Genomic DNA, 137,240 nt, shown 5'->3' with positions numbered 1-137,240 from the left:
GCCTCAACTGTACCACAATGAAATCAAACATATCTTTGTCTTTTCTGAAAAATTAACTTTATATGAACAGCTTGTTATTGACGATGACGAATTATTTATTGCATACTTGCAGAGTTCCCAGTGGCTGGTCCCGCATATCAACAAATCCGCCTTCTATAGCACTGCTGCTTGGATAATACCCGGTACCCGTGGCAGAATAACGAGTACCACCGGGACAGTCTACATTACCTGGAACAAACGGCTTCTTTTACCAGTTTTGTAGAGATCTTCACAAGAGCGTTAGCTTATCTTCATGCAAAATGTCATGAAAATAAAGGGCAATGCATAAAACAGGATATATTTTAGTTTCGACGATATCATTTTAGTGGACATGCATATTAGTATCTAGGTCTCATTGAATAAATGATTTGAGTCTGTTTTGATATTATGATCTGTGTTACGACATCGGTACTTACTCTATTCTTGGCATATTTATTGGTTAATAAACTCCGATCCTCCAAGGTTTTTCATAAAAATGAACTCATAAGAAAATTGCCCGAACTGTACCAGTATTCCTTAATTAAATATTTAATATTAAGGCAAAGACTTTGTTTAGATTAATTGCAATTATATTTATGATCTATTTCTGTAAAAAATTGATAAACGCACTTCTTGGTAAGCAACATCTTCTAGATGCATGCCCAGAACACATGTTACTAACGTAACTTCCGGCACAATGGTTGCTGTCTTCCTGACACTTTCCATGGCGAGCTATGCATTTCGAGTCATCCGCAGCTGAAATCCAAGGATACAGTCTTAGATAAGTTAGATAAGCATGGGTGTCTAAGAAAAACGTTAACATGTTTTCGATCCTCTTTGGTTGAAAGTCTTCCTTTTGCAGTTTTAATTAAAGAAATATTTTCTTTCATATTTACAGCCTTGCAGATCCTGATTTCTGTGCGTCTGTGACATCAAAACAAGTCCTAGTTTACACTGGTTTATTTCAGCTAGACAGCAAAGACAGCTTGAAGGTTTCTTATCACACTCAGGTCCGCATCAAAGTGCGGGTGTCATATGGGGAGGTGCGACCGTGATCAGAGTCAGATTCGACCTCCAGATTGAGCGGTTAGCATCTTGTTAACTAACACATTGCTACCCTTTAATTCTTTTTCTTAATCATTCTAATGAAATAGAACGATGGATTTTATAATGCCAGTAGAAAGTAATACACTACTAAGAACATCTGTGCTTTACGAAGTGCAATGCACGTTATGCCAAATAAAAGGCAAATTTCTTCTTAATTTCTGTTAAATTAGAACTTACCTGCGGCCTGTATCAAAATATGAATAAAGACAACGGCGAAATAATTCATATTTAAGCTTTGACAATGGAACTTATACTTCCAATTTCAAACAAGACTTTATCAATTTCTTATCTATATAATTGCATAATATATGAGGGGTATACAATAAGTGGTATTTTCCTGATGGCACGAGACGTGTTAGACTCGGAAAGTTTGGAAAGTACATGCTACATATTGTAGATAAAGAGCTTACATTTTTTTCTGTTTAACTTTGTATGTTATGCTTATTGTTGCAGGACTTAGACGATCACTTAAAGTTTAATGATAATATTACCAACGCAGATTCATCAAAGTTAAATTTTTCTGTAAGAAAATGCCTTGCGTATTACCTTAATGATTGCACATCCATTCGTTATGAACAATAATTTACATACATGTATGTACATAGAACTACTTCAGACTCCAACAAATAAGCTATGTGACGTTATTATCTTGAAAGGGATATTCTTTAACACCATTTATGTTAACATTATGGTTTCCAACAGAATACTTTGAACAATTTTGAAAAAAAAATGACGTTCAGTGCACTGTATCTAAATAAACGTTAAATTTTGCAAATATTGACACATTTAGTCTTTTGAAATCAAAGTACACAGTCTGAAGATCTCGTATTCAAATTTGTAATTTTATTTAAACACTAACCACAGGTAAAATTTTGATACAACCCAAGTATTAAACTATTCTAAACTTCCATAAGCGGACAGTTACAAACGATAAACCATTATCTTAAATTGTTCATAACACAAACAACTGCGATCTGAAATAATTTATTACATGTGAAAGTTCTTTTTGTTTCACTTATACCAACTCGAAAGAAGTTTGACTCACGCCATTCTTTTCTTTAATAAATGGAGGTTATGGTTTCAAATGTTTTGACTACTCTATATCATATTTTACCATCATAGTACATGTCTTAAGTAACAAGGAACGGAAGGTGGGTTTATTTAGTTTCCTAAATGATATCGCAAATCGCTTTAATCACGCAAAGGACGGTATATTAGGAAACTAAATTATCTGTCTATATGACATACCTTGACACATTATGCATACTAACGCCGTTGCTAGGTCACACCAAACATAACACAGCGTACTTACTAGATACTACTCCTTCAGGAACATGTGGCAGTTGAGCAGATAGATAAAAACACGTTTATTATTTATAGCTGATACGGACTGAACACAATTGTCATTCCTACCATCCATGATCTGTCTTACATTTTCTTGATAAGTGAATTGATTCACTCATATTAAATTATACACGTCGTGTTTATATCGGACGGTTCAATTGACACATTCGCCTATATGGTTAGTAAGAGTGTGAGTGTGTATGCTGAACGTCACGTAATACCTTTTCATCAAATGTTTAATATTCAATCATCCTAATACATGCAAACCCTGAAGCATGAGTGCAATTACAGTTGCCTGCAAAAAACGTGTATATCATTAAGATAAAGTAGTTATGAGACTAGACTAAAATGTGTTCTAAATGTATCATCTTTCATTTAGGTTATCAGATATTATCAAAATTGGGTAAATAAACATCATATGTCTCGGTATCACATGTAAATGATTTAGTACACATTTGTTTAAATATGATTCAAATTATGTGGAATTATTTTGATACATAAAATGGGTAAGTACATATATTTTCATTTCCTTATATAATTATATTATAATAATTATAATGACAATGACGTCATCCGTTTACTTTGTTTGTTTTGGGTTTAACGCCGTTTTCAATAATATTTCGGTTATGTAAAGGCGGGCTATTAAGCTAACCAGTGTTCCTGGATTCTGAGGTGGAGGACGAGTTATTTCAGACACAGTGTCTTTAATCAAATCGTCACGGAGAACCTACGGCCCGCCCGAGGATCGAACTCACGACATCGGCGCTCTCCCTATTGAGCTAAGCGGGCGGGTTACTTATTTTAAATATATACTTGTTTGCAGAGTGAGCATACACCACTTCCTCAATTATCATTCGGTGGTATATGGCAAGGAGAAGACAAAACAGATAACAGACATTACAAACATTGTACCAGCCATTAACATGTAAATTGTTATACCGTGAATGCTACTAAGCGTATCAAAACATTAATTTTTGCCACACATACAATTGTATGTTGCAATTTTTGTCGAATAAAGTCTTCTGTTGTTTTTTTTTTGCTTGTAAATATGAGACCTGTCATTGACTCGCTTAGAAATAAGTTGTTCCATCCATTCCAGATGGGGACTTTCGTCGACTGCTCACGTTAAACAAGAAACATTTTTAATATTATTTTAAATGGAGCAAAGCGTGTTCAGAGTTACTTCTGAAATATAATTCATTTTGAAAAGTTCAAAAAAAAGAATATATCAGACATGTTATATCTGTTTGACCAGGACTAGACAGTTCATGTGACAATGCTCATTTTTTTTTTTACTTTGTCGCCATGTTATAACTTGATGTTGTTTTCCAGATAAAAGAATACATTATTGCTTGGTGGTTTTATTGGTCATAGATGGGCTATTTCTGTGTAATGGAGCAGACGACCTTTCCAAAGACACAGCATTAACGGTAAGAACCTATTTTCAGTACAGTTCAATAAGATATAAAATCACGTTATATTAACTTGATTTAGGAATCGAAATCATGAAGCATATCGAGATGTCGACAGAAGAACAATGCTGGTGTGCGTTATTTGGAAATGAGCCACGCCATGAGAAAACCAACATAGTGCGTTTGCGACCAGCATGGATCCAGACCAGCCTGCGCATCCGCGCAGTCTGGTCAGGATCCATGCTTTTCGCTAACAGTTTCTCTAATTGCAATAGGCTTTGAACGGCTCAAATGATAATTATATTTATGCATATCATTCCCTTTTCGTTTAAAAGTGTCACGTGTCTTTTTTTTTTAGGAACCGGCCGGCCTGAATCTGCCTCACAGTAACCAACATGCAAATGTAAATGGACAAGGCGCGGACATTAATTTGAATGATGATGAAGTGAACATAACTTCCCAATCAGTAAAATCAGAACCACCAGCAACACCCCCAGAACCACCAGCAACACCCCCAAAACCAGCATCAGCATCAGTGGGAAGTACAACAGTTACTTTTCCACCGCAACCATCAGCGGCAACAGCTACAATGAAACCAGGAGGAAAAGACGCGACGAAAATAATTAATTTACTTTTTGCCATCCTGTAAGTTAAATTTGTAATGAAGTCTAGGAATCGTTTAGAATCATATAAACCAAACAGAAAAGTAAAAAAGAGAAACAGCAGTTGCTGTACCAATAAGATATTTAGGAATAATATTGTGAAGACAGCAACATTTTACCAGCAGTGATATGGAAGATTTAAAAGCACACTATCGCTGACGGCTCTCGCACAGAAGACGATAATGTCCAGTCATGCCTTTAAAAGTAAAGAACCATTTGATAAGTAATGGTCAAAACATGACTCTTCGGTTTCCCGAATAGTGTTTATTAGTGGGTGAAATGTGTTGGAAATTAATTAAACGACAAGAAATAGTGAATCACTGCTATACTCGAACAGAACTTGTAGATTTTATTTGAAATTTCATTGGGTGAGGTTAAAGGTAGGATGTTCATTCCCTGAAATTTGTAATTAAGTGGTTCACACTCTTTGTTTATTGTAATCCATCATATTCTGAAATAGGTTTAGATGTAAAGATTTTAGAACATTCATCTTTAAGCGTGATATAAGAAGTATTATAAAATAACTTGTACCTTAGATTTAATTTACATATGGAGTTCAAAGATACGGTGTCTTGCTGATAAAGAAACGTAATTGTTAATCGCTGAGAGCAAACAGTTCGATTTCGTATCAATATCAAATTTATGTTTATGAGTCTCTGTGTTGTGGCATATTCTGGTAACTGGTCAGGATTTGTTTTGGCTAATTGTTTTATAAAGACCGACCACAAAATAGCTGAAAGCTGTTGTGCATCGATGATGGTAATTATATGATACAAGTATCGACATTTTTACAGTTACCAATTAGGACGATACATAGTTTCTGCAGTGTAAGATAATAATTTCGCTTTGATTTTAAAAACTTTAAGATATACTTATACTTTGAAAAAGCTTACTGAATTAAGAATGCTAAAAAGATTCATTAGCAGATAAAGTTGTGAAATATCACATTAACTTAGATTGGGCTTTGTATTGTCTGTCTTTCTAGTATCATATGCATTATCAAATACCACAGTGTTCTTTATTTGTTTCTGACCGGTTTATTCCCTTTGTTTAACAGATTGGTTGTAACAGCAATTCTGATGGCTATTACAGGATTTTGTATGATGGGTCTCCGGCGTCGGTATGTAATTGTCTCGCAACAGCCAAGATACGAACAACTGAAGACAGTTCCTGCATGAGTTACTTCATACAAAAAATGATTTGATTTTAATATACATGTCTGGAAATGCAAAAGCGAATTATGGTTCAAGCAAATATTTTTCTGTGGTCTTTTTTGTCAAAATGTGTCGAAAGAAATTTCGTTTAAAGAAATGAGAAAGATCTGTAATGTTAGCTTACATTAGGGTCATTTGACATTCATGCTGCTGTAAATGTGATTCAAATTGATAATAAAATATAACAGGTAAACGAAACAAGAGTGACTTGTGTTTTATAGGTCAATACGCAATTTAGCTTTATGTACACCTCTACATTTTTGTCTATCTTAAAGATTAGATTTACATTAAAAGATGAAGCTAAACATATTTCATCGAATCGAGTGACTTATTAATAAGAGATTGATTGGCTACGACTGTTAACATACGTCAGTTCTCCTTAAAAAGTTCATTTTGGGCCCTTGGAAAGCTTGTGTTGGGACACAACATTAGAACGTTTGCTATTCTAACTCGCGATTATTAATGTTTTTTATCGTTTCAGAGATCTATATCATTAAACGTGTGCAGCATATGCCCAAATATAGCAATGTCAAAGAAAGAGAAATATAAGGAATAAAATACAGGTGTGTAGTTACCATCTGCATTCAGTTAAAGTATTTAGACTCAGGCATACTTTAAACAGCCCAACATATCAAGATGGTAACAACTGATATCCCCTCATACCCTCGTGGCGATGGATTCCATCAGAAATAAGGTGTCGAGTGTGATTGATATAAGTTGTAGACCTTGCTTCACAATCGACCTAAAATAAATTCTGTAAAAACTAATAACTTACCCGCATTTTTTTCATAAAATAGTTGAGCAGATTTACTTTTCTGAGAATTGGCTATAATTGGCGTAAATAATCGCGCAAAAGCATTCGAAACATACCGCTCTACAGACTAATGAAGATAACTGGGAATACAAAATGAAATATCGTGGGCTCAGCGCGAAACTATTGTATCTAACCTTTTTCTTTATTTATATACAGTTACAATAGTTTCGCGCCCCTATATATATATATATCGTAGTATATCAGTTATAGAACATATATCAGTATACAGTTACAAAATATAGATACCACCTTATAGATACGGGATTGCTTACCTTAGCTGCACTTGACTAAATGACTCGGTGATTTGGCACCAAAGCTTGTAAAAATAAACCAGATTGATGAGAGCCAAGCAATTATGTAATGGTCCATTAGGTGACGACAAAAGGAAAAATGTAGTCAATTGTCTGTTAATTTGAATTTATCATCAAGTTTCCTTAACAAGACACTATCAAATATTCATTCTTGCCTTCCGAAGTCACGTTCTCGATTACATTTCCATATCAATCATTGACTATTGCTCAGATATATGGGACTGCTTCTCGAAGGTTATTAAACTTACACAGTAGATATTTCCACGATTGGGTTTTAAAGAAGTGTTACTGTTATGTTTAGTACGAAACATCAACAGATATAAATTCCTCAGTGGTGTTCTTGCAACTTACCTTTAAGGCTGTGCGCGCTGTGTTTCTTCATTTCTTTATTTTGTCTTTGTTGAGGCTTTTACAATGTCCATCGTCTGATATTGATTGATACTGTACACGTGCATATATACATTTCTGCTTCGATTTCGGATTGAGAGGTTTGCGTTCTTAGAACGTGGCTTTTTCTACTCGAACTTTAGAATCTAATTTGCAAAAATAGTTTAAAGCCATAATAGAACATATTCAGAAAATGATGTATGATATAATTTGCCGAATCAAAGGTGTTCCAAATGCATTTTATAACTCGAGCAGCAAGAATCTGAATTACAAGGAATGAATTATCATGAGATACGTGTAGCAAAGAATATACCACCAAGGTGTTAATCGGGTAAAAAATGGACACCTTTCGTCGCTGCTTAACAGTTTTTAACGTTTACTGGGATCATAATCGAGTATTTTTAAACTTCAACATTGGGGTAAAAATATATATATTTTAATAGACCTGTAGTTTTATCCATTGTCAGTTTCAGAATCAGTCAGAAAATGCTCACTTCATTAGCCCATTTGCTTGCTTAAAGTGCGTCTTCAATTTTTATGGGAAAAAAACAACAAACAAACAAACAAACAAACAAAAAACACAAAAAACTGACGTCTAAGTTAGTGTGTATAATGGTTATTAAAAGATGTAACAGTTTTATGTGTTTATATGGGACGTACATATTAAGAATCGAGAGGATTCACACTCATGTAATCGTAATTGAAATCGAATGTAACTGCTTACTTCCAATTTATCTGATTCCATTTAATGGTAATCTACCAATATGTAGTCATATTATGATGTCATCGATTACATGTTAAAAATATTGGCCTCATATTTGACCCTAACACAGCATTTTGCTTTGTTTATTTTAAATAATGTGAGAATATTCGTCAGTCTCATGAGATTTCGGGTTTCGACCACCAGCTTTTGCGTGGTCGTAAACCGAGTTTTCATTTACTTCATAACAGTCTTTTCTTGTTGCTGTTTTGTTCTGTAAATTATTCAGTTTGTTATAAGTATCATCTTCTTCAATTTTAGCCGTACCTTCTCCAGCCTTGTCATTTCTAATAATTTATGTTAATTGCTTTAGTTTCATTACTAGCAGCTTCAGGTAAGTGTTCATCATTTAAACAAATATCCATGTAATGACTGTCAGGCACTATGGAGACATATCCCGTTCCGTTTGAGTGATCTGAGTTTTCTACAAATTTTAAAGAATGGGAGCTGTATGTCTCGTTCGTGACTCCAGGAAGAGAATCTCTGTTGGGTGTCAAATCATTGCCGCTGTATACAGCAACTGATTCGTTCTGTCTTGCCCTTTTTCTGCGCCTCCTTTTATAACAATGATATAACTTTTAAGGTGTGCGTACATAGAACGTGTATTCAAAGGGCATGAAGTACGACGGGCTTAGAAATTAAAATATTTGTTATACTATGGCCTATATTGATACATTTATTTTTATTTTACCAGAGTATAGTATGTTAGAAGAGGCGAAACTGACATTTTTGTTCTTCATTTACAAATACAGATACATAAACTTTTAAAACTCAAAAACAGTCGTAGAAACACAAACAAAAACTATATTAACTTACAAGTATACAATAATATTTGTCAACATTTTTTTTATCTTAAGAACATTGGTGAACATGTCTTACCTTAAGAAAATAAGTATTATCACTGCAGTAACCATACAAATGAAAATAACACATGGAATCGATATGTAAACTGCAACGAGAGAACTGTCTGAAAAACAAATACATAGATATATTATTATAAGTATTGAACTATATTGCATAAATATACACATCGGATAGTAGTAAATCAGACTATAAACCACATGAACACATGAAGGTCTTGTTTATTTTTTTATTATCATAGGGAAATTCTGAATATTTAAAAAAAAAAACATTTAAATTGGAGTTGTAGGCTACTTGGTGACTGTATATGTGAAGAATTCAAAATAGGAGAAACAATGGTCAACACACGGGAGGGTGGGAGGGGGGAGGACGGCTATATGTCCAACCGCAGTTTACCTATGATTTTAGCAAAGTATAGTGCACTTAATTTTCGTAGTCAAATAATATTAGCAAGGGTCACTTTAATTCCAGGTGGGCGGATTCAGCCAGATATTGTATCGCTTTCAGCCAAAGTGATTAAACAATCAAAGAAATCTGATTCTGTCCCAGAAAATCCTGCATTGACCGAAATGAAGCAAATTATTGCCGACTTTCCCCTCGTATGAGTTCGGCAAAAAGCTTAGTATTGCGGCAAATATAAGTTAATTGATAATACATTGTATCACATAAAGAAATTTGATAACCTATACCAGTATACTTGTCGCCATATGACCTATAATTATGTTGGTGTGACGTTAATTCCAACAAAAACAAAACAAAAATATATTATTTAGTAACTATATGTATATTTAGTCAACAGAATATTCAATGGACGTCATTTTTCTAATTGGCGGAATCAGCATCGAGCAAATTGTGCCACGAGTTTATATTTAAAGGAGTTCATCACAATATTTTGTGCGCAGCTCAATCGCGCAGCAAGCGATAACCACTGTAAAGTTCAGGATTCGCCGCCGAAAGAGCATAATTGTCGGATATGCAGCACACTCGCGCAAAAAATATCGTATGTATTGACAATATAGGTCGTGCATATTTTACCTTTAAAAATGATGGTGTTTTATTGGAGGAGTAGTCGTAGGTAGTGCTCGAATCGAATACATTCTCGACAGCCAAAGTAAACTATTCCGTCCAGTAATGTTTCAGCCGACTCCAAGTCACATAAAATTCCAGAAAATCTTAACGTAGATCTATCTCCTTCAAGTTCAAATGTGACTTGCTAAAAATGTTGTTATACTTCTTGTGCCACCTCCCGCATTTCACATAGTAAGACCAGAGTTATGGCCCTTGACAGTCAAAATGTACATAAAGGGTCTAAACATTTGTGTCGCATGTACCTCAAAAGTATATGCGCCAAGAGTCATGAAACCATACAAGAATTAAATTGAGCCTGCGAAGTTGTGCACCAGTGCTTTTGTTTGAGGTTTCACTCAGTAAAAACAGATTTATGTCCCTTGACGTGGTCAAATATATACGTAAATGGCATGTGAAAGCTTGTGTAGCACGTATCTCAAAAAGTATTTGACCTAGAGGCATGCAACCTTAAAGGAGCATTATTCCGCATGTGAGTAAGAAAAACAGTTATGAAACTGATTATAACATTGTGCAATTTGTTGTGTAAGAAAAAAAAATGTTCATAATTTTTAGGTGGGTGGGGTAATAAAAAAATACTTTTGTGGGCGGAGTGAATATTTTTTAATTTTTCTTGAAAACAAGCATGGTTTGATAATATTTTTTGGTTTAGAATTTTTTGTCTTAGTTTTGGCTTTCAAAATTTAAAATTTTGTAAAATTCTGTCCGCTAGATTTTTCATATCATTAAGAATTACTTCGTTTTTTCTCAGTTTCAGATACTTTCGACATCTGTCAAGAGTAATTTTTCTGAGTTAATATATCTTTATGTTGACATTTTATGCATAGTTATAGTGGTTTCATTAATTGTAATGCATAAACAGTAACATCAGAGTGAAATTTTAAGTAAATAATTGTTTGCAGTAGTTTTATTATGCCATGTATATATTGTTTCTTCAGACAAAAATACCGATTTGGTGTTCTTAATAAACTTTGAATATTGAAAAAAGAAACACGGGTACCTATCATTTTTATTTTTAACTTGTCATACATCAATCTATAAATATGCAAAGTTATAGAAAATTCTGTCCACTAGAAATAATTGTAAAAAACATCTTTAAATAGTTTGTTTTCAGTTTTGATAGCTGATCCAAACAATTGTTTAAATGAAAGCAACTTTCAATGAGTTCACTTCAAAGTTATATGTTTCAGACAACTTATATATTTTTAAGTTTTAATACAAACCATTGGCTTTATTGTAAGTTGGTGCTGTCGATGCTGTATCTGTTTCTGTAATAAAAATATACATGTTAAACGTAAACTACGTGTGTTAAACCAGTACAGAAAATATCACATAGCAGATAACTTAAAAAAACAACATATACGCATTGGGTTAACCTGTCGTTTCTTAGCTTTCTTCAAACTGTTACTTTATCAAATTATATATTTTGAACTATTAAAATATATTATATTACCATTTGATAAACATAATTAATCAGTGACCTCTAATTTGATGGAGTGTCAGGAGATTTTTTTCATGTTTTTCAATTGACCTTTTGCAGATGCAACTAAATTATAAGATGTATAAGAACTCCTTTGGAAATATAGATAACAACCAAGCAAAACCAATTTGATTGAAACTGTCTTGCTCTCCCTATCGACATATTAGTCTGTAGCAAATTGTAATCCAGTGATTTTTTTCATATTTTTTGAAAAATTATGTTTTTATGAAAGATTATGTGATACCTTTTAAGAATTCCATTGGTAACATTTTTTTCGACCATCACTGTGGCAGCCATCTTGAAAATCAAAATGGAGGCTATATTTTAGTTAGTATGCCCTTACATATTCAATCTAGCCTTCAAATAAACCTGTTTTTCTAATTAATAGATAGAAATATATATTTCTAAATAGTAAAGGATTGTATTTATAAGATTTCTTTAAAGTTTTAATCAAATATGAATTTTATATACATGAAAAACATAATTTTCAAATGAAATTATAGGTAGAAAATCGTCTTTTTTATACATCTAATTTTTAAATGGTAAAATGTGATCACTCTTTAAAAGAAATAGTATATTTATTCTAATACATACTTAAGACATTCATCTTAAACATAATATCAATTATTTAAAGAGACTGCATTTATAAATCTTGATTGACGGGATGTAGGAAAAAAGTCCCTGCTGCAATGAATACCTATTATAGTGTAAGAAAACACAAATATGGATAATGATGATAAAATTGGAGTTGTTATCTGGTTTTCTTTTCATATAAACATCATCATTGTAACTAGAACACTTTTTACATGTAAGAGTACAGCCTTTCCAAAATCTAATACAGGAAGCCTGCTACAAAAAAAATATGACAGTGTCATAAACTGGGATACCATTGTAGAAGCCAACATGAATTAGCATCAGCAGTTTTGAATTTCTTCAAGTATAATAGTAGGATATGACTTTAATATACCGCCTCGGTAGCCTAGTGGTAGAGCGTCCGCTTCGAGTGCGGGAGGTCGTGGGTTCGATCCCCGGCCGCGTCATACCAAAGACGTAAAAAATGGTACTAGTAGCTTCCTCGCTTGGCGCTCAGCATTAAGAGGGTAGTGCTAGGACTGGTCAGCCCGGTGTCAGTATACCCACAATGTGACTAGGTTGGGTATCATGTCACGTGTCTACGGCGTGATATTCCAGTGAGGCAGCACTATAAAGTTGGGCATTGTGCTCACTGCTACAAGTCTACAAAGTACAAGCAGACACCGTCGTTTATATGACTAAAAAACTGTTGAAAAAGACGTTAAACCCTAACACACACACACATGACTTTAATAAACTGTTTGCAGCTTTATACAAACAAGCATTGTTAATAGCCAAATTTCAGCATAATGAACTTGTTGGTGTAACATGTGTGCATCTAAATTTGGATATAGATAAGTATCCCTGTATGAAATATGACGAATTCCATCCCACCCCTTTCCTTTTTGTTTAATTTTAGGGTTTATGTCCCACCAAAATAATTTAGGAATATGGCAATTTTTCAGCTCTGAATGATAAAGGAAGGCCCAGGCACCCGCCATTATAGGCATGAGCAGATGCCCGGATAAAACAAATAATTTTCGGTAAATAGCGGCATTGCCAACTTAACTGAAAGAATTTTACGTCACTTGAAGGATTTCAACCCCACATAAGTGATGGAAAAGTGATTTGAAAGCCAAAGTCCAGAAAGACCTTTTAACCACTCAGTTATGCATTGCTCTGAGACAGCCGTCATTTAGTAAAAGAATAACACCACAAAATGAATATTTGATAATTTTAACAACAATTTATCTTTAAATTACTTTCCTGTATTTCCTATTTATTTTATTCAAGTTAAAAGTTTTGTAATAAAGCACTGTACATCATAACTGCAGCTCCAAACTGGAGAAAAATTGGTACAGTGTGAATGTTCATTCTAAAATATCTGCATAATGTTCTCACATTTTGTAATTATCTCCCTTTTTACTTAACCAAATAGATAAATACTGATAATAACACACAAAGTTTACATTGACTTATTTAATGTATTAATGCAATCGCTTTGCTGATAACTGAATAATTTCAATAATATAGGATGCCAAGAAGCAAATACACATGTTTGCTTTTTACCTCCCTTCACTTTGTCTTTATCATGTTATCGCTATGCTTTAAATTGTAAAGATTAACTTAAAAGACATACAATATGGTTGATTTTGACATATTTTGTATAAAGAAATGTATTTTGTTCATGTCAAATCTGTATTTTAAAGATGTTGCAAATTATACTAACTTTATAACATTACAAGCAAATTATCTCACTTTAAGCACAAATTACTCCACTTTAAAAACACAAGACAGAATTAAATGTTGCATTTAAACTTGTTCAATACAACCTAGCATTTATGTAACATACAAAGTGCATACAGTACATTTTAGAGAAATTCAATTGGTAAGAAAATGGAAAATAGCGTAATTTGAGGCGGCCATTTTGAAATCAAGATGGCCGCCAAAATAATGACGATAAAAAATGTTACCAATTGATTTTGAGAGATTGGGTGTTTAAACTTTCAAAAAGAACACAAGTTTGTAAAATATAGCAAAAAAAAAAAAAAAAAAATCACAAACTTTTATTTTCGGACAGTTCGGCACAGACTATATAGCCCTCTTTTACCAAATTATTCAATGAAATTTCCTCCCAATTCTTAAAACATAGATTTTGGCAGTGGACTAAGAAAGTAGTACAAGGGCACAGATATTTTGACAGACTGATTGTTCCGGTTTACAATATCACCTTTTCGGTTTCATGATGTTTAACTTTGGTAGATTTACCAATGGCCATTTCAATATTACACAGAAATAATAATAATAATAAGAGTTAATTAGCTTGTATATTGGGAGTGGAAGTGGAGGGGTACTTATATAGCAGTGTATATATGCATTTAAGTTTAGATTACAAGTTTCGTGTTTTCAGAACTATCTCGTTAAAAGAACACTTCCAGAGCTGATATATACAGTTTTGTTTAATGCACATTACCAGATTTGAATTTCCAGCATGCTTCTGTCCAATAAGCAGTCCCAATGCTTATATACATTATTTTGTGAGTAAGATTATGCCACTTCATAAATTCTTGTGTGTACGGAATGTCACCTTTACCAACCCGTACGATTTTATCTGACCAGCTGATCCAAAAGTAACGATACTCTAACTGAGACGTGATACCAGATTCCTGTATATAAATTGAAAATATATTAATCAAATTTCATACCATATGAAGCAATTTAGTAAATATTCAAAAGTGAGGTTTCCGACACACAACAGACGCGCATTTGTTTTTATAATGCGTGTATATATGTGGTTGTAAAACAGTTATGATTGCTAATCCCATTAAACTATTCTTAACAATCATATTTTAAATGACCGACCAGTTTTCAAATTTTAATATCGAAAGCAAGGATAAGATTCTTTTGAAAACAAACATCGTTATCGAATAATTTTACGCGCCATGAAGGATAAAACGTTTAAATAGACGATTAATTTTGCTTTTCGTTTCGTCATCGCAATTATTTTTCTTCCCTTTAATGCAAATTTTTCCAAAGACTGACTGCAATCAACAGCAAGATCTCACTGCATTTTTACTTATTTTACCAGTATCCCATTGGAGCATGAAAGCCTTACCTACCATGTATGTAACCAATACAGAATGGTGTTTGTCTGAAATAGTTGATGCAGTGTTATTCCAAATACCAATACCAATTTCCAACACCTTCTTTTCAAAATGTCTTTGATTCTTTTGAAGCGATATATAAGCATCCCCTTTACACTGAAATAGACACAAAAGGTGGATTAAACTTCTGCAAAGCATTCGCTAGGTCGTTCTAAATGTAGACCTACGCCCTCTGCCTGTCAGATGCTTGCAGCCCATGTTGAATTAGTAGAGAAATGGTATTCAAAGAAATGGTAGAATAACGATGACTTATGAAAAACTTTTAACTGATTTGAATTACATACATTAAATAAGAACGTTTACAAAATCATATTTTAATCTTTTGAAATACCTTTAATTGAAAGGAAACAGAAGACGAATCTTGAATTCGAATACCGTCAGCATACAAGTTATGCAGAGTATAATTCGCAACTCCTGTAACCGGCCGACTGTAATACTCAATGACTACCTCTGCTGAAATATCAATTTGAACAACTGATTATAAATGTCACCAATAAAAGCTTAAAAATTCAAATTCCGTGCTCTGCATTGTTTATTTCCTCATCGGAACTTTGTAGATTTTGTGAAGTACGTTAAGTTTCTTTTTTGTGTGTTTCGTTAACTTTTCATGGTACAAAGTCTGATTTAACTTCTAATACCAAAACATTTTATCATACTCTTAAGCTTCGAAAACTATCGCTAAATAGAGGTCTGTATGATATTGAAATTGTGTTTCATCTGATGTTGTTTATCTGTTGCCCTTGACACCAAATGCATATATTAACTTCTCTATAATATACAGAATTTTGGTGTAAATGATTTTTAACAATGAATAATCAGCACAATTTATAATTTGAAACTTACTTAGTATCGCATTAGCTGCCACTCTAAAACGCCCAACGACTATGTGGTTGGGAAAGTTCAATTTGCAAAAAATCGTTACTATGTTGTACGTTATTATAAAATGTTGTTTTCGTCTTTTCCTTCTTTGAAATATCTTTAGCATAAAGTGGAATGTAATCATTCCCACATTTACGAAGAAGAATAAAGAGAACTTCAATTTGTAATTTACAATATTAATATACAGTGCACTATGAGAAAACCGAACTCTTTAATACCCGGGAATTTTTCAAAACCGAACAACATAAACGGCCCCAAAGCTTGCCACTAAATTATCTTAGTAAGTCTGCTTTGATAAAACCGAACTCTGTAAAAATGGTACACCGAACATTTTATGATTTTTAAAGAATGGTTAATTTTTAACTGTTATGGTGCTAGAACAGGTATTTTTTCCAACTGTTGCCCACTGAACGATGATCAGTGCGTTATTTCGCCTGATGTTTGTAATTTTGTCTAATTTTTATGTACATGTATTTATTCATTACCGTTTTGTGTTTGTGTATTGTCTAGAGTGGTGCCGTGGATAAAAGTGGAATCGTAAAGATATACAATGATAAAACGCATGTCAGCATTCATTTGATTAGTCAATGTGTTCATTTACAGCGTAAAATATTCAAATAGCGCTTTTGCGAATGAGATATTAAAATACTAAGGAACATTGACAATAAAATACATTGACAATGAGTGATGAAACAGAGAAACTATTACATGCACCCGAAACAGAAATAGCTCGTTTGTACCTGGGTAGGGTTTGTACCTGGGTAGGGTTATAATATAACATTCAAGTTAAAGCAGTGGAGAGTTTTCATAGAGCATTTACTTGAGGTACGATAATAATGTAATATACCTACCCTTGAATGCTTTTAAGAGTATTTTTAATTGAATAAGCCACTGTTGTATTAAAACATCTGATTAATAATTATTCAGCATACGAGACAATTTAACTGCATTAATTGGTTAGTTAAAATGCTATACTTGATTTCCTCTTGAATACAAATGATTGTGTACTATAGTATTTACCCTCACTTGAAATATGAATAATTGGTTTTGTGCATTTGAAAACATAAACCCTATGTATAAGTATTTAAAGTATAGCTAACAAAGTCAAATTTATTTTTGGTGCTCCTCCGGGGACTGACACCTGAGTAGAACCAACGACCTTTCATAAGGCAGCTGGATGGCATCCTCGCATGAATAATAACTATATCGAAAGGGCTAGTGGTTCGAAGTCAGCGGTCTTAACCGCTCGGCGACGGATTTGTATGAAAACGAAATAACTTCCTTACGATTGATTCAGGAATTTAACGATGAACTTATAATATAGTGTCAATTAAATACTTTCTGAAAGAATTAAGTTCTTTCAGGCACGTACAAAATTGTTACAAAATATTCAAAATAGTTTTAACATAAATCAAAAAAGAACAAAATACCTTGTAAACTAGGCAACAACAAAACCATCGCATGTTGCAATATTTTCAAAATCTTATCCGTCATATCCATTTTCCAACCCAGGAAGAGAATAAACACGTTTATACACGGAAGTTTGTAATATAATTTACGGGTTTAGATAGAAATTTATAAAGGTGTATATGTATAAAATTATACTAAGTGTAATTAAAACCTTTGTTGGTCACGGTATGCGGACAACGAGACAACTATAAAATACGTTTCATGGAATTTGTAAGATTTGGCTAGTACCATATTTCCCCCTCATTTCGGATACAAGGACTTTATGTATATGTTGAAAATGAGAGTAATTAAAACTGTGCTAGAGGTTTACAAGGAATTTTGTACTGACATTATTATGAGGATTTTTTTCCTACAGTGATGGGTTTGTACAAGTTGAGTCTGCTAATTCCCCAGTCCACTGCAGAAACTGTTGTAGAGAGAAGTTCCAGCATGATACATACAATGTGTGACTCTAACTTCTTTTTTATGTTGTTAATGTCTAAAACATATTCCTCAATTTTATAAAATGTGCGCTATTTCTTTCCTCTCAAAAGGCCTGGGTCCCTTCCGCAAGTTCTAAAAAACCCTGACAGTAAATACAGACTTGATGGAATTGTTAATTCTGAATAAAAGTTTGTATGTAGAATTGTCGGATTATGGTGATGCTTAAATTGGTGCGTGAGTGTGGTTGTGCTTGACTTAAATAAAATCATCCATGCTTCATTAGAACGTTCGGACACGGTGATTTTGTAGTTACATTTAAATAGGAATATTTGAATATCACTTTTTCAGCGTGTTAGTTCATTCATTTCAGTATATACGGCTTGATGTTGTGTGATTCATGAATAGAGAGAGGCTGCCAACATACACAGATACAAACAGAAACCAGGAAGAAAAGACGTGACGAAAATAATTAATCTGCTTTTTGCCATCCTATAAGTTATATTTGTAATAAAATCCAAGAATCATTTCGCATCATAGAATAAAACCAAACAGAAAAAAAGCAGACTCGAATGAATCGAGTCTGTTCAAGAGAGGTAATCAAATACCCTTCAGCGATTTTGTATTATATAATTTAAGTGAATTAACTCTACGTTCCCAAACGACTACGCAATTAAACATCACCGAGTCCGAGAATGGTAGGCTTTTAAGGTCGTCACATGTCACTCTAAGGCCGCATATATAAGCATTTATTTTTAAACGGTTGTCATTCGCTGCTAGATCCATGTTTTGTTGTCTGAGGTATAACCATGCAATTAGTACAAAGTACTAGTAGTTAGGCCTGTTATCAACAACCTTCTTAGGTCAATGATGATGCTATCATTTTCTTTGCATAAGAATCGATGAATTCAGCATGAAATACCGATAAATTCTTCTTCGGGAAAATGACAAGTAAATACTAATTTAAGCGTCATGGCAACTTCATTAACAGCATTATCCGACCCAGATTTGTAACTTTTACTCTTTTGTTAAATCATTACTTACCACTTACTTATTTTCCAAACTACACGATTTCCTTGGTGGATTTATAATTATATAACGCTGAATGGGGATAGTAATTGTCTGAAAACAAGCTCCGAATAGAAATCAGAGATAATGAATTGTGTTTTTGAGACTTAAAAAAAAGAAGAAGGGAAAAGCAGTTGCTAAACTATTAAGGTATTTAAGAAATATGTCGCGAAGACAGCAACATTTTAACAGAGTTAAAAGCACAGTACGTATCGCTGACGGCTCTCGCATAGAAGACGATAATGTTCAGTCATGTCTTGAAAAGTAAAGAACCCCATGATAATGATCAAAACATGACTCTTCAGCTTCCCATCTCACTAAAAGGCAAGGAATGTGATAAGAATAGTGTTTATTAGTGGGCGAGTGTGTTGGAAATCCATTAAATGAGAAGAAATAATGAATCCCTGCTAAATTCGAACTTCAGTGGTAGATTTTACTAGAAATTTCCTAGCCATCAGAACGTTGCTTCAGGTTAGAGGTAGGGACGTTGCAATAGAAACGATAAATAAATCATGTTTATTGTCTGAAGTTTGTAACTCTCAATTTGTCGTATCTCTCATATTCTGAAATTTCATTAAAATAGGTTTAGATGTAAAGATTTTAGAACACCATAAGCTTACACATAAATTCATAACTAAGTGTTATGTTATAAAATAGCTTGTACCTTAGAGGCTGAAGGTCAGTAATTCAAATCCTTCTTTGTTTCATATAAAGAACGACAACTTCAGGTCGTCTTTGCATATCTTTTTCGAGCATCACTTTTTCCTGTACCTATTTTTCATGAAATTTCTATCATGAATTAACGTAAAAATGAAAAGAAAATAGGGGGTTGATTAGTTCCAAGTGAAATGCCAGTCAGTTGTGGTCTGTTGCCCAAAAAATGGCTCATATTTGCTCTTGTCCGCACAATAAACACCTACTTCCGGTTTTGATCTGCAAAACTCGCCATGTGGGGTGTATAAACATAAAAACTGTCTTATTTCATGCAGAATGAATTCTAGCAGTGAAAAATATGATTAAAGTACTCGTTCTACACGAATTTGTGCAAAAATGGGAAAAATAGGATCTATATATTTATTATGGATTCTTTCGAACTTTTTTCTACACCACGGAAGCACATTTTCGACCGAATTATTGACCTTATTCCTATAAGAAATATCTTTTATTTCTTTCTCCAAGAAAGATGTAATACCAAACGTATTACCAAGTTTCATTTTGAAATTTTGAGAGTTTAGAGAAATAGAGACATTTAATCGAAGCCACTCCTTACCCATTTACTGGGTGAAATTTAGGGCCTATGGTCGCTTCTCTGTAAATTTTGGTACAAATTCCGCTTTTTGCTTGTTTGCATTATTTTTTATTTGGATTCTGAAATATAACATGAATAAGGCCCAAATGGATGCATTTTGTGCATTTTCGGATATTCTTGAGACAAACAATTGGCGGCCTTTTGTTTTATCAGCTTTTAACAAAACGCATCCGTATACGACTCAACGCAGCTAATATAGAAATCGCATAACAAGCATATTTCAATCCCGGGCTGCTGTGACTTTTATGTTTGCCCCTCTCTACCGTTGAAGATATACCTTTCAAATTTATAGTGTGATCTACAATTTGAGGGGTTACGCTGCCGATTCTGTTCAATAGTTAGGGCAGGATGACGGTATCAGTTAGGAGTAAAATTTGAGGTTTACGGAGCTAATGCTACAATACGCCGCATATGAAAATTATTTGATACTTGTTTTTTTTTTATTGCTTTCAGCTTTCACAGATGATGGCATGACTTTGGAGTAACAAATTAATATTTACAGAGCAAATGTTACTGTAGGTTGCGTATGAAAGCTATATTACTCTTGTTAACCTTTTATCAGCTTTTCACAAAACGCATCCGTATACGACTCAACGCAGCTAATATAGAATTCACATTACAAGCATGTTTTAATCCTGGGCTGCTATGACTTTTGTGTTTGCCGCTCTCTACCATTGAAGATATATCTTTGAAATTTATGGCGTGATCTACAATTTGAGGGGTTACACTGCCGATTCGGTTCACTGGGTAGGACAGGGTGACGCTATCAATTTGGAATAAAATTTAAGATTTACAGAGCTAATGTTACTATACGCTGCATATGAAAAATATATATGATACTGGCTGTTCTATTTCTTTCAGCTTTCACAGATGAGGGCATGACTTTGGAGTAACAAATTGATATTTACAGAGAAATGGTTACTGTAGGTTGCGTATCAAAACCATATTAAACATGTTGATCTCTTATCAGCTTTTTACAAAACGCATCGGGATACGACTCAACGCAGCTAATATAGAAATAGCATTACAAGCATGTTTTAATCCCGCTGCTGTGACTTCTATGTTTGCCCCTCTCTACCATTGAATACATATCTTTGAAATGTATAGTGTTATCTTCAGTTTGATTGGATACACTACCGATCCGGTTCACTGGTTAGGGCAGGGTGACGCTATCTATTTGTTGCCTGAAGGCCGCAGGTATATTGGAATGCAACAAGTAGTAAAGCACATGGAGACTGGGTGATTTCACGTGATATTTTACCGATATGCGATTGGCTTATCGGATTTATGGAACGCCGTTATTGCAATAAAGCTGGCACTCTGTATGATATATATAGAGAAAGTCTTGTGACCTGAATTCCTCATTCATTATTTCATATAATTTATTCAAACTTTCAGCAGTGATCAATATTGATACCTAGTTGTGCATAAGGGATTTTTTAGATTCCTCTTTGTTTAATTTCTTGGATTACTCAACTAATATAGAAATCGCATTACAAGCAGGTTTTAATCCCGGGCTGCTGTGACTTTTATGTTTGCCCCTTTCTACCATTATTACTAATAATGCAGAAGTAAATGGTCTGATCAGTTTCCTCCAATGAAAGAATATGTAAGGAATGTTTATAAAATCCAAAAAGATATTACACAACATCATAACTCAATACTTAATCCAAATATTTAACTGTACAACAGTTTTCCTCTTAGAGATTATGCATAAGAAATTTGTGATCCAGTACAGAATACGATAATCTGTCACAGGTTGTAGATGCAGATGGAAATATCCGGCTCGAGGGTACCGCCAAAAGTTACACGGAAGCCAGATATTTCCACCTTCATCTTCAACCAGCGGTAGAATATTCTTACACACCATATTTTACAAACTATAAAATATATAAACAAAAAGAAATATATTCTGTGGTATACTTTTCTTACAGTAGCGTATTCAAACAAAACGCGCGAAATAAATATCCGTTCACAGAAATGAGGTAATGACGTTTTCTAGAGACACAACAATAAAATGTAGTAAAGTTTTATCATTTGAAGCGTATCGTTAGCTTTTTCTTTGAAATAGGTTATTTTGAATCAAGAAATATACCTTAAGGTAAAGAACAACTTATCAAGGTATTTAATTAATACCGAATTTCACAACAGTAAACAATGTATTATTGTGTACTCAAAAATATAAACTCCATTAAGTTCCAGTGGACTGCTTCTTGTATTTTGTGATTTTTTTTTTCTTGACTTAGAACAGAACAGAATAGAAACCTACGGTTACAACAATTGAATGACAGTTGTGTTATCTGTGTTTATGTAACAGAAAAACAAACATAGCTTACGTACGGTTTGTGTTGTTATATTTTCTGGTCCTTTGGGATCATGGAGTCCATTCAACGTATGTGTAATAAAGTTCCGCTGAAGCCGGTGCTAGGAGGCGTAAGAGATGTTTCATTACCTCTCATGAACAGACTCCATCAAACCGAGTCTGCTATTATTCATCTTGTTTGCATTCTTTGCTTCCAAAGGATCTTTTTACAGATTTTATTATATAAGATTTAAGTGAGATAACACCAAGAAATCTATTTTCATGTAGTGAAATGTATTAGAAGATTCTTCGGACGTGTAGATTGCAAGAAAGCAAAAAATAAAAGCAGAATCCGTTTCACTCAAGACATTTCACGAGAAGTGATGACATGTGTAACAGCTATCACGACTGCTAGCCTCGGCTTCCGACGGAACTCTATTATACATAAGCATTGAATGGACAACATGATCCAAAAGGACTGGAAAATGTAACAGCACAGAGTTTTACAGATAATATAAAACATTTAAAAACAAAGGTTAAGACAAACAAAATTGCAGAACGTTATTGCCGTTTTTTAATTATTGTATGTCTGCTTTGCAAAGTAAAATTGTCACAAGGAAATTATGTTGTTGACATAGAATGCATTATGATTTAACAAATATTTCGGAATATACGTTTATAGATATAAAAGGTTAACATTCTGTCTGTTTTTTGATAAAAATATAATATTACATAATAAAAAACAGTAAAAAGCCTACTACCGTCAATTCATCTTTTCCGGTGGGTCCGACGGCAAAAGTCGGTTTGAAAAAATGTTATGTCGAAACGAAGCGATAATAAGGTGGCAGGGGAGTGCAGATTTGCGAATTCCACATTGACGTGTGGGTACCAGTGTTGAAATATCCATAGAAATCTCGTTTTTGCTTATTTCTCTTTGAAACTACTATGGACTATTGCAGATACTATAGACTACATAAAGACAACTCTCCGGTCCTATGCACCTGTCGCTTTCCATGCCAGATGTAGTGAAAATTGGCCAAATCACCCAAATTTTATAGACCAAAATTAGCCTAACCGGGCCTCACTTTGAACTCTGCCATTCATCCATTTTGTATTTTTAAATCCAATTTCGTAGCATTTATGTATAGTGCGAACATAGATGCATACCCAGGTGGTGTGGAATGTGTCTCCCAACCACCACTTTATTTCCCTAATTTTCACTTGAAAAAAAGTGGATGGATAACAGCCGAGCGTCTGGCCGACTTTTTGTTCTGATGTTTATGTTTTAGCCTCAACCGGAAGTACGGAGCTAGGAATTTTAAAACACCCGCCATGTAGAATCATTAACCGTTCCTCATTCCCCAGATATATTAAAGAATTAATAACGATAAATAACCAGTAAGATAGATATGCCTTTATATCTATCCTGTCCTGTTTATACAGAAAATCGAAGGGGCCAAACTACGAAACCGCTCCCCTGCCACCTAAGCACTCGGAGATCAATTTCTGTACAAAGCCGAAATCAGACGATATGACCAGCTGCTCTAACGTTTCGTCTGCATTCATTTACCATGTGCTGTAACTTCGCTTACTCTTGCGATATGACTAACTGGATGAAGCGATGCGATAAGTATATTTATCGTAGAACAGGTCGAAACGAGGCGATATGACTAACTGGAAAAAGTGATGCGATATGTATAGTAATCGTAGAACAGGTCGAAACGAGGCGATATGATATAACTGCTATAACAGACTAAAGTGAAGCGAAATGATTAGATTCAGAAATAATTTCGATAACACGACAAGTTAACGTGACTAGCATTCAAAGATCAGCTAGTTTAACATGTCGAAGTATGGCAATAGTATTTGGAGACGACCATTACAGAATGAAGGGAAATGATATAACCAGAATTTTAATACCAACTACTATAGCTGGACAAAATGCGGCGATACGATAGGTATTTTGCGACCAACAGTGCGTTACATTGAACATTATGCTACTTGACAGAAAGATATATTTTGATTTGGCATAGTTCGCTTTGATATCTATATTAAGCTGTTATAATTTTAAATATTAAAAGAAATGTGTAGTTAATTCTCTTTGTTTATAGAGACCATGTTTGAAGAAATCCTTGGCGGATTTTTAGAAGCCTGTTTCAATCGAATCAAATGTCATCTTCTGCTTGCGTTACGTTTTGAACGTTTAATCAAATATTTGATACTTACCCTGAACTAGAAATAAATTTTAAAAATCGTTTTTTAAGCTCATACGTACCACAAGAGAAATAAATAATAAGATAATATGCAAAAAGATCCTTTGGAAGGATAGAATGCAAACAAGCAGAATAATAGCAAATTCGGTTTGACTGAGTCTGTTCATGAGAGGTAATGGAATATGCATCACCGCTCACGTCCACTAGCACCGGCTTAAGCGGAATCCGTTACATATCTATTGAATAGACTCAATGAGAGGTACATGCATAAGAAAGATGTGATTATCCGACCTTACGTTTAAAGAGACGCAAAAGTCATGTATAAAGACACACATTTGTTCTTCAAGAAGATCAATCTTTTTTATTTAAAATAACACGTAATGTCCAAGGTAAACATTCTTAATATACTTTTAGTAAATAGAGATATACCTAAAAACTTTGAATTATGAAAATCTATATAAACGTATACCGAAATCGTTTATACACGAATCTACTATAAAACATTCGGGGTTGGGGGTGGGAGGGAGGGGGGGGGGGGGGGGGGGGGCGTAGGTTCAAACCCCACTGGGACCAAATTTTTTATCCATATTTTCCTTTTCTAGAAAGTTTTTACTTCTTTCAAGACTTATTAAGGATGTAAAGGGGTAAAGTTAGACATCTTTAAAAATTCTGAGTTACATGCGGTAAAAGTTCTCTATTTTGCCTTCATTCTTTAGATTACATATTGTGGAAGAAACGCAGATTGGTTTTACTTCTGCCCCAAGTTTATTTTGAATGAAGTGAGCAAAATTCAAAACAGACCCATAGGATTCGACCTTAATTTTTCAATGTTGGAGTTAGAATTCTGTCTCATTAAGTCTGTTTACTTAAGGCACCCTAAAATGATATTTACAGTTTTATTTTGTGTTTTATAATTGTGTAACAATAGTTTGCTGTTTGTTTTATCAAAATTAATGCTGTAATGAATTCTCTGCAAACGTTTTAGATAGTGGCCATCACATTGGAATTTGTCTCTACTTGAGCTTGAGGACATGAATACCATAAATTATACAAAATTTATAAAAACGGTACGGTAAAAGTTTAAAATTTGCAACACAGTGAGAAACATGGTCAACTTTAAGATTCTACCAAGCTAAAACCATTTTTTGAACATTACTATTAGGCCATACCAAATTGATTTGTCGTTCGTCGGAACTACCTCATCAATTATTTCATTCCCGAGAAAAAGAAAAGAAAGTCGCCTGCCCGTACGTACATAAAAATCTCCGAATTTTCTTTTTCTGATTACGCGGTCCGGAATAATAACGGCAAAACAGGTTTTATCGCTGTTTAAATGCGTCAAAGTAATATTGATCGGAATTCATGCGTCCGTAATACATGAAGCCGTTGAGCCAAACGCAAGAAGTCAGGAATTATGGTGTTGTTCATCATTTGTTTTAAATCTGTCTCAGAGTGTCTGTGCTAGTGCCACACATGGCCTTCGATGTGCCGGTAGGTGATGAAGTAGGCACGTTTTATGATTGTTCAGTACAGTGAAAAGAAGAAAGCCCTACGACACGGGGATTCAATTGAAAATATTGTTCATATAAAGTTTTCAAACCATTTGTTATCAGTTGTTAAGTTCATTATGTTAGATCTAGAGCCAAAGCCAAGTGCTATCTTAAAAAAATTTGTTAACAGATCCTGACCGATCCATCACATTATCTCGAGCCCAAATCTTTCTGAACATAACTTCTTTAGTACGACAGTTAGATATTCTGTCAAAATTCATATATTCAAAAAAATGTTTAGCTTTTCAAATAAATAGTGTAGATATAAAAATAATTTCTGTCCTATTGTAACCCAAATATTCCCTATTTGTATATTAATTGGCTGTGAATTGATTGAAAGAAAGAAACTGAAAAAAAACAGAGCTTCCCAACTCAAAATTTCTGGGTCAATCAAAGCACAACAAATAACACGTACTGTTAAGAGTGGCCATATTTGGATCATTCTTTGTCCGTCTGATATCATTTTTGACTGAAATGAACCTCTACCACAAAAACTTAAGCTAGCCTGATCTGTTAAAGTCGAAGCATTTGTGTGCCCAACTCCGTTTGGTCTCAATGGTCAAGTGATTTATTACTTTCCCCTCACCTCTACCGTTTGGAGTTTCACTAGGGGCACAAAGTTGCTCATGTGTCTGAGACATCTAACTGGGTTTCAGAAGATATGTTATTCCACTCGGGTGCCCGTTTTGTCTTAAATATTCCTCATCCTCTGCCGTTAAATGGGCACGCTTTCAGATTAATGTACGCGTAGAACAATCAAAACAGAAAATAAGACACTCATCCCTTAGTCATTATAAATACAAAATCAAAACAAATTCATTCAATGAGTTTTGGCAAGATTTTTTTTTTTTGCAAAATCATTCATGTAGTCTTTAAAACATATAGAAAAGCTATCTACTGTGTTAGTCACACTGTAAATGTTTGATTTCTGTGCTATTCCTAAAGAAATGTTAACTTCATGTATAATCATAACCGCCTCCTCTAGGGTTCAAGCTGAGAAAAAAATACCAGCTCGCTCCATGTAAAATCTACCCGCCTCTGAAAAAATAAAAAAACTGAGAAAAAAATCGCTCGTTCGCTCCCATTTTTTTGTTGAAAATTTTCCGAAGAACTACTAATCAATTTGGTATGGCCTTAGGAGTCCAATACCTTAATAAAATATGGGCAGTCGTTCGGATGCGAGTATTAAATCACGAGTGCTACGCACTCATGATTTAATTATTACGCATCCGAACTCCAGCCCATATTTTATTAGCAGATCGGGTGCGTGACGTAATTCAGTGTGTGTTGTTGCACTATTTTTTTCTGTTTAGTGCAGTATTGTCAGTCCTATTCAGGCTATTGAACATACTTATGATATTTACATAATATCTTTACCTTAAGATGCTTATGTAATAAAAAGGTTTTTATCTTTGCATCGAAAAATATACACTCGTTCTTCAGCGGAAGAATATTGCGCTCCTAAATAAAATCTGGAAATTAGATCCCTCGGAAGCATCGAGAACAAGGCAAACAGTGAAAATTGCAGACTCGGTTTGATTGAGTCTGTTCATGGGCAGTAATGGAAAATGCAACACTGCCCACGCCCCTTAGCACCGGCTTAAGCAGTATTCAATCTTCAAATCTAAATGAGTTGAAATCAATGATCCCGAAGGACCAGAAAATATAACAACACTGAGATGAAGTCGGGGCGGCTTTTTACGGCCGCCACACAGCACTTAACACCCGCTGTTGTGAAGTAAATAAAATCTGGAAGTCGCGCAATATTTCCGCTGAAGAACGAGTGCATATTTCCCAATACAAAGCTAATAACCAATAAATATTTATTATTTCTTAAATAATCCATGATTACTGGATAGGGTATTTTTAAGGCCATTTGGTGTATATTAACCATGATGACTGGATAGGATATTTTTAAGGCCATTTGATGTATATTAACCATGATGACTAGATAGGGTATTATTAAGGCCATTTGATGTATATTAACCATAATGACTGGATAGGGTATTTTTAAGGCCATTTGATGTATATTAACCATGATGACTGGATAGGGTATTATTAAGGCCATTTGATGTATATTAACCATGATGACTGGATAGGGTATTATTAAGGCCATTTGATGTATATTAACCATGATGACTGGATAGGGTATTATTAAGGCCATTTGATGTATATTGACAAGGCCATTTGATGTATATTAACCATGATGACTGGATAGGGTATTATTAAGGCCATTTGATGTATATTAACCATGAAGACTGGATTGGGTATTTTTAAGACCATTTGATGTATATTAACCATGATTACTGGATAGGGTATTATTAAGGCCATTTGATGTATATTAACCATGATGACTGGATAGGGTATTTTTAAGGCCATTTGATGTATATTAACCATGATGACTGGATAGGGTTGATATATATTTAAGAAATGATAAGTTCTCATGTGTGGTTTATCGTAGAATAACCCGTGTTTTGAGTTCTTATGCGTAAGAATATATCACGACGGCCGTAGGCCTGAGTGATATATTGTTTCGCATAGGAACAAAAAGCTAGGGTTATTCTACGATAAATCACACTTGGGAACTTGTTATTTCAATTCTAACACGACATACAAGTATCATCAGTGTTAGAAATAATGGTAACTACTTTTTACGACCGTGCTACGCACCTGGATCGGATGACATCATTGCACGCGAGTGGTTTATTGCAGAATAACCCGAGATAGATATTGTTCTACATGTATGTAGGTTATTCGTATGTCGTGTTGGAATAATCCATAACGACTAGACAGGTCACGGATGTGCAGGCTGATCATACTCTACACTGGTCGCAAAGGCATATTCAGTCGTGTCCAGTATGTTAAGATGCCCTTCGGCGGCTGTAAAAATGTCTAAACGTACTTCGAGGCAATGTTGTTATATTTCCTGGTGCTTCTGGAACATTGAGTCAATTCAGTTTTACTGTCACAGTAAAAGAATAGCCGATGCTAGGGTGTGAAGGATGTTGCATTACCTCTCATTAATAGAGTCAACCAAACTGGGTCTGCTAATATTCGGCTAGACTGCTTTTTATATTTGCAAAGGATCTTCTTATAGTCTGACATAATTACCTAATTTTGCCAAATTTTATAGCTTTTTTTTCATCAATGAAAAAAGAACATTTTAGATTCAATGTTTTATATCATGTATTTTTTCAATACAATATTCCAATAATTCAAGAAGTATGTAAAACATGCTTATATTTCGTGCTTGTAACCTTAAATGACTAAATATTTCATATGAGCCGCGCCATGAGAAAACCAACATAGTGCGTTTGCGACCAGCATGGATCCAGACCAGCCTGCGCATTCGCGCAGTCTGGTCAGGATCCATGCTGATCGCTTTCAAAGCTTATTGCATTGAGAGAAACCACTAGCGAACAGCATGGATCCTGACCAGACTGCGCGGATTCTGGTCGCAAAGCAACTATGCTGGTTTTCTCATGGTACGGCTTATATAGAGGTTTTCTAGACTACTGGGAAATTCAAGACCATATAACAATTTAATGATAATTTATAATCTTAAGTTACTTATGCAACACCGGAAAAATCATTAAAAGAGGTCCATGCCAAAATGAGGAGGTATTTTACTGCATCTTCCTTTAGATTTTAATTGAACAATGTATTGCAGTCTTATCTACAATAATATCAATTAAACAATATATCAAACATATCATTTCTTTATTCACATGCATGCATTACATAATAAAGCACATCAAATAAAATTATTTACGTTTTTCGCTGTTACTAGTATGTGGTTGCTAGTCTATTTTGGGTTTTAAGCTAGTCCATGTTTTTCAAGGTTTGATAGTTTCGCGCTTCTTTGTTTCGATTGAGCGATTTTCTATAGCGTTATTTATTGGGGATTTCGCCATACTAAATGTCGGCCGAGGAAAATTCACCACGCCGAAATTCTCGTCGCTCACCAGATAGAAATCGTCATTCAGAATCTGAGATTTTCAATGAGCTGAAAGGTTATTTTGACGACAAGCTCGACACCCTGAAAAGAGATGCGGAGTGGATGACGGACACATTTGCAAAAAAGGTAAAGAAAGATCATTCTTTATCTTTTAAAAACTTTGCTAACAAAAGACAATACGAATTCAATATCACGTTGTTAGATAATGTAGAAAGCATTGAGAGAGCAGTTAATTTGAGACAAGCAGACAAGGCGCTAAAATTCACTGAAGAACTTAAAACTGCTATTGCCCACAGGAATAAGGTCATCCGTATTGCAGATAGTTCGGATGCAGGCTGGGCTACCATAGCAGAATATGAAAAGCTTGATGGCGCAGACAATTCCGATGATGATCGCAAAATCCGGCGCGCAGAGGAGCGTGCTAAAAAGAAGCTTGAAAGTAAAAAATCTGTTAACATGTCTGCTGATACTTTTCGTTCCTCAATCTTTAAAAGCAGGTTCAGCAGATCGTCTATGGACAAGCAGCCCTTGGGAAAGCGCACCTTCGATCGCAACTTCTAGCGTGAAGTCGTCTGCTACAGATGCGGGCAATTGGGGCATTTTGCAAACGGATGTGCCAGTGGATATCCAGAACCCGTCGGCAATGCCAGACAAGGACCAGTGGCTACCTCAGATTCAGCACAGTCAAGTAATTCCGAACTTACCACCAAACAGTAAACCAGACGACTTTTCAACAGATAATAAGTATTTATTTTTTAATCAACATAATGATTACTTACATGAATCATCTGTTTTTTGTGAATTTAAAGATAGTGACAGACTTTCTGACATTTCTGTAAAAGATAGATTGAAAGAATCTTTGTCATTTTGGAAAAATACAATTCAACCTTCTAGTACTGAAATTTTAACTTTTATAGACAATGGTTACACTATTCCTTTTATAGAAAACCCACCTCCTTTTGAGATGAAAAACAATCAATCTGCTTTAAAAAACAAAATTTTTGTTGAATTTGCTATTCAAGATCTTATTCTTAAAATTGCATATACCAGGTTTCCTCCAAACCAAGAATGTCAGTCCCTGTCGGTAGCTGAAAATTCTTCAGGCAAAAAACGTCTAATTTTAGACCTCAGTGTATTAAATCAGTATGTGAAAAAAGATCACGTAAAGTTTGAAGATTACAAGGTTGCTTTGGAGTATTTGATCCCTGGTGGTTATATGTTTAAATTTGATCTGAAGTCAGGATATCACCATCTTTCTGTTAATCAAATACACAATACTTACTTAGGTTTTTCTTGGAACGTAATGGGAAAAAAGAAATATTACGTTTTTTTCTGTGCTAGTTTTTGGTTTACGCAGCGCTCCGTTCATTTTTACAAAATTACTTCGTCCTCTGGTCAAATACTGGAGATCTGCTGGTTTACGAATTGTTGTTTTTCTTGATGACGGCTGGGGGGTAAAACAAAACTTCGATCTGGCACAAAAAGACGCTTTGTTTGTTAAACAAACTTTGTATAAAGCTGGTTTTGTTATAAACATTGAAAAGTCTGTCTTCATACCCGTCCAAGTATTAGAATGGGTAGTCTGGGATTTAAAAAAGGTTTTCTGAAGATACCAGACAGAAGAATTAAAAATACGTTAGAGTGTATTCATAATACAATTTCTAACCTACCTTGCTCTACAGCTAGAAAGTTAGCGAGGCTGTCTGGGAAAATCATTTCCATGGCTCCTGTGTTAGGTAGTAGCGCTCTTTTTGAGACTAAAGTGTTTTACAGGTTCATTGAAAATAGGGTTTCTTGGGACAGGAAAATGGTCATAGAAAACAATGTTGTTCAGGCGATTCTTTTTTGGCAACGTCAGCTAAAATCACCGTTTGCTGGAAATTATTTGTTGAACCTCTACCTTCAGTACTAGTGTACTCGGACGCATCTAGCTCAGCTGGTGCAGCTTACATTGTCGAATGTAATCAGACAGTTGCCCAAAAATTTTGGTCAGAAGATGAAAAAAATGCAGAGTTCTACAGCGAGAGAGTTTGCTGGCTATTAAGTATTCCTTGCGAAGTTTAATTGATAAGTTAAAAGGAAAATCTGTGGTCTGGTTTACAGATAATCAGAATTGTCTACATATTTTTGAGAAGGGTAGTATGAAGCTCGACTTACACGACATAGCTGTCGGCATTCATTCTTTATGCACTTCACATAGCATATCACTTGAGTTACAGTGGACTAGAAGAAATGAAAACACAGTTGCTGATAGTCTTAGCAAATGGTTGATTATGTGATTATGGTGTTTCAGATACATTTTTTTCAGTTTGTTGATCAAATGTTTGGCCCACACACTATAGATCGTTTCGCAAATGATTACAATACCAAACTACCAAAGGGTTCAATTCCTTGTACTGGACCCCTTCTTCAGAAAATGTTGATGCCTTTTCTTTTAACTGGCAAAATGAAAATAATTGGTTGGTACCTCCAGTAGTTTACATACCCAAAGTTATCAATCATTAGTATTCTGCAGAGCAAAAGGAACGTTGATAGCTCCGTACTGGCCATCTAGTCCGTTTTTCCCTCTATTGTTTGGCCCGAATTCAATAAATAAAGATTTTATTAAAGATACTTTAGCTTTAGAAATAGTTCTGATATTTACATTCAAGGTAAATTCAAAAACACTATTTTTGGTTCTGAAAAATTTCCAGCAAAGTATTAGTTTCAGGATAGAGTGTGACATATAAGGGAGATAACTGCGTTATGGCTGAGAATGTTAGCCATTGTATTATATACATGTATTATGTTTACTTAGTGAAAATATTAGCTGCATTGTGTTATCTGTATTTATTTCTTTAACAGGACTTTTTAAATCCAACAGATGGGATGATGTTATGGATAAATGTAGTAATCCGGCTCTGCCCTCTTGGATGTTTTCAGAAGTGATAGAAGCTGTTTTATCGAGCAAGGAAAGTCTACCGTATGTCAGTATAAGAACTGCTTAGTAAATTCGTATCATGGTGCAAAAAATGTAAATTTTCATCCCTTCCGGCTTCACGGTCACGGTAGCTTTATATTTAGTATCTGTTATGCAAAATACAAAAACTTCTTGCAGCAAATCTAAATTGAACTCAATTTTCTACGCATTAAAATGGGCACATTTACTTAATGGCGAAATTTCTAATCCTTCTGATGAATGGCTTAAACTTTGTTTAGAAGGCTGCTTGAGGAAATTTTCTAAACCTCTCATCAAAAAAAAACCTATAACTGTCGAAATTTTATCGACTTTAGTAAATAAATTCGCTTCTGAAAATTGCACGCTGGCAGATTTGAGGCTTATTACACTTTTTGTCATTTCATTTGCTGGTTTTCTTAGAATCAGTGAAGCTTTAAATTTAAAAGCATGTAACATTCAATTTTTGATAATTATTGTTCTATCAAAATTGAAAAAATCAAAGACAGATATATGCAGAGATGGTCAGCATGTAGTTTTGGCACGGACAGGAAATATCACGTGTCCTGTAACTTTATTGGATAGATACTTTTGTGCAGCTTGTTTAATTAAGGGCTCTGGTCAGTATCTTTTCAGAGAAGTTCAGTTTTGTAGTAGTACTAAACAGTTTGTATTACGTAAAGCTAATAAGCCATTATCTTATTCTAGAGTCAGAGAATTATTTATTGAAAAACTAAATCAGCTTGGGTTAGATCATAAGTTATTCGGACTTCAATCATTTCGTTCTGTTGGCGCAACTTTTAGTGCAAATTCCGGAACAAAAGACCGTCTTTGGAAATGACATGGTAGATGGCGATCTGAAACCGCAAAAGACGGTTATATTAAAGACTCATTGCAGGATAGACTTTCAGTAACCTTAAATTTAAATCTTTGAACTTGTTTCAGTGATATTCTACGTTTTAATTTCGTAGACAGTGAACAGTTATGATCGGTGGTTATAAGTGAACAGAACTCTGTTGTGCACAGAAGATTTGTGTGTAATTCTTTATGAACTTAGTACAGTCAGTATTTGTGAAATATTCGTTCTTACACATATGTGTACTTTGAATTGTGATTCATTTTAGAAATGCTTTATAAGCATTTATTTTTGTCGCACAATTAACTTTTTAATTGTATGCCCATAAAGTAGCATGTCATATTCAAGTACATATATTTGTGATTAATAAATGATCAATTGACTAATTTTGTATTTTTTTAGTCTAGGTTTGCAGTGTTCTTTAATATAGCACAGAAAAATGATTGTTTCAGTGAGATTTAAAAGTATTCAGCCTCTTTTCAATTTCAATACACAAATCAGTACCTTTGGATTTATTTCAACGGGGAATTAATACAGTTTAAAGATGATTCACATGGCAGGACAAGTGTTGGACAATGATGGATCGATTTGTGATTTACCGTGTATTGTGAGGAATTTCCAAGATCGATCATTACTTATTAAAGATGTATCTCTACCTTATAAGGAGTATGCGAAGATGGACTCAACAAACAAAGATAGTGTTTAGATTTATATGTTGATCATGGGCTGTACTGTGATCGTGTCATTTATAGCGCTGACTATCAATAAAATTGTGGCTGTGCCGTTTTGTAGCGTTGGCCGTTGATCGAACTGTGGTCGTGCCGTTTATGGCGTTGACCGTTGATTGCTCTGTGGTCGTGCCTTTTGTGGCGTCGACCGTTGATTGAACTGTGGCCGTGTCTTTTGCGGCGTCGACCGTTGATTGAATGTGGCCGTGCAGTTTGCGGCGTCGACCGTTGATTGAACTGTGGCTGTACCGTTTTTGTGGCGTTGGCCGTTGATAAAACTGTGGTCGTGCTGTTTATGGCATTGACCTTTTATTGAACTGAGGTCCTGTCCTCTATGGCATACTGTGGTCACGCTGTTAATGACGTTGACCCGATTGGACTGTGGTCCTACAGTTCGTGGTGTAGAACGTTGACTGAACTGTGGTCGTGCTTTTTGTGGCGTTGACCGTCGATTAACTGTGATCGTGCAGTCTGTGGAGTTGACCGTTGATTGAACTGTGATTGTGAGGTTGACTGTTTATTAAACTGTGGTCTTGCCGTTTGTAGTGTAACTGTCGATTGCAATATGATCGTGCCGCTTATGGCGTTGACTACCGACTAAACTGCGATCGTGCAGTTTATGGTGTTGATCATTGAATTATGGGAGCGTCGCTTTTGTCGATGAAACTTGAGTTAATTATAGTTGCGTTGCCTTTTGCGTTCGCCGTCTATTGAATTGAAATCGTGTCTGTGATATCGGTTTTGAGCGGTGTTCGTGTCGTTTATGGCGTTGACCTTTGACAGATCTGTGTTATTTGCCTTCCTTTGACATTAACCGTTGATTGATTTCTGGGCGTCTCTTAGTATCGAGTTGACTGTTAAATGAACAGGGAATGCTTCATTTGTGATTAAATGTGTTCATTTGTTACAGGTTTAGATGACACATCTTCAGTCTCATTTCGTTTTATGAGGGGTTGTCTGAAATTCCATCTTTTGCATAGATCGTTTTCCATATCTACCATGCGGAGAATGTAGAACATACGTACTCAATAAGTATCATTTTTTTCCATAATTTAAAAGAAAAAATATTTATCAGTAAAGTAGCTTTCCTCTTGTAACGATTAAATTGGTCGGTCGATTAGCATGTTTTTATTTTTTCATCATCTTATAAATTACTTATAAAAAAACTTAGTAACTTCTTATAAAGTAAGTCGTTTATATTTAGATTAAAATCATTTACCTCTTTGTTTGCTCGATTGAAATGCTGCCAAATACTAATGCCTGTTACCTAAAACCTGTTGTTGTTGTTGTTTTTGTAGTATAGGAACACGAAATTAGTAAATAATTGATTTACTCACAGTGAAATGTGAGTAAATAAAATTATTTAGTTTTTCGCTGTTACTAGTATGTGGTTGCTAGTCTATTTTGGGTTTTAAGCTAGTCTATGTTTTTCAAGGTTTGATAGTTTCGCGCTTCTTTGTTTCGATTGAGCGATTTTCTATAGCGTTATTTATTGGGGATTTCGCCTTTGTCAATCACTCGAGGCTAGGTATTTGGCAGTTACACACCGAAGTTGTTTTTGTTGCATACTAACCCTGCCACCCTCCCTCTTTCAGCATCAAGCAAGTCTACAGTCTCTTCAGTAATGATGAAGTTTGTTTCTTTTTCAGTTGCAAAGAACTGCTGCATACGTTTTGATATTGTGTCTTTGCTTAATTTTGACATTATATTTAACATATGTAGTTAGTCTTTTTCAGATACTGATGTCAGACACATCGCATTGGTCATGTTCCTACTATTTATATCTCCTACAGAACAAATAACAATAAACTTGAATGGAATTTTACGTAATAAGTAGTTTGAGAAGCAGTTACTATTAGAACATTTGCCGCCCGCAGGATCTATATAATGACGCAGAACATTCATAACCTTTATGGAAAATGTGAACAATTCTTATTCGGTTACATGGAGTTATGTACGTAAAAATAAATTCAAGTGCTGATGTGTTAAAGACACTTCGCTACTTAATATCTAAGAAGTAGCTTTATGTACCGCTTTATATAATATATTATATATTTTTGCTGCCCAAAACATGTCGATTGAAATGCTGCCAAATACTAATGCCTGTTACCTAAAACCTGTTGTTGTTGTGTTTTTGTAGCATAGGAACACGAAATTAGTAAATAATTGATTTACTCACAGTGAAATGTGAGTAAGAAGCATTTTATAAGTAATTGCTGTGACTGTTTATGAATTTCGAGCAAATGTTGATGTAATCGAGTACCCCACCCATCTGTAGTAACATTCTGAATACACTTTTGTTTTATCAATTCCTTATGAATGCGTTCTCCTGTCCCCGACTTTAAGAAACACATACTTGGTGTAAAACCACTTTTTACTCAAATGCCGTCACCGACGATTTTTTATAGACATATGTATGTATAAATTTGGTTAGAAGTTCTGAGTTCTGACTTTTAACACCTATGATTTGAAATTTGACACCCAATGCTTACCATTAATTGCCTTTAAGTTAATAAGAAGTTATATATAGATCTACTAAGAGATAAGAAGTTTGAAAAGAAGGAAGAATTAAGAAGAGGTTTAATTTTCACAAAATTTATTATTTTAATTTACAGAGCATATGTAACCGTAGGTTGCGTTTGAAAGCTATATTACGCTTGTTCATCTTTTGTCCACCTTTCCACAAGACCATTCCGTAGAACACTCGAACGCAGCTAATATAGAAATCGCAATTACAAGCATGTTTTTAATGCCTGCTGCCTGTGACTTCTGTGTTTTGCCCGTCTCTAACCATGGAAGAATATATCTGAAATGTACGGTGTATCTACAGTTTTGAGTGGTCACAAGACACTGCGATTCGTCACTGGTTAGGGCAGGGTGACGGTATCCAATTTTGGCGAAAAATTCCAGATTACAGAGCTAATGTTACTAAACGATGCAATTGAAAATATATATATGATACTGCTGTTCCATCTCTTTCAGCTTTCACAGATGAGGTCATGACTTTGGAGTAACAAATTAATATTTACAGAGCAGATGTAACCGTAAGTTGCGTTTGAAAAGCTCTATAACGCTGTCATCTTTGTCACCTTTCCACAATACGCATTCCCGTATACACACGACGCAGCTAATATAGAAATCGCAATTACAAGCATGTTTTAATGTCGGCTGCTGTTACTTCTGTGTTGGCCCGTCTCTAGGCCATGGAAAAAATAGATCTTTGAATGTATGGGTGTGGATCTACATTTTAGAGGGGTCCACACTGCCGATTCGGTTCACTGGTTAGGGCAGGGTGACGTATCAATTTTGGAGAAAATTCCAGATTTATCAGAGCTAATGTTACTAAACGACGCTGCATTTGAAAATATATATATGATACTGGCTGTTCCATATCTTTCAGCTTTCACAGATGAGGGTCATGACTTTGAGTAACAAATTATTATTTACAGAGCATAAGTAACCGTAGGTTGCGTTTTGAAAGCAATATTACGCTTGTTCATCTTTTGTCACTTTCACAAGACGCAATCCGTATAACGACCGAACGCAGCTAATATAGAAAATCGCATTACAAGCAAGTTATTAATGTCCGGCTGCTGTGATGCCTTCTGTGTTTGCCCGTCTCTACCAGTGAGATATATCTTTGAAATGAAAGGTGTGATCTACATTTTGAGGGTCACACTGCCGAATGGGATTCACTGGTTAGGGCAGTGACGGATCATTTGGAGAAAATTCCAAGATTTACAGAGCTGAAAGTTCCTATACGTCAATTGAAAAATATTAAGAAACTGGCTGTTCCATCCTTTCACAGCTTTCACAGATGAGGGCATACATTGAGTAACAAATTAATATTTAACAGCGCATATTAACCGAAGGTTGCGTTTGAAAGCTATATTACGCTTGTTCAGCTTTTGTTCACTTTCCACAAGAACGCATCCGTATACCGACCTCGACGCAGCTTAAGATAGAAATCGCTTTACAAGCATGTTTTAATGTCCGGCTGCTGTGACTTCTGTGTTTGCCCGTTTCTCTACCATTGAAGATATATCTTTGAAATGTCTGGTGTGATCCTACATTTGAGGGTCAAACTGCCCGATTTTACGGTTCACTGGTTAGGGCAGGTGACGGTATCAAATTTGGAGAAAAATCCCAGAATTTTCAGAGCTAATGTTAACTATACGGCTGCATTTGAAAATAGATATATGAAACTGGCTGTTCCATCTCTTTCAGCTTTCCCAGATGAGGGCATGACCTTTGGAGTAACAAATTAATATTTACAGAGCAAATGTCTTCCGTAGGTTGCTTTGAAAGACCCTATATTAGCTTGTTCATCTTTGTCCACCATTCCCACCTGGTTCCACAAACGCATCCGTATACACCCGACCAGCTAATAAGAAAATCGCATTACAAGCATGTTTAAATTCCGGCTGCTGTGACTTCTTGTTTTTCCGCCGTCTCGACCATTGAAGATATATCTTTGAAATAGTATGGTGGTGATCAACATTTTGAGGGGTCCCACTGGCCGATCGGTTCACATGGTTAGGGCAAAAGGTGACGGTATCAATTTGGAGAAAATTCTGATTTACCAGAGCTCATGTTACTATAACGCGGCATTTGAAAATATATATATAACTGGCTGTTCCATCTCTTTCAGCTTTCACAGATGAGGGCTAGACTTTGAGTAACAAATTAATAATTACAGGCATATGTAACCGTAGGGTTCGTTAGAAAGCTATATTACGCTTTGTTGTCATCTTTATGTCCACCTTTTTCACAAACTCTTCCTATACGACCGACCAAGCTAATAAAGAAATCGCATTACAAAGCAATGTATGAATGTCCGGCTGCTGTGACTTCTGTGTTTTGCCCGTCTCTACCTTGAAGATAATCTTGAAATGGTATTGTGATCTACATTTTTGGGGGCATCTTGGGCACTTTCAGGGGGCGGGATCTTTTTAGAAAAATTAATTTACAAACTTTTTTTCGTGATTTGAAAAATTTTTTTGGCTTCCAAACCTTTAGTTACTGAAATGTTGGGAAAAAATTTAAAATTTTGAACTTTGAACCGTTTTTTGGGGGTTGAAAATTTTTAAATTGTTTTTTTTTTACCTTTTAAAATGATAATGCCGTAAAATTTCCTTTACAAAGCATGTTTTTGGGCCCTTTTTTTCGGTTTTTCCCCTTTTCCTTGAAGTTTTTTGAAAGTTTTGTCACTTTTTCCAAGCCGATTTGGGTTTACTGGAGGGCAGGGGCGGTACAATTTTTTAAAATTCCTTTAAAGGGCTTTTTTCGTCTTTAAATATATTTGATATGGGTTCTCTTTTTTCCCCTGGGGCTGTTTGGGGGAAAAAAAATAAATTAAAAATTACCAGGTTCGTTTTAAAAATATATTTCGCTGTTATTTTTGTCCCTTTCCAAACCTTTTTTTCGATGAGGCTAATTGAAACATTAAAAATTTTTTAAGGGGGTTTTTTTTTTTTGGGTTTTCCTTAAGTATTTCTTTTTATTTTCACTTTTAGGGGCACCTCCCTTTTGGACTTTGGGGGGTAGGTTAATTTGGGGGAAAAACCGGTTTTAATTAAAAAAACCTGATTTAAAAAAATTTTTTTGGGGGTTTATTCCTTTTGTTTTACGTAGGGGGGTTTTAGTAAACAAATTAAAAATTTAGAAATTTTAAGTAGGGTTTTTAAACCCATTTAATTTTTTTTTCTTTTGTCCTTTCCCAAAAATGATACCTGAAAAATTTTTAAAATTTTAACGTTTTTTTTCGGGTTTTTTTTTGGGCCCTTTTCCCAAAAAAATCTTTTAAAAAAGGGGGATTAAATTTTTTTACAGCCGTTTTCCGGTTGGCCGGGTTTCCCCCTTTAGGGGAAAATTTTTTAAAGTTTTTACTAATTTGGTTTAAAATTTTTTGTACGGGTGCCCTTTTTCTTTGAACCGATTTGGGGTAAAATTTTTTAAAAAAATATTAACCTGGTTCGTTTTTAAAATTTAGTTGCATCTTTTTTATTTAAAAAAAAATTTTAATCGACCGGGGTTTTAAAAATTTAAAATGTTTTTTTGTCCCTTTCAGGGGGGGGGCCCCTTTACCTTTGGTAATTTTGGGTTTAAACCATTTAAAAGGGGGAATGCGTTTTTTACTGGGTTTTGGGGGTACGGATCAAATTTGGAGAAAAACCTTTAAAAGGTTGTTTCTTGGCATTTTTATTTAGAGGCGTTCCCCTTTTTAGTTTAAAAAAAAAAAATAAAAATTTTTTTAAAAATTTTTAAATTGGGTTTTAAATATTCGTTTTTATCTTTTTCACCCTTTCCCAAAAACTTTACTGAGACAAATATAAAAATTTCAAAATGTTTTAAGTCCTGCTTGGTTTTTTTTTCCCGCCACCATTGGTATACTTTTAAAGTATTGGATCTTTCATTTTAGGGGGCCCTGCATTGGTTTTGTTGGGGGGTCTTCAATTTTAAAAATCCGATTTTGGTTTTTAAAATTTTTTAAAAATTTTGATTCGTTCACTTTTCAGGGTTTACGATGGGGGGTTTTGGGGGTAAAAAATTTAAATTTTTGGGGCATTGAATTTTTTTGCGTTTTTTAAAACTTATTAGTTGCTTTTGGGGAAAAAATTTAAAAACATCCTTTTTGACCACCAGTTTTTGAAAAGATTAAAATTTTTTTTTTCCCCGGGGGCCTGTTTTGCCCCCAAAGAAAATTTTTTTAAAGTTGGGTTTTTACTTTTGGGGGCCCCCCCTTATTGGGTTACTGGGAGGGGGTGGGGGCAATTTGGAAAAATTCCGTTTCGGTAATGTTAAAAGGTTTTAAAATTTTATTGAAATTTTTTTTCAGCTTTAATAGGGGTGCTTTTGGGGGTAAAAATTATTTTACGGCTTTAACCTTTTGTTTCGTTGGGAAAGCTTATACCTTTTTTTTTTTCACCTTTAAAAAGTCCCTTTTAAAAAAAAAATTTAAAATGCATTTCAAATTTTAAAATTTCCCCCGGGTTTTTTGGGCCTTCCCATTAAATTTCTTTTTGTATTTTGTTCTCTTTTGAAGGGGTACCTGCCGATTGGTTTTTTGGGAGGGGACATAAAATTTGGGGAAAAAAATTTGGTAAGTTTCATGTGATTTAAAAAATTTAAAATTTGGGGTTTTCTTTTGCTTTGAAATAAAAATTTTTTGGGGCTTTTAAATTTTTCGGGATAGCCGATTGGTTTAAAAATATATTTTCCTTTTTACTTTTTCCCCCTTAAAGGAGATTTCCTTTAAGGCATTTAAGTCGATTTCAAAAAATGTTTTAATGTCGGGGGTTATTCGTGTTTGGCCCCCTTTTTGGTTTTCTTTGAAATTATTTTGAAATTTTGGGGTCACATGGGGGTTCACTGGTTGGGGGGGTGAGGTTTTTAATTTGGAAAAAATTCCTTTCAGAGCTAATGGGACATACGCTGCATTTTAAATATATATTTGAACGGCTGTTTTCCCCCTTTTTTCCAAAACCTGGGGGAAAAAAAAAATTTTTTAGAGCATATGTAATAGGTTGCGTTTGAAAGCTATATTACGTTGTCATCTTTTGTCACCTTTCCCCAAGACGTCCGTATCGACCGACGCAGCTTTTATAGAAATCGTTACAAATGTTTTAATGTCCGGGTGCTGTGATTTTTGTTTTCCCCTCTCACCCTTGAATTTTTTTAAAATTTGGTTATTACTTTTGGGGGGCACACGCCCATTCGGTTATGGTTGGGCAGGGGGACGGTATAATTTTGGGGAAAAATTTCCCGATTTCAGAGCTAATGTTATATCCCTTTTAAAATTTAAAATATATTTTTTTATTTCTTCCCTTTTCCCGTAAAGAGGGGTAAAAAAAAATTTTTTAAAATTTTCCTGGTTTTTTAAAGTATAAGGGGTTTTACTTTTTCCTTTTTCCCCGGGTCCTTCACCGACGGCTTATAGAAAAAGAACAAATGTTTTAAACGGGGGTTTTTTTCGGTTTGCCCCTTTTTTTGGTTTCTTTAAAAAATTTGGGGAAAAATTTTTGGGGGGCACACTGGGTTCGGTTACGGGTTTGGGGGGGACGGGAAAAAGGGAAAAATTTTAGATTTAAGGCTAAAGTTACTATACGTGCATTTTAAAATATTAATAGGGTTTTTTTCTTTTTTTTTTTTTTTTTTTTTTTTTTTTTTTTTTTTTTTTTTTTTTTTTTTTTTTTTTTTTTTTTTTTTTTTTTTTTTTTTTTTTTTTTTTTTTTTTTTTTTTTTTTTTTTTTTTTTTTTTTTTTTTTTTTTTTTTTTTTTTTTTTTTTTTTTTTTTTTTTTTTTTTTTTTTTTTTTTTTTTTTTTTTTTTTTTTTTTTTTTTTTTTTTTTTTTTTTTTTTTTTTTTTTTTTTTTTTTTTTTTTTTTTTTTTTTTTTTTTTTTTTTTTTTTTTTTTTTTTTTTTTTTTTTTTTTTTTTTTTTTTTTTTTTTTTTTTTTTTTTTTTTTTTTTTTTTTTTTTTTTTTTTTTTTTTTTTTTTTTTTTTTTTTTTTTTTTTTTTTTTTTTTTTTTTTTTTTTTTTTTTTTTTTTTTTTTTTTTTTTTTTTTTTTTTTTTTTTTTTTTTTTTTTTTTTTTTTTTTTTTTTTTTTTTTTTTTTTTTTTTTTTTTTTTTTTTTTTTTTTTTTTTTTTTTTTTTTTTTTTTTTTTTTTTTTTTTTTTTTTTTTTTTTTTTTTTTTTTTTTTTTTTTTTTTTTTTTTTTTTTTTTTTTTTTTTTTTTTTTTTTTTTTTTTTTTTTTTTTTTTTTTTTTTTTTTTTTTTTTTTTTTTTTTTTTTTTTTTTTTTTTTTTTTTTTTTTTTTTTTTTTTTTTTTTTTTTTTTTTTTTTTTTTTTTTTTTTTTTTTTTTTTTTTTTTTTTTTTTTTTTTTTTTTTTTTTTTTTTTTTTTTTTTTTTTTTTTTTTTTTTTTTTTTTTTTTTTTTTTTTTTTTTTTTTTTTTTTTTTTTTTTTTTTTTTTTTTTTTTTTTTTTTTTTTTTTTTTTTTTTTTTTTTTTTTTTTTTTTTTTTTTTTTTTTTTTTTTTTTTTTTTTTTTTTTTTTTTTTTTTTTTTTTTTTTTTTTTTTTTTTTTTTTTTTTTTTTTTTTTTTTTTTTTTTTTTTTTTTTTTTTTTTTTTTTTTTTTTTTTTTTTTTTTTTTTTTTTTTTTTTTTTTTTTTTTTTTTGGCTGTTCCATCTCTTTCAGCTTTCACAGATGAGGGCATGACTTTGGAGTAACAAATTAATATTTACAGAGCATATGTAACCGTAGGTTGCGTTTGAAAGCTATATTACGCTTGTTCATCTTTTGTCACCTTTCCACAAGACGCATCCGTATACGACTCGACGCAGCTAATATAGAAATCGCATTACGGGCATGTTTTAATGTCCGGCTGCTGTGACTTCTGTGTTTGCCCGTCTCTACCATTGAAGATATATCTTTGAAATGTATGGTGTGATCTACATTTTGAGGGGTCACACTGCCGATTCGGTTCACTGGTTAGGGCAGGGTGACGGTATCAATTTGGAGAAAATTCCAGATTTACAGAGCTAATGTTACTATACGCTGCATTTGAAAATATATATATGATACTGGCTGTTCCATCTCTTTCAGCTTTCACAGATGAGGGCATGACTTTGGAGTAACAAATTAATATTTACAGAGCATATGTAACCGTAGGTTGCGTTTGAAAGCTATATTACGCTTGTTCATCTTTTGTCACCTTTCCACAAGACGCATCCGTATACGACTCGACGCAGCTAATATAGAAATCGCATTACAAGCATGTTTTAATGTCCGGCTGCTGTGACTTCTGTGTTTGCCCGTCTCTACCATTGAAGATATATCTTTGAAATGTATGGTTTTGATCTACATTTTGAGGGGTCACACTGCCGATTCGGTTCATGGTTAGGCAGGGTGACGTATCAATTTGGAGAAATTCCAGATTCAGAGCTAATGTTACTATACGCTGCATTTGAAAATTATATATGATACTGGGGGTTTCCCTTCTTTCGCTTTCACGATGAGGGCATGACTTTGGAGTAAAAAATTTTTATTTACAGAGCATATGTAACCGTGGTTGCGTTTGAAAGCTTATTACGCTTTTTCCTTTTTTTTCCCTTTCCACAAGACGATCGTTTACGCCCGGGCGCAGCTAATAAGGAAATCGATTACAGTGTTTTAATGCCGGTGTGTGGATTCTGTGTTTTTCCCGTCTTCCATTTAAGATATATCTTTGAAATGTATGGTTTTGGGTTAATTTTTTGGGGGGGCACCTGCCCCATTCGGTTCACTGGTTAGGGCAGGGGACGGTATAATTGGAGAAAATTCCAGATTACAGATAATGTTACTATCGCTGCTTTGAAAATATATATTGTTCTGGCTGTTCCTCTCTTTCGCTTTCCAAAAGAGGGCTGATTTGGAGTAAAAAATTAATATTTCAGAGCATATTAACCGTAGGTTGCGTTTGAAGCTATATTACGTTGTTATCTTTTTTCCTTTCCCCAAGACGCATCGTATACGATCGACCAGCTATATGAAACGCATTTAAAGTGTTTTAATGTCCCGGTGCTGTGATTCTGTGTTTGCCCCTCTCTACCATTGAAAATTATCTTTGAAAAGTATGGTGGATCTAATTTTGAGGGGTCACATGCCCATTCGGTTCATGGTTAGGGGAGGGGTGACGGTACAAAATTTGGGGAAATTCCAGATTTACGGCTAAAGTTAATATACGCTGCATTTGAAAATATATATAGATATGGCTGTTCCCTTTTTTAGCTTTCACGAGAGGGCTGATTTGGGGTAAAAATTAATATTTACAGAGCATTGTAACCGTGGTTGCGTTTGAAAGCTATTTACGTTTTTTCATTTTTGTACCCTTTCCCCAAGACGATCCGTATACGACTCGACGCAGAAATAAAAATCGCATTACAAGATGTTTTTTAAAGTCCCGGTGCGTGACTTCTGTGTTTGCCCGTCTTCCATTTGGGTATATTTTGAAATGTATGGTGTGTCTAAATTTTTAGGGGGGCACATGCCCTTCGGTTCACTGGGTTTGGGGCCGGGGACGGTATCAATTTGGAGAAAATTCCAGATTACAGAGCTAATGTTATATCGCTGCATTTGAAATTATATATGTTTCTGGCTGTTCCACTCTTTCGCTTTCACAGTGAGGGGATGTTTGGGTAACAAATTAATATTTACAGGCAATGTAACCGTAGGTTGCGTTTTTAAAGTTATTACGCTTGTTCATCTTTGTCACCCTTTTCCCCAAGACGCATCCTATAGGGCTCGACGCAGCTAAATAGAAATGCATTCAAAATGTTTTATGTCCCGGTGCTGTGATTCTGTGTTTGCCCCTCTCTACCATTTAAGATATATCTTTGAAAAAGTATGGGGATCTAATTTGGGGGTCCACTGCCCATTTGGTTCACTGGTTTGGGCAGGGTGACGGTATCAATTGGGGAAAAATTCAATTTCAGAGTAAAGTTACTATACGTGCTTTTAAAATTATATAGATCTGGTGTTCCATCTCTTTCAGCTTTCAAGATGAGGGATGATTTGGGGTAACAAATTAATATTTTCAGGCATATTACCCAGGGTTTCGTTTGAAAGTATATTACGCTTTTCATCTTTTGTCACTTTCCCCAAGACGATCCGTATAACTTTGACGCAGAATATGAAAAACGCATTAAAGCTGTTTTTGTCCGGCGCTGTGATTCTGGTTTGGTCTCTACCCTTGAAGATTTAAAATTTTTAAATGTTGGTGGATTACATTTTGAGGGGTCACACTGCCGATTCGGTTCATGGTTAGGGCAGGGTGACGGTTCAAATTTGGAGAAAATTTTCCCGATTTACAGAGTAATGTTACTATAGTGCATTTTAAAAATTATATATTATGGCTGTTTATCTCTTTCAGCTTTCACGATGAGGCATGACTTTGGGGGTAACAAATTAATATTTAAGGCATATGTAACCGTAGGTTGCTTTTTTAAAAACTTATTACGCTTTTTCACTTTTGTCCCTTTCCCAAGACGCATCCGTATAGACCGACGCGCTAAAATAGAAAAGCATTAAAAGCTGTTTTTTAATTCCCGGTGCTGTGATTCTGTGTTTGCCCCTCTCTACCATTTAAAATATATCTTTAAAAGTATGGGTGATTTTACTTTTGAGGGGTCACACTGCCCATTCGGTTCATTGGGTTTGGGAGGGTGACGGTATCAATTGGAAAAAAATTCCAGATTTACAGAGTAATGTTACTATACGCGATTGAAAAATATATATGATACTGGCTGTTCCATTCTTTAGCTTTCACAGATGAGGGTGCTTTGGAGTAACAAATTAAAATTTACAGAGATATGTACCGTAGGTTGCGTTTGAAATATATTACGTTTTTCATTTTTGCACCTTTTTCCCCAAAAAGCATCCCTATACGATCGACGCAGTAAAATTTGAAAAAGCATTAAGATGTTTTATGTCCGGCTGCTTGACTTCTGTGTTTGCCCGTCTTACCCTTGAAGTATATTTTGAAATGTTGGGGTGATTACTTTTTTGGGGGTTCCACTCGTTCGGTTCATGGTTAGGGCAGGGGCGGTATCATTTGGGGAAATTCCCGATTTACAGAGTAATGTTACTTACGTGCATTTGAAAATATATATATGATACTGGCTGTTCCATCTCTTTCGCTTTACAGTTTAGGGCATGATTTGGGAACAAATTAATATTTACGGCTATGTAACCCTAGGTTGCGTTTGAAAGCTATATTTCGCTTGTTCTCTTTTGTCACTTTCCACAAGAGCTCGTATACGACTCGACGCAGCAAAATGAATGCATTAAAGCTGTTTTAATGCGGCTGCTGGCTTGGTTTTCCCCCTTAATTAAGATATATCTTTGAAAAGTATGGTGTGATTTAATTTTTAGGGGTCACACTGCGATTGGGTTTATGGTTAGGGGGGTGACGGTATCAATTTGGAGAAAATTCCAGATTTTTCAGAGTAATGTTACATACGTGCATTTGAAAATTATATATGATATGGCTGTTCCATTCTTTCGCTTTCACGAGAGGGCATGACTTTGGAGTAAAAATTAATTTTACAGGCATAGTAAACCCTAGGTGCGTTTTAAAGCTAATTTTTCGCGTTTTTTTGTCCCTTTCCTAAAAAGATCCGTTTTACGCTCGCCCCAGTAATATAGAAATGCATTACAAGATTTTTAATGCCGGCTGCTGTGACTTCTGGTTTGCCCCCTTACCCTTGAAAATATATCTTTGAAATGTAGGTGTGATCTAATTTGAGGGGTCCACTGCCCCATTCGGTTCCTGGTTAGGGCAGGGTGCGGATCATTTGGAGGGAAAAAACCGTTTCAGAGCTAAAGTTCTTACGCTGCTTTGAAAATATATATTGAACGGCTTTCCATCTCTTTCAGTTTTACAGAGAGGGAGATTTGGTAACAAAAAAATTTACGAGCATTGTAACCCTAGGTTGCGTTTGAAAGTATATTTCGCTTGTTTCTTTTGTACCTTTCCCAAGACGCATCGTATACGATCGACGCGCTAATATAGAAATCGCTTACAAGATGTTTTAAAGTCCGGCTCTGTTTATTTGTGTTTGCCGTCTTACCATTGAAGATATATCTTTGAAATTATGGTGGATCTACATTTTTAGGGGGTCAATGCCGATTCGGTTCACTGGTTTGGGAGGGTGACGGGTTTAAATTTTGGGGAAAAATTCTTTACAGAGCTTTTTTGATCTTAAAACTGACTTTCATTGACCATGAATGTGACCTGCTGACCTACTTTCTTAATATTTTAGCATCAGTTTGACGTTTGAAACATTTAGCTCATATAACCCAGGTGAGCGATCCAGGGTCATCATGACCCTCTTGTTTTAATATTTTAACATCAGTTTGACATTTGAAACATGTAGCTCATACTACTCAGGTGAGCAATCCAGGGTCATCATGACCCTCTTGTTGTATTTTTTTCTTGAAGACTTCACATCTTGTGTTAGATATAACTCCCTTTTAAATAAATTTCCACTGATGTAGAAAAATGTAGAAGTGGTAATTTCCCCGTTTTAAATTGAAGAGAGCTGGCTGCTTTTCAAAAGTCAGAAAAAAATGCCAAGTACGGTGTACTTCCCTAATGTAACTAACCTTGATATAAAATACCCAATGTATGAGTGAAAGTAATTACCATGAGTTGTTTGTTTTTGATCAGGTTGGACAGTCATGTACAGGAAGGGGACACAGTCCATGTTCTTGCTGAGTTTAAAGACGATGTTTGTTATATCACAGACCAGTCTGGATTGCTGATTATAAATCCAGATCTGCTTCTGTCGGGAACTACAGTTGTATCCAGTGTCTTCTGTATGAGAAAGTAAGTTTGTTTGTTTTGGAAGGAATGCCAGTTTTTCAACAGTATTTCAGTTATGTAATATGGCAGAAAATTAACGTAACCATTGTTCATGGATTCTGTACTAGTACTAACCTTTTCTCTGCAAGTAGTTGCCAACTTCCCCTACATGAATCAGAGGTGGAGAATGAATGATTTCAAACACACTGTATTTTATCAGTCGTCATGGAGAAATACACTTCACCTGGACATTGAACTCAAGACTGCCTGATTTACAGATCTACACTCTCCCTTTTGAGCTAAGTGGGTAGCATGAGAAAATATGATATTTAGCAATGCCTGCCTATAACTTACTAAATTTAGACTAAACTAAGAAGAGTTTGGTTGTTAAAGCAGAAGACATGGCTTCAATTCCGCCAGTGAAGCAGATAGACCAATAAGACACTGTCACACGAAGTGATCAGATAGACATATTTATATTAATGTGTTTTCTATGTTTCAGGTCTATACTGAAGGAGAAATTTAAGGTAAGGATAGAGGTGATACTTGCTGAAGGTAAATAAAGTAACAACATGTAGAACATTTGCTGCGATAAATTTAGAATGGGTGATTATCATATTATGTTAGTCTAAAGCAGTTGCGTCTGCTTCAGATTATAAAGCAGTTGCGTCTGCTTCAGATTAGATACATCATTGCCTCAGTCAGACATTACATCAGTCTGATGTTAGTACTTCTTTATTTATGCATAGTAACAATAGCTTTTCTTGGAATCTTTTATGACGTTTGTGTTAAATATTGGCTAACTTTAATAGGCTTTATAGATTAAAATTAGGATACGTAAGAATAAGTTGCTACTTCTCAGATAGTTAGTAGTAAACATTCTCAGTTGTCAAGAGATATTAATTGTTATTCTAACATGATCTGATTCATTTTCCTATTAATTTAATAAAGAAGGCTGAAAACAGTGAATTATTATACAACTATATTCATTTTTCTGACGTCACAATTATTACATCATAGCGTCAAACAGCATAGTGGCTTGCTGGAAAAGAAACCAATTGAAAATGGGCAAATATTTAATGTATGTCCTCAAGGATGTACTTTAAAATCATTTGTAACGTGTTAGAATCGAAATAATATATCTCATTTAGTGGCTTGCTCTTGAATAAAATCATTGTCGTTCAGATGCGTATTATTAAATCACTTGGACTGTGCCCTCGTGATATAATTCCTTCGCATCTGAACTCCAAACAATTATTTATTCAACGATAAATCACTAAATGAGATATATTATACAGTTATTGACTTATGTTGAGGTCAATATGTGTTTTTTCGGACCTGTTAAAATGATAATGACAGGGGACGCAGGTCGGTAAAAACACATACTGACCTCAACATAAGTCTATAATAGTTATATTATATGCCCTTCTCAAAATGCATTCCTTTGACTGGCCCATATTTCATACATATAACAAAAAGTGATATCACAAGAGTCATTATCACTTTTGCAGGTCAGTATCACTTTTTGCGGACCCGCTTGTGCACTCATTTCGACCAATCAGATAAGTGCATTTGAGAAGGGTATATAATATTATTTCTTAAATAAAGACATGTTGGACCACAGTAATGTATCTGGGCGCTCTGTGGCCAAGTTGTTAATGTCTAGTTTGGATTGATTGCCAGTAACCACTGTAGTCCAATTTTATGTGTCGAGTTCTTTCATGTGAGGAAGACGCCATAGAAAGATGAAATTTATACCAGGTTCCTTCCCTTCCCAGAAATAAAGTGCCTATGATGGTGTTCCTTCTTCACTACAGTTTGAGAGATTTGCTATGTGACTTAAATTGTGACAAAATAACTTTCGAAATATAACAATTTAAAAAAGAAATGGAACACTATACCTACTTGTTTCTTTTATGATTAATATAACATTTATTTTATAGGGATGTGACAGTAGAAATGTGCAGATGTTATATGGAAGTATCATCCATAGTGTTTTTCAGCAGGTAAAATGTTTGTTTACAGTCTTCATATTATGTAGAAATAGTTACTGGAATGCATACTTGAGCTTCTTTCTCTTACTTGCATAGATACTGTTTCTTTCGTATATTTAAGAAATAATAAGTTCCCAAATGTGGTTTATCATAGAATAACCCGAGTTTTGAGTTCTTATGCGTAAGAATATATTATGAAGGCCATAGGCCTGAGTGATATATTGTTTCGCATAAGAAAAAAAACTCGGGTTATTCTACGATAAATCTCACTTGGGAACTTATTATTTTGATTCTAACACGACATTCTAGTATCATCAATGTTAGAAAAAAAAAACATAACTACTTTTTACGGCAGTGCTACGCACCTGAATCGGATGACATCATAGCATGCGAGTGGTTTATTGCAGAATAACCGGAGATAGATTTTGCTCTACATGTATGTAGGTTATTTGCTGGTCGTGTTAGAATTTGTAATAGTATCTGAAAAGGTTTTTTTATCGCATTTATTTCAGAGATCTCTATTACTTTGTTATGAATTATGAAAGCAGAAGCTATACCTGGCATTTTAAATGAAAATTCTTTTTTTATACAGCAGTTCTTTGTAAATTAATGCACAAATTCACACAAAATTGTGTTGTTTTTTTGTTCTGTATCAGACAGCTCTATCATGCAAAATGTAATGCAACAGTGGGTGTTAGTAAAGGAATATATCGAGGGCTTGGCGCAAAACTATTGTATCTTGTTCTTTATTTATATACACTTACAATAGTTTTGCACCAAGCCCTCGATATGGTATAACTTATTTTCACCCTGTATTGTAGATGCTGAGGAAAAAATTGTGCACAGCTGAGGGTATTATACAAGAGTCCACAACGATTGTTAAACAGCTTAGTAATCTTTTAGAAATGTAAGTTATGATCGACTGTTATATTTTATAGTTTATCAATCTTGTCTGTTCAGTCAACTTCAGTGTGGATTAATGTATTGAAATGAAAGATAACACATTATGTAGCTTACTGTTATGCCAAGATTCGGTATTCATAATGTTAAATAAATTATGGAACCTGTGGGATCAAGGTCAACATTCAGGTATTTAAAATTCACTATTTCAGGTATTCCAGTTTTATTTCAGATATGCCAATTCCTTTATTTCAGGTATGCCAGTTTTAGTAGCTCACCTGTCACATAGTGACAAGGTGAGCTTTTGTGATCACCCTTCGTCCGTCGTCAGTCCGTGCATGCGTGCGTCAACAATTTCTTGTCTGCACGATAGTGGTTTCATTTATGATTTTATTTTAACCAAACTTGCACACAACTTGTATCACCATAAGATCTCGGTTCCTTTCTTGAACTGGCCAGATCCCATTATGGGTTCCAGAGTTATGGCCCCTGAAAGGGTCAAAATCAGCTATTTTGACCTTGTCTGCACAATAGCAGCTTTATTTATGATTTGATTTTTACCAAACTGGCACACAACTTATATCACCATAAGATCTTGGTTCCTTTCTTGAACTGGCCAGATCCCTTTATGGGTTCCAGAGTTATGGCCCCTGAAAGGGCCGAAATTAGCTATTTTGACCTTGTCTGCACAATAGCAACTTCATTTATGATTTGATTTTAACCAAACTTGCACACAACTTGTATCACCACAAGATCTTGGTTCCTTTCTTTAACTGGCCAGATTCCTTTATGGGTTCCAGAGTTATGGCCCCTTAAAGGTCCAAAATTGGCTATTTTGGCTTTTGCAGCCATATAGAGACTTCGTTTATGGTTTTATTTGATACAAACTTTCAAAATATCTTCAACAACAATAAATCTTGGATTCCATGACAAATCAGATCCAATCGTAGGTTCCAGAGTTATTTTATATCTGATTACCTCCCCTGCTTGTAGTCAAAATGGATTTATATCAGTAAGTACTTATAGGACTTAATTGAAATTTCATTATTGTCATTAGTTGGACTAAGCCAATCAGGGTAGATAACTATGGACTGACTATATGTCAAATTACCTCCCTTTATTTCAAATTAAAATGGGTATATCTCCTTAACTAATGAAGATACTGATCTGAAATTTCATTTATGTCAACAGATTTATTTGGCAGATCCTTCTTTTGTTCACTTACAATAATTTTCTTTTTAACTACTTCCCTTTTACGTTACTATAAATAGCTTATTTTAGTAACTTTTTTATTATTGGCCGTAGGGAAAAACCGAGACCACTTTTCTGTGGTATAACATGGATGGTACCTCCAATTTTTAGGTGTATTTTGACATATCTGTACCTTGTAAGAATATTTTATTTCTTTTTGGTTAAATTTCTTTCCTTTGTTGTTCCTGTCCTTTGGACTTAGATATTTTTTCTGAGGACCTTCTTGTCCTCAAGTGCAATGATAACAGGTGAGCGATATAGGCCATCATGGCCCTCTTGTTTCAGATATGCCAATTCCTTTATTTCAGGTATGCCAGTTCCACTATTTCAGGACTGGTGTGATAATTTCACAATTTCAGTTATGCCCATTTCACTATTTCAGGTATGCTAATCAGATGACTGAAGACAAGGTGATGGAAGAGATTAAGAGTTACATTCCACAGATGATTTCTTGGCTTGCACAGTATACTAGATTTGGTAGTAGTTTCACAGTAAAAAAACAAAGGTAATGTAAGACAGGAATGTTTGATTCTTGTATTTCTTACCAGGTTTTTCAGTCATTTATTTCTATGCCCCTGGAAAGAGGTGTATAGGATTTGCACTGTCAGTTTGTTAGTTTATCTGTCTAAAACTCTTTGTGTCTTAGCTATTACGTTTTAACAATTCATTGGATTCATTTTAATTTTATACAAAAGCTAAGGTGTGTCAAGAATAAGAGTCAAGTCTATATCTCTTATGTCGAGGTATAGACATAGGTATTATCTCTAAAGTAGTTTGAGGTGTGCCATTTCAGGGGTATGTGTGTCTGAAAATTTTTGTCAAACACTAGAATAAGTTGATGTTGCACACCATTTTATGCAAATTTTTAAGATATTTATTAGTTTTTATTTGTCATTAAAACAAAAATATTTTGAAATTTGTAACCATTTTGCTGTGGGAATTTTCGATGTAAATGTCAGTCTCTTTGATCTGGTAAATGTCAGCTATTTTGATATGGAAATTTCCATTGTAAATGTCAGCCATTTTGATGCGGAAACTACCATTGTAAATATCAGCCATTTTAGACACAGTACATTTTGTTATTTCTCCATTTGTTGCTAATTCTAAATCATTCAGGGTAAAAAAAAATGTTTTGAGTATTTTGACCAGTTTGTTCACTGGATATTTTTAGCAGAGAAGATTTTTTCACAGAAGAAAGGTAATAGTCACCTAAGTATGTTATACCATTGAAATTATAGAAAATAACATTTAAAAATTGTGTGCCTGGCCCTTAAGATTTATGTACATTTTTTTTTCTTCAAAATTTAGAAAAAGCTTTAATTAGTAATTGCATTATTAAACAATATTAAAGTGATTTCATGCATTTGAGTATCTTTTATATACAATATTTCGTATTTAATCAATAAAATATTAAGAAAACACACAGAAACTATTAGTCATGCTATTGAAATTGGATTAAATATAGAAGTAATTATCATGTAATTTGTGGCATATATGGAAAAATATCATTATCAGTTCCTGTCTATTCTTGAAAAAAAAAAATTGTGTGTGTGTTGGTATGAAAGTATGTCCATTTAAAATAAATGACTAACCCTTTCAATTTCAGTGACTCGGATGTTCAGGTGACCAAAGTTTGTGATATTGAGGAAAACATGTGGTCACCTAGGTGAGGATATTATACATGTATATAGTTTTGGAGAGAAATTTTGTAGGACAGATATATCATTAAGTACTAATATGTACAGACATTATTTTATTCTCAGCTGTAATAAAATATAGTTGTTAGCTAGGTAAAATTGTGCCCCATTTTCAACAAAGAAAATTTTGCTTGAACTTTAGTATGTAAGCTATTATTAGATGGAAAGGCTTGAAATAAGCGAGCATACTGACAGCTATTGAAATACTTTTCATTAGTTGGCTACTGAAGTAGATAAGCAATAACATACATATGTCTGTGGACAACAAGAGTGGATGGAGAAGTACTTTCTATTTGCAGATATGGTATCAAAGGCAAAATAGATCTAACAGTTGAAGCCAGAATCAAAGTAAGTTACTGTGAAATCATTTAAATTCGCTGGCATGAAATTTCGCACAAACGTGAAAAAGGACTGTTTCGCGCGGGCTTTAATTCGCGCATTTTCAATTTATAAATGAAAAAAGAAAATTAAAAAACAATATTAGCGCGGTCTTAAATTGGCGCATCGGTTCTAGCGCGAAATATGCTAAAATTCGTCCTACGCAAATAAAAATGATTTCACAGTAAGTACAATATTGTACTCCCTTGTATGAAAAATTATATAATTTAAAAAGCAATATATTAATAACTCTAGAAATTTAGAAAGTGCATTTAGGAATAGCTGAGAAAAAGATATACGTTCAAGATTAATCTTAAATTCAGGATTAAAACACTCATTTAGCTTGTTAATAAAATGTCACTGAAATCACACAGCAACATTTCTCAGTTTATGCTTAAAGTACAGAGATTAGGTAATATTCTCAATGTGTTTTAGCTCAATGAAAAAAGCCATATAATGTGTAAAAATCTTAGTTCATATTATACATAAACCATTGTCGATATACTGTTGGTAAAGACGTTTTTGCCATTTCCTTTTAAAAAGAATCCTGGAAATCAGATTTTCATCTTCAAAATTCTTAAAAAGGAGACCCAATCATAAATTTATTTTGCCTTTCAAATATAATTAGCAGCTTCTGACTAGCAGCGAAATATTTTGTGATGAAGGGCAAATTTTTTATTTCTGTTGTCATTGAGAAACAATTTATGTAACTGTAAGGGAGGCATTCATGCTTTCTTTGACCTGTTTCTGGAAATTATGTGAGCTTTTCACGTTTACTGTGACCTGTATTATTATATCAAACATCAGTGTGATAAAAGCCATTATGGTTTAAAATCTCTGAAAATTGAAGGGATTTGGTCATTTTCTTACGTAAATCCTACATACCCCATTGCTTTCAGACTGATGTGTATGCATGTATAATTTTCAGAATGAGCCGGGTACCACAACATTGCCATTAGAACTGAAGACAGGAAAGACGTCTTACTCCGTGGAACATAAAGGACAGGTATATTTAATACAATGTAATTTATTAGAGTAAAGCAGGCTGGTTGTGGATCTGCTACAGAGATGGAGAGACACTTGACTAAGAAACCAGTGTTGTGAGCTTCATTGCCCACAGAAGCTCCCAGGGGCCTCCGCGGCCGAGTGGTTAAGGTCGCTGACTTCAAATCACTTGCCCCTCATCGATGTGGGTTCGAGCCTCACTCGGGGCATTGGATTCTTCATGTGAGGAAGCCATCCAGCTGGCTTACGGAAGGTCGGTGGTTCTACCCAGGTGCCCGCTCGTGATGAAATAATGCAAGGAGGGGCACCTGGGGTCTTCCTCCACCATTAAAGCTGGAAAGTCGCCATATGACCTATCATGTGTCGGTGCGACGTTAAATCCAACCAAAAAAAAAAAAAAAAAAAAAAAAAACAAGCTCCCACACCAGCAGAATTTTCTGTGAGGTCTTCGGTTAATATTGTAAATTCATAGTCACTTTACAGTTGAGGTACAAAATAGTCAGTGGGAGCTTATTGAACTTGAAAGTCTTATGTCTGTTATTCTGCATAAGCCCATATGGAAAATAGGATTTTTGTGAACAAATGTAGATATACAGCTATTAAAGTGAGAAATGAAATTTGAACCAAGACCAAGAAGGGATTTATTTTAATCAGTCTAACACAGAAAAAATAGGAACCTTCCCTGTCACCAATAAATCAGCCCAGCTAGTCCAATAGCTAAAGGAGAAGATTTGAGTCAGTAGATCAAGGGTATAAAACATGAGCAAGGTGTATTTGACTGAGGATAAAAACTCCACTGCTGATAAATTTAGGAAGTTGTCAGGTGGTTGCATAAATTGGGAGATGCTCAAAAGGAACACTGGTTAAATTTATTGACCATGTATATACATGTAATTGAAACACTGTTAAAGTGTGAGTGATGTTAAACCAAAAACAAAACAAGCAGTATTTGTTATAAGGTTGTCGGTGACCCTTCTAGGAAATATGTGGGGTCAGTTTGAATAATGGAAGGGGGTGATAATTAATTTGTTTTATCAGCCACTTATTTCTATCCTAATCAAACATGAAAATCCATTGACCTTCCATAGAAACATGGGGGGTCACCATGTGACCACGCTTTTACAGATGAGAATGCTAGAATCTAGTGGGAGATACAACAGAAAAGAAACATTCACTCATTTATATTTGTTGCACAAAGAATAACATATTTCATGAATCTTTTGACAAAAAACAAACAAAACATTAAAATAGTATGATTACACCACTGTTGCAGGTGACTCTGTATTCCATGATGTGTGGAGACAGAAGGAAGGACCCCCAAAAAGGCATGCTGCTATACCTTAAAGAACCCAGTATGAAAATTATACCAGCTGATCATATACATCAGAAAGGTTTGTGTTTCTTTAGTATAACACTGTGAATTTGGTATTATTATGTCTTTTTAGCTCGTCTTTTCGAGGAAAAATTAGAGCTATTGCACTCGCACTGGCGTCAGCGTCGCCATTGGTTAAAGTTTTTGATAAAGTCAAATATCTCTGTTACTATCAAACCTATTGACTTGAAACTTAAAATACTTATTAACTATCAAAGCCTACACCAGGACAAACAATCCCCATAACTCTGATTTTTAGCTCGACTATTCGAAGAATAAGTAGAGCTATCCTACTCACCACGGCGTCGGCGTCGGCGTCACACCCTGGTTAAGTTTTTCGTACCAGTCCACATTTTGACAAAGTCTTTTGAGATAAAGCTTTGAAACTTTCAGCACTTGTTTACCATCACCATGTCCAGTTATAGGCAAGAGTACATAACTCTGTCAAGCATTTTGACTGAATTATGGCCCCTTTTGACTTAGAAATCTTGGTTAAGTTTTTCGTACCAGTTCATATTTTGACAAAGTCTTTTGAGATAAAGCTATGAAACTTTCAACACTTGTTTACCATCACCATGTCCAGTTGTAGGCAAGAGTACATAACTCCATCAAGCATTTTGGTTGAATTATGGCCCTTTCTTGACTTAGAAATCTTGGTTAAGTTTTTCGTACCAGTCCACATTTTGACAAAGTCTTTTGAGATAAAGCTTTGAAACTCTCAACACTTATTTACCATCACAATATCCAGTTGTAGGCAAGAGTACATAACTCCATCAAGCATTTTGACTGAATTATGGCCCCTTTTGACTTAGAAATCTTGGTTAAGTTTTTCGTACCAGTTTATATTTTGTGTAAAGTGTTTGACATATGGCTTTGAAACTTTTATATCTTGTTCAGTATAATAGTCTCTATCAATAGGCAAGAGTATGTAACTCTCTCGTCTTTTTGGCTGAATTATGGCCCTTTTTGAACTTGGAAATTGGTTCTGTTTTGTATATGTCCATGTTTTGTCAAGACTATTTGACATATGGCTTTTAAACTTTAAACACTTGTTTATCATTATGATTTCCATCTGTAGGCAAGAGTACATAACTCTGACAACTATTTTGACTGAATTATGGCCCTTTTTGGACTTTGAAATTTGTTCAGTTTTTCTTACAAGTCAGCGTTTTGTCAAAACTATTTGAACTGTGGCTTTGAAACTTTTAACACTAGTTTATCAACATGATTTCCATCTGTAGAGTACATAACTCTGTCAATTATTTTGACTGAATTATGGCCCTTTTTGGACTTGGAAATTAGTTAAATTTTTCATATAAGTCCATGTTTTGCCTAACATATAACTTAACATATTTGCCATCATGGTCACACATTGCCATTTAGTGCAAGACTAATCGAAATCCACAAATACAGGAACATTTTTTGTTTAATCCATTTTTTTGTTTAGTCTGAAAATCTATGGAAATATTTTGACCCCATTCTTCAATCAATTCTTCGAATAGTCGAGCGCGCTGTCATCCGACAGCTCTTGTTGAATTTTGACAGAATTATGCCCCTTTTTAACTTAGAATTTTTTGTTAAATTTTTTGATAAAGTCTAATATCTCTGTTACTATTAAAGCTTTGACTTGAAACTCAAAATAGTTATTTACTATCAAAGTCTACACCAAGAGACACAATTCCCATAACTCTGATTTGAACTTTGACAGAATTATGCCCCTTTTTAACTTAGAATTTTTGGTTAAAGTTTTTGATAAAGTCAAATATCTCTGTTACTATTAAAGCTTTTGATTTGAAACTTAAAGTACTTATTTATCATCAAAGTCTACACCAGGAGAAAAAATCCCCATAACTCTGATCTGAATTTTGACAGAATTTTGCCCCTTTTTAACTTAGAATTTTTTGTTAAAATTTTTGATAAAGTCAGATATCTCTGTTACCATTAAAGCTTTTGACTTGAAACTCAAAGTAGTTATTTACTATTAAAGTCTACACCAGGAGACACAATTCTCATAACTCTGGTTGAATTTTGACAGAGTTATGTCCATTTTTAACTTGTAATCTTTTTACTGGCAAAGCTCTAATTCAGAGTCAAGCAGTGATAAAAGCTGAGCATGCTGTCTTACGGACAGTTCTTGTTTAATTTCCTTGGACAAATTATTTTTGGCCCTGTCATTAGTTTATACTGTCTCTTCCTCTGTCCAAAAATTATGTTAGCATCATACTTTTTCACCTCCTTGAATGTTTGCTATGAGACAAATTGCAGAATAAAACATTTAGCCATGTTGGTTTAAGGTCAGGAGAGAATTAGGGGGGTTACAAAGGTCAAAATCAACACAAAAAGCTGTTTCGACAAAACCACTAAATTTTTTTTGACCACAAAATTTACCTTTAGCCTGCTGGCGGCATGTAATTCTGCCTTTGCAGTCAGTGCAGACCAAGAATCATGGTCTGCACTGTTCGCTATTCAGTCAGTAAATTTTCAGTGAACACCCCTTTGATAAACAAGTGGTAGTACCCAAATTGAAGCAGCCCGCCCTCTTAGCTCAATAGGGAGAGCGCAGATCTATGGATCCCGAGTTCGAGCCCTGGGCAAGGCATATGTTCTCTGTGACAATTTGATAAAAGACATCGTGTCTGAAATCATGCGTCCTCCACTTCTGATTCATAAGGGAAGTTGGCAGATACTTGCAGAGAACAGGTTTGTACTGGTACAGAATCCAGGAACACTCATTAGGTTAACTGCCTGCTGTTACATAACTGAAATACTGTTAAAAAATGGCATTAAACCCAAAAACAATCCCCAAATTGAATGATGGACCAGTCTAATTTAGAAATGTAGAAGGGTAAAGTTTTCACAGCATTATATTTGCTTCAGGACTTATTCAGTTGCGTAATGAAATGGCTTACTACATCTCAAGACAGGTGATAAAATCTACAGAGGACAGTGAGCAAAAGACATTCACACTTGGCAGATTGCCAGATCCCATATCAAATATTCGAGCATGTCAGAAATGCCCACAGCTTATCAACTGTTCAATATACCAAAGGTATTTATTTTATTATTTCTATAAATGGAACTTAAAACTTTCTGTAGATGAAGTGTCAGTTCTCAGTGATAGGATAGCCAATTGATTTTTCAATATTCTTAAATATGACTTCTTTATGAAAGTTAGAAATACGTGTCAGTCTATGGGAAAAAATAATTTTGATTTGGGACATATCTGTACAATGTGCCATATATTGTAAATGCTCAAAATAGAAATTTAGATTTATTTTTGCCCGCCAGCTTAGCTCAGTAGGTAGAGTGTTGGTCTACGGATCGCGGGGTCGTGAGTTCGATTCTCGGGCAGGGCGTATGTTCTCGGTCACTATTTGATAAACGACATTGTGTCTGAAATCATTAGTCCTCCACCTCTGATTCATTTGGGGTAGATGGCAGTTACTTGCGGAAAACAGGTTTGTACTGGTACAAAATCTATGAACACTGGTTAGGTTAACTGCCAGCGGTTACATGACTGAAATACTGTTGAAAAACAGCATTAAACCAAAACAAACAAACAAAGATTTATTTTACCACATGATTGGCAAAAACATGACAACTAAAAACATTTTAGAATAGATATATACATGGTGAATGGTGCTCTTTTCAGTTCACCTGTCACAAAGTGAGCTTTTGTGATCGCGCAGCGTTCGTCGTCCATGCATGCGTGCGTCCATAAACTTTCGCTTGTGACCACTCTAGAGGTCACATTTTTCATGGGATCTTTATGAAAGTTGGTCAGAATGTTCATCTTGATGATATCTAGGTCAGGTTCGAAACTGGGTCATGTATGGTCCAAAACTAGGTCAGTAGGTCTAAAAATAGAAAAACCTTGTGACCTCCCTAGAGGCCATATTTTTCAATGGATCTTCATGAAAATTGGTCGGAATGTTCACCTTGATGATATCTAGACCAAGTTCGAAACTGGGTCAACTGCGATCAAAAACTAGGTCAGTAGGTCTAAAAATAGAAAAACATTGTGACCTCTCTAGAGTCCATACTTTTCAATGGATCTTCATGAAAATTGGTCAGAATGTTTACTTTGATGATATCTAGCTCAAGTTCGAAACTGGGTCACGTGCCTTTGAAAACTAGGTCAGTAGGTCAAATAATAGAAAAACCTTGTGACCTGTAAAGAGGCTATATTTTTCATGGGATCTATATGAAAGTTGGTCTTAATATTCATCTTGATGATATCTGGGTCAAGTTTGAAACAGGGTCAACTGTGGTCAAAAACTAGGTCAGTAGGTCTACGTTGTCCGTGTGTCCGTGCATAAACTTTTGCTTGTGACCACTCTAGTTTAAGATCCAGCCTTGAAATTTGGATGACATGTACAGTTTTGCACACCAGTCTTTAAACTGTCTTTCAGTGACAATAAATGTGACCTACTGATCTACTTTCTAATATTTGTACCCCCCGACAACAAAGTTGTAAGGTGGGGTATACTGGTTTCAGGTTGTCTGTCTGTCCGTAGACGCAATCTTGTGCGCACCATCTCTCCTTATCCCCTTGACAGAATTTAATGAAACTTCACACAAGTGATCAGTAGCAACAGTAGTTGTGCATGGGGCATGTTAGGTTCTTTTAGAAAAAAAATTTGCAGAGTTATGGGACTTTGTTTTTTTGTGTTACTATACTATATACATAGACACAATCTTGTGCACACCATCTCTCCTCATCCCCTTGACACAATTGAATGAAACTTCACACAAGTGATCAGTAACAACAGTAGTTGTGCATGGGGCATGTTAGGTTCTTTCAGAAAAAAAATTTGCAGAGTTATGGGTCTTTGTTTTTTTGTTACTATACTATATACATAGACACAATCTTGTGCGCACCATCTCTCCTCATCCCCTTGACACAATTTAATGAAACTTCACACAAGTGATCAGTAACAACAGTAGTTGTGCATGGGGCATGTTAGGTTCATTCAGAAAAAAAATTTGCAGAGTTATGGGACTTTGTTTTTTTGTTACTGTACTATATACATAGACACAATCTTGTGCGCACCATCTCTCCTCATCCCCTTTACACAATTTAATGAAACTTCACACAAGTGATCAGTAACAACAGTAGTTGTGCATGGGGCATGTTAGGTTCTTTTAGAAAAAAAATTTGCAGAGTTATGGGACTTTGTTTTTTTGTTACTATACTATATACATAGACACAATCTTGTGCGCACCATCTCTCCTCATCCCCTTGACACAATTTAATGAAACTTCACACAAGTGATCAGTAACAACAGTAGTTGTGCATAGGGCATGTTAGGTTCTTTCAGAAAAAAAATTTGCAGAGTTATGGGACTTTGTTTTTTTGTTACTGTACTATATACATAGACACAATCTTGTGCGCACCATCTCTCCTCATCCCCTTCACACAATTTAATGAAACTTCACACAAGTGATCAGTAACAACAGTAGTTGTGCATGGGGCATGTTAGGTTCTTTCAGCGACAAAAATTGCAGAGTTATGGGACTTTGTTTCTTGTCAACATACTATGTACATACAGTCTGCATATGCAGTCTTGTGCGTGCCTAATCTACCAAACCCTTGCACACAATTTAATGAAACTTCACACAAGTGATCAGTACCAACCCTAGTTGTGCATGGTGCATGTTACATTCTTTTAGATAAATATTCTGCATAGTTATGGGACTTTGTTTTTTGTTACTATACTGTATACATACAGTCTATATACATACAGTCCACATAATTATGCAATCATTTGTGCATCAAATTGCAATGTACTGTGTCAGTGCATGCGGGGGGTACATTCATCACCTTTAGTGATAGCTCTAGTTTAGCATATCAGTTTGCCATTTGAAACATGTGGTTCAATATACTCAGGTGAATGATTCAGGGTCATCATGACCCTCTTGTTATCATATTATGATAAACAGGAATGGGCAATAATTGTTGTAATTTGAATTTTAAGACAGGTTGAAGGGAGGTCAGCTGATTCCAGCGGGATGTCTGGATTGGTAAATGAAAGTTTGGGACATTTGAACTTGGATCACATGACATATTTTATCCAATGGTGTCTCATGTTAGATCTAGAATCACAGCTTGGCCAATCAAAAAAGACTTTAGCAGACATATGGTGTAAAAGTTCTGTGAAGAGGTATGTACATGTAGCTGTTAAATAGTGTATAGTTCAGTTGTAAGATGTAAAGCAATCTTAGAGTCTATATAAATGATAAAATGAAATCAATAACAATATTTGCCCCTCATGACATAGTATGTAATTATTTAATTTAAATTTACAGACATGGAACTTTGTGGTTTTGGATAAGAAGTTATGGATTTCTTTTTTGAGGGTAAAATTAAATAGGAATTTGTTATGTTTGTTGGGATTAGATTTTATTGAATGACACTATCATGATAATCATGAAAATTATTTATAAATATTAATGATTTAAAAGTACAATGAAACGTTTTTAAGCAGTCAGCCATGGGGAGATGCAGTCTGGCTGTTAAAGGCAGGTGGTTACTTGAAACAGATTAAGTTAAAATTAGAATAAAAAAATTGAAATTAATTTGGAAAGTTAGCTGACTAGCTGCTGTAGTAAAGTTGCTGTTTGATAAAGGTGACCAATAAGGCAGGTTCAACTAATACAGGAGCCTCCATGGTCAAATGGCCAATAAAATCTGAAAAAAGATCATTGACTTCAAATCGCTTGCCCCTCACTGACATGGGTTTGCACCTTACTTGTTGGGTCGAATTCATAATGTGAGGAAGCCTTCCAGCTGGCTTTTGGAAGGTCGGTGGCTCTACCCAGGTGTCCACTCATGATGAAATAATGTCCAGAGGGGCATTTAGGGTCCTCCAGTACTACAAAAAGCTAGAAAGTCGCCATATGTCCTAAAATTGTGTCCGTTTGACAAGTCCAACAAAAATATTTTATCTAAGCAAAAATAAAACACCAATAAATTCAAACTTGTGCTCGAGGGATGATGTCTTTCTGAAGTTGTGTTCTAACAAATAAAATTTTAATTGAATGTTTATGTCCTATTGTAACAATTGTATCGATCCTGAAATTTTTCAGGGAGGAAGCAGGACTCTGTCTCAGTGGAATGGTTTTACTCTCTGAGAGCTGTGAAGAGATAGGACAAGATGCAGTTGTACTTACCTTCTCTCGGCATTCACAATATCCCAAGTATGTTCTTATCTTGGCTGTATGAAGAATATCGAGAGCTATTCATCTTATCTGGGTGTCCGTTAGAGTTGGTAAAGTTTTACATGCAAGATCATATCCCCAGTAACCATTGCATATTTTGTATGGACATTTCACACAAGGGTTCATAGTCGTCAAATCTGCTGAAATAACCCAGATAGGTAATTTTCAGTTGAATTTAATGCAAATTATCATCCTTCTTTACTTAGAAAATTTGGTTTAACTTTTTTATGAAACTCGCTATCTAGCTGAATCTCAGTAACAACTATGGATTGGAACAATGCTTTCCAGTCATCCAACCTACTGAAATGATCAAGTTATAGAACTCTTGATTAAATTTAATATAAATTATGGCCCTTTTTAGACATAGAATATTCAGTTGTCAAGCTTTATTTCTGTTACAACTACATATATTCGAATGAAACTTCACGTATCAGGTCTTGGTGCTCAGCATGTGTTTTTACATAACTGTGTAAAATAACTCACGGTTGAAAGTAATTCAAATTATAGCTCTTATTTGATTAAGAAAATTTGGTTGAAGCTTTGCTTTGATGTTATCATCATTGCCAAAATAAAATTTTAATTTGTAGGAAATTGTAAATCCTGCAAAATTGAAGTTTTTGTTTGTCTCAGAAGCTCTTGGAAATTCAAGCGAATTGTTATTGAGGATATTTGCTTGTTCCAGTGTAAGATTGAAATTTCTCACTTATCGGACAGAAAAATCTCTATTTTTAGAAATGCTGGAAAATCTTATTTCACATGGGTTATCCCACACTCCTGTGACGGACTACTTCATGCACTGAATATACATATTATTTATGTAAAATAATTAAAAATCAGGTACCTTTATCTTTTCTCTCCATTCCTTATAGTGTATTTCTTGATTCAAAATTCATTACTTTATGATAAGAACGTACCATTACGCTACAAACGATAAAACTAAAGCGGAACTTTGTTATTGTGCGTCACTGAAATGTCACGACGTCACTTCTGCTTACGGATGTCAATTTCCCGCGTTTTAAATAGTTTCATATTTTCATGCTTGTTTTTATCGTTTCTGTTGTGGTAAGTGAGAAATAGAATCCATCATTGGTGTTCGGTGAAGATCGGAAATCCCAGCCCTCGGGCGCACCGCTCAAGTCTTAAACTCGGCACAGCCTCGCCTTGAGCGGTGCGCCCTCGGGTTGGGATTTTCTGATCTTAACCGAAGACCAATGACAGATTCTCTATATCTTTAAAAAAAAAAGTTTATCCAAGTGAAAATCAAATGCAATAATTCCATGAGTAACATAGCCACAAGTGAAAATTCCCAAATTATGGGATCTGGCTGGTTCAAGAAAGGAACCAAGATCTTATGGTGACACAATTTTTGTGCAAGTTTGATTAAATTCAAATCATAAATGAAGCTGCTATTGTGCAGACAAGGTCAAAATTGCTAATTCTGGCCCTATCAGGGGCCATAACTCTGAAACCCATAATGGAATCTGGCTGGTTCAAGAAAGGAACCAGGATCTTATGGTGACACAAGTTTTATGCAAGTTTGGTTAAAATCAAATCATAAATGAAGCTGCTATTGTGCAGACAAGGTCAAAATTGCTAATTCTGGCCCTATCAGGGGCCATAACTCTGAAACCCATAATGGAATCTGGCTGGTTCAAGAAAGGAACCAGGATCTTATGGTGACACAAGTTTTATGCAAGTTTGGTTAAAATCAAATCATAAATGAAGCTGCTATTTTGCAGACAAGGTCAAAATAGCTATTTTTCGCACTTTCAGGGGCCATAACTCTGGAACCCATAATGGAATCTGGCCAGTTCAAGAAAGCAACCAAGATCTTTTGGTGGTACAAGTTGTGTGCAAGTTTAGTAAAAATCAAATCATAAATATAGCTGTTATTATGTAGACAAGGTCAAAATAGCTAATTTTGGTCCTTTCAGGGGCCATAACTCTGGAACCTATAACGGGTTCTGGCCAGTTCAAGAAAGGAACCAAGATCTTATGGTGATACAAGTTGTGTGCAAGTTTGGTTAAAATAAAATCATAAATGAAACCACTATCGTGCAGACAAGAAATTGTGGACGGACGGACGGTCACTATGTGACAGGTGAGCTAATAAATGTACAAGACCATTACATGATAATCCATTTTAGTTCTATTATTATTGATCATATCTAATCTAATCTTTGAGGGTTTTTGAAATTTGCAGAATTACTCTTAGTCATTTTCTGACTTAATAAAACAGTTCTCACAATGATAAACAAACCTGCCTATAAAGACCACCTCTGGGAGAGGCAAAATGGGGTTTTTATAAATTGAGAGGTGGTCTTTATTCACACGTTAAAATACACTGTAAAGGTTAAAATGGGAAACGAAACATGAAGTCTTTAGAGCCAGGTGGTCTCTGTTCAGAGGTGTTCTTAAACACAGGTTGATATATACATTTATATGTTGCCCTGATGGTTATATATGTGAAACAGATAGGTAGACAAAAATATTTAGAGAGGAAACCCGATGGATGTTTTTTCTTTTTTATTTATTATATATTTGTCCAGGAGTAACTTTTAATATATATATATGAAAGTTAATACTGGAGCAGGTTGATCATATAAATTAGATACATTGTAAAGATCCCTGTTACATTAAAGTACTTGGGATAAATTTGTTCAGCAATGATGAACAGAACAACTATGTAAATCACGGTAATTTTTTAAAATGAAGATTACAGCCAAGTCAAGACATCAATATCCCGCACATTTTTAAAGTAAGTATTATTGACTTCTGTTATTTACATTCTCATCCATCAGAGGTTCGTCAAAATCCCGAGACGAACCTCTGATTTATTTCCATCGTTTACTTGGTGAGCATGCGCACTCGTAATTACTATCGGGAGTGGTTTCAGCCAATCATTGTTCGCCATTATTTGGAACTCTGAATTGAAACTTCAAAAAATATGTAAACAAGATACTTGCTTACGATGGATAAAGGCTGTATTCCATGATTGCGATAAATAAAGATTTATTCCTGTAATTCGACGTTAAGAGATTTACATCAAGAAATAATAATATTCGTCGTAAATGGACATCGTATTCCCTCGATAATATGAGAAGGGCGCGGTCACGCTTTTCACGGACGATTTTGATTGGTTCGCTACGATTTGTCGCGAAACGACGCTGATTGGCTGAAACGTTTTACCTGTATTGTAACCAAACCATAAATATCGGTGAAATGTGCCAGAGGTTCATCCGGGGAACCACGGTAGACCTCTGGTATGCGAGAATGGTTATTTATGATGCAATGTGTTTAGTGTATAATTTTATTTTCAGTTTTATATAAGAGTGCACTGGACTCTTTTGGCTGTTGGGTATATGTGTGTGTTTACATCCTTCTGTGTGTGCTTGCGTCCGTTCTATTTTGTCAGGAACCTAACTTTGACATGCATGGACCAATCTTGTTTATATTTGGCATGAACGTTTACGTCGGTGAGATGTGTCAAGCACAAACCCCATATTCCTAACTCAAAGTTCAAGGTCACAGTTGGAGGTCAAAGGTCAAATTGAAGTTTGTTCGGAGCATTTCTCCTTCATGCATGTTGGGATTTTGATGTTACTTGCTATGAATGTTCACCATTATGTGATGGAATGTCAAGCGCAAGAACTGTGTCTCTAGGTCTAAGGTCAAGGTTACACTAGACAGCTGGCGAGCTCAACACTCTGCCCATGGAAATACTTGTATTTATATAGAGGCTCCCCCACTTTTAGGACACACCGCTATTTTTTATACACCCTTTTGAAAAACGGGACATTATGGGAACACCCCTAGCTGGCGTGCGGACAGCATCCACATACTTTGTCTGGAGCATATCTGCCTTATGCATGGAAGGATTTTAATGTCACATGTTTAAATTGTGCACCATCAGACTGAATGTCATGCTCAATAACCTGGTCCCTAGTTTAGAATTACTTCCCTTTATTGTTATTTAAATAGATTATATTGTAACTTTTATTACTGGTTGTAGGGAAAAATCAAGACCAATTTTCTGTACAACATGCATGTTACATTCAATTTTGAGATGTATGTTGACCTATCTCTTCTACCTGGTAAAGAATTTTTGTGTAGACTTAGAAATTTTTTTATTTTACTTTTTTTTTAAAGCTTAACTTCCCCAAGTTGTAACTATAAGTAACTTATATTGTAACTTTTTTTTATAATTGACCGTAGGGAAAATCCAAGACCACTTTTCTGTGGAACAATATAGATGTTTCTTTCAAATTTTAGGTGTATTTTAAGGTATTTCTACCTGGTAAGGAGTTTTTTGTGGACTTCGAATTTTAACACAATTACGCAACCATAAAATTAGAATTCCATTTGCAAATACAGTTGCTAGACCAGTGTATATTTGCTATGATGGGCATATATTGTGACATTCTGGCACATTTGTTTTGTTTGTCTTGGGTTTACGGCAGTCACTTAACCTAATCAGTGTTCCTTGTTTCTGTACCATCTTCGCAAGTAACTGCCAACTTCCCAACCCAAATTAGAGGTGAAGGATGAATTATTTCAGACACTGTCTTTTATTAAATTGTCTAGAGAACAAAAGTCTTGAGGAGAATGAACTCACAACTTTACATAAATACAGACTGGTATGAAAACTGAACCAATTTTCAAGTCCAAAAAGGGCCATAATTCAGCCAAAATAGTTGACAGAGTTATGTACTCTTGTCTGCAGATGGAAATCATAATGATAAACAAGTGTTCAAAGTTTTGAAGATAGTTGACAGTTATGTACTCTTGTATACAGATAGAGACTGTTGTAATAAACAAGTGATAAAAGTTTCAAAGCCATTATGTCAAACACTTTACACAAAATGTGAACTGATACGAAAAACATGACCCAGATTTCTATGTTAAAAGGGGTCATAATTCAGCAAAAATCCTTGATGGAGTTAATGTACTCTTGCCTAAAACTGGACATAGAGATGTGAAACAAGTGTTGAAAGTTTCAAAGCTTTATCTCAAAGACTTTGTCAAAAAAGAACTGGTACGAAAAACTTAACCATGGTGAGTAGGATAGCTCTACTTATTCTTTGAATAATCGAGCTAAAAATGGAATTCAGAGACCCAAACATAAGTTTTTTTGATATTGTAATATTTTCCCTTGACCAAATTGAATTTTATCATTCGTATCAGTTATCAGAAACTCTGAGAAAAAGTATGGGTCTACCAGTTATTTTTTTAAGAATTTAACAGAATTACTCAAGAATACCGCAAGTTATGTAAAAGAAAATAATTATGTTTTATTTACATTCTCTTTCCATTCTTCTAGATAAAATGTCAACTGCAATGTGGAAGAAGTGCCTCTTACACACCATGCTGTCTTTAAAGGTAAAAAATTTATTATGAATATATAAAAAATTCTTTGTTTCCAGTAATATGCTTCAAAAATTAGGGTAGGTAAAAAATGTCATCAAAGGCCATAAACACATACAGGGTCGGGCCAAAAATTTAGGTTAGGTCTGGATACTGGAAACAAACAATTTTTTCTTACACCTTAAAGCACTTTTGCCAAGCTTAGAAAAAGGTATACTGGAGTCTCCATATTGGTGCATGTCTAGATCTGTCCGTCAGTGCACATGTGATAACTTTGAAAGGATGGGTGGATTACTTTTAGTTTTAATGGTAAATGGGACAGTTTCCTATTCATAACTTTATCATGACATCACAGTACATTAGGGGTTCTAACTGACCAATCAGAGAGCTGCATTTTCAAGTACCTGCCAGTTTCCACTTGGGTATAACAAAGTATATTTACAATGAACATATAGTGACTTTAGAAACAAATATCACAGCATTTTAGAAATCAAATTAAGATTTTTCACTGCTCATGTCCCAGATGATGCTACAAACGACAAAACTTTGAAGTTTCATTGAAATATCATATCGATTTAATAGCTTTATTTTAGTTAAAAGTTTGAGATTTTACACAGGGAGTCTATGATAAAGTCCGAGTAAAATGTAATCAATACCCAAGTGAAATAAGTATCATTCCACAATGTTTTGGACATGTTAAAATTATGAATATGTATATAGGTCAAAAACTTTCCTACGGGCATAATCTGAGAATCTGCCCTTGAAAGAAGATTTTTTTCAATATTTTCCGACTTTCAAGGGCAGATAATTCATGATAAAGTCTGGATACCTATGATTTTTGATACTTATTTCCATTTTAAACTGGTTTCACAGTCAATATACAAAGTTTAAAGAAATTCTTCCCACAGGAAAATTTTTGCTCTATATACATAACATGGGGCGGTGGTTTAGTGGCTAAATATCAGCTGCTCAGTCCGGAGCTCATGGGTTCGAGCCCAACTGGGGTCACGACCATGACTTCTCATATGACACCAGTACTGGTTTTTCCAGGAAGCGGACTCAAGAGTGGTTCAAATAAGCTTAAAGCTTTCATCATGATCGAGCTAAAATAAATTAATATAAACTAACTGTCCCATTTACCCCTAATCTTATTATATTTTATGCTCTATGAAGAGCATAAATTATTTATAACCTCCAAGCATACACCTTCAAATAAACGACAAACAACAGTATATATTTTAGGCCTGAGGTCTCCCGGGAGCCGTCGTTTATTTATTAACCCAGCCCTAACAATCTCAGATTTTGAACAAAACATTAATCATATATACATATATACCATGAAACACCTGAATGAAGTCATTTTAATCTTAAATGCAGCCAAACCTTGAATGAACCTAATTACTTTTTATAAATAATTAAACTGGTTATTACTGAATTTTTGATTTAGTCCTTAAACTGTCATTATTACCTGAACTGATTTTTTTTTAGAAACCAAAGTCGGACTGCAGAAAAGCGGGGCACGCAACCCTACTCCTTGTTTGGAGGGGGACGTGCGACATCAGAAAAATGCCAGATCCTTTAAGAGGATTCCTTACTCCCGTGCTTTGGAACTGCAGCGAGTAAGTGCGCCTGTCCGACGATTCCCTAATTTTGATTCCAAATTAAGTTAAAATATAGTGGTATATGTTCTCAAAATTGGAAAGCAAACAGTAAAATTAGGATGAAAAGAACAATCGGATTGAATAAACTGTCAAATGATACAACATGACAAAATAAGAATAACTAATCCAGTATGCCTTCAATATATAGTTAGCTCATAATCCTGGTAATTTTAAAATAAGTGTTCCGAAATTCACTTTAAAGGTCTTCTGAAGAATTTTCTGAAAATATAACACATAGGAATATGACATATATGCAAGAAAAGGGATAATGTCTGTAACCTGAAATCTGAATGGATCATATGTAATATTTGAAACTATAAAAAGTGTAAACCAATAAAAAGTGAAAAGGAACAGGAATTGTGGAGTTGAACCTGATTTATAGAAGGGTAAAAAAAAAAAAATAGTTAAATTTCCAAGGAAAAACAGCAGTAGACTTCTGAGTTGTTTTTTGTTTTTTTGTTGTTTTTTTAAACGCAGTGTTAAGATTACAAAATATACAAACTGGTACTGGTTTCAAAGTAGTTTCCGGACTGAATTTACTATTTTTTGCCAATGTTAAACATTGTAGAAACATGTAATTTTCACAGAAAAAAGCTAGGTTCTTCATTTATACCATGCAGTTTTCATATTACGCTGCGTTCATACCACAAATGTAGATGAGGACTCAAACGGGACAATTAATTCCATTATTATGTCAGTAAGTCCGAGTAACAGTTACTTAACCTTTCTGTAAAAGCAAATATTTATGATTTTGTTATATATATTCACAATTATAATGTTATTCTAAAGCATGATAATGATTTGTAATGTTTTAAGAGTTTATCAAATACTAGATTTATAGAAAGCTCATTACAGTTACTTCAAATTATGTTTTAATGATGTTTGCAATGTTGTGCTAAAATAGATGGGACATATTGAGCGGACTGGTAATATTACAAAAGTATTGAGCGGACTGGTAATATTACAAAAAAGAAATAGAACAAAACCGATTTCAAAATTAGTAGTCCAACGCCCTGACCACTAAGGCACGGACACTGCTGCTAAACTGCTGCTGGTTCCTATTTTTAATTGATAGTTTAAAGCTGTGTATCGAAAAGGCTGACTTTTTCTGACTTTCATTGTTTTATTTTAGTACTATCAGAATGTTATTAACAATTAACATCAAAGTAAGCTAAAACAACAGGGATATTCAAATAATACATAGACTCTGTAATGCCAGATTTTGCTGCTAATGCTTAGATGATTGTTACCCAGATGTTTTACTATGGCGTAAAGTCTAAACAGAACAAAATGTTAAAGGTAAAAAAAACTACTTTGGTACAGAAACTACTGGGAAACCATAATAACATAGATATCAATATTATATATAAAATTGGTTAAAAACAAGTATTTGTGTTAGGACATTAAAATTATTGTAGCACAACAAATAAGATAGCCTTAATCGAAACGAAACATTAAGACAACTTTGATGTGCAGTGATGTGTTATCTCAGATTAGTGTTAGTTTTGTGCAATGGCATTGCAGTGTTTTTCAAATTATCGGGAAATTAAGTTTGGAAAATCAACATTTACCTTCAGTCGTTTATTAATCTGGGCCAATATTCATACAGCTCCTAAGCGAATACTTTCCCTCAGGGAATTTTCCCTAAGGGACTAACTAAGGAAAAAGTTTCCAAGCATTTTGTGGAAATTCCCTGAGAAAGTTGGAATGTCTAACAAAATTGCCACATATAGTGTGGCATAGTAATGAAGATCTACACTTTTTGTTTGTGCTATGTAGTTCAGGAAACTTTACACAGTTAAGGATTTTCCTAAGTCACATCTTAGATTTATAATAAAAAATAATTTCAAACACTAACTTGGTTAGCGTTCATTTACCAAATTAAATTGGTCGTGCCTATTTAATTTGATAAATGCTAACTAATAAACACCAACCTATACAAAGATCGCTAATGTTTCAGATTTAAATACTAAGTTTAAAGCACATATAAGACTAAATTTAAAACATGAACTAACTAGGTTTAAACATCAACAAACAGTACACTGTCTCTACTACTGCAAACCAGATCACTTGGCTCTTACTGACGTTTGAACGTCTAATCTGCCCAGCCAGTGTACTCGTCCAGCTGACAACAGATATGCTTCTCTATGGCAAATAGAAAAAAGCACAAAGGGCATCAGTGACTGGCAACAGGGGAAGCAGTCTAAGGCATGTACATAAAAGCAGCAATAAAAACAAATGCAAAAGAACATTGCAACGAAAAATATACACAGTAAACTAAATATTTAAAGCTAGAGAAAGCAAGCACATGCAAAGCAGGAAAACAGCTCATACTCTTTGCAGTTACTTAATACTTTCACAGAATGTAAAACGTCCCCGATGATTGGGCCGTTCCCACCTAGACGGTCCGCAGAGCATCTGTGATACATCTCACAGACAAAAAACTTCATCTATGTACAACTAGAACAGCATAGAAGACATAAGCAAAAGAATAAGTCATATTCATAGTGTCTTTAAGTATATGCAAGTATATACAAAATTATTTACATGCTAGTCAAATACAATGTATATAACTTAAAATAAACATGCAAAATTTTCAAGTTCCTAAGTTTTATGTAACTGCTAAAAGAATCTGATGTTAGTGTCATTAAACTTTTGTCAGATATGGAGCATATTAAATTTAGTAACATAATTGTACAGAATATGTATAAACAATAACTTTTATTAACAAGAAACAAAAGTATATAAAACACTTTTTTTTCTTGAAAACATAAATTGGTAAAATCTACCATAGAGATCCCTGAAATCAACCAGGAGCACCTCCCTATTGGGAACTTAATCAACCGCAAGGGCACCGGGAATTCTCCTGACCCCAAACAATCATGAAATGAAAGCGGTAGAGACTACAATCCATGCTTCCAAGATATTTAGATTTTGGAGCGCTGATTGTGACTGCATGAACTAACTAGGTTTAAACATCAACAAACAGTACACTGTCTCTACTACTGAAAACCAGGTCACTTGGCTCTTACTGACGTTTGAACGTCTAATCTGCCCAGCCAGTGTACTCGTCCAGCTGACAACAGATAGGCTTCTCTATGGCAAATAGATAAAAGCACGAAGGGCATCAGTGACTGGCAACAGGGGAAGCAGTCTAAGGCATGTACTTTTAGCAGTTACTTAAAACTTTCACAGAATGTAAAACGTCCCCGATGATTGGGCCGTCCCCACCAAGACGGTCCGCAGAGCATCTGTGATACATCTCACAGACAAAAAACTTCATCTATGTACAACTAGAACAGCATAGAAGACATAAGCAAAAGAATAAGTCATATTCATAGTGTCTTTAAGTATATGCAAGTATATACAAAATTATTTACATGCTAGTCAAATACAATGTATATAACTTACAATAAACATGCAAAATTTTCAAGTTCCTAAGTTTTATGTAACTGCTAAAAGAATCTGCTGTTAGTGTCATTAAGCTTTTGTCAGATATGGAGCATATTAAATTTAGTAACATAATTGTACAGAATATGTATAAACAATAACTTTTATTAACGAGAAACAAAAGTATATAAACACATTTTTTTCTTGAAAACATGAATTGGTAAAATCTACCATAGAGATCCCTGAAATCAACCAGGAGCACCTCCCTATTGGGAACTTAATCAACCGCAAGGGCACCGGGAATTCTCCTGACCCCAAACAATCATGAAATGAAAGCGGTAGAGACTACAATCCATGCTTCCAAGATATTTAGATTTTAGAGCGCTGATTGTGACTGCATGAACTAACTAGGTTTAAACATCAACAAACAGTACACTGTCTCTACTACTGCAAACCAGATCACTTGGCTCTTACTGACGTTTGAACATCTAATCTGTCCAGCCAGTGTACTCGTCCAGCTGACAACAGATATGCTTCTCTATGGCAAATAGAAAAAAGCACAAAGGGCATCAGTGACTGGCAACAGGGGAAGCAGTCTAAGGCATGTACATAAAAGCAGCAATAAAAAGAAATGCAAAAGAACATTGCAACGAAAAATATACACAGTAAACTAAATATTTAAAGCTAGAGAAAGCAAGCACATGCAAAGCAGGAAAACAGCTCATACTCTTTGCAGTTACTTAATACTTTCACAGAATGTAAAACGTCCCCGATGATTGGGCCGTTCCCACCTAGACGGTCCGCAGAGCATCTGTGATACATCTCACAGACAAAAAAACTTCATCTATGTACAACTAGAACAGCATAGAAGACATAAGCAAAAGAATAAGTCATATTCATAGTGTCTTTAAGTATATGCAAGTATATACAAAATTATTTACATGCTAGTCAAATACAATGTATATAACTTACAATAAACATGCAAAATTTTCAAGTTCCTAAGTTTTATGTAACTGCTAAAAGAATCTGATGTTAGTGTCATTAAACTTTTGTCAGATATGGAGCATATTAAATTTAGTAACATAATTGTACAGAATATGTATAAACAATAACTTTTATTAACAAGAAACAAAAGTATATAAAACACTTTTTTTTTCTTGAAAACATGAATTGGTAAAATCTACCATAGAGATCCCTGAAATCAACCAGGAGCACCTCCCTATTGGGAACTTAATCAACCGCAAGGGCACCGGGAATTCTCCTGACCCCAAACAATCATGAAACGAAAGCGGTAGAGACTACAGTCCATGCTTCCAAGATATTTAGATTTTAGAGCGCTGATTGTGACTGCATGAACTAACTAGGTTTAAACATCAACAAACAGTACACTGTCTCTACTACTGAAAACCAGGTCACTTGGCTCTTACTGACGTTTGAACGTCTAATCTGTCCAGCCAGTGTACTCGTCCAGCTGACAACAGATAGGCTTCTCTATGGCAAATAGAAAAAAGCACGAAGGGCATCAGTGACTGGCAACAGGGGAAGCAGTCTAAGGCATGTACTTTTAGCAGTTACTTAAAACTTTCACAGAAAGCAAAACCTCCCCAATATATTTAATGTTACACTGGCACAAAAACAGATTTTATGCAATACTCAAAAATGTCAGTACGAAATTGAAGTTGTCAACCGTTACTGCAATAATCATATCTGCCCACTAAATTGCTGTTTGAATCATCGGTGGTCAATGAATACGAGATACTAGTCTGTAGAAGGCAAGTGTCAAGTCATCTAGGTTTTGTATGAACTGCTTGCTCAGTGGAATCTCTGAGCAACACAATATCATCCACCATATATAGTGAACGAATGGTTTCAGATCTTACATACACATAGACAGGGCTCCGGAAATTTGCGGATTTTTAACTGATTAATAACTTTTTAGACCGATTTGTGATGTAAAAAAAACCCCAAAAAATTCAGTGCATAAAAATGGAGAAATAAGTACAAATTTCAGTCTGAAATCTCAATACACAATTGTTTTGCCAAGCAGGAAATTGTTGACTGTACCCTCAGATAATAAACTTGTCTGAAAGTTTGATTATCACCTGGGTAATCTGTCTGTAATTAGCAGGTGCTCTCACAGCACATCCTTTAATTCTTACAGGCAGCCGACTGTTATTGACTGGTTTTCAAATGCTTCCTACTGGATCCAAATTTTTTGACTGGGACCTGCTTCTTTTTTATAGACCATAAGCTGACAGATAGTTTTATTTCAAAAGGCTATTATTGAAGTTGGGTAAAAAGAAACAAATGGTCATTGAATTTAATGAGACATCACACAGGAATCCAATATAAATAATTTTTTTAACTACTTGATTTGTAACAAGTATGCCCACGGGCAGAATGTCGAGCCTGCCAGCTATCAAGTGTGACCTTGACCTTGGACAGACCTGGTTCTTGCACATGACACTCCGTCTCATAATGGTGAACATTCATGCCAAGTAACATCAAAATCCACCATGTATGAAGAAGAAATGCTCCGGACAAACTTTAATTTGACCTTTGACCTCCAACTGTGACCTTGACCTTTCAGATAGGAACGTGGCAACTATATCAAGTTCACCGCAAGCGGGCTCAACAAAAATTACATGATTATTAAATTAAGTAAAAAAAACAATTAAAATTATATAAAAATCATTACTTATTTATTTAACCCTTAGCCTGCTAAATTTCTATAATGGACTGTTCCATCATTCAGTTTGGGCAGTACCATTTAGTATTCGAAGGGGTGTTTACTGAAAATTTACTGACTGAATAGCGAACAGTGCAGACCATGATCAGCCTGCACGGATGTGCAGGCTGATCTTGGTCTGCACTGGTCGCAAAGGCAAAACCAATCGCCGCCAGCAGGCTAAGGGTTAAAATCAATTACCGGATGGTTAGAAAATCCCCCGAGGATTTACTATTATACTTTACCCCCAACAATTTGCTGGTACCCATTTACAGCTGGACTGACTGAGGCAATCATGATAAAGTGCCTTGCCCAAGGGCACACCGCAATGGGGGTAGCCAGGATACGAACCAGAGGCCTTCACCTCCGTTGGAAAGCGTTTTAGGCCTCTTGACCACTGCGTCCGATGTCGTGATTTTGTTTCAGACCAAATGAGTTTTCAAAATTTCCGGAGCCCTGCACATTATAGACCAATAAAGTTTTATATGTATCTATCACTTTTTTAGTCTTATGGTCTTTTCTTTTAGAGAAGGCGATACTTCAATTGTGTATTTGCAGCCTTTTTCTAAAAGGTACTCTATCTGGATTGTGTCCTCCTCTTGATTTGCATCTAACACTTTGGCCTGATACCACCCTGAAATATTTAAAGAAAATCTAGTTTCTAAACAGAAAAAGCCTTTGTAAATCAGTTGTACGGAAGTTCTTCTAACCTCTCTCCACCCTCAATGTAATAATGCGAACGCAGTCATTACTTCAATGTTCCCTAGTATACAAATTCCACTTACTGTGAAATAAAATCATTTAATTTCATAAGCACAAACTTCATAGTATTGGCCAAAACAGCTATTTCATGTGGATTTTGACCACTGAACATAAAATAAGTGGGAATTTCACTACTTCATTGGGAATAAATATATCGATTTAATCCACAACAGAATCCTAAAAAATCTAGTCACCGACACATATGATTTCACACATTTGTAAACAAAATCTAAAGATATTACGGTAGATCCACGCCACATTTCATAAACTATCAGAACGGGGATTAAAGCTTTAGCATTGCCAATGCGAACTCAAGTGCAAGAACTGAATAGAATAAAAGAAAACTATGCGCAAATGAATGAAATGAAATGCTGTGAAAGTTTATAAAGCAGCAACATGTGATAAATCATTTAAGGGCAGACCATGTTTTCCAAATATCAGTAAGGTCAATCACCCAAAGAAGTCATTTATGGCAATGTAAGTTGCTAGAGCACCCATTTAAATGTTAACTTGAAGCTCATTTGGAGCCTTTTGTCATTAATAATTGAAAATAAAAGAGTTAGTTGAACCTTTTGCTTGCTAACTAAAATATTGCCAAGGTACACATTAGGGGTGTAACAATACACTAGTTTCATGATACAATGCATATCATGATACAGATGCAACGATACAGTACGTATCGCGATACACATACACATTGAGCATTCATAATTTTATGGCAATATGAAAAAGAAAAAGGAAAGTTCCTACACTTGGGAAGTACCTGAAATTTTATTTTAAAATGAAAGAAACTGTTATAAATAATAATTTGTTTAGTTACTATCTTTAACACTGATTTTATGAAAGTTTTTATTTAGTGTTTTTACTTTTCACTATATGATATCATCTCTGTATCCTAAAACAGGTCTATGACATGATATGCCTATCGCCAGACTAAGGTATCGCGATACAGTGAATTGCGATATATATTGTTACACCCTTAGTAGTACTAGTATTTAACCAATTGTTTATTTTATTCATATAGCCATAGGGTTGCTTTGAAGGAGTACCTGGATTCCAGTTTGTGTCTTGTAGTTCACCCCTAGACCAGTACACTTCAATCTGTTTCCCCACTGTCATGATACCTTCGTACAGTTCAATTTGGGCATGAGAGCATTTACTTGGCTCTATCATGCCCTTTGAAAAGTACTCCATAAGTTTCATATCATAAGTATGACCTGGCTCTTGGATGTATTCCACTGTAAGAGTGTCTTCCGCCTCGGTATATTTTTTTACAGTTGCACTGTACCAGCCTGAAAATACCGTAGTGTATAATATGAAATATTGACATACAGTCAAAACTCGGTATCTCCAATTTCAAGGGACCGTGTTTTTTATTTCGAGATAACTGAAATTCGAGTTATGACGAGGGATGTATATGGACGAAATGTGTACGCATTAAGGAAAAATTTAATAAATTATAAAAACTGTTTCCTTCATGCCATGTATATACGCTGTTGGCACTTTATGCATACACAATCCCATACAGTTTGTGTTTATCAAAGGTTTCAATTTTTTGAAGAATAGAAATTATTCTAACCTCAAAATGTTTTTGATTAAAGTTTCCTTTTTGTACCGCGTTTCTTTCCGAGATGATTGACAACATTTCGATCTGACATTTTGAATGAATTATGCTTTCCCCCAAGAAGTTATTTTTGATACAGTCTCATCGCAATTACCTATAATTAATCCGTATTAAAGATCCCAACTGTTCAAACGAATTAATTCATTAGTTTAAATTAAAAGCAATTTTCATAAGCAAATGATTGCAATTAAATTCATAAAAGTACATGGCAGTCCAGAATACAACTGAGATTTTTAAATTACATTGGTTTCTAATCATAACTTGTTAGAGATGTTTTCCAGTACCTTTGACCTTATGTTACAAGAATAACTGGGATCATCAATGGACAATGGACAATCAGCCTTCTTAGTTTCAAGTTGCCCCAGTTATTAATCCAAAACCTCTGAGCACTATAAACTTACTATACTATCATCCTTTGATTTATGGCAGTTGTAAGCTAAAGCATTCTTAAGTACAAAACTTATTATTTCAAGGATTTAAAACATAAATTAAGTTGTTGAAATATGAAAGTACAGTGTCCTTTACCTTATATCTATATTATTGTATATATTATTATATAATGCATAATTTGAAATTTCAATGATACAGGTCCTCTACCTTAAATGGATATATTAATCATAAAAACCAACTTACCTGGGTTCCATCCTGTTCCCGTCAGTTCATGCTTTAGCCATCTGATTTTGACTGTACTACCTTCCTTCTTCAAACATTCAATAACTGGTGAAGATTCATGTTCATCTGTTTCTTCCCTTTCTTTGGTTAAAAACTTCTCCAGGGATTCAAATAAATTATCCAAATTGCTGTTATTTGGAACTGGTATAACAGGTTTAGAAATGCATTTTTTTATGCAGCTTTGTCTTGTTGTGTCCAATTTGTTCATACCAAACTTTCTCTCGGATTCTAGGCATACTATGTCTAATATCCTTTCTCTCTTTATTAGCTGTTTTGTAACATCTATGATGTTTAATATCGCATCAATTTCTTTTGAGTTGATAAGGGTTTTTCTGTGGATAAGCATGAAAAGTCTTAAAACTAGCTCCTCTTTTGTGCCTGCTGTCGCGACACCATGATGGTGTAAAACAGCACGTATAGTTGATGTTGTCATGCTATTTATACCACAAATTGATCTTGGAATGTGTTTTAAGTCCACATCAAATTCTCGCCCAATATCCTCTACAGATGTAATATTGTTATCTTTAATTCTGTTGACTATATCTAATTTAGTTCCAGTACTATCCAGATTATTGTCATGGCAAATCTTTATCAGGTCCTGTTTCCTTTTTTTATATAACTTTGTCTGGCGCCATGTGTTTAGATCTTCATCCTTTTTCAGCTGTTTCATTTCTGTCTCTTTCTTTTCTCCAAAATATGTTTCTATATCTTTTACAGGCAGCCAAGTAAGAAGAGCACAGGCAGTTTTGATTTCCTCTGGTAGATTAGGGCTGATTTTCCACATTATATCAAGTATTTTGGTTGGCAAATAAAGTCCTGGAGTATTTTTCCAGGCAAGTTCTTCTTCAATCGCACATAGTTTCTGAGTTGAAGTTACATCAAGATAGTGGAGTTCTCCAGTCTTGAACCATCTAATGAAGTCAGGAAGTGGTTGTAGATTGTTTACACTGGAAGTATCTCGAAAAAATTTTGTAGTGTATTTGTCAGTCCAGGAACATTGGCCATGTATCGTATTAAAATCCTCGATATAACTGCCTGTAAAGTCTTCATCAACTCCCCATGTCGTAGACAAATCCGATAAGCATCTGCTTTTCTGCACTTCGTAGGAAGCCTCACATGAATCCTTCTGATCATCAGAAAGAGATAAGAATTGCTTTAATTCTTTCTCATCATCAAAAATTTGATTTTCTGTGTTGCTTCCACGAAGTGCAATGATGTTATTGTTAGCAAAGGATGCAGTGCTTAAACATTCTGACACTTCCTTTAAGACCTCCTCCATCTTCCCTCTGTGATCTTCACTTCCTAATACTATGTTTCTTGTATCCAGCTTGAAAGGACCATGCCTAGATAGTGCTCTGTTTTCTTCTGCATGTACACGCTCAACAGGATTTCTCTTGCTATGGTATTCTGCAAAAGAGACTTGACAGACCATTTCAAGACCAAGGAATTTGTGCAGCCTGCTGAGACACATTTGTACAATTTTGCTGCTTGGAGCTTCAGACGGTCCATTATCAACTACAAATAGAAATATTTTCTTCATTTGACTGGTTTCAGGGTTTAAGAAATACTCTTGCAAATCTGGATTTGACATCATAAGCAAAATTTCATTTAATGATCTAAAAGCTGTTTCTGGTTCAAAATAGGAAAGATTGAGGAGGCTTATAACTTTTCCTGATCTGGTTACTTTAACTGATGTTGTTTGTCCGTCAATAATTATATTTTCTCTGGTTGTGTTCAAAAACAAGTGTGTCATTGGAGTCACAGCAAAATGTCTACTTTGGTCCCAGTCCCAGTCATGATCAAGGTATTTTCTTGAAGACCAAGTTTTGCCTGGTTTTTGAACAGGTGCAACATTAGAGCAAACAATAGATTTTGCATCTTTACAGTCTATTACTGTAGCATTTTTATTTGCCTCTCCCTGATCTAGTTGCAAATTAACATTTGCTGTACTCCAATGCAAATTAGCAACGAATTGTTGCACTCCAGTTCGAGATGGGGCATGAAGAGAGATATTTGCATTCACATTTTTTCCAAAATGATGACGTTCTGCTTGATGTGAACCTGCTCTAAAATTCTGTGTGTAGCTGTAACATGCTGAAAGTGATATCTGAAAGTCATCAGGTGCAACTGCTAAAATCACCTCTCGAGCCCTCTTCATTATTGTGTTATTATCAACAGCACGGTATAAAACAGCATGGGTCAGGCGTGGATGACTTTCAAGACCACCTCCAGCACACTCAGCAATATCTCTTTCACCAAAGCAAAACTCTAAAACTGCAGCTAAATCTTTGAACTGCTCGGTTTTCAAACTTCTTCCTCTTCCTTCGTAAATTGTTCTTAGTTCTTTTATTTTCCTTCTTTCTATCAATCTTTTTGTCAGACATCTCTGCTGTATATTTGTCATATCATTTCTTACAACTTGGCTTGACTGTATAATAGAATCTTGATTCTGTAAGTGAAAATGTAGCATATTCCTTGCATTTCTGTTTGCTTTCTTGAAGACTTTGCCATCTAATGATGCCATGAATTTTGGGCTTGTCAATGTGGTAAGTATACCCTTTAATATGACTTTGTCATAAGCATCTTTCATTGAATTTAATGCTCTTGAATACAAGTCCTTCAGTTTATCATATACCATATCATTGAAGGTTTCCTTCACAGATACCTGACACATTGTCCCTAAAGTTTCTATTAATCCATCCAAGTGTTGATACTTGCCATCAAGAATATACCCAGTGCCATTTACATATATTTGGGTAATATTTACATAAAGTCCCAGTTTTTCAATAATTTCACAAGACCTTATCCTTGATGTTTTCCTCTTTAGTGAGTTGAAGTATGAACACACTTGCTGAGTTTTTATAATTGGGCCATTGTCCTTGATGTACTCCACTGTCTTCTCTACAATTTGTGTATGTTTATTGCTACTGTTGCCCAAAGTAAAGGAATACTCTGATGAATTAGATCTGTTTAAGGCTATTGGTACATCTTCATTCATTTCAAGGGGCAACAGTTTTCTTTTGAGATTCCTAGCACAGTTTTTTGAGAGTTTTACTCCTATAGATTTATAGAAATGTCTTGAAAGCCCACTATGTGTCATTTTATCATGATGAAATTCTTGTGACGAAGAATCTCTTTCTATTTTATCATTGTTCCCCTGAATCTTTGATGGTTTATTTACTGTGTCTTCTGCAGAATATCTTATTATCATGTCTGAAATCTTACGCTGCTTACTTTTTTGCTTCTTTGTTCTTTGCAATTTGGCTTTTACCGCTTCTTTCAAATGATTTCGAACCATATTTTTTTCAAACATATTAAAGTTATGTTCTTTAGAAAGAATGGTAACTTTTGATTCAATTTGAATATTTGCCTTCTTACTCTCAGGAATGCTTTCAATGAAATCATTACAATCAACATTTCTTTTTGAAAAAAGCCTTCTTGTCATGGGTTGTGTTCCATTTATCTTATGGTCTTTGTTTTGAAGATCATTCTCAAAGGTGTTGGTTTTTCCATATTCAATATCTGGGCAAACTCTATCTTTGTTTTCCTGATTTTCTAATCTTTTAACTTCGTTTAAATTGCTGTCTCCAGTCTGTTTACAGTCTAAGCTTTCAGTGCATTCAGATTTTCTTTCATCATTGTTTTGTAATGGAAAGTCTTTTATTGTTCTACAAATATTGGGTTTTGAGCTCCGCTCATGTGTTTTCTCAGCAATCTCTGAGGCAGTCACAGTTTCTACATGCATCTTTGCCTTCTGCATGGACTCTTTATCTGCCAACTCTTTGTGACATTTTGCTTTACTTGAGTAAAATTTTACATTCTCCTGACATCTCGCTATGGATGTATCTTTCGCTGCGTGTTGAACTTGACTGTCATTCTTTTTATATGTTTCATTATCTTCTATGACATTTCTACCCATCTGCAAAGCATTTACAGCTTGATCAATGTCATGAATTTCACTGTGTGCCTGAAGACTTTTCTCACTTCCTTCTCTTTCTGGCTCAATACTCATTGCCTCCTTTGAGACATATGTAGAAGGCTGAGTTTCTTTATCTACTGAGTGGGTTCTTAAATCTTCTGTCAATATGTCACTGATTATTGGTATATTTTCTTCAACATTTCTTTTGGAAAAAAGCCTTCTAGTCATGGGTTGTGTTCCATTAGTCTTATGGTTGTTGTTTTGAAGATCATTCTCAAAGGTGTTGGTTTTTCCATATTCAACAACTCGGCAAACTCTGTCTTTGTTTTCCAGATTTTCTAACCTTTTGACTTCGTTTAAATTACTGTCTCCAGTCTGTTTACAGTCATAGCTTTCAGGGCATTCAGATTTTCTTTCATCATTGTTTTGTAATGGAAAGTCTTTTATTGTTCTACAAATATTGGGTTTTGAGCTCTGCTCATGTGTTTTCTCAGCAATCTCTGAGGCAGTCACAGTTTCTACATGCATCTTTGCCTTCTGCATGGACTCTTTATCTGCCAAGTCTTTGTGAGGTTTTGCTTTACTTAAGTAAAATTTTACTTTCTCCTGACATCTCGCTATAGATATATCTTTCTTTGCGTGTTGAACTTTGCTGTCATCCTTTCTATATGTTTCATCATCTTCTATGACATTTCTACCCATCTGCAAACCATTTACAGATTGATCATTGTCTACAATTTCAGTGTGTGCCTGAAGACTTTGCTCAATTTCTTCTCTTATTGACTCAATACTCATTGCCTCTTTTGAGATATATGTAGAAGGCCGAGTTTCTTTATTAACTGAGTGGGTTCTTGCATCTTCTGTCAATATGTCACTGGTTATTGGTATATTTTCTTCAACATTTCTTTTCGAAAAAAGCCTTCTAGTCATGGGTTGTGTTCCATTTATCTTATGGTTGTTGTTTTGAAGATCATTCTCAAAGGTGTTGGTTTTTCCATATTCAACATCTGGGCAAACTCTGTCTTTGTTTTCCAGATTTTCTAACCTTTTGACTTTGTTTAAATTGCTATCTCGAGTCTGTTTACAGTCTAAGCTTTCAGAGAAGTCAGATTTTCTTTCATCATTTTTCTGTAATGGAAAGTCTTTTATTGTTCTACAAATATTGGGTTTTGAGCTCTGCTCATGTGTTTTCTCGGCAATCTCTGAGGCAGTCACAGTTTCTACATGCATCTTTGCCTTCTGCATGGACTCTTTATCTGCCAACTCTTTGTGACATTTTGCTTTACTTGAGTTAAATTTTACATCCTCCTGACATCTTGCTATGGATATATCTTTCTTTGCTTGTTGAACTTGACTGTCATTCTTTCTATATGTTTCATTATTTTCTATGACATTTCTACCCATCTGCAAACCATTTACAGATTGATCAATGTCATGAATTTCACTGTGTGCCTGAAGACTTTTCTCACTTCCTTCTCTTTCTGGCTCAATACTCATTGCCTCCTTTGAGACATATGTAGAAGGCTGAGTTTCTTTATCTACTTAGTGGGTTCGGTGGCCTTCTCTAAGGTCTTGTTCTGATATTATTTTCTTTGTCAGTGTTGAGACATTACTCTTAGTTCTAGATTGTACTTCAATATGTTGCAATTCTGCACTATCCGACTGATATTGACGTTTACTGTATGTTTGGTCATATGTTTCCTCATTACCCTGAGCCAAGTTTTTCTTATCCATTATGGTAGAGGTGAACATGCTCAAATCAATGTGTTTCCTTACCAGCCATTGAATAAGAAAAATACGTAAAACATCTGAGTTTTCTGATGGTTTTGTAATTAGATGATTTTTAGAATTTCCGTTTATCAGACTTGTCCATAGGTCACAGTCTAGCCCAGCTGCACACATAAATACTGCTGCTACACCACATGCACTTCCACATGTTTGTAAAGGAGCTCCACCTGTACATTTACTCGTACAAACATGCTTACCAATGCAGTTGACATTTGGTGTGTGCAGGAGGTGAGGTAATGATGGACTTCTCCCAAGTATTTTGTATACATCTGTAAGACTTTGTTCAATGTTTACAGGATAGGACCATCCTAATGTATCTAAGTATATATCTTGGTTTTTATCTGTTGACAGGTAAAGGTATGTCCAGTGGCAGCCATGGTCTAGTGGACCTGTTGTTCTTACTTCATTTCCTTCTTTAAAAACATTCACAACAAAGTGAAAGCGCTTTGCCCCTGTCTTTAGTTTGTTTTGAATGCCATTCAAGTCTAAATGTGGGTAATTTAGAATGAAAAAGCCATTATTTGAAGACTGTTGATTCATAACTTTCAGCAGGGTGTTTATGAAACCATCTGTGAGAAATCTGCTACATAACACAGACTCTAAATCGAAAGCAGTACTGGACTGTATATTTGTATGCCACAAATTGTGTAGGAAAACATGAACTTCCTGAGGAACGTTTTGTCTATTTTGGTGAAACCATTTAAGTTCTTTATCTACATTGTTTGAGATATTTCTCATATTATGAAATCGGCAAAGTTCCTGGACACCACTCAAATCAAATGTACCATAATTCAAAATTACTGCCACATGATTGCTTTTTTCACTCAATATTGACCTGATTTTCAAAAGAGTAGATTCAGGAGGAATTCTTTGAACATTTCTTGGATCTTTAATTGCAGTTTTAGAATTGGATGAAACTATCTGAACATTATTCATGCACAGAAAAGAGTCCACTTGTAATTTTTTTTCTCTCCATTTTCTTCGATATTCCCATCTTGAGAGAATTTGTCTGAAATAATAATTTACAAACAAAAAAACTTGACTTGAATGAAAAACATGACTGTTGTTATTTAAACAACCTGCAAACTTTTTGGATGAATAATACAGTCATTAAACAGAATAATGTTTTTACTTCACAGCTTGATCAAGTGTGAAGAATCAGGTGACTTGCAATGTTGATAATCAAGCAAGAAAAATGACTGACACTTTTTTCGCTTGATTCAGCAGGAATATGAACAAGTTGGTGGCCCTATGTGACTTCATTCTGGGACTGGCACATAATTCTAGCATTGATTCACATTATTATGTTTTTTTTTTTAGTTTTTTTAACAGTCAGGAAAAAAAAGAAAATGCAAGCACTTTTCAAACAAGACATTTTTATATGCAAACATCTTCTTGTCTTGTTTTACAAACATTCAGAGACAATTTTTTGTTGCTTAGCTTTGTGAAAGTCCCCCGCATAGGTACATTTTTTAAAAAGCACACCTTCTCTACATACTAACCATGCACATCTGCACACCATACCAACAGCTGTCACTATAAGTGACAAATGCCTCTTTCTAGCCTCCCTCCCCATCCCCCACCCCACGGAAGTGTGCCCATGAATGTTACAGTTAGCTGCTCAAAATATGCTAGAATAGTTTAGATATGACATCACGTTGTGACCTTTACCTGAGAGGGTCATTATGCGTGACATATCTTATCAGTATGGTTAACTTTTGATCAATTAGAAAAAAATTTGGATCCAAATGTGCAGAACTAAGATGTACATAGGGAATTACATTTTTTCCTGTTGAATTTATTAGACAAGTTGAATAGAATAACAAATTCAGATACCCATTGTATATCACAGCTGAAATTAATTACATCTTCTTTGACCTGATGTGATACACAGAATAAATTTGATCAACATCTTGAATACAACCTGAACATCACAATGATAATACAAAAAATTTATATAATACCAAAAATATGTAGTGGCTTTATTTCACTCTCCTTGGTCATGAGCAGCAGAGGACTCCTACTGATTTTGAGGTCAAAGGTCAAGGTCACAATGATCTGGAACAGTTAAATGGTTTATGGATAAAAACTCAAGTAGGCTTGGGCCTAGGATTATGAAACTTGATTGGGAAAATTTTCTTATAGATGCAAAAAAGTGCTTTTTGGTGTATATTTAGACTTTTTTCATTTTTCAAAATGGGGAGCTATTGTACCTTATAGAAAGTACATAAGTGTCAAGGACGTGGCTGGACGAAAATATAAGTGTAAGCCATTATTTTAGGAGTTATGGGGAGACGCTTCCCCAGAAAAAGTTTACATTCTAGATGCAAACAAGAGCTGTCTCCATAGGATGACACATGCCCCCGATGGCACTTTGAATGAATAGTTATGGCCGATGTTAGAGTTTAGGACCTTTGAGCTACGGACCTGGGTTTTGCGCGCGACATGTCGTCTTACTGTGGTACAGATTCATGCCAAGTTATTTGAAAATCCATCCATGGATGACAAAGATATGGACCGGACACGCCCATCAATGCACTATCCTTTAACGTCTAAGTGTGACCTTGACCTTTGAGCTACGGACCTGGGTCTTGCGCGCGACATGTCGTCTTACTGTGGTACACATTCATGCCAAGTTATTTGAAAATCCATCCATCGATGACAAAGATATGGACCGGACACGCCCATCAATGCACTATCCTTTAAGGTCTAAGTGTGACCTTGACCTTTGAGCTACGGACCTGGGTCTTGCGCGCGACACGTCGTCTTACTGTGGTACACATTCATGCCAAGTTATTTGAAAATCCATCCATGGATGACAAAGATATGGACCGGACACGAAAATTGCGGACAGACTGACAGACTGACAGACCGACAGACGGACAGACGGTTCAAAAACTATATGCCTCCCTTCGGGGGCATAAAAATGGTGCGTTTAGGCGGAATTTATAATTATGGGGCATGGCTAGGCTAAAATGAAAGTGTAGCCTACTGTCCTAGAGAGCATGCTCCAAAGGAAAAAGTGCACATAATGATACAAGATGGTGTGATATGGCAAAGTTCATAATTATGGGGCGAGGCTAAGCTAAAATTGAAGTGTAGGCCACTGTCTAGTCTGTGTTCAGACCGTATGTTTTTATCCTGAGGCTATTCAAATTTTGTATAATTATGTCCCTTGTCTTCTCAAACATGATAATCGGAGCCAAAACTGATGAAGTCACAATTTTTTACAGAATTATTTTTTTCTTATCTAGTTGGTAGCCAGACTAACCACTGTCTAAAGTCTTCTAGAGTTCGAGAGAATGCTCCCTGGAAAATTTTTATATTCTAGATAGAAAAATGGTGCTTTTTGTTGTATATCAGGACCTTAGATTATTTTCATAATGAAGTGTTAATAAGGCTTGTGGGCAACTACTGTACCTTACAGAAAGTACACCAGTGTCAGGGGTGTAGCTTGGCCAAAATGGAAGTGTCACCATTGTTCTTGGTGGTTAAGAGGCATGCTCCCCTAGAAAAATGGACATTCTAGATGCAAAATGATGTTTTGGTTTATTCTTTAAATTTTTCGAGTGTTCAAGTTGTAGATGCTGCAGACTAAAATGCACTACCAGTGTATAATAGTGATATATTTTTCAAATAGCAATAATATTAATATGTTAGCCTGGCTAGGGCGAAATCTTGCATTTGCCCAGAAAAAAAACAAAACAAAAACAAAAAAAACACCAATTTACTTATGTTCAGGCGATTTTATTTATTTCCTGTTACTTTGAGGATAGATTATTTATTTTCAGTTACATTGGGGTAGCTACATTGGGGACAGATTTTTACTTCCAAGTTCACCCCCCCCCCCCCCCCCACCCATATTCAGTGTGACAAATTCGCAAATATATTTCATGAGAAAGGAACATTTTCAAATGGTAACAAAAAGGTCACACTGCCTGTGTTCAAAATCAACTATGCCAATGTTATATTAAGTACATGTATATCTTGTAACTTCCCCTTTTTGTATAAAACTGCATGTATATGTCCTGAAAAAAAATTACACAGTTTTAGGGCAAGGGGTAGCTGGAGTTTCAGGCTTGTTGTCTTGTCAGCATGATGTCCCATTAAGAATCAGATAATGTGAACTAATGGCATGACCATCTGATAAGTTAGGAATTTGTTCTAATCCTGGTTTGAGAATGATTTTAGAACATGTTTAATGACTGTAAAACTTTAAGACAATATTAAATTTTGTGTCTCACAACAAGAATGAATGTGATAACTCGATATTTGTTTTATTTTGCGATGTGTTTTATTAAAAATCTTTATTGAAACTGTTTTACATAATGAAATTAAGATTATGAACAATGTAATCATTTTACATTGTAACTTGTGATAAAATATAATTTACATTGTTATAAATAGCAATGTAATTTATAATACTATAATATGAATGCAACTTTAAATCACTAGACCTATATAAAGCTTGAAATTTATAATTCGGGGGTGTGCGGGGGTGTGTAGTTAGGAAAAAATGGAATTGTAGGCCACTGTCCAAGGAGGGTATGGTATAATTATGCTTCCACAGAAATGTTCACATTATAGATGCAAAATGGTGCTTTTTGGTTTATATCTGGACAGTTATGTTTTTCATTTTTTCAAAATAAAACATAGACCCAGCAGAGCTTTTGAACAATTAGAAAGTACACCAGTGTCAAAGGCGTAGCTGGACCAAAATAGGAAGTCTACGTCACTGTTCTTAGGGGGGATTGGGGATGTTTCTCAAAAAAAAAAATTCTAGATAAAAATGATGCATTTTGGAGAATTCATAATTCATGGGCATTGCTAGGCTAAAATGAAGTGTATGCCACTGTTTGGGGGGCATGCTCCCCTGTAAAAAAATGCACAATTTAGATGCAAAATGGTGTATTTTAGCAAAATTTATAATTCCGGAGTGTAGCTAGGCCAAAACGGAAGAGTAGGTCACTGTCCTAAGGGGTTTGGGAGAAAATGCACATTTTAAATACAAATAATTGGAGTGTTTTTTGGTGTGTATCTGGGACCTTAAATTTTTGATGATGTGAACTGTACCTGATAAAAAGTACGCCAGTGTCAAGTGTGTAGCAGGGCTAAAATGAAAGTGTGAGCCACTTTTGGGAGGGGAGGGGAGACGGTCATGCTCCCCTAGAAAAGTTTTACATTCTAAATGCAAAATATGGTGCTTTATGGCAAAATTCATAAATCAGGGGCGTACCTAGGCCAATACAGAAGTGTAGGCCACTGTCCTAGGAGGGTTTGGGAGCATGCTCCCTCAAGATCTAGAATTTGTACAGTATAGGTACAAAATAGTGCATTTTTTGGTGCACATCAGGATGTTAAATTTGTTCTTAATAAAGAGTCGGTCGGGGGGAACTACGGTACCTCAAAGAAAGTACACCCTTGTCGGTATAGCTGTGCCAAAATGAAAGTGTAAGTTATTGTTCTAGGGGTTAGGCTATAAAACACTTGAAAGGGAATGGCCAGTATACAAAAGTGATATATTTTTCGCACTGCCTCTTCCGATCGTAAAGAGAATTCCTACTTTTTTTTTTCCTTTCATAGAATTTTTTCAAATTCACATAATTATATGATAAGAATATTTGTGCTGAAAACAATGAACAACCCAGACGAAATGATGACCATGGTCACCACAGTTTTTGATGTTTGACCATGTTATCACGTGGTCAACCATCAAATACCATGGTGAAAACATGGTCAGGAGCAGGGTCGACCATGGCGAGAGAAGATTGGCAATGGTCAACCATGGTCAGAAAAGACAAGCAACAGTTTGACCATGGTCTACCGTGGTCAACTTTTTTCAACCACTGTTGACCATAGACTACCTTGGTCATGTTAGTAATTTTCACAATTATCAAGCTTTATAATGCACCAAAGATGCCTGACTGCATTTTAGCTCCAAAAATTTTCCTAGATATAGAATAGTTTTCCTGCATTTATAGACAGATTCAAAGGTAAACTTTCATAGTCTAACTACGTTGCCGTAAAGAGCATTTTTTCGGCCAGAAATGCTCTCCAAAAGTACTCGGTAATGCTTTTAATGTAACATGCTCCGCCATTTTTTTGTCTAAGGTTTTTCTTCTCGAGGTCATGTGATAAAGGGGGCGGAGTGATAGTTGCTCTCGCGTAATGTCAGTTTGTTGTCATCTTAGCAATTCTATGACAAATAAATGATTGACTTGCAAAAATAGATATAGACTGCAAAATTAATTGTCATGTATGTTCACGACCCTTTCAAATTTATATTTATACGTTTAATTACTTATCTGTGTTGGGGAAATATTTTGACATATTTTAAACAAACCTTATAGATCTAATTTGTAAAGTGCAAAACATTGTTTCAAATATACAACTTTTAAGATATATCAAAATAGTGTATTTTGATTTCTCATTACAAAGTAATTTTTTCACATAATATACCAAAATTTTCATTATATTTACATAAGTAACTACTACCAGAGAAACTGTCTCTCAGAATTTTGAAATTTTGTCCAATATGACTTTATGGAACAGGCAGTTTCTTTTATCAAAATTTAGCCACAGACAATGTTCCATTATAAATTATAATATCATCGAACAAGATATCAACAATCTGAGAGATGCTTCCCTCGATATTGCATACTTCTTTAAAATGTAAAAACAAGAGCTGTCTCCATAGGATGACACATGCCCCCAATGGCACTTTGAATGAATAGTTATGGCCGATGTTAGAGTTTAGGACCTTTGACCTACAGACCAGGGTCTTGCGCACGACACGTCGTCTTACTGTGCCACACATTCATGCGTAGTTATTTTAAAATCCATGCATGAATGACAAAGATATGGACCGGACACGCCCATCAATGCACTATCATGAAATATGACCTTTAACATCTAAGTGTGACCTTGACCTTTGAGCTACAGACCTGGGTCTTGCGCGCGACATGTCATCTTAATGTGGTTCACATTTATGCCCAATAATTTTAAAATCCATGCATGAATGACAAAGATATGGACCAGACACGCCCAACTATCATGAAAAATGACCTTTAACGTCTAAGTGTGACCTTGACCTTTGAGCTACGGACCTGGGTCTTGTGCGCGACACGTCGTCTTACTGTGGTACACATTCATGCCAAGTTATTTGAAAATCCATCCATAGATGACAAAGGTATGGACCGGACACGCCCAACTATCATGAAAAATGACCTTTAACGTCTAAGTGTGACCTTGACCTTTGAGCTACAGACCTGGGTCTTGCGCGCGACACGTCGTCTTACTGTCGTTTTACTGTGGTACACATTCATGCCGAGTTATTTGAAAATCCATCCATCGATGACAAAGATATGGACCGGACACGAAAATTGCGGACAGACTGACAGACGGTTCAAAAACTATTTGCTTCCTTTCGGGGGCATAAAAATTGCAAGTTGATACATCAATAAATAAAAAAGGAATTAAATTTTAGTAGTCAAATATACACTTGATTTTATTTCTGTCCATTTTTAACCTCATGTGAGGACTGGTTCTCACCATGAGCATTTGAGCTTTTGTGTTTGCTAGTTGTCTGTCGGGTATCTGTCAAGACTGATCCCTGTTTATATGGACTACCATGGTAGTTCATGGTCATGACCATGTTCGACCATGTTTTGTTAAATGGCACCACAGTTTTTTATAGTCAATAATCACCATGTTCGACCATGGTCGTGGACCTTGGTCAAACATGGTTGACTGTGGTCCACAACCATGGTCAAACATGGTCCCCAACTACGGTTGACCATGTTGATTATTGACTATCAAAAACTGTGGTGCATGCCATTTAACAAAACGTGGTCGACCACGGTCAAATGACCATGAACTACCATGGTAGACCATGGTCATATGACCTTTATTTCGCCAGGGAAATAAAAACAATGGGTCACCAGGCTTGTTTTTGTCAAAAATTGTTTTGAACATGCCCACATTTGCTAAAACTGTCAGCTATTTTTCAACCTTTTCATAATTTCCTGCTTTTTTTTATAAATACCGACCAATATTATGCATTAAGAGACCACAATAAGGTTAATTCTTTTTATTATATACTTATTATGCCCCCCATCGAAGGAGGGGTATATTGTTTTGTCGGTCGGTCGGTCTGTATGTAGACCAATCCGTTTCTGGATGATAACTCAAGAGCGCTTTGGCCTAGGATCATGAAAGTTAATATGAAGGTTGGTCATCACCTGCAGATGACCCCTATTGATTTTGAGATCTGTACGTCAAAGGTCAAGGTCTGAACAGATAACCCTGAACAGGTAAACGGTTTCCGGATGATAACAAGAATGCTTGGGCCTAGGATCATGAAAGTTGATAGGGAGGTTGGTCATGACCAGCAGATGACCCCTATTGATTTTGAGGTCAATAGGTCAAAGGTCAAGGTCACAGTGACCAGGAACATTAAAACGGTTTCCCGGCGATAACTCAAGAACGCTTTGGCCTAGGATCAGAAAAATTGATAGGGAGATTAATCATGACCAGTAGATGGCCCCTATTGATTTTGAGGCACTTGGTCAAAGTTCAAGGTCAGATTGGCCTGGAACAGTTAAACGGTTTCTGGACGATAACTTGAGAACGCTTGGACCAAGGGTCATGAAAGATGATAGAGAGGTTCATCATGACCAGCAGATGATCCCTATTGATTTTAAGGTCAGTAGGTTAAAGGTCAAGGTTACAGTGACCCGGAACATTTAAACCGTTTGCAGACAATAACTTGAGAATGCTTGAGCCTAGGATCATGAAACATGATAGAGAGGTTGGTCATGACCTGTAGATGGCCCCTATAGATTTTGAGGTATGTAGGCTAAAGGTCAAGGTCACACTGACCCGGAACAGTTAAATCCTTTCTGGACGATACCGTGAGAACACTTGGGCCTAGGATCACTAAACTTGATAGGGAGGTTGATCATGAGCGGCAGATGACCCGTTGATTCTGAGGTCAATAGGTCAAAGGTCAATGTCACATTGAACCAGAACAGTAGAATTTTTGTTTACAGTGAGCAAATAATTTCTATTCCTTGTGCAATTGCTGAATGCATGAAGGGGGGCATTTCATGTTCGACGAGCTCTTGTTTGATATTATAGTCGTATTTGTAATACTGTATCATTACAATAATGGGTACAAATGAAAAAAAAAACCATCTTGTTTCATAATCACTTTTGTGAACTTTTTTTTCAATGAAAAATATCCATAGTGAGGAATATTTTTTTCAAACTGAAAATACTGTTTCTTAGACTTTTTTCCTCTTTTTCTTGTGTATAATTAATTTTTTTTGTGAACATAAAAATGGCTAAAAATATGTGGGTCACCAGGCTAAATTTTATGTCAAGACCGCTTGAATACAACACCTGTTCGAACGAAAAATGGCGTGAACCTGACCAAACTGATTAGATGTAATCTGCTAGAAGTTAAAAAAAAGTTTAAAAATTCTTAATTCTTTCTATAAATGAATGCTAAATAATCTGAATTTACTTTTGCAAGGCTTGAACTTTTTCTGTTTTTATCACTTATTCTGGATTTAACGTCGCATCGACACATGATAGGTCATATGGCGACTTTCCAGCTTTAATGGTGGTGGAAGACCCTGGGTGCCCCTCCGTGCATTATTTCATCACGAGCGGGCACCTGGATAGAACCACCGACCTTCCTTAAGCCAGGCATCCAAAATAAATAAAAGAAAAAGTATTGATCACAACTAGGAAATCAGAATGAGTGATCAAAATAGAAAAAGTTCAAGCCTTGCATGCAAAAGTAAGTTAAACTAAATGGCTTTACTTATGGAAGTAAAATGAAAATACTAAAAAAAACTCTGTTATTACTCTCTTTCCTAATAGTGTGATCAAAGGATCAAATTTTGCTCAAGCAAACATTACTTGACCATCTTGATGTGTAACTGGGCTTATCAGATGGCAATGGGCAATGCATTGGCTACCTGCTGTGAAAACTGCCACACTGACCACTTAATGGTTTCATGGTAATTCTGTATCTAACAGTACATGCTTCCTCAGCTGTGAGGAAATTCTGACACTTTAAGTTTTACAGTGTTTTCAAGATAAAAAAGAGATCATTTGTGGAACTGTAGACTTATTTTTTTTGCAATGCCATTCTGGCTATTAATTCTTTGAGGTTGTGTAGTCACGGTCAGTAAAATTAATTGGTCAGTAGTATATAACTACAGAAACAAAATGCAAGCACCAAGTTGGTTATAGTTCAATTTATTATGGATGCATTTCATAAAAAATAACGTGATGTAATCAATGATTAACCCTTAGCCTGCTGGCGGCAGATGATTCTGCCTTTGCGACCAGTGCAGACCAAGATCAGCCTGCACATCTGTGTAGTCTGATCATGGTCTGCACTGTTCGCTATTCAGTCAGTAAATTTTCGGTGAAAACTCCTTTGAATACTAAGTGGTCTGTCCAAATTGAAAGATGGACCAGTCCATTATAGAAATTTCGCAGGGTAAGGGTTAATTATATTAATTAATTATGATATTATTATATGTATAAGCTGGTCAATATCAAATTGTAAATGTTTAATGTTGGTTGTCTGCAAATGTTCCATATGTACGTTTATATTTTTAAGTTAAATTAAATTCCGTACTTGATCATAAGTCGACGTACACTTTTGACAGTGAGATGGGGCAGTTCAACCTATGAACTGGAATCATGCCGACTGGTATTTAATTCAGTGTCCATGTTAAATTAATAATGCAATATTATTTAGTATTCCTTTTTACAATATTACGACGGCAAGTTTTGTATCTTTATTAGTAAGCAAGTTTTTAGGAATTTTATTTTAGAATAAATTTGCAGTATAAAATCCTCTCAGTATAATAAATAGAATGAATTCAATACATTGTACACTCAAAGTGGACACAAAGTTTACAACAAAATAAAATTTGGTACCTTTTTGGCCTGGTTATCTTAGTCATGAGGTATCTAGATGTAATTATTTCATCTGTGAGCCACATTCCGCACTTTGGTAAATTACAGTTAATACTATATAATTACAATGTACTGAACTTTACTTGAAAATTTAAAAGAGCAATAAAACAGTCACATATTCTTGCTCTCAAATAGTGTCATTATGCACCTCAAAAGAGGAAATTCACATTTTATTCTTGTAGCTGTATTAATTACAGGATTACATGAACTTGATTATTAAGGACAATCCTGTTGGCCAATTTTGAATGATATTTTCAAAACAGTGTATTTGAAAAAAATTGAATAAACAATCAAATAATCAATAATGAGAAAATTGTTTCTTATAAAAACCTAACTACTGGTCTCTGTAGAAAATGTTCTTGAAGTGCATAAAATAGAATGGAAATATCTCACATATTAGTGAACAGTGTGGTCCTTGATCACATGGTTCTGGCTGGGTACATACTGGCTACTTTGACAATTACCAGTTAGTATATTAATGAATCAATTTGTTGTTCATTGCAAATATATAGTATACATGTATAGTACATATTCCTGACTGATGGATAATCACAGCAGGCCAGAATGGTCAAGCTGGAAATGGATGATCATGTTTGCTGCCAGTAAACACTTGGTAATAAAACATATGAACCAAGGTAATAAAACATATGAACCAATGACTCTTAATAACCTGACAATAAGCTGCATGCTATGACCACCAACGCCATGAACATTCCCCTTTAATGTCCATTTTATTGACATGGGGGTTAATATAAATTACATGACTTTTTTTGTGTTATCTTAGCAATCTAGGAAAACCCTTGTCTTGTAACTGTATTGGAATTTCCACCCTCAGTGATAATGAATGCCCACACAGCAGTTTTTGCCCAGATTTCAGAGTAGTTCTCTGGCCATGCATGTAATGTTATGACCATTTAATGGACATCATTTAACCACAAGCTGTTTATATAGACAAGGTGCTAATAGATATGATCAGTTGCAATGCTACGCCTTACTGCCACTGCTGGTAAAAAATCCTGTGATTTTTTTTATTTGAAGGAAAAAGACTGACCAGATTAATTATTTTATTGTTCATTTGTATATTATACTATGAAACGTATTTAAGCTATTAAATGTATATGTATTATAGTCTGCGTACAAAATTTGTAGTATGTGAAATCAGAGTAATGACAAAATTTACATTCAATTTGTATGAAAGTTAATAGTAATTGAATTTCTTTTTTATCTAAAATATTATGAATATAACCTCTGTTTTAAACAAATGCAGATTTTAATTATATTGCAACTTAACCCTTACCATGCTGGACACAATTAATTCTGGTTACTCCGTATTTTTAAGATGTCTAACTGTATCGGTAAATTCACCATGAGCAGCAAGAAATCACTTATTAAATGATGTTTATCCCCACTTTTGTAAAATAAATCAATAACAAGTCTTGAAAGAAGTAAAAACTTACTATAAAAAAGGAAAATAAGGAGAAAAAAATTTGGTCCCAGTGGGGCTTACTTTTACCGTGCCGTTTTTTATAAATTTTGTATAACTTATTTAAGGTATCTACTCAAGCTCAAGTAGAGACAAATTTCAAAGTGATAGCCACTATCCAAAACGTTTGCAGACAACTCATTTTACCATTAATTTTAATAAAAGAAACATCAAACTATTGGTAAACAATTATAATTCACAAAATAAAAATGTCAATATCATTTTTTCTATGGTGCCTCAAGTAAACGGATTTAATGAGACAGAGTCGAATGCTGTGTTTCTGTTTTGAATTTTGATTTCTCCATATAAAAATAACCTTAGCTAGGGCAGACATAAAACCAACCTAAATTTCTTCCACAATATATAATCTAAGAGTGAAAGCAAAATAGAGAACTTTCACCGCGTGTAACTCAATATTTTTAAAGATGTGTAACTCTACCCCTTCTGTTTAAGTAGTAAATTCACTTTGAACACTAAGAAATCACTTATAAGATTTTTCTTTTTCCATTTTTGTACAAGAAATTAATAATAAGTCTTGAAAGAAGTAAAAACTTAATAGAAAAAAAGGAAAAATAAGAAAAAAAATTTGGTCCCAGTAGGGCTTGAACCTACTTGAACCTAAGAATTGCAGTAAAAGTAGGTTTATGGTAGGAATTCAGTACTTTTCAAAAAGGAGGTTCTCTATTAGTGATCTAATACCTTAATAAAGAAATTACACATTATGATTCACACTGCCAGCCCTATGCCAAACAAAGAAAATTATAAGTCAAAGTTACAAGCAAATGAAGGTAATTAATTTTAACAAGCAAAATTTAATTAACTACAAAGCATGAAATATACAACCAAATGAAATATACAAGAGGGTCATGATAACCATGAATTGCTCACCTGAGTTGTATGAGCTACATGTTTGAAATGGCAAACTGATGCTAAAATATTAGAAAGTAGGTCAGTAGGTCACATTCATGGTCACTGAGAGTCAGTTTTAAGATTGCTGTGCAAAACTGGACATGGCATCCAAATTTCAAGGCTGTATCTTAAAAAAGAAGAAAGTAGGTCAGTAGGTCAAGGTCACAGTCAAGTGACCCCTAATCCCGTGGGGTCATCAGGTTATTATAATTAAGCAGTCTAGGAAATATGATCTGATAATTTTTGAAGTATGTATTCCTATATAACTCATATAACAAGTGACCCCCAGGGCGCGGCCTCTTTTCGCCCCAGGGGCATAATTTTGGCAATCTTGTTAGAGATCCAATAGGCAATGCTACATATCAAGTATCAAAGGCCTACACCTTAAACTTGCGGACTAGAAGATTTTTTTTCCCTATGGATATGTCAATGTTTTATCTTGAACCCAAAGAACAGGACCTCTTTTAACCCTAGGGGCATAATTTGAACACTTTTGGTAGAGGAACACTAGGCAAGACAACATAGTAAATATCAAAAGCCTATGCCTTGTAGTTTCAGGCAAGAAGATTTTTTTTTTTTAAATCCTATATATTAAGTCTATGTAAAACTGGGCAGGGCCTCTTTTCAATCCAGAGGCATAATTTGAACAATTTTGGTAATGGACCACAAGGCAATGCACCATATCAAATATCAAAAGCCTAGGCCTTGCAGTTTCAGACAAGAAGAAGTTTTTTCAAATACTTGTTAAACTTGAGAACCCCCAGGGCAGGGCTTCTTTTCACTTCAGGGCTATAATGTAGAGGACTACAAGGCAATGCTACATTCCAGAAATCAAAGGCCTAGGTCTTGTGGTTTTAGACAAGAAGGTTTTTAAAGTTCTTTCCAATATAAGTCTATGTAAAACTTGTGACCCCCAGGGTGAGGCCTCTTCACCCCAGGGGCACAATTTTAAGTCTTCATAGAGGACCATTACATGATGGCACATGCAAAATATCAAGGCTCAATGTCTAGCTGTTTTGGACAAGAAGATTTTTAAAGTTTTTCCTGTCAGTTGCCATGGCAACCAGAGTTCTGCATGGCATTCAATGCTTGGTATATTTTGAAAGGGGGCCACCTAAGGATCATTCCTGTGATGTTTGGTGTAATTCTTCCCAGTGGTTTTCAAGAAGATTTTTTTAGAAAATGTTGATGGACGCACAACTGACAACAGATGACGGACATCCAGTGGTCACAAAAGCTCACCATGAACCTTTGGCTCAGGTGAGCTAAAAAAGCCAACTAAACTAAGTTTAGCAAATGAACTATATTGCAATATCAATAAATGTAATCTATGCAAATTATTAGGCAAAGTTATATTGATAGTGTTTTTTCCTGCTTTTTTATATATATATAAAAACATTTAGAAGTTCAATAAATATCACTCTTAATTATTGATGTGTTTTGAAATGTAATAATAAAATGTAATACAATTCAGTTATTACTTTCGAAAATTTTTATCATTAGATAATAATTTTTGTTTGTTTTGGGTTTAACACTGCTTTTTAACACCATTTCAATCATGTAATGGCGGGCAGTTAACCTAACAAGTGTTCCTGGCTTCTGTACCAGTACAAACCTGTTCTCCACAAGTAGTTGCCAACTTCCCCACATGAATCAGCGGTGGAGGACAAACAATTTCAGACACATTGTCTTTTATCAAATCGTCACAGAGATTACATACAGTCATTCACCCCACCTGGGGATCGAACTCGAGACCCCGCAATCTATAGACCAATACTCTCCCTACTGTGCTAAGTGGGTGGGCATTCAATATAAAAGAAATATATAACTTTGCCTTGCAGTCAAACAAACTAAAAGTAAATTAAGAAACCAAATAAATGATAACATGTTGAAAATTGTATAATAGTCATGTCCTAGACCTTTAACTAGTTGTAATTATTTTCCAACTTAAGGTATTAGATGCCTAATAGTAATGTTTACAAAATGGCATTTGCTTGGTATGTTCTTAAAGATGACCGTGTTTCGCACTGTTCTGCAATTTTTAAACAACTTTTACCATGCCATTTATTTTATAAATTTGTATAACTTATGGTATCTCCTCAAGCTCAAGTAGAGACAAATTTCAAAGTGATGACCACTATCCAAAATGTTTGCAGACAACTCATTTTACCATTAACTTTGATAAAAGAAACATCAGACTATTGGTAAACAATTATAAAACACAAAATAAAAATGTCAATATCATTTTTTCTAGGGTGCCTCAAGTAAACAGATTTAATGAGACAGACTTCTAACTTCAACATTGAAAAAATAAGGTCGAATCCTGTGTTTGCTTGCTTCATTCAAAAATAACCTATGGGCAGATGTAAAACCTTCCTAAATTTCTTCCACAATATGTAATCTAAAGAGTGAAAGCAAAATAGAGAACTTTTACCGCATGTAACTCAATATTTTTAAAGATATGTAACTCTACCCCTTCTGTTTAAGTAGTAAATTCACTTCGAACAGCAAGAAATCACTTATCAAATTATTTTTTTTTCCATTTTTGTACAAATCAGTTATAAGTCTTGAAAGAAGTAAAAACTTACTAGAAAAAAAGGAAAATAAGGAAAAAAATTTTGGTCCCAGTAAGGGTTAAACCTACACCCCTGTGAGAATTGCAGTAAAAGTAGGATTATGGCAGGAATTGAATACTCTTCAAAAAGGAGGTACTCTATTAAGCTTCTAATACCTTAACTACAGAAAATACATTTCAAAAAAAAATATAACATATTTACTGATGGAGCTTAACAAACTTAGATTTTACAATCTATATATAAATATGAAACCACTTAAAAATGAATTTAATAGTTCATTGTTGAAATGACTCGATGGAAAAAATGGCCTAAACGATTAGAACCTTCATTGTTCAAGTGTAATCCGCCATCTAATTTGGCATACAGATATCTTTTGATGTCGCCTTTAAAGCAAAAAGGTCTGTAAGATTTGATAAACTTTGCACCCAGATCCACTGACAAAACTTTTTCAAGTTTGGAATTAAATTCTCTTATTTTTTCATCAGTAGTTTCATGATCCACTGGTCGAGGGAGAATTGAAGAAATAATAATGTGGATTTTAGGTGCTATTTTGCGACACTGTGAAATAAGATTTGCCATATCTGAACACATGTGTGAAACCATAAACCCTTTGGCTATGTTATTGGTACCAACATGAATAATCAAATAATCAAAATGCCACAAAGGAATTCTTCTAGTATTTACAAGATACTGTAATTTTCCAATTGTTGCGCCTGGGAATGCATATACTTCAACTCCCTCCAATGGTGGCAGATTTTTTATTATGGAATCTCCCACAATTACAACTTTTCTGTATTCTGAAAAATAAATTAGTTTGTGTGGCTACCCCATTGTTTTCTCTATTTTCCTTTTAGCCACATAAGAGAAATTTTAAGGGTGTAACGATATATCGAAATTCACTGTATTATGATACATTAGTCTGGCGATACACATATCGTATCATAGGCCTAGCTATTTCACTATACAGAAACGATACAGTTGAAAGCAGAATCATTGAATGAAAACTTTGTTAAAGATAGTAACTAAACAAAGGTACCATTCATAACAGTTTCTTTAATTTTAAAGCAAAATTTCAAGTACTTTCCAAGTGTAGGAACATTGATTGCTTTCCATTTTGCCATATGTATGCTTACTTATGGTTCTCAATGTGTATCGCGATACGTAATGTATATTTGCATCTGTATCCCAATATGTATTGTATTGTGAGACTAGCGTATCGTTGCACCCCTAAGAAATTTATAGCCACATAACAGAATGAAACAAAAGAATTTACTGTTATCCATTGTTCTATAGCCACTAGTGATGAAACGATGATCGAGTTAAATCGAATAATCGTCGCCGGCAGCCGCAGGTCGCCGACTATCGATGTTGGAGTTCTGAAATCGATGTCGCTAGCGCTTTTCGCGCAATTGATCCCTTTCCGTTCATTCCATATATCCGTTATTTTCATACATTTCGTTAATTAAACCGCAAGGGACGTCACTCTCACACGTTAAAATGGCAGAAAAAGTGTCCAGGAAAAGTTTGGTCGACTGTGTGGGCTTATTTTGGCTTCGAAAAAACAAAACAAGGACCACCTATTAAAGAATACCTCAACATGCAATCTGTTATTTGCAAACTCTGCCGAAAATCATATGTGAACAAAGGTATCTTTTCGTACCCAAACTATTCGAACCCTTCGTAATTCGTATGGACTTTGTGAATTATTAAACAATGATCCCGATGTGCCTCTCTGTGTCTGTCAATTTGTCAACCTTATTTTGAAATAGTCTTGAACTGTCTTGTTTTATATTTATCTTATCAAGCCAACGAGATTGAAATTAAATTAACCAATTTTATGCTTATAGAAATTTATAGTTAAAAGTAAAAATGCATTCCCTAAATACATTAAATGTATTCACCATGATCACTTGACACTTGTTATTGGTTTAATTTACTTGTCAAGAAAAGTTTTTTATTAGTACAATTTTAATAAACATCCCTAGTCCCAAGTAATGATAAAAGCATAGTATATTTGTTTTATGAAATTATCTGAAATGTATTGACAGTATTGCCTAAGTGGAATCTATAATAAGAGTATAATTATAGGTAAGTCTGAATGCTTTTACTTTCGATTATATAATCGATTGTGAATCGAAATAGCTGTTCAGATTCGATTCGATTATCGATTTTGTTTTGAAACCGATTTTACAACACTAATAGCCACACCACCATCATTTTGTGGACGCGGACTGACGGACGGACGAGGAACCATGGTTGGTGGGCTAAAAATGCACCAGAGGTCACCTTTTCATGCTTGTATTTCAAAAAATGCCAGGGGAGAACCCACTGACCCCACTAATATCAGGGGAGTATACCAACCAGTAGATGCACCTGAGGATACCATTTCATACCTGTATTTTAAAACAATTCCAGGAAAAGACCCCTTGAATCCCTTAAAATGGACAAAGGCACCACCCTTGGTGCACCCCCAGTCAAAAATTACTGGCCCTGTATTTGACTCGAAGCAATTGCTAGCATTTAGCATTAAATAATTGGCATTTAGCATTAAAACTCAGGTTCAGCAATTAGCATAGTGCACTGGCACTCCATACAAAGCTGTCGAATGCTTACAAGTACTGTCCCCTGTTGACATGACTGTTGAACATGCAAGTGATTCAAAATAGAGAAAAGTGGAAACTTCACAGGTCGCTCAACACGACAAAAACAAAAATGTTGCAGGCTCGGTCTGATTGAGCCTGTTCATGACTGTAAGACATACCTATAGTACTGATCTTTATTTTATGAAATCTATGGACAATATTATCTTTTGGCAATAAACATTAGATATTTAAAACTTTTCGCATTATGAGAGCAAGAATATGGTATTTAGCTATTAGCATTAGATATCTAGCATTTATATTGAGACTGTTGCACCTGCCTTCCATATATGCATCAACCTTCTATAGTTTTCCATTTATCAATCTTTGTTAAGAAAATAAAACCTCTTTTTTTTTGTTTTGGTGATCACTGAATGGAAATCATTTTTGCTGGTACTTCTGTGTTTCCTTCAATTTTGGTACAGCTTTCTCATACTTTGGTTTATATGCATGAGTTTAAACTGCTCAACAGAAAAATGTCTCTGACAATTCCTACATAAACTGTTAACTGGTTTTCCCATGGGCAACAAGACTTTTGAAAAGTTTTATATGATAGCAATCCTAATCTTCTTTTTTGCCACATATAATACAAAGCAGTTCCTTCTTTAGGCTATAATAAATTAATTCCTAGATTATCATCTAAATTTTATTTAAAAAGGGGGCAGGAGGTAGAATTTTATTTTTTATTCTTAAAACAACTGTACACAGGGGTTCCACTTGACCCAGATGTAGGAATTTTGACTCATGAAATTAGCAAAAGGTACATACAGACTCCTAGGATTTCAGCTGAAGGGTCCTTTTTATCAACATGAGATATATTTCAGTTTAAACTCACAAAATCAAGCCTTTTATATTCAAAATGGCAGCTATTTATATATAAATGGTACATTTTTGGTTCCTTCATTTTTTGTTTTTAGCTCACCTGAGCACGAAGTAAAAAGAAATAAATAAATAGATAAATAAATGGGGCGTTCCGTGAGAAAACCTGTATTAGTGACAAAAACTTTCAAAATTGAGATAACACAATATTTATAAAGAAGATTCTTTTACCTTTCAAATCTGAAAATGTGAAGTGGCTAGCTTCATTATTTCAAGAGTTACAATACTTTTAATTAAGTCACCGAAGGCATTTTGAGACGTGATGTTAAGAACGTCATGAAAGCAGTATGACGTCGTTGTGCATGGCGTGTATTTTTCAAGTCATTAATAGGACAAATAATGCCTATCATTTACTAAACATCATGCATTTGAATATTTAGGAACAGTTTAAGTGATTTTGTTGAAAAATGACTTAACCGCATATATTTTATTTCAGTAATGACCTTCTATCAATACATCTCTATATTTTCATGATGCATGGGTGCTTTGGAATTTCTGTTGCCATGACAACACAAATAATATTTATATGAAAAATATGGTAGAATTTGATTTGCCTTAGATAACTGAATTACAATATATTAATTTCTAGTTTCTGTGACAACATAAGAAAATCAATGATTTTCCAGAATTTTAAACTACCTATTATGCAATAATTATATCATGTCACTTAAATATAGGTTTTTAAATAAATAAAATAACTTTCTTGGTAGAATAAAATTATGCTACTTGTAATTGTTACATTCAAAGTGTTACTAGGCCTTTAAACTATTTCTTACTACAACTCCAGTATGTCTTTTAAAAGAGATAAAGATAAGTTTGTTTAACTTTCATAGGTTCATATGCTAATACTTGAACTCCAAGTGTATTAAATTTCCTAAGCATTCGTTCAAAATACATTTTAGTAAAACAACAATTGTATCTTTTTCTTGAAGCAATGTGTTATTCCTCATAAACATATTATAAGAACTGACCTAATTTTCATCTCAATTCACAAGCAGTGGAGAAGGGTGCTGGTAATTTGATAGGCCTATTAAAAGCCAATCTGTAACTCTCTGGCATTCCATGCTATTATAATTTCACACATCTCAATTGTAATTTCACACATCTGATAAGAAATTCAGTCCCAGAACTTCTGGGCAAGACAATTTAGTAGGAGTAATAAGGAATCATTACAAATTTGCTCTGCATGTGTTGTAAACTTTGGCTGACTTCAATGGCCCTGTAATGTTTATTAGTTCACAGAATCTCAAATGGCTTAGTGGAATAAAGTAACAATGTTGGGGGCCTTGACCATTTGATACTGTTGTGTATGGTGTAATTTTCAATATATTAACAGTGACTTAAATACTGTAGATATGGCAATTAAGAGCAGTGAGGGGAGCACTACCCTATGAGTGTCTTTCTGTATATCCTTCTTACTGATAACACTTTTAACAATTTTATCCTTAACTCTCACTAGAATTCTGAATTTGACTTTTGAAATCTTGAAAATCTATGGTACAAGGAACTCTAATAAAAATGTCCACTCAAAAATATCTTTTTTTCCATGGCTAATTTGACACCTGGATTAACTGAGAACAATATCAGTGTTGAAGTCATCTTGGCATTTAGAAATTTCAATCCCCCACCCGTTCCCTTCATTTGTTGAGAACAGCTCATAGACACACATGTAGAATGTAAATAACAATATTTAACAAAAATGTTTGACATTGGGGAGAGAAATAAAGCCATTACATCACAAAAGGGTTATTGACCCTATAGCGCTCGCCTGTGTACACGCTTCAAGTGCGTTTGTGCAGAGTTAGGTTTCTTCTATGTTAGCTTATATTAGATACATGTGTCACACATTTTTGAACCTAAGGCAATAATTTGAACAATTACAGTAGACATTAAAAATCTAGACATCACATGCCAGATTTCAAGGCTATAACTATTAACAGTTCAGAGAAGAAGATTTTGAAAATTTCTTATATAAAAGCCTATAGTAAGTACATGTCAGACATACTTGGTCGTTTTTTTTTTTACCAAAGGGAAGTATAACTTGGACAAGTACGTGAGAGAGTCAAACCCTTATATGACATGCCAGATATCAAAGCTGTAAGATTTTTAAAGTCTGATAGCTGTAAGCCTATTTTTAACCGAAAAGACCCATTTCTTCAATGAACCAGAAAGATTTGAACAACTTTGAAGGAAGGCTACTATTATTTGTGTTAAGTTTCATCGAAATCCATTCAGAAAATTTTTAACAACATTTGTAGAAGGTCCCAAAAAAAAACAACATTTGTGTAAATTTTAAAAATCTTCTTGTGTGAAACTGCTTGCCCTATTTTAAAATAATTAAAAAAATTAACCAGTGGGCGTGGTCAGTTTTCCTTATGACACATAATAAGCGATGCAAATTGAAAGCAACACTTGTTGACTGCAAAGAAGGATTAACAAAAACAGTCCAAAGATCAGAATGTTAGAGACATGATATGGTATGGGTTACACTATCAAAGACAATGCTTTTTGATACTTGATATTCATGCCATTGCAGGAGAAAGTGCCAGTCATTTTCTGGTGCACATCATCATTTTAAGTCACATGATTTCCCCCACAGTGGTTGTTGATTGTAAATAGATTACCCTTACAGTTTTTGATGTAATAATGTCAAGGTTACAGTACATTTAAGACCTCCAAAAAACCATAGTATAGGAGAGATCGCTGTCACACATTAATATCTGTTTTTCTGGTGGTGGGCAAAACAAATGATTTTACATCTTTTGTGTATGGAATTGGAATTTTCATTTTTTAATAACTTTTTGTGCTCATTTATGGAATTTTAAAATTCACAAAGTTTTGAAATACTTACAATTTTCATAGATAACCGTTTTAATGACATTTGTTTTATATAGCGGCGCAGTGATGTTCATAACTTTTAGAAAAACACTGTAAGTTTAGCTTTAATAATTAATCCATTTTATGCCGAAATAATAATTAAATACAATTAATAAATTGCTTATTTTATAACCTTTCCATTGATGAAAAAATATTGATATAATTTGCGTTTTAAGAAAGTTTAGGCCGTTAAAAAATTCACTGTTTACAAAAAACATGGACGTTCAGTGTCTGCCCGCCCGATCCCTGTCTTATCAGTTCTAAAAATAGAAAATACAAGGGATTTGTATACAAACACGATCTCTCCTATATTACAGCTCTTGGGTTTCCTTTTCCATAAATATATTTGACTTATGTATGCATTTGCTGAATTTGTTGTAAAAATACCGGTAATGTATAGTAGACGCAACTTGACCGCGATGGTTGACCTTATGCTGATTATTCATATCGATTATTTCATTATCGAAATCAAGGGTGCTTAGGGTAGCCGTGTATATTTATATGGAATTAGTTTGTATACAGTGCAGTATCAAAGTATATATACTTACGTTTGATCAAGTAAAACTTTCCAATACACTAATTTATATTTACACAAAATTATATTTCCTTTTTCTTGTGGAGCTCGTGTTTTACGTACACTCCTTTTAAATAATAGGTTGTGCCTTATTATGTATTATAATGCAAAGGTCAACCATCGGGGTCAAGTTGCGTCCACTATAGGAACTCCACAATATTTTATATCTGCACTCAATGACAAAAATGAGTATTATAACACATTCACATTTTTTACACACAAGAAGTATGAAAATTTGTTTTTATTTAAAAACAGCTAACCATTTGGAACAAAAATGTCCCTGTTAATTTTTAGGCATTAAGATTTTATTTAGCTGCATGAAATAGGGACAGGGCTAGTTTTCTCACTGTATGGCTGTAAGACTTAAAATTTCTTAAAGGAGGATTCAATATGACTGCCATTCAATCATCAGTAAGTAATAATACCAAAATCCACTTCTGCACATAAAATGGTGAACACCTTAACCCTTATCATGCTAAAGATGACTGATTCTGCCTTTGCGACCAGTGTAGATTATGATCAGCCTGCTTCCATACCTCCTGTTTTTATTTCGATGTAAATGAGATGTGGAACCAAAATTTGTAGTCCTGTTTGGCGCTATATAACCTATACTGTGTTGGTGCGCCGTAAAACCCAAATAAATAAATGATCAGCCTACACATCAATGCAGTCTGATCATGATCTGCACTGTTTGCAATACAGTCAGTATTTTTGGGGTAAGCACCTCTTTTAGCAGTTAATGGGAAGTTGGGCAAGTTCATTACAGAATTTTAGCAGGGTAAGGGTTAAAGAGCTGTGGAAGAGTCTCTTTAAAAAAGATACTATAAAATATACCTTGAATTCTGTTCATCCTTTTCATCAGTTAGATTGACTTCCATACTGAACCTAAAAAGATAATTTGAAAAATTCCTTTATATTATTACCTTTTGGAAATTTTTTCTAGCTTATTTGGTAACATAGCCTATTACATGTAACCCCCAAAATTGGAAATTTTGATGCGTAGATGTTCCAAAATGGGAAATATTTAGTCCCAATAGGATAAAGAAAGGATGAGTTATATATAAGCATTTTCTCATACACTTGTTTCACATTGTACAACCTCTAACATACTTCCATTACAAAATTGTCCATAATTTGGCCAATGTTTGCGCAGTTTTGATGACATTTTTTAAGACTGTAGATTGGGATTTTTTGCACTCATTTTGGGAAAAATACTTACTTTTTGGCATACTGGGAATATAGCCGAACATAGGCTATAAAAATGCCCCCCCCCCCCCCACCCCAAAAAAAACAAAACAAAAAGACCTTGAAAGTCCAATAATTTAATTAGTTTTTGGTGAATTTCAGCTTAATTAAGCAAGTGCCTTAGGCAGAAGTCTTGCTTTTGGCACATCTTATAGTAGTTATTGTGATAATTATGCATCTACTATTATGCAACCTTACATAAGGTATAGACTGGACAAGAAAAAGCGATGACCTCAAAGTGTAACCTTGACTTAGAGCTAGGTATTACATCATAATCTGGTAATGGTTAATGTTTGTGCAAACTTATATATGGACATTTATCACTCAGGGAGAAGTCATGGAAATTTGGAACCAGAAGTCAAAAACAGGAGAATAAAGTTTTGAAAAAGTAAAAAGAATGAAAATAAAATGCAAAGGCTGTTTCTTTTCTTTTGGCTAAACGAAACATTTTTAAAAAATGCAGTCTGTTAAACAAAAATATTTTTTACTTTTAACAGAATTAAGACTGTATGAATGCTATGAACTGTGTAGTCATATTACCATATAAGCCAAAATAAAACTTTTTCTGTTATTCATGTTTGTATGGAAAAGTTACCTAAGAAAACTTATTACATACCTTTGTTACATGTTTACCATTTTCTTTACTCAAATTACTGCTTACAGATTGTAATGTGCAAAACATTGCTATTTTGATTTATTTTATATTTAAATAGACCATTGTCATTTGGTCAAGTCTTCTTAGTAAAGATCAAAACTAGTTTTAAAGTGCAAAAGTGTTATATGAAAGTTCAGTGTGTAAAGTAAAAGACTACTTTAACAAAATTCTTTGCAGCATCTTAATTTTACCCTGTAATATTTTAAAATTCAGCTAACAGAGAAAGATTGAAAGAATAAGAGATGTAGAAAAGATGCAAATAAATTGCATACTTAGGGTGGATATTAGGACTTATTTGGCATGAAAAATGGAAAGTAAAACAAAAAAGAAATCAAAACACTAATAACATTGTACATATTAAGGTAAGTAAAGTTTGCTACAGCTGGAAAAGTAAATCATCATGATAAAAATGTGTAAAGTAAGATTTGTTTAGTCATTAAATACTGATGTGTTGAGGCATTTCTGCTGAATACTATTTACTGTATTGAATTTTCAACTTTTGAAAATAAACAGGCATTTCTGCTTTTAATGATTCTATGTCAAATCTTTAATCATTATTATTTTGTAGACTGCAAAATTGAAAACTAATGTAAAAAGAAACAAGCAATTTTTAAATATATTGCAACATATATATGCTACTTTTAAGTCTACAAGTAGACTACACCAATTAATTATGTGAAAATGCCATTTTCTACCAAGAAAAATATATGAATAAAGGCAACTTTTCATAGAATGTTGTACATTTGTCTGAACAGACACAGTAGAAAAATCCAAAACTTGATCATAGGTAGACTTTTAGTGAATAGTGATCTTTTTGTTGTCTGTTATATCACACTAAAATAACATAGCAATCAGTTAAACTGTTCTTTACACCCTGTAGTTATCAATATAACAAGAAACATGGTAAGGGTTGGCTGATGGGGAGGGGAGAATGGAGGCTACATTTATCAATAGATGACCAGGTAAGGTCCCAGGACACGAAAGTTTTGGTCAGGGAAAATTGGAGTTTGGTCAGTGAAAAGTCAGGGAATTTTACTTTTTCTGCTTTGTGGGAACCCTGTATTTAAAGGTCCAATACTAAGGAAAGTGAACGTTTTAATTTCTTTTAAAAAGCACAGAAACTATTTCATTTTATTGGAAAATGAAAGTTGGTATGTAGAAATTCGAAATAAATCGCAGTATATGTACAATTATTTTTCTATGAAGTATGAAGACAGTTAAAAAGACCTGGGGGTCATTCTGTCGATTCATTGAAATTTCAACATAATACACATACATTTCTTTGAGTTCCAAAGACCTTCTGTAAATTTTGACCTGCCAATCTTCATTATTTAGTGTCTTGCAGAAGTCTATGCACTGGCTATGAAAAAAATTGCCAACTCACTTTCCCTTAGTAATGGACCTTTAAGTCCTGTAACGGCGGGCAGTTAATCTAACCAGTTTTCCTGGATTCTGTACCAGTACAAACCTGTTCTCCGCAAGTAAATGCCAACTTCCCCACATGAATTATCAGATTTGGAGGGCGAACGATTTCAGACACAATGTCTTTTATGAAAATGTCACGTGCGCCCCACCCGGGTATCAAACTCGCGACCCCGCAATCTGTAGCTCTCCCTACTGAGCTAAGCGGGCGGGCTCCATATGACCTGCATTTTGGTCAGTGCAACATTAACCCCAATGTGCTCAGTTGAAATTTCACATGTAGTAAATACCTATTCTGCTGCAAATAACAAGGTTTCAACATCTTTTGTATTCTTTCATTACTTACATTTACTTATTTTCTTTTCTTGTGTTTAGTGTTGCACGGACACAATTATAGGTTATATGGCGGCCACAGGAAGAAATCAACACCCCAAGTGAGGCTCGAACCCACATTGAATGATGAGGGGCAAGTGATTTTAAGTCAGCAACCTAAACCAATTAGCCACGTAGGCACCCTTTTATCATTTACAGCTTTAAGATGCATTTCTCATTTGTAATAACTTTAATTGTGGTTGCCAAACAATATCTGTCATTTGCATTATTTTTCTATTCAGAAAATAATGCACCGCATAAGCAATTTATTCTGGCCTTTTTTTTCAGTCTATTGAAAAAATAGCAGTGAAACAAGTTTTTGTACAGTAATCACTGTTTAACAATATAAAATGATTTTTAAATACCTGAAGAGTGATTTCTGAGAAAGAAAATTGTATATAAGAGTGACATAAAGCTCTTTGCTATAAGAAATATAGGTATAATTATGTGCTTATTAATGCAACTACTCACTCAACCTACTGCGCCATCAAGTCAACTATTAAAGTTATTCCTATATCTTTTGTTTTAAACGTGAGTGCTAAGTAAAAATAAAGTACCAACAAGGCAACACTCACAAAATGAAATGATGATTATTTTATCAAAATATATTTTTTTGTTTCACTGCGTGTCAAAAGACTTGTCAGTTTAACAAAATAAACCGCAACCTCCCGAAAATGGATGGTGGAATATTATTTTTTATAAAATAATTTGGATGGAAATACATGATGTATAGTGCTGTTTTATAATAACTCAGCTCCTTCTTGCATTACATAATCTCCAAATACATTATTTAAAAGAAATAAATTATTACTTAATATCCTACCTTTAATACTTCATCATCAATCTTCTTCTATACACAGCATCACTTTCCATGTTCACACTGTCTGAGCGCTGGTCTTATTCTAAAAATGTAATAATATTTATTCAAATTTTGGATTTGACACCCATAACTAAATTATGAGAAAAATAACTTTATCATGTTGTTATCCAAAACTGTGTATAATTTACTGAAATATATTAAAGATTTTTTTTTTTTAAAAATAAAGATTGATTTTCTGCTAGCATTACAAAGTTGTTTTTTTTTGTGTGTTTTTTTAATAAATTAAATTTCAAAAATAATCTAGAGTAGTAAACAATTTTCTTAAAGTGGTGAAGAAGGAACAAATAATGAAATTCAAACTATTAGCTTCTTGCAATCAACAATAGGAAATTTTCAACTTACATAGTGAAAAAGCTAAACTTCTAGGTAAAAATCCAATCAAATCAGTTGTTTTCCCGAACAAGGCTTTCAGAGGTCTGTTCAACTTCAGACTATGCTCTTTAGAATAGACCATGTTAAAAGATTTTAACACTATACTAAATTATGACAACTTGACATAATCACCATTTGTACCTCAGGTTGAAGTCCACACAAAATGGGCCTTATCAGTCTAGGGCAGTCTTCTATGGCCATTTGCCCAGAACTAAAGAACATAAATATTTGTCAAGTCAAATTTTGCAGCTTGGATTGGTGGCACTTTTGAAAATAAATGTGTGTGTTATAATTTTCATCAAAGATTTATTAGCTTCAGACAATCTCTTATAAATAAATGCCACTGAAAATAATCATTGCATAAGTTTTTATTTTGAATAAAGTACATGCAGGCTGTTCAAATAACACAGAATCTATATTACACTTACATATATTTGTTGCTAACATGGCTTCAGTCAGTTTTGATTCATTCTTTGCAGAGTATAATCTACTGGATTTGAAGAGTGTTTTCATTGAAAATGATTTCAGGAATCTTGAAGGTTTGATGGAGGTAAAAGAGGAAGATCTGCAGGAGATGGGTATTACTAAAATAGGATTGCGGAAAAGTTTCTTCGGAGCCATTAAGAAAGTGAGAGGTAATATCTTGACTGACATGATACTTTTCTATCTTTCTTTTAATTGTACCATTCAGCAATAATAAATACCTTGACCATACCTAATAGCTACAGTTTGTTTTCGTAAACATCATGTTTGTAAACATTAAAGATTGCGTTTTGTAACCTAAACTCAGGGTTCCATACTTTAGTGTGTCTTGTATAAGAAAAAAGTGAGCTCAAACTAAAACAAAACATAAACAAAAAGTAGAAAGGTCATTTTGCAAGTAGAGAAAATTTGGTTACGTATGACCTAGTAATCGAACTGTATTTCTGTATTCTTGATTACAAAGCACAAATAAGTTGCACTAATATTAATAATAATCATTATGTTAAGAATTCAGGTAAAATCATTTTAAGTAGTCATTTACAAGCTGTAACAATATTGTTATTCTAAAATCATCAAAAGGGTAAGTCAAGTGAAAATTAGCTGCAGCATGATATAATTATTTTGTCTAAAATTAATTTTTATTCCCCGTCAAGCTTCGTGAAGACAGTATGCAGTATAATGCAAGTCATTTCATTTTTTTGCTATAATAACAACTGTAACTGTTGTAGCAACAAATTAATTATCCTTAAAAATAGAACAAAAAATGGATCCTGCTATAAGTTAAATGTTCAAGATATTTCTTTCTGAAACAATCATATGCAAAATAAAGCTTAATAAAATATAATTATTATGTCTTATATTGGAAAACATATTACTCTCACTGAGTGTAAATTTTATCCATTAAAATAAAATTTATTATTTGTACAATACTCAATAATATATATTTTTCAATATTAGAATACATTAAGTTATTAAAAAATTGTGAACTAATATCATTCAGTAAAAATATGTTTTCTGTAGTCGAATTTTAGAGATGGTATATTTTCTCATTTTCAAATAGGTGATATTTCCATTTACATTTATTATTAGTCAGTAAGACTATTACATGCAAGTACAAAAATATTTATGCAATTTCAAAGCACTATGATGGAACAGTGTTGAAAAGTTTTAGTATGGATCAATCCAGTTTTTGACTTTCAAAGGTTTTAAAATTTGAGCAGTGATTTCAAAGGCTCAGTAAAAGAACAGTAAAAAGTTCTGTTTTTTTTACAAATTGCAAGCAGCAGGTCATGTTGGACATTCAGTTGTTAGTAAATTAATTCAGTTGCCAATTAATTTCAGATTTGACAGTAATCCAGTGAATTCTAGTAAGAATTATTCATCTATTATCCACACAAATGGTTTTGTTTTACTTACTAGGCCCTTCAGTAAACATTATTTGGGAAAATTAGTATAAACAATATTGAAAACATCAAGCACACAATCAGCTTGTGGTCTTCTACCCCGGATAACCTTGTCACACCCACGTTGTAGGCAAGAATGAGACATTGTAACTGGCGCAGATTGGTAAAATCCAATTAAAAGACTGTATACAATAGAAAGAAAATGTTTTTATATCACATGCAAGATCAAAATTTCTGTCCGACTTAGTACTGCCATTATTATGTCCTTCTTCATTCACAGATTATGATATAATAAAGTGAACCTACCTTCTCATGTCAGTTTCAAGTATCCATGTATCCTTGATTGAACTTGCGAGATTGAGATTGTTTTGTGTACCAACCTCATGCATCGGGGGTTGAAGCTACGCAAGTCAAAACATAGTTTTGCATTAGCCTGACTTTTCGAAGAAAAAGTAGAGCTATTGCACTCGCCTATCGTTGGCATCACCGTTGTTTACAGTTTTTGATAATGCATGTTTCACAAGATATTATTAAATATAAGTCAGAACAAATGACATATAGTATATGTATACTATTGCTGTTCAATACACAATCCTGTATTGCAAAATTTAAAAAAAAAATCCTAATCTGTAATACTTTCATCCAAACATCCAATGTCTAAGTAAATTCTAACTGAAAACAAGACAGCGCGCTCGACTTTCTCAGTGATCGACTTTGCCAGTAAAACTTTTATAAAACTTTAACAAAAGAATTCTAAATTAAAAATTCTGTCAAACTATTGGGATTGTTTCTCCTGGTAGACTTTAATTATAGTTAATAACTCTTTTAAGTTTCAAGTCAATAACTTTGAGCAGAGATATTTGACTTTATGGATATTTTTTGTTTGTTTCTGTGTAAGACCTATATTATCTGTCAATGCATGGAAAAGTATATGTTCTATTCTGTTCAGCACCAGATGCAATACAAATGAATAATATTTTGATTATGAGCATGCACATTTAAAACAAAGTCTGTTTAATTTTCAAGTTAAACTAAATAAAAATAAATTTGTACACATGTTGTGATTATAGTTTCTTACTGGTAGAAAACAATAACTGATACTTCACTGCCAGAATACCTGCATGATTATTCACTCTAAGAAATGAGGATCATATAGTAAATTAAATAAAAATGTGGTATATTAAGAACAGTTGAGTGAACAGTATAAAACTGCCCAGTAGGAGAAACTGGTGTGCAGGTGATTTATTACCAGTTAATTATGAACCCCTTATCTATTAATTGTTATCATGCATGGTACACCTTGTGCAAGTGGTACATAAATATTGAAAAACAATGTTGTTAGATGCCATCAAAACAAATAATTTCTACCATGAAATCCTGTTTAATAGCACTTTTTGGAAAAATTTATATATATATTGTTACATTTAAGAAATAATTATTAGCAAAAGAGTTTTTAATTAACACCATTAATTTTATACACAATGGTTGGTTATACATTGGGCGTAAATTTCATGAGGGCATACGTTTTACCACCCGAGTGTATAAGAAGTGTTAAAAACACAATTTTGCTATAGATTATTTAAATTCCTATATGACATAAATCTAAAACAGTAGATAAAATATAGTAGCTTTCTTTCTTTGTAACCACAAAAACATTGACTTCACTGCACATTAATGTGACGTAATTCTAGCGTTAAGAGTGACAAACATATCATAATATATGATATTGGACATAGGATATAGACTGGCTACATCCATAATTTTCAAAATGAATATTTAAAAATATATCATAGTCTACAAGCTAGTCTACTCTGACTCTTAGAGGACTGGACAAATGCATCTTCTGCCCTTGAAATCTGAAAATATTGCAAATTTATTCATGGTGTAACATAACCCTAGTTTGAACAAGGACGCTAGACATTCAAACCCACTGTAACATATGATTATCTTAATTATTATATTATAAAAGTGGTCTTGGTTTTTCCCTATGGTTTATTATAAAAAAGTTACAATGACAGTTATTTATAGTAACAACTAAGGGGAAAAAATATCCCCAAAAAATTGTAAGTCCACACAAAAATCCTTATCAGGCAGAGATATGTCAAAGTACACCTCAAAATTGGATCTAACATACATGTTAATGTACTACATAATAGTGGTCTCGATTTTTCCCTACGACTAGTAATGAAAAAGTTATAATTTATAAGCTATTTATAGTAACAACTAAGGGAAGTAATTCAAAAGAAGAAGGAACCTGCGCATGACACTCCGTCTCATGATTATGTACAACTGAGCCAAGTTACATTAAAATCTCTCCATGCATGAAGAAGCAATGCTTTGGAAAAAGTCACCCTTGTATCTGAGCTTTGGCCTCCAAGTGTGACCTTGACCATAGACCTAGGGACCTGGTTCTTGCGCATGACACTTTGTCTGGTGTTGGTGAACATTTGTGCCAAGTTATACATCATCTCCTCATTGGGTACATTTATACCAAGTAATATTGTAATCCCTTGATGGATGACAGAGTTTTGGACCAGACAAGAAAGAAACACTATTGACCTTTGACCTCTAATTGTGACCTTGACCTTTAAGCAAAGGGTCCGGGATTTGTACATGACATGTTGTCTCATCATGGGGAACATTAAAATTTTGTGCCAAGTAATATTAAAATCCCTTCATAGATAGTTATCAACTGGACAAAAAAAAGCTTTGTTGACTTTTGACCCAAATTGTGACCTTGACCTTTGAGCAAGTGGTCCAGGATTTGTGCATGACAAGTCTTCTCATCATGAGGAACATTTGTTCCAAGTAATATTAAAATCCCTTCATGGATGACAGAGTTATGGACCGAACACGAAATTTTGGAGGGACAGAATGGAATTACTGAAAAGCGCATTCCTATGGCGCATTCGGTAACTGGTTTCTGATGTTTAGCATGTAATGTTAGGCAACACATTTGTTATTGGGAAAGCATTTGTACAGAAGTTTTTGTTTTTTCAGAAGGTCACATAGGCACCCATGATGAAAGGAAGGGATTACAGTTGCATGAGGTACCACCTGTAAAGAAGTCTTTGGCCGAAAACAAATTTGGACTCTTGACACCAGTTGCAACTAAACTCCAGTCATCAACTTCAAATAGGAAAGGTAAACAGAATTTTATTCCAGTGTAATTTCCTGTTGCCTCTGGCACATCAACAGAACAAAAAGACAAAGTATTAGAGGGCCACAAATGTACATAAGACTGTCATCCATTCATTCTGTTGGGAGGAATTTCACATTGTCCTCTTGGTGGGGGAAACAGAAGGAGCAGTAAAATGTAGTACTTACTTTGTTCTAGCCACCATGAAAATTACAGATACTGCTGGTATACATTAAGTATACCTACTAAAACAGACAACTTAGGGCCAAAAAACACAACTTTTTTTAAAGGCACTGGCCTCTAGATCATATGACAAGGAAAAAAACAGGTATTCGGAAATTAATGCTATACTTCTTAAAGGCCTACCTTTCGTACCTGGGTGAAATGGTTATCACCCTAGCATGATCCATAATATTTTCTAATTGTCGCCTTATTATCAAGTTATTAATTGTAGCTTATGGTAAACAGAACGCTAGCATACATTATCAAGAGCAAAAACATATGGCCTTTGCTAGCCTGGGAAGCCCTTGATAATATTTGTGCTTTGTCAGAAGAAATCATACCTAATATTTATGCATTAAAGATATCACTTAATTTGCGCTAATTAGTGTTAATTGGCATTCATCGAGTTTCTGATATTATCAACGCCTGGGGAAATATGAAGGAGTTTCCATGTAACTACTGATTATCGATTTCTATAATTAGCCTAATTAACATGTGATCATATTTGCACTTGTCTGAATCGAAAACGAGACAATGCTGCCGAAATTTCGACAATTTTCATAGATCACTAGGTCTGCATTAAAATAACATCTTGATAGCTATGACGCAAATTTAAGTTTATACTGACATATTTAAAAGTTGTTACAACTTGCTGGAAAAGCTATGGGAGGTACAAACTGGTATTTGTCTATGGCCCGGAAATGTTCGAAAACCTTCGGAAGTACACGATTCAGATCTGTTTTTTCCGTGAGAATTCCATTTCTATTTTTAGCCATGGATTATTGCTTTCAGAAGTTATCGTTCTTTATTAAACACCCGCATATTTCGGGTGTAATATAGGTGGCGCTGCGGTCGGAAAACAGGTTTCCCCAGGCTGTCAATTTGCGGGTAGAAAAAAAGTTAGAAATTGTCAGACTGGATTCCCAGGCTAGGCCTTTGCCTACAAACCACCACTATCAGATATCTCAGCAAAACAGGAGGTTAATCATGACCAAATACATAATTATATATTTTTGTACATAATATAGGTGAGTTATGTGAATAATGGGATATAAAACATTATCAACGAAATAGTAAAAGTTAGAAGATTTATTTCAAAATAAAGTGACACAATCATATAAGTTTAAATACAGAATGAATTTTAAAAAAAAGTACATGATGTAGGCATACAAAGTGTTCAGGAGAATTGTCTGTTTGCATACTCGTTCTTCAAAACACAAATATGCATGACCACATAAATGAAAACTAATTTGATAACTTCTTCATCTGATTTGTTCGATGACTTTTTTCAATGAAATGAGTTTCCAGCTTTAAACAGTGTCATTGTGAAACTTGAAATTATGTATGGATACTATCGACATTTATATCTCTAACAGATAATAATTACGTTCCTATACTTTACCAGTAAATAAAATTTTGACAGGAGTTCGGATGTGTAGTAATAAAATCCCGATACGCAGCACAAGTGATTTAATAAATCGCACTGGAAGGCACTGCGGTGTAGGGGTGGAGCATCAAGCTCCTAACCCATAGGTTGCAGGTTCGAATCCCCTCTACGGACCTTCACAATCCATTCTTTCTGCAGTCATCGAGAGTAGTGTATAATTATAATGTTTTGTAAGAACTGAACTCTACAACCGATATAAAATGAGTAAGTTTAGGATAAAAAATTATATATCCAAACGATTTGCCATATTTTACCTATAAAATATAGGACATATTTATTATTTCGATTCTAAAATGAAATTTTTATAGTCAGTATCTTTTAAAAAATTTAAGGAAATATTGTTGAAACCTAATTTTGCCAAAAGTACAATTTAACACAGTTTTGAAAATTTTGTCGGTTCTCAGCCGGTGATAGTTGAATATAACTTTGAACCATATTACATATACACATGTGTATTCAACACTAAACAATTTGCTAAGATAAAACAACATAACAAAAATATATATCTTTGTAAAATTATCAGTATTCGCCTAATGTCCAGAATTTGTTATTTTGGCAACCCTAGTTCTCGCATTTGATCTAACATTCAGAAAAAATATTCTGTTTCTCATTCTCACAAAATTAATGCTTTTTTATGTACACTTGGGAAAGTTGTTTGTTTTGGGGTTTTTTTCACGCCAAAATATAAATGGAATGACATTGAAATCTTTAACTTATATTTATCAGTGAAATAGCATTAGTTTCTATATGTGTATGACACCCATTTGATTTTGAAATTATTTACTCTAACTCTTACTATTTCATTGACAATATTTTATGATTTTATGATTATTCACTGTGCTCACCCACGTTTTGTACAAAAAATAAAATCATTTGGGCATGATTGACCTCCTGTTGTAATTAGATATCTGATAGTTGTGGTTTGTAGGTAAAGGCCTTATGTTTTTGATTTTGATAATGTTTACTAGAGGTCTGCCTATCATAGCTACAATTAATAACTTGATAATTAGAAAATATTATGGATCATGCTAAGGTGATAACACATGAGAATTAGTTGCTTTTACTCATTTTTAGTTTTAGTAATGAAAGAATAGTGCAAGCTATTTTACTCCCACTGGCATCATTATCACATTTTGGTTAAAAAGGGGCCGACTTGGTTCTCCAGGCAACTATGATCAGTTATCTGCTTACAGCTATAACATGGAAATTTAATGGCCATTACGCCCAGCATGAATTGCAAGAGAGCAATTAATTCGGTCATTTTTTGGAATCAGGTGTGTGTTGTTACATGTAGAAATTTTACACCAAGCATGTATGCTGTATAAATATCTCAGAGAGAGTTGAACTCTAAATCTCAATAATATTCACAAAAAAACAAAACAAAACAAAAAAAGAACAAGGCAGTCTGAAAGACAGCTAAATCCCCTGCCACTGCTATGGATAGTAAAAGGGTAAACCTTTGATTTTAGCTGTGACCTTGACCTTGAACTGACATGGCTGACTCATGAATTCTGCACAATGTCTTGATGAGGTGATCATTTGACCCAAGTTTCATGAAAGTCTTTCAAGGGGTTTAGGAGGTACAGAGCTGAAACCTTTGACCTTCAGTTGTGACCTTGACCTCAAGTTGACATGGCTGACTCATGAGTTTTTGATGAGGTGATCATTTGACCCAAGTTTGATGAAAATCCTTCAAGGGGTTTAGGAGATACAGAGTGGACACAAAATGGAAGGCTCAAAACCTTTGACCCTAAGTTGTGACCTTGACCTTGAGCCGGCATGGCTGACTCATGAGTTCTGCACATCGTCTTGATGAGGTGATCATTTGACCCAAGTTTTATAAAATTCCTTCAAGGGGTTTATGAGATATAGAGCGAACACAAAATGGCAGGCTCAAACCTTTGACCTTGAGTTGTGACCTTGACCTTGAACCGACAAGGCTGACCCATGGGTTCTGCACATCGTCTTGATGAGGTGATCATTTGACCCAAGTTTCATGAAAATCCTTCAAGGGGTTTAGGAGATATGGAGCGGACACGAAAGTGTTACAGACAGACGGACGGAGACCATTCCTATAACCCCCCACCACTTGTGGCAAGAGATAAAAAAAAAAAAACAGACAAAAAAAATGAAGTAATGCAACTTTTTCTAGCACAAAATAAACTACAATAGTGTAGGTTTATTACTGTTCCCATGTCGTTATCCAGTCACTTGCACTTTTTGATTAGACTGAGTATATTATTATTCATTATACGTGTATATTGTTACTATCTTTCCATGAAGTAAATCTATACGTTCGTGAATATTTAATACGTAATTTATTGTAAATGCATTTATTGTAAATACATTTATTATATATACATGTAAATTTATTGTAAATTACTCATTCTCCATCTGTTTATATATATGCACAGACATTTACAGTTGTGTGAATAAATTTCTTCATTATTCTGGGAATGCCACCAAAACCAGTGGAATAAGGATAATGCTTTTGTGGGAATATTCTAAAATTTCCAAAATCTATGTAAATAAATTTTTTTTGTGTAAAATATCAATGGATTGCATTTCAGTAACAGTATACCTGTTCTTTTCATAACCAAAATATATACATGTACATAAAATTTATCAAAACTATTTTAAAACAGTAAAGAAAATGCAAAAGGTAACACTCATTCTGGAATCTGGAAAAAATACATAGTCTTATTTAACTAGGAGGCGAGAGTGAAAGATAAATTAAAAAAAAAACAAGAACAAAAAACAACAACAAATAAGTCAAATACTAAGTAACAAGGGTTTAGTTCACAGACCCAGTGATTGAACTACAAATGATTCACAGTGATTCAACTGTATATACATGTAAAATATAGAATTACTGGTATATTTATCATTGCACATGACATTTGATTGAATATTATTTCTGTATCACAAGTGCAATTCCACACTGGAGCATGAACATATTCTCTGAGAGAAACCCAGATGGTCAGTGAGCAACCATGTCCAGCATTATTGCTTTACAGTGTACTTGGTAATGGCTGATCATTGAAATGAGATGAAACCGGGGATGAGAGATGAGATTTGGAAAAATTATGATAAAACGGGCATGTCAGAGAAAACCACAAGACTCTGGAAGCTAATTTATAGCCAAGTTGGCCCTTTAAAGTTTTGAATGCAAGTACATAAATTATAGCAGTCATTTAAGGCATTTAGCTAAATGATTTTTATTATATTTTATTATATAATATCTTTATTTTCATACGATGAACAAACTAAAAATTGGAAATCAGTGCCTTTAATGTATTAACTGTTGTTGTTGTCTCAACTACTTTATATATCCAAAACTTCTTTTTTCAACAGAAAAAGCTACAGGAGGCACCCCTAAGATTCCAAGTAAAGCTGCAACGCCAAGAAGGAAAATGTTTTTTGACACAGACACAAAAGGTAATGTAATGACTGAATTATAGTTGGAAAAAGGTATTTCTTTCATTATAGTGCATTAGTAATGCTTTGAGAGTTATACTACATATTTCATCTATTCATTACACCAATTCATTTATTGTTACATACTGTCTAGAATGCTCAGAACAACAGTTATTACTTTTGTACCATTAACTCATTTTAAATTTTTTCAGTATAGTGAAGAAAAAAAAGAGACTTTTTTTGACAATCATATGATCTGACAGACTACTAATTGTAAACAAAATCAAATTGACAGCTTTCACTATATTGTACCATTGAAGAATTCACTGTACACTGGCATAAAATCTTAGATAATTATGTTAAACTTTTCTCCAGGAAGCCCTCAAAGACTGATAACAACAATGCTCTCAGCAGATAGTCCATCAACACACCCAACAGCAAGATCAAAGGGTATAAAGATATACTCTGAGAGAGAGATAAGAGATGCAAAGGGGCTAGACAAGGAGAGACTGCCCTTTTGGAATAGTTTTGTGGAAGAACTTTGCAAAAATCAGAACTTGTCAAAGCTTGAAGTGCATGGAATTGTCGACTACGAGTGGCGATTAAGGAAAACAGACCTTCTTTTAAATGAGGCAAGTGAAAGCATGGCAAAGAAGGGAATAGATGAGAGAGTAGAGAGGATGAAAGAGGCAAGGAAAAGGGTAGAAGAAGAATACAAAAATGTGAAGGAGGCAAGGGTTCAGGGACGGAAAACAGCTGCTGGAATAATTGAAGTGGAAAATCTGCTGCCAGCTTTTACCGAATTAAAAAAAGCCCAGGATTGTGTGCAGAAGTGTTTGAGGAAGAAATCAGTGAAGCAAAAAGCAATCTGTATTGAGGAAAGTCATAGTGACCTGGATGACATAGATGTGGAGGGAATTGTTACAGAGATTAAAAACGCAAGAAACACTTATGATAATATTGAATAAATCTACTGTAGTTTACAGCCAATCATGAATCATTGACTTGAAAAACATTCATCCAATGTATTTTATTAACAAAAACCCTTAATCTAGCTTTATCAATTATCATATTTTTTCAAATTATTTCCGTAGTGACTAAATTTTTGTTATTTTCTAAATCAAAAACATGTACCGATAAACTAGAGACGTTGAAAAAATGTAAGTGTGGTTGAGGGGATTCCCAATTTTTATATCATTAAACAACTTATTGATGTCAGGCTACTCAAACTCACTTTAACCTTACCCTGCTATATTACTTAGTTATTAACACTACAATGGACTGGTCCATCTTTCTATCTGGGCAACACCATATACTATTTGAAGGGGTGTTCAATGAAAATTTACTGACTGAATAGCAAACAATGCAGACCATGATCAGACTGCACATCCGTGCAGTCTGATCTTGGTCTACACTGGTCGCAAAGCCAGAATCACTTGCTGACAGCAGGCTAAAGGTTAATGTAAAGAGAAAATTTATGTATAAAATCTGATCAACAAAACATTTGGGTGCCATTTAACTGTTATTCACTATTTTATGATATAGTATTATTCATTTCCAGATATTAAGTAATCACACATTTTCACATACCAAAAATTTGATGTAAAATATAAGCCTCAAGAGCAACAGATTCTATCTTTTTTTACAGAAACAGCAATAAAAGTTTTCTAAACATCAATTCAGAACCTTAAAGCCCTCTACAGACGGTAGGTTTTTGTTGTACAACACTAATTATCTCAAGGATGTACAATTTTGAAATTGTACATTTTTCACATACAGACAGTATTCCATTCTCATAAAAATCACAGAGATTTACCTAGTAAACATAGTGCATCAGGTACTGAAAAAAATGTAACTATTAATAATAAAAATAATATTCACCTTTTTATGTTCCATAAATTTGATTACATATGACACAAATGAGTCACGCCATGAGAAAACCAACATAGTGGCTTTGCGACCAGCATGGATGCAGACCAGCCTGTGCATCCGTGCAGTCTGGTCATGATCAATGATGTTTGCTTTCAAACTCTATTACAATTAGAGAAACCGTTAGGGAACAGCATGGACCAGACTCGGAAACGCACTGTGTTGGTTTTCTCATGGCGCGGCTCAAATCATTTAACTTTTCAGTGTCATCCTTTTTCTATTATGCATTAGAAGCCATTTTATATTAAGATTTGTGTTTATTTTTTGGGCAAATGTTTCTGGAATTTCATTCACTTGCCTCTTATCAACTAATTATTTACCAATTTGTTGCTTGTCAACGTGGGTGGTACGTAAGGCAAAACTTACGAAATAGAACATGTCCTAATCTGTAAGTCAAGACTTAAGATTTACGAAATCAAGGAATAGCAACGTACACACGGTAATATTTGGCTGTACATCTTGAATTTAATTGGTGTTGTACAACACTAATTATCTCAAAGATGTACAATTTTGAAATTGTACATTTTTTACATACAGACAGTATTCCATTCTAATATAAATCAGAGATTTACCTATATAACATATAGTGCATCAGGTACTGAAAAGAATGTAACCATTGATAATAAAATGATATTCACTTTTTTATGTCCCATGAATTTGTTTACGCATGAAACAAATAAGCCACCCCTTGAGAAAACCAACATAGTGGCTTTGCGACCAGCATGGATGCAGACCAACCTGTGCATCCGAGCAGTCTGGTCAGGATCAATGATGTTTGATTTCAATGTCTATTGCAATTAGAGAAACCGTTAGCAAACAGCATGGACCAGACTGCGCGGATGCTGGTCGAAAACGCACTATGTTGGTTTTCTCATGGCGCAGCTCAAATCATTTAACTTTTTAGTGTCATCCTTTTTCCATTGTGCATTAGAAGCCATTTTATCTTCAGATTTGTGTTTAGTTTTGGGACAATTGTTTCTGGAATTTCATTCACTTGCCTCTTATCAACTAATTATTTACCAATTTGTTGCTTGTCAACGTGGGTGGTACGTAAGGCAAAACTTACGAAATAGAACATGTCCTAATCTCTACAGACGGTAGGTTTTTGTTGTACAACACTAATTATCTCAAAGATGTACAATTTTGAAATTGTACATTTTTCACATACAGACAGTATTCCATTCTCATAAAAATCACAGAGATTTACCTAGTAAACATAGTGCATCAGGTACTGAAAAGAATGTAACTATTAATATTTAAAAAAATAATATTCACCTTTTTATGTCCCAGGAATTTGATTACGTACGACACAAATGAGCCACGCCATGAGAAAACCAGCATAGTGGCTTTGCGACCAGCATGGATGCAGACCAGCCTGTGCATCCGCGCAGTCTGGTCAGGATCAATGATGTTTGCTTTCAAAGTCTACTGCAATTAGAGAGACCATTAGCGAACAGCATGGACCAGACTGCACGGATGCTGGTCAGAAACGCACTATGTTGGTTTTCTCATGGCGCGGCTCAAATCATTTAGCTTTTCAATGTCATCCTTTTTCTATTATGCATTAAAAGCCATTTTATATTCAGATTTGTGTTTATTTTTTCGCCACTTGTTTCTGGAATTTCATTCACTTGCCTCTTATCAACTAATTATTTACCAATTTGTTGCTTGTCAACGTGGGTGGTACGTAAGGCAAAACTTACGAAATAGAACATGTCCTAATCTGTAAGTCAAGACTTAAGATTTACAAAATCAAGGAATAGCAACGTACACACGGTGATATTTGGCTGTACATATTGAATTTAATTGGTGTTGTACAACAAAAACTTACCGTCTGTAGAGGGCTTAAATTAAAACTTAAGATTTACGAAATCAAGGAATAGCATCCTACACACGATAATATTTGGCTGTACATCTTAAATTTAATTGGTGTTGTACAACAAAATACATTGTATATAGGACATAGGGTCTGTGTTATCACTAGATCAAATTACTTGTTAATTTACTGAGTGGTAAGCCTCCCTCAGGAGAGCAATAAATCACATAATGAGATTCAAGTATCTGTGAAAAATTTCATGATTTGTGAGTGCAGTATATAATTTTTCATCATTACAACCACCAGCATGATAATATTACCTGCTGCCTGGAGGCTGCAGGTGTACTAGTATTGGAATGTAAGAAGTTGTGTAGCACATGGGGACTGGGTACCAAAATGGTGAGCTTAATAAAGTTTACATTAAGGTTGCAGCATGATTGCAGTTGCCATCTTAAAGAGTGTGCAGCAAACTTGTTTCAGCGTGCAACAAGATTGTGATTGGAACCATGATTTAAGGTTGCACAAACTAATTCACACGCTTCCTGCAACCTATTTAAAATTTTGCAAGCTTATAAGGTTGCGCATATTTGCGATTGAAAGCCTAGCGATCTTAATGGCTTATTCTAATCTCCAGCCTGGCCTCAGTGGCCTGGCCCGGCTTGGCCTGATGAACCCAATATTAGACTGAGCCGCACCAGGTCAGATTTTATTGTGCATACAGAAATGAATGGCATAAAATCTAAATATACAGTTTCAGTAGTCACAGGTGGCAGACGGTATTAGCCTGTTTTGTTTACTTGCTACAGGTCAAACAGAACGAGAAACTTTTCTTTTAAGGAGTCATTAATTAGCCATCATTCATCATATTTGAAAATACAAATTTTCACTGAATAAAATGGTGTAACTAAATGAAAACTACTCATTTTTTCTGTAATCAAATTATTAAAAGTCGACTATAACACCTAGTTTTTAAATTAATGGCTAATTTCATTCATAAGTTTACCTGCTGCAGTATACATGTAACTGAATATTAGCATGCAGTGAATGCATCTCTTTGGGAATTGTAATGGATTACAGGTTGTGTCCCTACTATCCTTAGCTGACCTCATAACTGTTAGTTCAAGTGTAATATGGTATGAAGAAAAGATACTGGTGATTCTGATAATTAGGAATAAATATCTCATATTTTTCTATTACTCCTTTGCCACATTATAATCTAAGGTGACTGTTGGGCATAAATGGTCAGTTCATTATCAATTAGTTTAGTTTATACTAATTTGTTTTAGTTCAATTCAAGTCAATCGTGATGAAAGCTTCAAGCTTATTGTAAACACTGCCAAGTCAGCTTCCTGGCAAAAGCCAGTACTTGTGTCATGTGAGAAGTCATGATCATGACCCCAGTTGGGCTCGAACCCATTACCCCGGGATTGAGCAGCTGACCCCTTAACCATTAGACCAAGCTAGATAAGAGGCAAAAATCTGATTCTGCTGAGATTCTACCCTCAATCCCATAACTGTGCATATATTTAGATTGAGAAGCCAAATTCCTTGCTATCAGTTTTCAATTCCTCTTTAATAGCACTTTCTCATTTTTGCCAATCCCTTTATTATCTAATAAATGTCATCTAAATGGTAAAACCTGATATAATCAGCCAGGCTACTGATCACCATAAAATTGGGAATCATTGTAAATGAGCTTATGATGTAACATAACCTCTGGTTGACTCCAGTGCCATGTAACTGAATCCTTAATTGCATCCAGTTTGAATAATGAAGCCATGTGAGTAAATTCACTGGGCAACCTTTCATAAATTTGATGCTCTTATGTCAGCTACTTCCAAAAAGATTATTTGCAAACTTGCAAAATTTATATACTTTGCAAACAAAAATCCTATCACACAATGTAAGATGAAAAAATATTATATTTATGTTCATTCATAACTTTTATTCTTCCGAAATGAATGAACTATTGCTCTTATTGCATTATGTTAATTGGGTTATTTTCATTGTTATATACACTGTATAAAAAATATGTTTAATGCAAAGAACAATGTATTGTTTTGTATTATATATAACAAGAGTGTGATAATTTATTATTGTTATCTGACTATAGTTTATATAATGTGTAACAACATTATATTAAATCTAGATGCAACACAGTAATTTCCTGATAAAAAAAGTCTACACTGTTAAATTATAAATACTAAACTTGACAAGAACTGAGGTTTCAGAAGTGTGGTTTAATTAGCAACCCTGGTTGATTTTTCAGTCTACTGCTTTTTCTTGAATGTTTATTAGAATAGAGGTTAAATCCTTACGATTTTTTTTAAAAAGGTATAATCTGTAAAGGTAAAGGTAAAGGTAAATTTTATTTACCGTCGCTTTGTGAAACAATTAACATAAGCTCAGTAGAGCTTTTGAGCGACCTATTTTAAGAACAGTTAAAACCAATTATACCTTACCCCCAGCAATTTGCTGGTACCCATTTACAGCTGGGTCGACTGAGGCAATCGTGATAAAGTGCCTTGCCCAAGGACACACCGCAATGGGAGTAGCCAGGAACATCATTGTATCTGATTTAGCTGTTTCATTAAACTTTTATACAAAACACAAATTGTTTTATTATAAAATTTGATAAATATTATATAGTTTTACAAACACTATAATATATAAGCTTCCATATTGTGTGACCTTAATAGTGCAAAACTGCCATCAAACACATGAAGCATCAAGTCTGTTTGATTGGAAGCCTAGTCATGCAAAATAGATAACCTACAGTCCAATTATAATATATGCTATGTGGAAGCAGTTGATTTGCTCAGGATTGAATCCCAAACACCCTTACTCAATGTCCCTCCTCTATTTTCCCCTCCAAACAGCACCCTCCGCTCCTTGTATCCCAATTATCTGTAAAATCCCCCCCCCCCCCCCCCCCCCCCCACACACACACATACCAACAAGTATAATTCTAGAAAACTGCTTTCATATATCAGCATAGCTCTTTTGTAGTCAATATCTGTGACAAACATTAACTGCTGATGTATAACGTAATGTGAAACTAATGCCAGTAATGGGGAGCTTTTTTTGTTTGTAAATGAGATGTTGAACCAAAATTTGTAGTCCTGTTTGGCGCCATATAACTAGCTATCCCTGTTGTTGTGCCGTAAAACCCAAATAAATAAATAAAACAAATAGAGAATGAAGAAAGTAGCCTAATTAGGACAAACGCTATATGTGGAAGTAAGGAATTTAATGCACTCGATCACTCAATCTCTTCACTAATACCCTCCCTCTCTCCCCTCCCTCAAATAAGAAAAATTGAAATTGCAGCTTCCAGTACAATGTAGACCCATGCTTTCCCACACAAACAAACATAACCAGCTAAAGGACTATTCTAGAAAAAGTTCACTCCCAGTCCCATGTGGAAGCAAGTTTTTTTAAGAAAACTACCCCCTTCCTGTCTCGCCAAATACACCCCCCCCCACTTTCCCTTAATTAATAGGCCTCACCCCCCCCCCACCTTCCCCCCCCCCCCCCCCCCCCCCTTCCCCTTCCACACCCCAGGTCTACACCGTATTCAGTCACCAATCAATTGGTCTTACACTGTGAGTAGTGCTCAAAAATAGCCGCCCCACCATTAGGGCTATTTTCCTTGAAAAGGAACCCCCTTCCTATCTCTCCAAATACACCCCCCACTTCCCCTTAATTAATAGGCTCGGAGCCTCCCCCCCCCCTTCCCCTCCCATACCCCCCCCCCTCCCCTTCCACACCCCCCCCCTTCCCCTTCCACACCCCTCCCCCCCCGTTCCCCTTCCACACCCCAGGTCTACACCATGTTCAATTATCAATCAATAGGCCTTACACTGTGAGTGGTGCTCAAAAATAGCCCCCCCCCCCCACCATTAGGGCTATTTTCCTTGAAAAGGACCCCCCTTCCTATCTCTCCAAATACACCCCCCCCTTCCTCTTCCACACCCTTGACCCTTGGTCTACACCGTATTTAATTAGTATCAACGATAAGCCACCCACAACACCGATTACTGCTTAAAAATACCCCCCCCCCCCTCCTCCTCCTCAAAGACCCCCTAGTCATCGCTCCAAATGCCCCCCCCCCCCGGTCACCAACTGGCTCCGTTTCTCCAAAATGACCCCCCCCCCTCTCCCACATGGTCCCTTCAACCACAAAATCATCCCCCCCCCAGTCCCCTTCCACACACCCCCCCCCCCCTCCTACCATTTCAAAATCAACTCCTCATAAATAACCCCCCCCCCCCTCTTCTCTCAAGACAACCCCCCTGTTCCCTCTTTCTGTCAATTACCCCCCCCCCCTGTTCCAAAAAACTGCTTCCACAGGGGGGGGGTGGATATTTTCTGGAATAGCCCAATAGATGCAACAATTCAAATGTCACTAAATGAGCTAAAACCCCATATTTAGGATAAACTATTGATATCGATTAAAGGAATTTTACATTTTCCTCACAATTTACCTTCTAACCTGGCTTAAATTTAAGTAATATTTCAAAACTGTCGCCTAGAAAAAATTTTGGTGCAGCATAATCATGTCGATTTTATAGTTGCCTCCCTTGTGGTAAAATATTGTTACGTTTATTTTGAAACAAGGTGCCCGTAGAGTTTTGCTTACTTTGAAACAAACCGTGTGTACTTAAACTGTATTCTTTTGTATTTCCAATCATACACGATTTGCATGAATAAACTGAGAAATACAAGTATCTCGTTGCAAATATGAAGTGACATTTGGGTAGCATGTAAAATATGAAGTTGAATCGTGGAGTGGAGTGGTGGAATGGAATCTGGAGTCAATTTTGGAGTGGAGTCACTGCTGTGGAGTCTATTTTGGAGCCAATTCTGGAGTGGAGTCTATTTTGGAGCCAATTTTGGAGTCAGTTTTAGAGTGGTCACTGGTCGAAGAGTAAACTACAAGTGGCTCAAAACAAAGTTATTCGTTTTATTCACAATTACCATTGTAGAACATCTCTTTGCGTCGCAGATTTTAAAGATCTTGGTTTTTTGAATATTGAATTCAGGTGTAGACAACTGAGACTGAATCATGTCTATAAGATTTTCCATAACAAGTCTCCCAGTTACATGCATGAACACTTTACAAAATGCAGTGATATCCATTCTTACGGGAGCAGGTCACATTTAAATTTTTATACGCCACAAGTCGATGGGTTTACATCAAATTCATTTTATTACAATGCGGTTAAGGACTGGAATAAGTTACCAGCTGACATAAAATCAGCAAAGTCCAAAGCTTCTTTTAAGAAACTTTTAAAGAAACATCTATTAACAGAAATGGAAAGAGATGAGAAATATATATATATATATTTTTAACTGGTTTTGTTTTAACATTTTTATGGTATTTTTATGAAATTAGTGTTTAGTATTTGTGTTATCATGTCAATTCGTGTAGAAAGTTATTAGACTCTTAGTTTCTGCATATGTTTGTATCATGGTGCCATTGATTTTGTAAGACCTATATAATATGCTTATGACACATACACCTAAATCTTTAAAGTCACTCATAAGATCATGACTTGTTAACACCTTCGTATTCAAAACAGGAATACTGTTTTAAAATGGAATGTATCTACCACTCTATAATATGTAATATGACAACGTAAGATCATTATCTTATGATTTCATTATCACTTTTATACCATCATGTGACAGTTCTAAGTAGAGTAATTAGTCACTTAAGGTCTAAATGTGACAGCATGGACCCCGTTGGAAATAAGTTTTTGCATGTAAATGCCAAAGCTTTACGGGCAATCCACACACCCTATAACGTGATAGCGCGACACCACCAGATAACATGACACCAGATCGGATAACGCGACACTCTGTGGAGTTTGTTGTCGATTAGAAGTAAGCATTTTCAATTTTTTCTTTACACAATGTGAATCAGTGAAAAGCAGACTCTTACCAGATTTCGAGGATAGAAAGAGGCATCTAAAGGAATGTTTTCTGAATTGAAAAGACCACCAAATAATCATACAGATGGCTAATCCACGGCCAGATTTTCATTGTTTTGGATATTGAACCGAGGATTTTTTCTCATTTCTGAAGCAACAAGCTTGGCATTACCCTCAATAGAAAGCCACACATTCTCTCTCTTTGTCTGCCAAATATCCCGGCGAAATCTCCATTACTTAAGTAAGTTTTTTTTTTATGTATACTACTTTCAACAACACCACGAAGGCACATTTTCGACCGAATTACGGTGAATTTCTACACTATAACCTAAACCCTTATTAGAAAAATGAATTTAACGACCCGTTATACCCGAAAACATGCGTAAATTCGATAAAATACTGCAAACCGAGCGAAATAAAGGCAGAAAAAAGTATGATCAAATGCTGGTGTCAGACAGAACATCTAATCTTCAAAAGTTGGTGTCAGTAAGAACCTTCCCTGGGAATTATGTGGTGTCAGACAGAACATTTTTGGTCTACCCATCCGACTTTAACACCTCGTATTTTCGAAAGTAATGGAGATTTCGCCGGGATATTTGGCAGACAAAGAGAGAGAATGTTTAGCTTTCTATTGAGGGTAACGCCAAGCTTGTTGCTTCAGAAATGAGAAAAAATCCTCGGTTCAATATCCAAAACAATGAAAATCTGGCCGTGGATTAGCCATCTGTATGATTATTTGGTGGTCTTTTCAATTCAGAAAACATTCCTTTAGATGCCTCTTTCTATCCTCGAAATCTGGTAAGAGTCTGCTTTTCATTGATTCACATTGTGTAAAGAAAAAATTGAAAATGCTTACTTCTAATCGACAACAAACTCCGCAGAGTGTCGCGTTATCCGATCTGGTGTCATGTTATCTGGTGGTGTCGCGCTATCACGTTATAGGGTGTGATCCAGTGCACTATCTTCTATTTGAAATTATAAATACTGGTATTACAACTATCTAGAGGTGATATCGATATCTTTTACATTTTTTGTTTCAGTAACTATATATTCAAAACAAGAATAACAGCCTGTGATAAATTATAATCAATATTATATGATAGATGACTTTACTATTACAACTGTGATATCTGACAGTGTGAAATACTGTGATAATTTATTATGCTTTGTAATTTGTTTTGACATGAAGTGCACAAATAAAATTATAATTATTACTATTATTAGTGTGGTCACTGGAGTACATGGATTCTCTGTAATGGAGTCAGTTCTGGAGCGGAGTCACTGAAGTGGAGTCACTAAAAAGTGGTCTCTTAATACTTTGATTGATAAAATGTGTCTTAAGACAAATGTCAATGGTTTCTAAATGAAAGTGGCCGGCTGCATATCTTGATCGAGGAATTTATTAAATTCTGCTGTTTGAAAGAGATTGCAGTGGAGTCACGGGGTGGGGGTGGGGGGAGGGCATGAGAGTGGGTTTTAGCGCTCTTTGTGCTTGAGATTTATTGAAGAGAAGTTACCTGCACAAATTTATTGATATGTAACACAGTAATAACAAGTAATTAATCACTCAGACCGAAACAGATTTTAGTTTTGCATGCTTTGTTGGCAAATAAAACACGCTTTTGAGTTTAGATGCGTGGTAATCTAATTACGACGTATCTGAACAGATAAAACGTGTTTTATTTTGCCAACAAAGCATACAAAACTAAAATCTATTTCCCGGGCATTTTACTGAATGAATTATGCAATAGGCCGTCAAACCTACCCTTCTCATTCGTAGATCATTGAAGTGTTCTTAATCTATTTTTATCTTGAAACTTGTAAATCAAGTCTCGTGCGCATTCAGTTTTTCTTAATATTACATTTAATTTCATTGAATGGCGCACGTGCAACGTCCAATGATTTTCTTTCTTCTTTTTTTGTTACAAAATTAATAAAATGGTCATTTCTTTTACGGACATTGACGAACACTTGTTATGTTCCTAAATGTTACGACCAGTGATTTGGCATCTGTATTTCTTCCACGATAATTAGGCGGGAAAAGTGCCTAGATATGGTCGGTTTCTGGTTATCTCGGGGAGGAGCTTGTGCGCTGCGTTAGGGGGTGTTTCACCCACTTGTATCTTTTTGTTTTGTGTCGTATGGATTTATATGCTTATTATTTTTAATATGATACATTAAATAATGTTGTAAATTTTCAACAGTAGTTTTGTTGTTGTTGTTGTTGTTGTTTGTGTGAAACTCATCCCTAGTCGGGATTCGAATTCACTTCGGCCCTTTGCAATATACATGTAACATTATGCGCAGTATTTATCTATGTTTTAAATATACTGTAAGGGGATTGGCCGAATAAATTTGCAGATGAAGTTGTAAAAATACATTAATTTAGGAAAGGCCTAAATTGTCTACCTATCCTGTGATATAGCTGTATTAACCAGTATTATTAGAATGATTTTCACGTTGTTCAATATGTCACTAGGTCGTTGTGGCGCTTTAACTAGAACGCACCTGTCTAATACGCGTTTCGCCTTCGACATTTGTTTTGTGCTATGAGGAATCAGCTTAAGCATCGCCTTAAGCGGAAATCTATTGCATAAGATACCAGTTGAATTCA

General features: G+C 34.6%; 5 protein-coding genes and 1 long non-coding RNA gene across 8 annotated transcripts in view; 3 read left to right on the top strand and 3 right to left on the bottom strand.

Moving 5' to 3' along the window:
* LOC128556280 (uncharacterized) overlaps positions 1 to 1,436 on the bottom strand; it is a 2,975-nt gene extending 1,539 nt beyond the window's left edge. Inside the window, exons 1-3 of the mRNA XM_053540824.1 lie at positions 1,303 to 1,436; positions 649 to 774; positions 107 to 228 (exon numbers count right to left, since the gene is read on the bottom strand). Of these exons, the coding sequence (XP_053396799.1) occupies positions 107 to 228; positions 649 to 774; positions 1,303 to 1,351 (297 nt within the window). The 5' untranslated portion in view covers positions 1,352 to 1,436. The remainder of the gene's footprint in view (positions 1 to 106; positions 229 to 648; positions 775 to 1,302) is intronic.
* A 1,296-nt stretch (positions 1,437 to 2,732) lies between these two features.
* LOC128556281 (uncharacterized) lies at positions 2,733 to 5,958 on the top strand. The gene is made up of 4 exons (XM_053540825.1): positions 2,733 to 2,975; positions 3,802 to 3,899; positions 4,240 to 4,526; positions 5,601 to 5,958. Exons 1-4 carry the CDS (start codon positions 2,972 to 2,974, stop codon positions 5,719 to 5,721), a joined length of 510 nt encoding a protein of 169 aa, XP_053396800.1. The 5' UTR covers positions 2,733 to 2,971; the 3' UTR covers positions 5,722 to 5,958.
* Positions 5,959 to 7,863: 1,905 nt separating this feature from the next.
* LOC123551295 (uncharacterized) lies at positions 7,864 to 17,627 on the bottom strand. 2 transcript variants are annotated; one of them, XM_053540821.1, is made up of 7 exons: positions 17,503 to 17,627; positions 15,525 to 15,646; positions 15,149 to 15,289; positions 14,503 to 14,695; positions 11,200 to 11,244; positions 8,909 to 8,996; positions 7,864 to 8,584 (listed from the first exon to the last, which is right to left on the bottom strand). In XM_053540821.1, the coding sequence occupies exons 1-7, from the start codon at positions 17,570 to 17,572 to the stop codon at positions 8,317 to 8,319; spliced, it is 927 nt and encodes a 308-aa protein (XP_053396796.1). In that variant the 5' UTR covers positions 17,573 to 17,627; the 3' UTR covers positions 7,864 to 8,316. The 2 variants fall into 2 exon arrangements, with proteins under 2 accessions (XP_053396796.1, XP_053396797.1); XM_053540822.1 differs by having other exon boundaries at positions 15,525 to 15,643; positions 17,503 to 17,599.
* A 28,794-nt stretch (positions 17,628 to 46,421) lies between these two features.
* On the top strand, positions 46,422 to 65,046 carry LOC128556578 (DNA replication ATP-dependent helicase/nuclease DNA2-like). The gene is made up of 13 exons (XM_053542099.1): positions 46,422 to 46,438; positions 49,090 to 49,248; positions 49,727 to 49,751; positions 51,168 to 51,230; positions 52,040 to 52,125; positions 53,752 to 53,874; positions 54,976 to 55,035; positions 55,366 to 55,414; positions 56,373 to 56,450; positions 57,723 to 57,840; positions 60,699 to 60,870; positions 63,800 to 63,985; positions 64,911 to 65,046. The coding sequence occupies exons 1-13, from the start codon at positions 46,422 to 46,424 to the stop codon at positions 65,044 to 65,046; spliced, it is 1,272 nt and encodes a 423-aa protein (XP_053398074.1).
* A 1,325-nt stretch (positions 65,047 to 66,371) lies between these two features.
* LOC128556279 (uncharacterized) lies at positions 66,372 to 127,515 on the top strand. 2 transcript variants are annotated; one of them, XM_053540819.1, is made up of 5 exons: positions 66,372 to 70,421; positions 115,363 to 115,469; positions 119,721 to 119,864; positions 124,883 to 124,966; positions 125,321 to 127,515. In XM_053540819.1, exons 2-5 carry the CDS (start codon positions 115,379 to 115,381, stop codon positions 125,911 to 125,913), a joined length of 912 nt encoding a protein of 303 aa, XP_053396794.1. In that variant the 5' UTR covers positions 66,372 to 70,421; positions 115,363 to 115,378; the 3' UTR covers positions 125,914 to 127,515. The 2 variants fall into 2 exon arrangements, with proteins under 2 accessions (XP_053396794.1, XP_053396793.1); XM_053540818.1 differs by lacking the exon at positions 66,372 to 70,421 and having other exon boundaries at positions 115,144 to 115,469.
* On the bottom strand, positions 109,882 to 115,101 carry LOC128556282 (uncharacterized). Its single transcript, XR_008370535.1, has 3 exons — positions 114,976 to 115,101; positions 114,406 to 114,484; positions 109,882 to 110,773 (listed from the first exon to the last, which is right to left on the bottom strand). It is a non-coding gene; the product is annotated as an uncharacterized LOC128556282 (long non-coding RNA).
* Positions 127,516 to 137,240: the final 9,725 nt, after the last annotated feature.

Source organism: Mercenaria mercenaria, chromosome 4 (assembly GCF_021730395.1).
Source record: "Mercenaria mercenaria strain notata chromosome 4, MADL_Memer_1, whole genome shotgun sequence".
NCBI lineage: Eukaryota > Metazoa > Mollusca > Bivalvia > Venerida > Veneridae > Mercenaria > Mercenaria mercenaria.
This window is presented reverse-complemented; position numbering and strand designations above follow the sequence as displayed.

Coding starts and splice junctions, on each gene's coding strand:
- LOC128556281 (XM_053540825.1), top strand. Junction 3,900..4,239: donor CCAAAGACACAGCATTAACG/GTAAGAACCTAT, acceptor TTTTTTTTTTAG/GAACCGGCCGGCCTGAATCT. Junction 4,527..5,600: donor AATTTACTTTTTGCCATCCT/GTAAGTTAAATT, acceptor TTTGTTTAACAG/ATTGGTTGTAACAGCAATTC.
- LOC123551295 (XM_053540821.1), bottom strand. CDS start 17,572: ATGGATATGACGGATAAGATTTTGAAAATATTGCAACATGCGATGGTT. Junction 15,290..15,524: donor CTGTTTCCTTTCAATTAAAG/GTATTTCAAAAG, acceptor TGTCTATTTCAG/TGTAAAGGGGATGCTTATAT. Junction 14,696..15,148: donor CTGTATTGGTTACATACATG/GTAGGTAAGGCT, acceptor ATTTATATACAG/GAATCTGGTATCACGTCTCA.
- LOC128556578 (XM_053542099.1), top strand. Junction 55,036..55,365: donor GAAAACATGTGGTCACCTAG/GTGAGGATATTA, acceptor TTCTATTTGCAG/ATATGGTATCAAAGGCAAAA. Junction 55,415..56,372: donor CAGTTGAAGCCAGAATCAAA/GTAAGTTACTGT, acceptor TATAATTTTCAG/AATGAGCCGGGTACCACAAC.
- LOC128556279 (XM_053540818.1), top strand. CDS start 115,280: ATGGCTTCAGTCAGTTTTGATTCATTCTTTGCAGAGTATAATCTACTG. Junction 115,470..119,720: donor AGCCATTAAGAAAGTGAGAG/GTAATATCTTGA, acceptor TTGTTTTTTCAG/AAGGTCACATAGGCACCCAT. Junction 124,967..125,320: donor TTTTGACACAGACACAAAAG/GTAATGTAATGA, acceptor ACTTTTCTCCAG/GAAGCCCTCAAAGACTGATA.